The sequence below is a fragment of the Eschscholzia californica genome, unplaced genomic scaffold (assembly GCF_041429995.1).
Source record: "Eschscholzia californica isolate CP2 unplaced genomic scaffold, dmEscCali1.0.p SCAF_1, whole genome shotgun sequence".
Classification (NCBI taxonomy): domain Eukaryota; kingdom Viridiplantae; phylum Streptophyta; class Magnoliopsida; order Ranunculales; family Papaveraceae; genus Eschscholzia; species Eschscholzia californica.
In genome coordinates, this window is record NW_028238198.1 from 37,631,496 (window position 1) to 37,775,674 (window position 144,179).

Consider the following 144,179-nt stretch of genomic DNA (forward strand, 5'->3'; position numbering starts at 1 on the left):
GTTATGTAGTTATTGCAGAACTGAACTCGAATATGTATATATATATATATAACACATAGAGTTTTTTATAACTTGTATAGATGTGTAAGAGGCTTTTGTAGTTCTTTTTGTGGTCCGGGTTTCGACCCGAAACTGAGTTGGGTTTGTTTAGCTTTTGCTCTATAGTATATTTTTTTGGTGTATGCAAATGTATGGTTTGCATGACAGGTTTACAGGTGCGACCGGTTCGATTTACAGAGGAGGCTTTGTCGAATTTTTGTCTCGTCTGTGAGTTGCCGGGGCATGGTCGTGTCTATTTTGGGACACGAGGCGTCACAATATTCACCTCCACCGTTTGGCGTGATAGGTGACTTGGCAGAGAGAGAAAATGAGATGGAGGAGAGAGAGTAACGGACCGTTAAAGATAACGGAAAAAGGGGGCCATATAGAAATTATTGCTAAAGTAGGGGGCCAGGCAGGAAGCTGGACACAAAATTGGGGGCCATTTCGGAAATAGCCCAAAAAAAAACTAGGAGGATCAAAATTTGGGATGGTTTATGTTCCACGTCCAGCGTAGGGGAAAAATACCCAGACGAGACACAACCCCACTAGATTTACCGCCTCTTATTTGTTCATCCACTTTTTTTTCAGTAGATAGCTAGTTCCTAGAGGACGTTTCAAAAACCCTAATTTCAGTCTCTGGAAAACCTAGATTTCTCTGGTATTTCCTCAGAAATTCTAATCCTAAATGTCATCATCATCAGGGCAACCTCAGTTTCGGTACACTCAGACACCGTCGAAGGTTCTTCACCTTCGTAATCTCCCATGGGAATGCACTGAAGAAGAACTTATCGAGCTCTGTAAACCCTTCGGCAAGATTGTTAACACCAAATGCAATGTTGGTGCTAACCGTAATCAAGCATTTGTTGAATTTGTAAGTGTACTCTTTACCCTATTCTAATCAGTTTTTTATTCACAGGAAGAAAATTTAGGGTTAACAATCTAAGATATCCATACATACTACCGTAGTGCTAGTAATTTAGATGAAGATCTTTTCCATGTGGAAAAACATTCATATTCAAGTAATGGGGTGGATTATAAATTTAAAATTGTTTCCTTGTAGGTGGATTTGAATCAGGCTATCTCAATGGTTTCATATTGTGCTTCTTCTTCAGAGGCAGCTCAAGTTCGTGGTAAAACTGTATACATTCAATATTCTAATAGACATGAAATTGTAAACAACAAAAGCTCTGGCGACGTTGCTGGGAATGTCTTGTTGGTTACCATTGAAGGTGTTGAAGCTGGTGATGTTAGCATAGATGTTATTCACTTGGTGAGCTCTTTTTTTGAACTATTACGCTTCTTTACTTGGTGAGCATGTCACAACTCAGTCGTAACAGTGTCGAAATGGTTTATTTAGTTTTGCACTGAAGTATTTAATCAATTTGATGTTTGTTAGGTTTTCTCTGCTTTCGGGTTCGTGCACAAAATTGCTACTTTTGAGAAGGCAGCTGGCTTTCAGGTCAGACTTTGACACTCATCTTATACAGCATATTGATCATAAACTTTGCTGGCATTTGTACTTTATTTGGTTGTCATCCTCAAAGAGACACCATATTACTGCAGGCACTTATCCAATTCACTGATGCTGAGACCGCAGCTTCAGCACGTAATGCATTGGATGGAAGAAGTATACCTAGGTCCGCATTTTTTATTTGTTTATCTATTACATAATCTGGAACTGAATTGTGCTTAACTAGAAATAACAGTTCTGACTTATGGATCTTCTTCGGTTGTGATACTCTAAATTCAGGTACTTACTTCCGGAACACATTGGATCATGCAATTTGCGCATCTCTTACTCCGCCCACACTGATTTGAATATCAAGTTTCAGTCTCATCGTAGTAGGTATGGCCGTATGGGAAACTGGAGATGGTGCAGTGCCATTTTACCACTGTTTTAAAGTATTAGATTATTATTGTTTATGCTGTGGAGTTTTGTTTCATCTACAATTTTTTTGTAATGTCAATCAAATACTTGCTAATTGCTGTGTCCGCTTTCTGCCTAGGGGTTAGTGGAGCCAGCAGGCCAGAGCACAGATCTGTCTGTTAAGCTAACTTTGTAATTTCCTTCATCTCAAAATGATAATCTAGTATGTGTTTTTAATGTCACCATATGTCAAATTTCTCAGCTTTGATATGCTTTACTATGTTTCAAATGAAATAACTTGTTATTATAGCAAAAACCATAAATCTTTATGTTTTTCTTTTACTGAAAACCCGAATTCTACTATAGTTGTTTTGATGTTATCTTGATGTTGTTTTGACTTGTTTAGCCCGCATTTTATGCTCGCTTATGATGCTTTGGAATCCTCCATTCCCCGTCTTTGCCTTTTAATTTATACCTCCCTGTCAACCTATTTTTACTCGGATGTTTGATGTTCACTATTTCTATTAAGATCCTTAAGCTGGTATTGGTATGTCCTTCCATAGTTCCATAAACAACTTGGAAGATCTGATTCTAGGAATAGGGTCCCAAACCTTGCTTTGTCACTGTAATTACCGAAGATATAACATTAGACTTTCAGCATTAAATTTCATCAGTGTTTCTGTTTCCTGAGCATCAACTTCTTAGATATTTAGGTGTTAAGAGTTAAACATTTCACTGCAGCTAGAGAATTAAGTTCTAATTTATATAGTGGACAAACATGGAGGGAGGTTTAACTGATTCGACTTAGATTGCTATCGGTTTACGTTTATTCAAAGTTAAAACCATATTTGTAGATAAGCACTAGCAAATTAAACTCCAGTCTGTTAAGAATACATGCTACATCATCCAACTGCAACATTACTCCTATTAGTGCTTTAACATGGCAAGTAATTCTCCTCTCTGGTTACAATGTTATAATGCTTCTTGACATGCTTTTTTTGCATTCTTCCCCCCTGCCCCTTTAGTTTTTTCGAGTTTACAATTAGAATCATGTTCATTTCTTGGTTTTGTAGGGACTACACAAATCCTTACCTTCCCGTGAATTCTTCTGCCATAGAAGGAACGATGCAGGCAAGTTTTATAGATTTTGAAGAGTTCCACCCATCATGCATCTTATGTTTACTTATAAAATAATTTTCCAGTCTACGGTAGGTCCCGATAGAAAGAAAATAGAACCTGAGAGTAATGTGCTTCTTGCTTCAATTGAGAATATGCAATATGCTGTCACCGTGGATGTTCTTCACACGGTGAGGAATTTCTTTACCAGTATCTGATTTAAATGTGTTTATAGGGAATAAAAAATACATGTTTGATGAAAGTCATGGTACTATTTTTCAGGTATTCTCAGCATTTGGGACCGTTCAAAAAATTGCTATATTTGAGAAGAATGGTGGAATACAGGCTTTAATTCAATATCCTGGTATGGTTTGTCTTGCGTTCGTACCTTATTTGAATTTTATGGTTCACGCCTTCACGGCATGAGACAATTTGGCCCGCACAAAATATATTTTTTGGATTAGGTAAATAAACTAGATCTTTTACCAATAATAGGATATCTGATTCGTAAAGGTATGACTAGTACATATGTTGTATCTCAACCAAGGAACAAAATTTCGTTTTAGGTGGAACTTCTATCGGCTCGAGAATGGAAATATTTCGGTCTGCTTGAGAGGGTATCTGCAATCACATGGGGGGTGGGGAGGATAATTTGAATTGTCAACTTAGACAGTTACGACAAGGAGTAAATTACAAAACTAAAATATTAAATAGACATGAAAAGTGAAACAAAACATCAAGAATTATATAGTCAACTTTGTCCCATAAAGACCAAAGGAGAATTTAGGGTTTTATTGCAGTCTTGTTCTTTTTTTTTCTCTACCAGTCTCTCTTTCTCTCTCTAGGTTTTGAAATTAGTCTCAAATCTTTTTATCAAATTATGCTGCTCGTTTATTCAAGGAACATGTCTATCATTCAGATATAGCTACTGCATCAGTTGCGAAAGAAGCTCTAGAGGGACACTGCATCTATGATGGTGGCTATTGTAAGCTTCATATGTCCTACTCCCGCCATACTGATCTTACAGTTAAGGTACGTATACGCTAGAGAGTCCTAGACCTTGAATTAGAAAATTTATTAGAAAAACCGAAATAAGTTTGGCAGCTAGATAAGAACACTAACACCTCTTTGTATTGAACATTCTGGCCAACTTCTTCTACTATCTATTTATTATTAAATATCTCGTATAAAATTCTTGTAGGCACATAATGACAGAAGCAGAGACTACACAATTCCTCTATCTGCCTTGCCCTCATTGCCACAACCTTCTGCCATTCCACCAGCTCCAGGTACTTGGCAAAATCCGCAAGCTATATCACCATATGCGGGAAACGAATATCCGAGTGGGTCTGCCCCTGATGGACAAATGGCCCAATGGGATCCAAAAATGCAGGCCCCCAGTAGGCCAACTTATATGTCAGCTCCAGGCACATATCCTCCTGGTCAACCATATCCTCCGTACTCGTCATGAAACTCATCTGGTCAAACCTCGGCACCCAATCTGCTAGATAGCAGAACTCTATGTTCTCACAGCATTGGTTGTAAGTTCGACATCTCCCTATTTATTTTACATAGGGGTTCAAAAGAGAAGGTATGCAAATGGTTAACTTTTTATACTGGATGTGTCAACTTTTTGTAGTCCATCTTCTATGAGCAGTTGTAGTAAGTCACAAAAAGCTATCCTGTGTCAGCGAAATTAAGCAGTGGAAACATGAGTTGTTGAATAGCTCTTTCCTATTTTACTGTTTCCTGTGTGACCTTGTCAGAAGTTTATTGGCAAAGTCAAAATTAAACTAGACGGGGTTAATTAGAGAGTTGATGCGGAGAGTTAATCTAGCTTTACCCAATTATAAATATTTTTTTTTTTCCGAAAGAAGGATATTATTAAGACTAGATATAACAGGATTGTATCATTTATTTAGATAAACTAATCATTTAGGCACTCTATTTGCCATATAGGAATGAAAATCTTGATTAAGAATTGACACAAGACTAATCTAGTTTCTTTTGAGTTTTGCATTAGAGATCTCTTCGGCTCTGAAAGAGTAGTTGGTTTATGTATGCCTTCAATCATTGTGGCCTTCGATCAATATGAATTCAATGAACGTCCAATCACTGTGGCCTCAACCCAACATTAACATCAAATCTATTTATATATTTCCTCCGCCCAAGTCGTTCTTGTCACTTGTAGCATACAACTGAGGACTGGAAAGAATTCCGAGAATCTGAGATTTTTCATGAACCTGAGTCCGTTAGAGCCCATGGACATCTGAAATCCAGCGACGGGTTCAACCCGATAAACCCGTAATATAAGCGGATTGGGTTCGGGTTTTGAGTGCTATCTGACATCCTGCACGAACCCGATTCGTTGGCCGACATAAACCGCTTAATAATGTCCCCTATTTGCCCGACAAATGAATATTGTATGTGTATGTAGGTACGTATAACTTATATACATATATACATTATACTCATAATATACATTATTACATATAGATACCTGATGTTGCTGAAAAGTTCGACGGTTTGAAAAGATTTTGGACAGTAAGATTCTAAAAATAACCGCCCGCATACACTCATAATCGTGATGGATGTAGATGTTCACCAGTCCGACCAACCCAACCTGATAAAAGAATCTGGTCAGGTCGGGTCAGCTCACAGTCACCCAACCCGGCTAGATTCTCACCACTAGTGGGACTCCACCTCATTGGGCTCTCTTTCATCTCAATTCAAATTGACGTGACTAGTCTCATGTGAATGTTGGTGTTACTGTGGACAATGGCACATTCAGCTTGCAACATGACATTACTAACGATCCTTCCTATGACCCTTATGTAGTTGGGCCTTGTCTTTCTTTGCTCATTTGGGCCCACTACATATCAATTTTCTTAACTACAAAGCTTTGGGGTACAAACTCATTCAATTAGACACACTGTGCAAATGGCCACCTATTTATAACCAGCTTCTGGCTCGGGTCTACTATGGTCCTCTTTATAAAGATCCTACTTTATCATATAAGATTTGATAGAGACTTAATTGTGAAAATGATATTCTCAAAACTCGTTTTTTTTTTTTTTCTCTGAAAGTTCAAATAACTATAAGTTCTACAATTCTTATCAGTTACCAAACAAACAAATTCTTTATTTGATTGACGAAAGACTCGTAGGCTCGTGATTCCTTCATCCAATACACCACTAAGTTATTTTCAAAAGATTTGTTAGCGAGAGGGCCAAAAAAGTCATGTTGACGATCATGGGGACTAAAATGGTGAGTTGGTTACGGATGGCTTGATGGGTCACTTTGGAATTAAAAGTTTATTTATTTGTTACACATTTGATTTACTATAAGTTAAGTCACACCTAAAAAAGCAGTGGCTACTGTTTTAGTTATAAATTCAATGAGGACCAAATTTAATGTCCATAAAGCAGGTGGAGAAAACAAAAAGAGCTGGAGGATTTAAAGAAACCAATTGATGTCTGTTGAGTGTTGCAGAGATACTTATTGTGAAAAAACGACTGAAAGAGAAATAACAGATGAATAGGTACTAAGAAGGATCAAGGTAATTGGACCTTTCCATCCATCAATTGGAACATTTTTACCCCAAAAATTCTTAAATTAAATTTTGGACCCACTATAAACAAAATGGTAAATGTTCTTTCATCTAAAAAATAATATAATTTTGTAGTGCCTAATGATAATACAAGGTTTTATTATTCACAGAGGGAATTTCACCCAAGGAATTGTCGATAGGTCGAAGAATGGAAGAGTAAAGATCATTCGACTCATCGATCAAGGGATAACAGATAACCAAATAGATATTTTGTGACTTATAAATCTTTTTCATCTATGTTTCTCTTTTTCTTTAATTTGCACACCGTCTATCTATCTGTCAATTTCTTTATTCCACATATCCCTTTTTTTCATATTTATATTTACCAATTACACGCTGAGATTTTCAAAAAGAAAAAGAAAAGGTTATACGTCGAGGTAGATGAAATTGTCACTCTTAATCACTAACAGTAGGATTTTTCCAACATGCATGACAGAAGTCGTAATATATCTAATTTTTTTTTTTTACATGTCGAACTTAAAAAACTATAAACTTGAAAAGTCAGGTTAAAGATAGGAAAGATTTATCAAAATGTGTCAGGACACAAAACTCTTCTCTAAAAGCTTTATCCAAACTTTCACTCTTTTCTCTTTTATGAGAGAAGTGAACCCAATAACTATAGTTTGATGGCTTTTTAGGAGTTAGTTATGATGCCCTTCAAGGTTAGTTACCAAAAATTTCATGTAATTTTATGGAAATTTATATGCTTATTTTATATCCTTTTTATCATGTAATATGATGTAAAAGTATACTTGATTGGGATGAGCACAAATTGGTATCGAATTGAAAAATGAATTCTAGTCTAATAGACTAGTACAGTAGTACGGAACTGACAAATCATTTGTTATGATAATAAATAAATTTTCATTTACCTTAGTTCCATTCCAACTAGTTCTTAGCCTAAATTACTGATTAAAATAGTCCGTTAAGTTTGTCGATATCTAACTAAAAACCAGTTGGCTATTAATGGAGACGATCTATGCAAAATGTAGATGTCTCTGTCAGGTTAACAATATTGCATGAAGCATAAAAACCACTCTACCTTACTCTGTTTTCGACGTGTACTACAAATAAACCACGCGGTTTCGACCATTAAAACCAGATACCACCCTATATACTTCAAAATCATATGGTTTTTTTGGTCCCAACAATTAAAAGAGTCACTTACTTTCAACTTTTGTGACTACTCCTCCAGTGTCACAAAAACCTCTATTTAAACACCCCCTCCTTTCCCTCTATTCTTCACAAATCCCACATTTGCCTCTCTCACTGTTTTGTGATTTCCCCTGTTTCAAGGTTTCTCTCTCTTACTTCCTAGATCTCTCTACAATTTTTTATATTCATAGTTTCATCTTTCTAAGTGTTTTAAATTCTTCAAGAAGGTAAGAGAAAAAGTCACTTGTTTGTGCAAGATAAATGAATTTTCTTGGAGTTCTGTTGGCGGGTCTTCTTTCAATGCTACCATATGTTCACGGGTATGGTGGTGGAGGTTGGATTAATGCTCACGCAACCTTCTATGGTGGTGGTGATGCTTCCGGCACAATGGGTATGCTCCAAAAGTAACATTTTATTTTTCTACTCTATTTTCTTCCCTTTTGCAATTAAAGAAAGAAAAAAGAAACGGAAACTGTGAGAATAGTCTCGTATGAAAGAAGGACGACCTATTAACAAAAGATATAATGTTTAGGTTTTCTCCGCTCATTGTTAATTGGTTTTGAGTTGGATGAACGTAGCTCAGAACTACACCTACACATGATAAGTTTAAAAGTCTCACATGCTCCACGTCATACGAAAAGAATAAAACTACATGTTAAGCTCAAAGAACCTTGCACATAAGGGATGTGTGAAAATAGTCCCACATAAGAGAAGAAATATCTAGAAACCAAGAATATAATGTCTCTGTTTTGTATCAATAGAATTAGGAATACCAATTTCTAAACCCTTATATCAAAATTGTCTCTGTTTTGCAAGGTGGTGCTTGTGGATATGGAAATCTTTATAGTCAGGGTTATGGAACAAATACAGCAGCTTTGAGTACAGCATTATTCAATAATGGCTTAGCATGTGGTTCTTGCTATGAAATTAGATGTGTTAACGACCCAAAATGGTGTTTGCCTGGATCTATTGTGGTTACTGCTACTAATTTTTGCCCACCTGGGGGATGTTGTGATCCTCCCCTACACCATTTTGACCTAGCTCAACCTGTTTACCAACAAATTGCTCAATATAGATCTGGAATTATTCCTGTTGCTTATCGAAGGTATATATACTAGTCTAAATTTACAAAGTTGGGTTTGTTTAGATTTGAGGTCTTTTACAAGGTGTGTTATTAGGTTTAAGTTCTTCGGTTGGGATCTTAGTATACCTTTTCTTTCATAACATGCTACTAGTAAAGGAGGCGCTTTTAGCACTTACAAACGCCTTTAAAACTTCTTTTTCTTTCATACTTACTATTAAAACCATTAGGACACTAGAGTGTCAATCAGGCAGGGAAGGCATGTCATTGACTGGTCGGGCTTCACTTGCATAAAGAATGGATTACTTCACGCCCTCGACAATGACACTTGAAAACAAATTTACTCATGTTTTTCACCTAAAGAATTGTTCCTCTTTATTGTTCTTGCCGACTTTCCTCAGTTTAATCGTTTTGCAACTTGGACAATTTTATCCTTGATGTTAGCTAAAAACTGGCTATCTTTCAACTAATATGTCGTTTGCAACTTGGACAATTTCCTTATCGGTTGCTTTTACTATATGTAATTTACGAATACGAAGTCTAATTTAAAATTTGGGGGTTTTTTTTTGTAGGGTACCATGCAGGAAGAGAGGAGGAATAAGATTTACCATTAATGGACATTCTTACTTCAACTTAGTTTTGGTCACAAATGTTGGAGGAGCGGGTGATGTTCACGGAGTGTTCATAAAAGGTTCAAGAACTGGATGGCAAATAATGTCAAGAAATTGGGGTCAAAATTGGCAAAGCAACTCCTATCTTAATGGTCAAAGCCTATCCTTCAAGGTCATTACAGGTGATGGTCGGAGTTTAGTGTCCTATAATGTTGCTCCGGCTGATTGGTCCTTTGGACAGACCTACACCGGAGGTCAATTCTACTAATAAGAGAACCCTAAAAATTGAAAACTATATATAGGAAACAAACAATATAAAAATGTATGTGTGGGTTGAGAGAGGCCAGTATTTTATGTTTTGAGAGTGAGAGAAGTATAGTTACTGTTAATTCTGAAGTGGTTGTGTTTTTATTTAGCAGTGGTGGAATTTTACCACCCGCCCACCCAAGTTTATTTATGTTGTCTAGTACTACTATTAATTTGTTAGCCGAAGCTGAATAGGGTTTGCTTTGTTCTGTTAAACTGAAGTGTATATCTCCAATTTCAATTATTAATGAAAATCGAGTTATATTATAGTACGAGGGTGTAACCCGTGCCCGTAGGGCACAGACAATATTTTCAAACGTTACGCGAGGATGTGCGATTTTTTTTTCAGATTGATGGTATTGACGATAAAAATAAGCAAAAAAGATTCAGTATTCTATTAGGTACAAAAAAATAGAATGTTTTAATAGTTACAGTCAATGCAACAACTAAGCCAACACGTTATTAAATCTCGATTTCAGTTCACATAATTCAGTTTTGGAAATCCACATACTCCCAAAAACAGAGTAACACAAATAAACTCTTGCAATTCAAAATAAAAGCTACAATTTGGAAATAGTATTAAACTAATAAGTTCAAACATATAAACATTACAAATTAGAATACAGAACCTTTTTGAGTCTCGTTTCTCGCTTTCACAACCACGACCATACGATCTCCTTCATAAGCTTATTGAGCTTGGTACAGAAAGTTCAACTATTTCTTGATGTTCACATCATGCATTCCTGTTTCCAGTGCCTTGCGCTACTCTAGAGTCAAAGAGTTATTTGAGTTACTGTCCTAGCAGAATTACAATCTCCATTGCCTTGCACTACTCCAGAGTCAAAGAGTTATGAAACCTCATGGTCTAATATATGTATAGTTTTCCTTTCATGAATGCCCCTAGTACATCAGCATTCTTCACATTTGTCGTTTTTAACACATTTTAACTTCAGAAACCTTGAACAGAAAGTAATATATCAATATCAATAAAGTTCATTAAATAGTGTCCACCTAAATGCAGACATCAATGTTTATAATGTCATAAAGTATAAAGCATAAACCATTAAGTATATCAGAAGTTAAGTGAAAAAAGGCAAAGAAAAAAGAAGATGGATTTACCAAAAAACAATTTCTAAATGAAGCTACAGTGAAGTCAGAATTGAAAACGGAGCCAAATGTTAAACCTAAAGCCACTTGTGAGAGGGAGCGTATTGGCATAAAGTAGGAAAAGAAGCCGAAAATGATATAATGAACTTAAGAAATTGCTGAACTTACAAACTAAAACTTGATGCAAACTAAATTTGTCTACATAAGCGTATTGGTGAAACCTTACAATATTAACGGTGATTCACCTGCGAATCATGTTGAGTCGGCATTGTTGTTGTGGACACCTTTGATTTGAACTCTACAAACAGTGTAATGTAAGTCCCAATTAGTCACATTGATTATCCTAAGTTTGACTAAAACCGAAAATAAAAATAAAATGGTAGTAAGACAACAAAATGATAGCTTAATTCATACTAAACCATAAGAGGACAAAATTCAACAAACATGCGGGGAAAAAATCAGCAAATTATAGAGTGACAAACATGTTACTGAACATGATAAAGTTTCGATGCAACAAAAACATAGGTAAATCAAATCTAAATTAACTAAAAAAGTGTTCAACTTCTTCCCGCTCACATAAGTTTCAAATACAACCCTAAACTTCACATGACCTGAAAACCTACACATTATGAAAAATTAACAACTCTAAACTTAAAAAAAAAAAAATCAAACTTCAACAAAAGACCACCTATAGCACTTTAGCAATAAAATCGAACACCCATAGAGACGGACACCGTTACATTATATGGAATGCTGCATCTGTTGGATCATAAGAGACTTAGGGGCCTGCTTGCTAGCTTCATTAGTTCATTGAGGCATTTGATTTTGACCCTTCACCGAAACACAATAAAAAGCAATATCAAATACTGACTTTAAACACCAACCCAAACTTCAAATTCAAATCTTATGCACAGACATATGCTTCTTTGATAGGCGACTGTAAAGATCCTCTAGAGACACCTTCAAAGAACATATTTGTCCCTCATCTTTTACGACAGCGCCACCAGCCTAGATAAATCACCAAACAATTACATGAAGATAGCTAAATTACTCTTCAGTTTATAACTACAATTAGATGTGATACTCAATTAGATGTTAACTTACAAACTTGAAACAATTGGAAACTAATCACTTACAAACAAAATAAAAAATCGTAAAACTTACAAACCCAGAAGACAGAAATCGTTTGAGAAAGAGTACCTAAAACTCTCCGTTGCCGAAGCAAAATGAGACCGATGCCTATTGTCAAAGAAAAAACAAATTAAGCAAATCAATTGAGAAAGAGACCAATTGATCTAAAAAATCTAATTGCATATTAACAACAAAAATTGTAAAACATGGTGTCGATGTAAGTCGAGAATGTTTATCGGTCAGGATAAGACACATAATATAAACAAAAAAAAAAGCAAATCCATCAAAAATGAAAGATGTAACTTTAACATCATAAAGCATGTAACAGTAACCAACTAATTAATCCATTACAAATCTATATAATACATTATGCAGTTACATGTACAAAATGCAACAATTTGTCAATTTTCGACGAAGAGCTTACCTCTAGTACAAAATGCACCAGTGGATGGAGCTTATCTCATTAAACAATTTGAGGATAGCTGATACTGCATGACATTTAAAGAGATGAAATGCAATTTGAGGACACAGTGTATGAGACAATTCATCAAACATGTTGAGTGCAGATGTTGAGTGCAGAACTTAGTGGCTTCAATTGATTAAATTTGGTTGTGGTTTAGATTTAGAACAATGGTTTCAGTTTAACTTGAAGGTGGACTGGATGAATAATGGTTTCAATTGATAACCTCAAAACCATGTCAAATACTGAGAAAGATTAAGGAAAAGAGAGAAACAGAGAGAAATACAGGTAAGAGAGAGACGAAGGAAAGATGAAGGAAAAGACATTTCCCACATCTCCAAACCAAATCAAATACAATGGCATCTCCCATATCTTCCATGAGTCAGAGAAAGATGAAGAAAAAGAGAGACAAAGAGAGAGAGAGATGAATAGAGAGAAATACGGGTAAGAGAGAGAGACGAAGATGAGGGATGGAACTGGTTAGGGAGCATGATTTCTCCCACTACAGCCCTTAGGAATTTGAACAGACCAAAGAGATGGGACGGGAAAGAGAGGGAAAGAGTGCAAACATAAGTTTGAAAAGGGAATATTTTTTTCCCTCATTTTTATTTAAACCCTTGGATTGTTTGTACCTTAAATCACACCCGTCCAATTTTTACAAATTAAATCACAACCACTCTTTATAACCTCATGAGATTAAATCTCATCCGTTGGGAGGATGGGGAAAGATACCCTCCTCCCTTATTATATAGATTTACAGTTCTTTTACCTCTCTTTACTTCAACCTATTCAGTTGACTAATGTTTTTGTGTGTTGCTAAAGGCATTCAGCTAAAGGCATTCAACTTTTGTGTCATAAGGGGATGATTCTATTAGCATCCGGGTTATCTTCCAAAATTTCTATAAGCACTTGGATTTTCACAGACACATTAGCCCCTATATATACGACACATTCAAACATAAAAGAATGGGTTAAAGAATGTTTATGCACCTCGTTAAAAAATTTCATTGCCTTAAAGTTGATTGGAAAAAAACTCTTGTTAATTATTTTCTAAATTTTGAGAAGTAAAAAAGAAAATAGAAAAGAACACCTAAAATCTAAGTCTTTATAAAGTGTTATGGTCAATGTTCATTGACCCTATTTACACTAATATTGTCTGCTTCTAGCACAAAGGTCGGGTGCTTTAAGTAACACCCTTTCAAAAAAGAAAAAATGAGCGTTTGGTCCAAATTTGGGGGGTTCAATGCGCGTTCAGTCCAAACTCGGACATAAATGCTTTTCCAGTCCAAATTGTCAGGACAACTCACAGTTTTCTGGTTTTCATTTTATTTATCCCTCCTTTACCCCTCCACGGGAAATTTCCGTGTTTTCTGACAATCTGACGAACGACAGCGAAGCAATTAATTCCCCGTACATGATGTAATGCCATAGAAACATTCAGATTTTTCGAAAATTCAAAAATGGCGCCATTTTTTGACGAAATTTCAGTCAATTTTTTTGGATCGCGCCCACTTTATTTTGTTTCAACTCCTTCTTTCTTCTTATTTATACATCCAAAAATCTTCTTCATCATTCTTATTTTGTTTCACATTTTATCTTCTTCATCTCTTTCAATCTCTAAAAACATAAATTTTCTGTTCTTTCTCTCTCTAAAAGTTTTATGTTCTTATTTTTGGATGTTCATCATTTTTATTTTGTTTCACATTTTATCTTCTTCATCTCTTTCAATCTCTAAACATATCAAAGTTTTCTGTTCTTTCTCTCTCTAAAAGTTTTATGTTCTTATTTTCTGTTCTTTTTCTCTCTAAAAGTTTTATGTTCTTCATCATTCTTATTTGTTTTACATTTTATCTGCTTCATCTCTAAAAACATCAAAGTACATAACCAAATGGCCAGTGCACCGAACCATTCCCGGTACAGAAGAAAATTCCCAGTTTAAAAGTGTCCAGTACTGAACCAAATGGCCAGTACACAGAACAATTCCCGGTGCACAAGAAAATTCCCAGTACGAAAATGTCTAGTACATAACCAAATGGCGCGTACACAGAACAATTCCCGGTACACAAGAAAATTCTCACTAACAAAAATGTCTAGTACATAACCAAATGGTCAGCACACAGAAGACAATTCCCAGTACAAAAATGTGTAGTACATACCCAAAAAATGGCTAGTACACTAAATAATTCCCTGTACAAAAGAAAATTCCTTGTACAAATCAATGAAAAACTACCAAGAATGAAGAAATTTGTTGAGATTGATATAAGAAATAAATCTTGAAAAAAGAACGAAATTTGTTGAGATTGTAGAGAGAAATTTAAAAAGATTGGAGAGAGAAATATGTGTGGGAGAAAATAAAAAAGAAATAAGAAATAAATCTGGAAAAAAAAAAACGAAAATAGCAAGTTGGTAAATTTTGTAATGGCAATTCTGTAAATTCGTGGAAAGTACAAGGTTTGATGTCAGGTGCGTCAGACTATTTTTCAAAAAATTTAGCATTTCCCGGAAATTTTTTGGTGGTAATTTTGTAAATTTATGGAAAGTACGCAGTCTGATGGGAGGCGTGTTAGATTATTTTTCAGAAATTTTCGAGTTTTCCTGAAATTTTTTGATGACCGTTTCGTAAATTTCGAAAAGAAGAAGGGTGTTTCGGAAATTCCACCCCCTAGCCTGACTTGTTGGACGTGCCCCTCATTCTTTATCTACAGTGTGCCTGATACATATTGTTGGGTTGGTTTTGGGTCTTTTGCCCAATCCTTCTTTATAAACACTTGTATTTTAAGTGTTATCTTTTTCTTTCCAAAATTTAGAAATAATCACGAATAATTCTTTACAACTGATTTTTAGGCAAGAAAAAAAAATCTCTAACGACATAAACAAGTGATTGTGAGAAAAGTCGGATGCTTATAGATTTTTTTTGAGGGATTGGGCAAAAGGATATGGGCGGCCGGGTAGCGGGTAAGCTCATTACTTGAAAAAATTCACTTTTTCATCTCTTTTTATAAAGTCTCCACACACCATTCCTAATTCTAAAGAGACTTTTAGGGATTAAAATTAGACATTATTTTTTGTAGAAATTTAATCTCACATTAATGAAAATTTTCATGTGATATAGTATAAACTTATCCCTCTCGTTGCTCCTTCAAAGCCAAACACTACTTCAGTAACCTACCAGGAATTCTCTTGGGACATTGCAAAACAATGCATTGGTTTGTATGGTTGCCCTTAAATATATTATTTACCATCTTAACTAGTCCTAGCAACATGGAATGTTGGGTTTCATCAACCCAAAAAGTTGATGTAATTTGGTTGGTTATCATTGGGCGACGTTAAGTGGGTGCGGGCATGGGTTGGTGCGCGGATCGAGGTTTTAACCCATGCCCGTCCACCAAAACTTGGCGGGTTGTGCGGGTTATACCCGAGACGGGCACGGGCGTCCATGGTCCTCGTTGGACTCGGGTGCCCGTGGACGGGTGCGGGCTCATGAGCAAAATTCCCACCCCTACACCCATGTGCCTATGGGGCTGTGCATGAGCGGACTGTGTGGTGCAAACCATGTAAAGAACTCTATTACTCCTTAATAACCAAATACGAGAGAATAAGTAGTTAAAAGCCTTTACATTGTTTTTTTTTTCATCAAACCATACATTCATTATCAGTAAACATCACAAATTACATGGTAGAATTGATATTCCTCTCCTCTGAAAACTTCATGAGAGTTACATACCTTTAAATGTAAAGTGCCTCATGAAGGGAAAATAATCGACTAGACACAGACACATAGATCCTATAGATCGAGAATAAAAGACCCTAAAGGTCGACAAATAGATCCCATAGATCGAGAATAAAAGACCCTAAAAGTCGACAAAAAGAAAATTACAACAATAATTTGAACTAATGAGAAGTAGATATATGAAGATACTTCTATTAATGCCAATCCGATGAAGAGAGTACTTTGTCCATTTCCGTCGTTGTCGTTCTTGTTCGAATCAGATCTGAAGCCCATCGTCTCCTTCTTTGATTTCACTTCTTGTTCACCCTCATTGTCGAGTGTGTTGAAATCATCCCCATCAACCGTTTGAATAGGGGATTCCTCTAAAAGAACAAATCACTAAAGAAATTTATCCAGATCTTGGAACCGAATAAAAACTGAAAAAGAACCATTAAGTTGATTAGGGTTTCCTATGTTCATCTTCATGAATGGTATATGATACCCATCTCTCTCTATCAAAGGAAGAGGAAATACAAATTTAAACCTAAACCATAAAACTTAAAAAGAAACTACATCCCATTCAAATCCGAAAGGGATTCCGGCGAAGGGAGGAGTCCTTCGCCGGAAAGACAAAACCAAAAACTAAGATCTCTAAAAAAAAAAGCCTTTACATTGTTAATACTAAAAGGACTATAGTTAGGTAAAGTTGTAGCTATATCCCCCTCCAATCTTCATATGTTATTTAACACAATATTTAAAGGACGATATCTTATTTATATGGAAACAATTTTATGTAATTATGTTAACTCCATTTTTAAATTAAAATTTTCGACAATACCAACTCAATAGTATGTCACTCGAGTTGTTTCGACGAGCGTATCCCACTCAAATAAGTAGAAAATACTCCCAACTCAAGGGTCGATTCAAACAATAACCACATGAATGGATATTGACCTTCCGAATATCAAATTAAGCAGGAAGACCATGTTGGATTATGACATCTTCTACTGTTCTATCCGAAATCTCAGATATCTTATATCTAACTTAGACTATCACCCCTTTGGTGAAGCGATTGGACACCCCTCTTAAGGCCATGAGGTCGTGGAATCGAGTCTTGGTGGAAGCAGTTTGTCATCAAGATTTATCCCATGTTATTTAGGCAATATATATAGTACATAATATAATAATTTGTCAGGCTTTAGGCCTCTTTCATGTTGTCAGGCTTTAGACCTCTTTCATTATGGTTGAAATTAGGCGGTTACCGTGCTCATCACATCTTCATGATGTATCAATGCCTTGTGACGACTAACGTAGATCGTAGTCGATTTCTAAAAAAAAAAGCAATAGGCTACCAGGACCTACATGCAAGAACTTATGATGAACTAGTAAAGTTAGAATTACCTTAATTCACTTTTTCCTCGAACTAATTTGACAGTCTCTTTTCCGAAGATCTGGAGCTCCAAGTTTTAGTTCCTCTACTTAAGATACCCGAGCAATTGACTTGATCCTCCACTCTTTAAGTTAGGTAGAACTGAATCCAGACTCTTCTCGATCCTTGTTTGATTAATGGTGAAGATAAAAAACTCTTTCTATTGACTCATTAGCTAGTTGGGAATTTCCGCTTCTTTTCCACTTCTGCCAATGTCGTTAAGAGAGGTAGATTAGAAACCTATCCACCATATTTCTGATTCAACCAAGTCTTTTTATGGACTTCTCAAATTAGGATCATAATCAAATTAGGATTCCTAAAAGAATGAAATCAGAATTTAACTAGATAGTAGATAATATCTATCAGAACTCTTTCTTAAAAGGGAGTCCCTCTTGTTGAGGATTGAAATAATCCCACTATATTGGATTGGTATGGCCGATCAAGAGAGTCTCGACTGGTTGCCCCCTTCGTGGGTCGGGCTTTTAGCTAGGTCACTGGGCATCCTTTAGCAGGATCTAATCCGTGTCCATGTTCCGTCTACTCTAGTCATATCTTCTGAATGATTCGGCTCCATATATGTATCACTTATTGTAGGATTCAGTCGTCGCTAATTGTGGATCATTTGAATAAGACACGTATTAGCTAAATATTACGATCTTTAAAAGGTCTTTGGTAAAGGGAACGATCTCTAGTGTAGGGGCACAATTAGTAAAGAGATTAGTCCTTTTAACAAGTAGACATTTTTCTCAAAAAAAATAAATAAATCATCACTTATTCACTTTAAAATGACAATATTGAAAAACTTTAATATTTAAAATTAACCACAAAAAGATAAAATATTTTAATAGTCAAGATCTCTTTCTCTATCTAAAAACACGGAACAAACGATGAAATAAAATTTGGTAGAAAAATTTCGGACAAAGTAATCAAAATATAGTCAAACTTTCGACCACTATGGTCGAAATATGAATATTGATCGAATTTTTGAGCATATTTCAACTACTATGGTCGAAATATGTTTAATATTTTGACTACAGTGGCCGAAATTCGGGCGACAAAGAAAATAAAGTAACCATGGTAGCCAAAATATTTACTTTTGAGAGAAATCTTCACCAACATTTTAAACTAATATGATATGTAGATCAAAGGAAGAACATGCAAATAAAAGAAAATTTCGATACTTGTAATATATTAATCATAGTTTTTATCCAAATAAAAATTAATTTATTTGATTTAAATCTCTAAAAATAATGTCTATTTTGACCATGTCCCTCTACCACTTATCGAGGTCCCTATACTGAACACCATGACCGACCTAACTTTGATGAAAACAAGGGACATCCGTTTAGACGAAATCATGAAACTGTGAGATAAGCAACCGTTTTCTCTTGGGACTTTCTTGGTTAGTATATATTCAAGTCCCTCATATAAACCCAATTTTGCAGATGAATTAGGGTTTTCTCACAAACCCTTCCACCTTTCACCAACCCCTCATCAAGATAAGATTTCAAACACAGAATGAATTAATTTCAGTTCTATTACAAAACTTCGACGCTTCAATTTCATAGTAATCGAATCGTAAGTTGCAGTAAATTCCTATCTTTAATTCACATCTTTTAGAATTGGGATCAGTTCTTTTGATCAATATTTAGGGTTTAAATTACTAGGGTTCATCAGAAATCAATATTGATTATCAGGCTTTCTCTTATGGTCTATATTTGTAACTTGATTTCAACCATCAATTTGTTTGAATTTTGATCTATCATCATCATCACCAAGTAAACATGACAAATCCTTTTAGTTTAACTGATACATCTAGTAATTCAAAGCACAATTATCAACAGAATAGGAACAGAAAACTACCCATTTCGCCAAATTCCTTAAAGGTTCAACCTTGTTCTAGATCTCAGACTGCCGCGATCGATGTTTTGATCTTAATTGTTGTAATTGGTGCTTGTGGGTTTCTGATATATCCTTATGTTATGTTTATCTGTCAAGGGATTATTGAAATTGTTGGGATTACTAGTTCAATTGTGAAAGATGAAATTTTTCGAGCACCATTAGTTTATGCAACTCTAGCACTTAGTTTGTTTTTTGCAATATTGGCTGCTTGGGTAATAACGAAATGCACCAGTAGAAAATGTGGGAATCCGAATTGTCCCGGCCTTCGTCAAGAAGCAGAATTCGATATCCAAATCGAAACTGAAGATTGTATTAAGCATTCTAATCCTTCTTTAGGGAAAGATGGAGGAGGGAAGGGTAGTCTTTTTGAATTGTCTATTGGTCACCATAGAGAATTGGAGGCTGAGCTTAAGAAGATAGCGCCACCAAATGGGAGAGTCGTGGTTATGTTTTGAGGTAGATGCGGGTGTTCTATTGGTAGAATGGAAGTTCCTGGCCCGAAGAAGGTTCGGAAGATCAATAAATAAGCTGAATATGATCAGTAGGTGATAGGGAGTAAGTTTTTCATCTCTTAGTTTCAAACTTAGGAACAAAAATAATAATATGCTCCTTTTAAATATGTTGTACTTAAATAAATGAATGACAATATAAACTTGTAATATTACCATTACATGAAATAGAAACAATGTTAATTTCATAATTGTTTTTATATCTGTTTCTGGTTTGAGCTTTGAAATCTCGATTAAATTTTTCATAGTGGGCAGAATTAGTTCTTCTTTTAGTGTGCTCTTGGTTATATAATGTTTGTGTGTTAAAATCACTTCATTTACGGTTAGAAACTGTAAGATACGTACTAGATCTTTTACATTTTAGGTTATGCACTGCATTTTATGGTGGAATAAGGCAAGAGGAATAAGGCAAGAGGTGATCCTCTCTTCCCTCTCCTTTTTCTTATGGTGGCCGAAATCATTTGTCATTGTGTGCGTCAGGCAGAAGAAAAACATTGGATACTTGTTTTCAAGTCAAAAGAAAATGGCATCCTAGTAAACCATCTACAGTTTGGGAACATTCTTCTTCGTGGATGATGATTCAGATCTCGGACCAGCTTAGAAAGCTTAAAGACATTCTTATATGGTTCCAATTGGCCTTAGGAAAAGTTAACTATTCCAAATCGAAAGTGTATTATAGGCCATTTTGAGAGACAGGTCTCAATGTAGAAATCAGTATCCTTGGATGCAGGATGGAATACCTCCCAACAAATTACTTCGGTCTTCCTTTGGGATGGTGATATAGATGTAAGTTGCTAGGAGAGAATCCGAATACTATATCTCTACTGTTACGATAATACCTTCTTCTATTTGAATCTCTTTCTCGACGTTTCTTTCTTTGGAATGAAGAAAGTTAAGATAAGTTTGTTTAAAATCTAAACACTAGATTATTTCAATCCTTCAACACCAAAGACTAAAAAGAGGGAATCCACAACCACTCCACACCTTCCTGAAGGAAAAAGGAAACCAACTTCATTTGATTTTCTCTTGAATTCAGTTAGACAATGAAGAAATTATTAGGTAAAGCAAAAACCCCACCAAATTTTCTTGAAAAGTTTTTTATAGTTGAAGAAAACAGCATCCATTATTCATGGTGGGGCTACCAAGTGAAAGAGAGTAAAAAAAATTACTCATTCACTTGTCATATTTCCTCATTTGAGACTCACAATCAAACTCTATCATTTCCTCTGTTATTTGCTTTCATCAAAGATTCTCTGTTCCCTTTGAAGTCAAATAAGAAAGAAAAGTTAGATAAAGATGACATGGAGTTGAAAATGTGGAAGAGAATAATAAGAACTTCTTGTGAATTTAATTGATGTGAAAATCATTATTTTTTTGTTCTGATAGGAAAGAAAACCAAAATTTCTTATGAATTTAAGTTTTGTAAGTGTTTGATAGGGTGTAAGAAAATGTTGGGGTGCGTTTAAAAAGTCATGCTTTTTTTTTTTCTTTTATTCATCTTCTTCATGTTGGATGAATTGAATCCTATACAGAAACCCTAATGTCTCCATTTTAGAGAATAATTACTCAATTCATAAACTTCCCAATTTCAAGAATCAAATTCCTCAATTATCTTTAGAAATAAACTTCAATTATCTTTAGAAATAAATAGAGAATAATTTCTCAATTCATAAACTTCCCAATTTCAAGAATCAAATTCCTCAATTATCTTTAGAAATAAACTTCAATTATCTTTAGAAATAAACTTCCTAATTCATAAACGTCCAAGATTTAGAAATAAATTTCCCAATTTTAAACCCCAATTTCATCTATTTCACAATGTCAAAAATCCTATCTCTACCCTAATTTCTGAAATTTCCTAACTTAGAGACCATAATTTCTATATTTTAGAAACACTAATTTCAGAAATTTCATATCTCTCTCATTATAAGAAGCCCTAATTTTATAAGAAGAAGATATCATTTGCACCCACTATTGAAGAACAAGAACAAAAATCGGTTTGTAACTTGTCTCAAATTCTTTGTCTATTTTCATTTCTATTGTATTGCTAAGCAGAAATAAATTTCCAGAATCCCTAATATTTGCCTTCGATATCTGTGTGGTATGAGATTGTTAAAGAAGAAATAAATTACCACCATAATCTCTGTCTTCGATCTCTGTCAATTGGTAGATGGTTGTTGATATGGTGATGGTGACTAGGGTTTCTGAAATTGAAAAAGAGAATAGAGATAGTTTAAGAGAGATAGTTTAAGAGATTGAGAGAGATAGATCAAAGGGAGAAGAAAGTTTAAATTGATTGAGGAAGAGAGAGAGGATTCACTGATCTTTTAATTGAGAATGATGAAGATTTCAATAGTGTTTAGAGAGAGAAGGGGAAGGGAGACGGGACTTAGAAAGAGGAGAGAGAGCGCGATATCTTAGGGAGAGCGTGAGAATTGCGTTTTCACACTTATTGGGTGGGAAAATATATGGTGCTATTTTTATACATTTTTTTTATTACGAGAAAACGATTTTCACACTTTTTAAGGTCAATCAAACATTCCAACCCTATTTTCACACGTATCAAACGGACCCTTATTCAATTACACATTTTCTTTAACATTACCCACTACTGTTTTTTGATATTGTGTGAAAGAAAAAAAAAATGTTTGAAACTTTTAAGTCAGAAATTCAAATGAAGTTGAATTAGTCTTGGTTTTGAATTAGTTGACAGAATCATATCTTCATCTTTCATTCTATGAAACTCCATTTGATTAATCAATTACAGTTTTAGAACATCAAAATGGGTAATTTCTGAATTTCACTAGTTGGTCTAGTTTAGTTGAATGAAAGGTATTTTTCTTTATTTTTTTATGAAGGTCATAATTTCAAATTAAGAACTTTTAGCTTCTTGTTTCTCTTCCTTAATCTTGGTTTTAATTCTACAAATGTTGATGACAGAGAACTCCAAATTTCTTGTGTTTCCTCATGGATGGAACTCGAAACCAAGTTGATGAGTAAGAAATGTGATAAACTTTTTTTTATCTTGGTTTGAGTAATTTTCATGGGTTATTTATATTGATCATGAATTCTGTTAATCAGAAGCTCGAAGAATTCTCGCGCTTTTCAGATACAAACGGAGGAGCAGAAGAAATTTCATGATGAGGTAGAACTTTGTTCAACCCAGTTGTTGATAATTAAAATTTTATCTTCTTTATCGTCTCAATAAAATCGATAATTCTTCTTCAGGTACAGAGAAATTTGCAATTGAGAATTGAAGCTCAAGAAAAATATTTAAATTCAATGCTAAAAAGAGCAGAAAATTCACTTTCAGAGTACAAATCAGAATCAACTAATCGAAGTGGGTCGCTATCAGAATTAACAGAAACAAAAGATGGTAGAAAAGATGAGAGGTGAAGTGATGCAGGGAGATTTTCATGAGATATTCAGAGTATCTTGGATATCTTAAAATCTAGTTATTTTAGTAGTATGATATTTTTGTTCGTAGTGAATTATTATTTTTAGCAGTTTTATATTTTTAGGAAACTTTTTAGGTTTTAGATTCTAGTATTTTATTTATTTAGAAGCTTTTATTAATTAGAATTTGATTAGGATAAGGAAAGTAGTATTTTATTTATTAGAAACTGTTATTTGAGTTTATTTAGAATAAGGAAACCCTAAGTCTATATAAAGGGGGTCTAGGAGTTGTTTTATTCAGTCAAGTTTATCAATAAAGTTTGGTATTTTAGTAGTAAATCTTATTAATTTCGGTTCCATAAGTCTGTAGACGAAGATCTAAGACTTTTTCTGAGTTTCATAAGTTTTAGACGGAGTTCTAATTCTTTTTACGGATTTTTCCGCTGCGTCATGAAGAGTGAAGAAACTCATGAAGATAACACAAGTTTTCTTGTACGTACTTCCATTAATTAGGAGGCCAGTTGTTGAAGTGAACATAGATGGGCAATTGAGGGATTTGGGAGTTGTTAAGAATATTGATTTGAACTGTAAGGATAAGTATGAAACATATACAGATTCATAGGATATATGTAGTTTTAGGATCTGGGGATGTCAGTATTGGAAGAGAGATTAAGATATTGTCGTATATTTTATAGATATAAATTGAATATGAAACTGCATTTAAGATTTCTTAGTAAGAAATAATTTTCTCTTGGTTAAATAAATTGCAAAAACTAGAGCAACATATATGAGGCTCTCATTTTAGGATTGTTTTTGGCCAAGGAAATGTACTATAACAGATTACTGCCCCCCCATCCTACCCCCTCAACACATCCAACAAAACCATCACTAAAGTACTTCGAGCTCACAGAATATTCAACTCCTAAATCAAACCTAAACGTAGTGTGTAAATTGTCCCTTTTACAATATGTGGTTAGTTTGCTTTACTTACCGAAATTTTATTTAATCCTGATCTAATCCGAACAAATCTTGACATCTAACAGGGCGCGCATCAGATGTTGATCTTTGCCATACATGTTGTTGGAAGCGTAATAAAACTTTTTCAACTAATATTTTATCGTAATTTTTCTTGATTATTTTGAAATTTCCCCACCACCTCTCGAGACTTATGATGAAAACGTTATACCGTCCTTTTATTTGTTCTTATTCAGACCGTTAATCATTAATGGACAGTTCAAATATAGAGGTGGTACAACAATTCCGTCACAAATTAGGTGGAGTAGAGCATTTTACAAAAATCAAAGACATTTAATGAAGTATTGATAAATTAAGCTTTCAAAAAGCACACAATCACGAGTCACCTCAAATGTCAAAATTTGTCCCTCATTGTTACAAAGCAAAAGAAGAGTGTCCATGAACATAAAGATAAGGGCTGAAATAGAAAGCAAGAAACATAAAGGAAGAAAATAGGAATAGAGAAAAAAAGACAAAACAACACTATTGGAATGTTTTTGTTTGATTGGTTAGTCAATGCAAAGAAAACTGAGAAACGGGTCATCACGACCTTTCTTCTTCCTTAGGAAGCCACGCGGGAAACTGGTCGTACTTTAACGAGCCAATCTAGAAATAACGTTTCACATTTCATAAGTCTATCTCTGTTAAAACGGAAGGATATCCATATTATACACAATATTATATAATATTAGTAGTATCTCTTTCAAATTAGAGAAATTCTAAATTTATTCATTAACTTAGAGCATCTCCAATGCAAAACTCAAAAAAAATCTCCATTCATCCTATGTGTCAAGTTCCTTTTGAAATTCTCACTCCTAGGTGGCGTTAATAGAGATCTTCAAATTTTTTTTTGTCTCCAATGCAAACTCTAAACTTATCTTATTTACTTATGTGACATAGTTATTTTTGCAAATAAATAATAAGTTAGTTTAGAAAATATAGAGGACTCGATTTCTATTAGTTGAAAATCAAATATGGATGAGTTGGACAATTAGAGATATCTCAAGAGGACACTCTAGAAATAGAGTGTCCTCTTGAGATATCTCTATTCCACCCTCGACACGTCATCTTAGAGATCCAAATAGAGTGTTGCATTGGAGAGGATTTTTAAGAAAAAACTCTAAAAATCCTAGGTGGCACTCGGAGTTTCTGAGATTGAGTGTTGCATTGGAGATGCTCTAAACAAACTCTTATCAGTCATTTAAAATAAAGATAGTTTAAATTCTGTAAACTAGGCAAACAACAAGATTACGTTTGTAAATTTCTTTTGAGGTCACGAATTTGGTGTATCTTAGCAAGTCCCCCAACATCTATGATTTTGGGTAGACAAATATTGAATGCCGCATTCCCTACCATCACTTATTTTCACGTCTTCAGGAATCACCGACAGACTGTCGGTGTTGGCGACCCTTCAATAAAATTCTATTATTCTTTCTCCCTCTTCTCCCACCACACTACCAAAGTTTCTCTCTACTTCTCTTTCCTCTCTTTCTCTGTTCCAACGAAGTCTTCTTTCACGGAACTTAAAGAGAGGAAGAGGGGAAGATAGGAAAAAATAAAAAGAAAGAGACTAATTGTGGCGGTGGTTCTGATGGTGCGACGAAAGAAAAAAGAAATTTCTTTTTATTAAGGGCTCGTTGGCGTAAGATGAACGTAGCTCGGAGCTAGACCTACACGTAATAAGTTTAAAAGAGTCACATGCTCCACGTCAGACGAAAAGAATAAAAACACACGTTAAGCTCAAAGAACCTTGCCCATGAAGGACGTGTGAGAATAGTCCCACATAGGAGAAGAAATATCTAGAAACCAAGAATATAATGTCTATTTTCTCACCTCAATTTTATTCAATGTTTTTGTAGTTTCAAATATTGTTGAAAATAAGGGAGAGTGATGTAACTTTTTGTATCAATAGAATTATTCTAAACCTTAATATCAAAATTGTTTAGATTTTTTGAGGTCTTTTACGAGGTGTGTTATTAGGTTTAAGTTCTTCAGTTGGGATCTTAGTATACCTTTTCTTTCATAACATACTACTAGTAAAGGAGGCGCTTTTAGCACTTACAGACGCCTTTAAAACTTGTTTTTCTTTCATACAACTATTAAAATCAGGCATGTCATTGATCGGTCGGGCTTCACTTGCATAAAGAATGGGCCGGGATTACTTCACGCCCTCGACAATGACACTCGAAAACAAATTTACCCATGTTTTTCACCTAAAGAATTGTTTCTCGCCGACTTTCCTCAGTTTAATCATTTTGCAACTTGGACAATTTTATCCTTAATGTTAACTAAAAACTGGCTATCTTTCTACTAATGTGTCGTTTGCAACTTGGACAATTTCCTTATCGGTTGCTTTTACTATATGTAATTTACGAATATGAAGTCTAATTTAAAATTTGGGGTTTTTTTTTTGTAGGGTACCATGCAGGAAGAGAGGAGGAATAAGATTTACCATTAATGGGCATTCTTACTTCAACTTAGTTTTGGTCACAAATGTTGGAGGAGCGGGTGATGTTCACGGAGTGTTCATAAAAGGTTCAAGAACAGGATGGCAAATAATGTCAAGAAATTGGGGTCAAAATTGGCAAAACAACTCCTATCTTAATGGTCAAAGCCTATCATTCAAGGTCATTACAGGTGATGGTCGGAGTTTAGTGTCATATAATGTTGCTCCGGCCGGTTGGTCCTTTGGACAGACCTACACCGGAGGTCAATTCTACTAATAAGAAAACCCTAAAATATATATATATATATAGGAAACAAACAATATAAAAATGTATGTGTGGGTTGAGAGAGGCTAGTATTTTATGTTGAATTTGAGAGGAGAGAAGTATAGTTAATGTTAATTCTGAAGTGGTTGTGTTTTAATGTAGCAGTGGTGGAATTTTACCACCCGCCCACCCAAATTTAATTATATTATCTAGTACTATCATTAATTTGTTAGCCAAAACTGAATAGGGTTTGCTTTGTTCTGTTAAACTGAAGTGTATATCTCCAATTTCAATTATTAATGAAAATCGAGTTATATTATAGTACTAAATATAGTCTGTGCCTCCGGCACAGCGAAACTATCAGACGCATTATGTAATAGCAACTACAAAGGTCCAGTCCACTATGTTGGTATTCTTATGTTCCATTTTTTCATGATGGGTTGGTCATGTTTCTGATTAATTTACTATATCCTCTAACTTGGTTTGAAGATTGTATGCTATTTTCAAGTCCGAAATTCATAATTATTTCGTATAGTTCTTGATTTGTGCATCATTCCTTGTCTAGTTTCATCGATAAATAATACTTCATAGGCGATTTATAGAGACATACACAAATATTAATAGGTATGTCTTATTTTATATATGTCTCCACACTTCATTCAATTTCTCCTGCTAAAGTGCAACATCAAAACATGTCATAGCTATTTGTTTAGCAAATCAAAATCCTAAACTGAACTATGTTGAAGGTTATATAAGTTCAGTCACTTGCTTCAAATTTCATATGAAAAAAAGGGTTTCACATTAGTTGTAACAGACTTGTAGAATTTTTTTTAATATTGGTAGTATATGGGATCTTTATAAACAACTAATAGCCGGATTTTTAAGCTAAATAAAATTTTGAGTTGTTAGTTCGGAATAAATGAAGTTCAATGGATAAAATTACCGAATTAAAAATAGATAAAAAATAATACTAATTAGTATAATGAACAAATTAAAGCGAATACTAATAATAACAAATGTTAGAAAAAAGAAAGAAAGCAAAAGGACCTTAACTCTTCCCTTTGCGTTGAAAACTATGAAATTAAATATTTGTGTTGACATATCTAAATAAGATTTATGTATATAGGGAGAGGGAGAGATCTTGATAAGAAATATTACAAATCTAAACACTTCGAAGAGGAAACTCCACTACTCTCTGCAAATCTATCTTCTCTAAACTAAAATAACAAAAACTTATGAATAATTTATAAATTAATAGTTAGATGATACTAACCACAAATGAAAATTAGATAGATGATAAGAAGTAAGTTTAGAAATTGATCCACACTTTTTGACATAAACTATTTAGCCCTTTTCGACTATACGAAAATCCAACGTTCATTTCTCAAAAAAAAAAAAAATGAGAGAAAACTAAGGAAGTTGAAAAGTTATTAGCCGAAAAACTTGGAAAAGTATGTAATATACATTATCAAGATTGAACATCTTGAAAATCCTGCAATGTGGAGCTGCTAAAAGAATCTACAAAAAAAAAATAAACATTTCATTGTTTTCTTAAAACGAATAACCCAATTTATCAAACACCTCGGTTGCAGAGAGAAGCCCATAACACGATTAAAAAGAACATATATTTCACCCACTTAATAGTTTGAATTTCTTAATAAGTACATCTCAAGAAACAAAAATACAAAAATAACAAACATAGATTGTATGTGTTACTTGTAGAATTTGAAAACAAAAAGCAGTTTGGATATTGCAAACCGTATAATAGATATTATTTAGAGAAAAAGAAATTCATAATTTTCTACATAAACTATTTCTATAGACTATATGTCACATTGACATGTCAAGAAAACACTTCAAAGTACAACCTTTCCTATTATTGATTCCAAGCTACGTCAATTCCATCAACTTCACCAAATGCCTTAAATCTATACAAAAATCACCATAACTATTAAAATCCATAACAAACACAAAATCTCCACACATAAAAACTAAAAAAAAAACATAATATTAACTACATATACATCGCTTTGAAAGTGCATCGTCCACGTATCCCTTTATACAATAAATAACAATCAGAAAAGGACAAATCAATCGGTATTTGCTGGGTTATAATATGAGAGAAATAAATGTGTACCTGCAAGAGAGAATAGTGTCAGAAAAATAGGTAAATTTATATTTTTATATGACAATATCTGAGAGACAAATAAATACCTTGAAGAGACAGATATCACTTGAAGAAATTGAGATGATTTGTTAGCTCATTGTAATTTATAATGGTGAAGAGGAAGCAGAAGAGGGGAGTTACAATTTAGTAATGATGGAGAATAAAAGCATAAATTAAAAGTTAGAGTGAAAATAAGGAGTATATATGAGAGGTTTTACTTCATTTTTAATGGGCTATATTTATTATAATAAATTATATTAATGATGAAAAGGAAGAAGAGGGACAGTTACAATTTAGTAATGAGAAAAATAAAAACAGAATTAAAAATTAGAGAGAAAAAGAGGAGTAGATGTGAGAGGTTTTATTTCTATCATGTTTTATAATATGAAAATCATGGAACCTTTTGGTATTTCTGAGTGTATAGGGTATACTAAATTACCATTAACTCTAAACATCTAAAGGCTGGGCATCACCATTATCCATATGTTTGACCCAATTTCTCATAATCCAAAAATCATGGAACGTTTTGGTATTTCTGAGTATAAAGGGTATATTAAATCATCATTAACTCTAAAAATCATAGAACTTTTTTGAACTTTTTTGTTTTTTAGAGAGAGTAGAAGTTATATAAAAATTTTAATGACATTTATTATATATAATGACCATTTAGTAGATGACATTTAAAGGTAGTTGTATGAGTGGTTTGTGAGGGTAAGATAGGTTAGGGTTGAGATTTGAAGATAGTGAATCAGATGGTCATGATTTAGAGATATATAAAACGGATAACCGTGATAATGGGTGGGTGAACAAATTATGTTTTTGTTAGGGAGGTAAGAGATCTAACCGTCAAGATTTATTGTCAAACTGAACAAACGACCAGATTTGTCTTTAGGCTTGTCCCAGTCAGCAAAAAACTTTGCGTTTTATATAATAGACTAGGTATAGCCCGTGCCTCCGGCACGGAGAAAATCAATTTAAATACATATAAGAAGATTTAACCATACATTGTACATTGTTTCTTTCATTAATTCTCTAACAGAATTTGGAAACTTAATCATGTGATGCAATTTTACATGGAAGTAGACATTGGAATTCTTGGCAATGTTACTAAGCAATCCTAAGAAAAAAAGATGGGTATCTTCAACTTCACCACTATTATCACCATCACCTGTCACCACCACCATCTTTTCTTCCATCTCTTTTTCTATTACGCATCTGTCTTTATCTTCGCCAGGACTATCCTCTTTGTCTCTTTCTCCTCACCACAACTCTCCTCTTTGCTACAGACACAAGTAGACAGACGCGTGGCCTCTTCTAAGTCGAAGTAGGTACATTCGGTCTCGTATAGTTGATTTCGTGCTTTCTGCAAATTTCGACAAAAAGGGCGTTCTCAGAGAGGAATCTATATCCAGGATGAATCATAGTTGCATATAACAACAACCTAAGTCACTAAAACTCATTTAGTGGTAGTGGATAATAAATCTGATTCTAATATTCAACCCAAGATCATACATAACTAATCAAACAGAAAGTTAGAAAAGAACTTATTAATCCAAGCAAATTTGGGAGGATCTTACAATCTTGATCTCAAAATACAAACATTCAATTTAAAATCCAAGAAAAATGATGAAGAACTTGGTAGCTCTATGGCCCCCAAAATTTGTTTCAAATAGAGATGAGAGATAGAGAGAGAAATCAAGAGAAAGTTTGTGATGTTATCTTAGTGATGAGACAGAAGAGTGTTGGTGAAATGAAGGAGCCAAAATCAGTACATCCAAAGCAATCAGGAAGGAAATGTAATGAAGAGAAATTACTAACCTCATGATGCGAGAAACGACCTCGAATAAACTACATGTAGAACAAAAAAGGAAGCATAAATTTTGAGTCGTGCAGATTTTATCAAACAGGAAAGAAGAAGAAGAAATTATATAAACATATACCTTGTAAATTTCCCAAGGCTTATGATCTGAAGCATATCGAGCTCTAAGTCCACCCATCACTGGGACCAGAGCAACATACTCGTTTCCCTATCCCATAGGCTATTATACCAGTTGTTAAATGGGTATCAGGATGTAATGCATTTTCAACCTGTACATTCCATGAAATTGACATGGAAGGTTAGAAATTATATGAAGAACAAAATTGAATATGAAATTGAAAACAAAATTATAGAAAACCAAAACTCAAAGTACTGTGTTAATCGAACCTTGCATTCCATGAAATTGACATGGGTGAGGGAAATCGATCTCCTTCACTATTAACAACTGACCAAAAATGTTTGGTATGGAAATTAGATCGGACATACCTTGAGAAATGAAGAATAGAGAGGGCAATGAAGAGAGTAACGGTAGGAAGGAAGAGAGAGAGAGAGCAATGAAGTGGGTAACCGTGGGAAGGAAGACAGAGGGAGAGCAATGAAGAGGGTAACGGTGATAGAGAGTGAGAGAGAGGAACATACGCTTAGGACATAATGACCGAATTAAAAAGATAATTAATGGGGGAGGTGAGATTGGGTATTACTCACTTTCTTCATGGGTCAATAAATTTGTAAATTTCAGGGTGGGTAATATATCAAAAGGCGAGTATTTTCTGAAAATCACAACGGAAAAGGCGAGTATTTTATGAAAATCACAACGGACGACCGGATTTATGTTTCGGTTTGTCCCAGTCAACAAAAAAGTTTGTGTTTTATATAATAGATATTTATAGTTCATTTATCTCTCTTTACTTCAACCTATTCACTCGACTAACGTCTTTGGGTGTTGCTAAAGGAATTCAACTTTTGTGAATTATAAGCGGACGACTCTATTAGCATCCGGGTTATCTTTCAAAATTTCTATAAGCACTTGGATTTTCACAGACACATTGGCCCCTATATATACGACACATTCAAACATCAAAGAATGGGTTAAAGAATGTTTATGCACCTCGTTAAAAAATTTCATTGCCTTAAAGTTGATTGAAAAAAACTCTTGTTGATTATTTTCTAAATTTTGAGAAGTAAAAAAAAATAGAAAAGAACACTTAAAATCTAAGTTTTTATAAAGTGTTATGCTCAATGTTCATTGACCCTATTTAAACTAATATTGTCTGCTGCTTCTAGCACAAAGGTCGGGTGCTTTAAGTAACACCCTTTCAAAAGAGAAAATGAGTGTTTGGTTCAAATTTGGGGGGTTCAATGCGCGTTCAGTCCAAACTCGGACAGAAATGCGTTTCCAGTTCAAATTGTCAGGACAACTCACAGTTTTCTGGTTTTCATTTTATTTATCCCTCTTTTACCCCTCCACGGGAAATTTCCGTGTTTTCTAACAATCTGACGGACGACAGCGAAACAATTAATTCCCCGTACATGACGTAATGCCACAGAAACATTCAAATTTTTTGAAATTAAAAAATGGCGTCATTTTTTGACGAAATTTCAGTCAATTTTTTTGGATCCCGCCCATTTTATTTTGTTTCAACTCCTTCTTTCTTCTTATTTATACATCCAAAAATCTTCTTCATCATTCTTATTTTGTTTTACATTTTATCTTCTTTATCTCTTTAAATCTCTAAAAATATAAATTTTCTGTTCTTTCTCTCTTTAAAAGTTTTATGTTCTTATTTTTGGATGTTCATCATTCTTATTTTGTTTCACATTTTATCTTCTTCGTCTCTTTCAATCTCTAAAAACATCAAAGTATTCTGTTCTTTCTCTCTCTAAAAGTTTTATGTTCTTATTTTCTGTTCTTTTTCTCTCTAAAAGTTTTCTGTTCTTCATCATTCTTATTTGTTTTACATTTTATCTTCTTCATCTCTAAAAACATCAAAGTACATAACCAAATGGCCAATGCACCGAACCATTCCCGGTACAGAAGAAAATTCTCAGTTCAAAAGTGTCAAGTACTGAACCAAATGGCCAGTACACAGAACAATTCCCGATGCACAAGAAAATTCCCAGTACGAAAATGTCTAGTACATAACCAAATGGCGAGTACACAGAACAATTCACGGTACACAAGAAAATTCTCACTAAAAAAATGTTTAGTACATAACCAAATGACTTGTACACAGAACAATTCCCTGTACACAAGAAAATTCCTAGAACAAAAATGTCTAGTACATAACCAAATGGTCAGCACACAGAACAATTCCCGGTACACAAGACAATTCCCAGTACAAAAATGTGCAGTACATACCAAAAAATGGCCAGTACACATAATAATTCCCTGTACACAAGAAAATTCCTTGTACAAATCAATGAAAAACTACCAAAAATGAAGAAATTTGTTGAGATTGAGATAAGAAATAAATCTGGAAAAAAGAACGAAATTTGTTGAGATTGGAGACAGAAATTTAAAAAGATTGGAGAGAGAAATATGTGTGGGAGAAAATAAAAAAGAAATAAGAAATAAATCTGGAAAAAAGAACGAAAATGTCAAGTTGGTAAATTTTGTAATGGCAATTCTGTAAATTCATGGAAAGTACAAGGTTTGATGTCAGGTGCGTCAGACTATTTTTCAAAAAATTTAGCATTTCCCGGGATTTTTTTGGTGACAATTTTGTAAATTTATGGAAAGTACACAATCTGATGGGAGGCGTGTCAGATTATTTTTCAGAAATTTTCGAGTTTCCGGGAAATTTTTCGATGACTGTTTCGTAAATTTCGAAAAGAAGAAGGGTGTTTCGGAAATTCCACCCCCTAGCCTGACTTGTTGGACCCAGGGGCGGGCCCACATAGGGGCCAGTGGGGGCGAATGCCCCCACAACCTTAATGTGAGCCATTTATACTAATTGCATTAGTCTGTCTATTACATAATTATTTTCTTTGATTTCCAAACAAAGTCCTTGGCTAGCTTAGATGGTGAAAAGCTTGATAAAATTAGTTACCCTGAAGTCATGGGATCGAAACCCATTCCCAACCATTGTTTTAGATTTTTACTATGTGTTTGGAATTCAAAGGTTTATTTTCTATGTGTTTGTCGGATTTGTCATAGTAAACATGTTATTAGAAAGAAAACTCTGTTTTCTTTTTGTCTTCCATTACGATCACTTCATCTTCATCGTCTCCTCCATCGTTTTATCTTAATCTTCACCACTATCTCTTCATTTCCCTATCTCTTTCTTTGTTTTCTGTTTTAATATTTGTTGGGAATCTAGTTGGGGAAAGATCCCCCAACCATATTGGTGGGAAAATTAAAGATATAGCTTTGTTATACGCCAAATTACCATGAAATATCTTAACTAAAACTAAAATTTTGTAGAGAATTTGTTTTTTGATTCTTACTTGATCGTATATTATAAGTTATTTCATTAACTTTAACTAAAAAGTGCCCCCACACATAAAAATTTCTGGCTTCGCCACTGGTTGGACCTGCCCCTCATTCTTTTTCTACAGTGGGCCTGATACATATTGTTGGGCTGGTTTTGGGCCTTTTGCCCAATCCCTCTTTATAAACACCTGTGTTTTAAGTGTTATCTTTTTCTTTCCAAAATTTAGATAATCACTAATAGTTCTTTACAACTGATTTTTAGGCAAGAAAAAAAATCTCTAATGACATAAACATTCCTTAATTCATTATTGATGCGTCATGTATAGAGAGGTCAACAAGTGATTGTGAGGAAAGTCGGATGCTTATAGATTTTTTTTTGAGGGATTGGGCAAAAGGATATGGGTGGTCGGGTAGCGGGTAAGCTCATTACTTGAAAAAATCCACTTTTTCATCTCCTTTTATAAAGTCTCCAAACACCATTCTTAATTCTAAAGAGACTTTTAGGGATTAAAATTAGACATTATTTTTTGTAGAAATTTAATCTCACATTAATAACTATTGAAAAATTTTCATGAGATATAATATAAACTTATCCCTCTCCTTGCTCTTTCAAAGCCAAACACTACTTCAGTAACCTACCAGGAATTCTCTTGGGTCATTGCCAAACAATGCATTAGTTTGTATGGTTGCCCTTAAATATATTATTTACCATCTTAACTAGGCCTAGCAACATGGAATGTTGGGTTTCATCAACCTAAAAAGTTGATGTGATTTGGTTGCTTATCATTGGGCGACGTTAAGTGGGTGCGGGCATGGGTTGGTGCGCGGATAGAGGTTTTAACCCATCCAGTCAACCAACTTGGCGGGTTATACCTGAGATGGGCACGGGCGTCCATGGTCCTCGTTGGGCTCGGGTGCCCGTGAACGGGTGCAGGCTCATGGGAAAAATTCCCACCCCTACACCCATGTGCCTATGGGGCTGTGCATGAGCGGACTGTGTGGTGCAAACCATGTAAAGAACTCTATCACTCCTGAATAACCAAATACGAGAGAAGAAGTAGTTAAAAGCCTTTACATTGTTTTTTTTCATCAAAACCATACATTCCTCTATCAGTAAACATCACAAATTACATGGTAGAATTGTTATTCCTCTCTTCTGAAAACTTCATGAGAGTTACATACCTTTAAATGTAAAGTGCCTCATGTAGGGAAAATAATCGACTAGACACAAACACATAGATCCTATAGATCGAGAATAAAAACCCTCAAGGTCGACAAATAGATCCTATAGATCGAGAATAAAAGACCCTAAAAGTCGACAAAAAGAAAATTACAACAATAATTTGAACTAATGAGAAGTAGATATACGGAGATACTTCTATTAATGCCAATCCGATGAAGAGAGTACTTTGTCCATTTCCGTCGTTGTCGTTCTTGTTCGAATCAGATCTGAAGCCCATCGTCTCCTTCTTTGATTTCACTTCTTGTTCACCTCATTGTCGAGTGTGTTGAAATCATCCCCATCAACCGTTTGAATAGGGGATTCCTCTAAAAGAACAAATCACTAAAGAAATTTATCCAGATCTAGGAACCGAATAAAAACTGAAAAAGAACCATTTAGTTGATTAGGGTTTCCTATGTTCATCTTCATGAATGGTATATGATACCCATCTCTCTCAATCAAAGGAAGAGGAAATACAAATTTAAACCTAAACCATAAAACTTAAAAAGAAACTACATCCCATTCAAATCCGAAAGGAATTCTGACGAAGGGAGGAGTCCTTCGCCGGAAAGACAAAACCAAAAACTGAGATCTCTAACAAAAAAAGCCTTTACATTGTTAATACTAAAAGGACTAATCTGTGTACATGTTCCATCTACTCTAGTCATATCTTCTGAATGATTCGGCTCCATATATGTATCACTTATTGTAGGATTCAGTCGTCGCTAATTGTGGATCATTTGAATACGACACGTATTAGCTAAATATTACTATCTTTAGAAGTTCTTTGGTAAAGGGAACGATCTCTAGTGTATTGCAATACAATTAGTAAAGGAACATTTGTCCTTTTAACAAATAAACATTTTTCTCAAAAAATTAAATAAATCATCATTTATTCACTTTATACTGACAATATTGAAAATACTTTGATATTTAAAATAATCCACAAAAAGATAAAATGTTTTAATAGTCAAGATCTCTTTCTCTATCTAAAACACAGAACAAACGATGAAATAAAAGTTGATAGAAAAAATTCGGACAAAGTAATCAAAATATACCTAAATATAGTCAAAATTTCGACCACTATGGTTGAAATATGAATGTTGGTCGAATTTTTAAGCATATTTCAACTACTATGGTCGAAATATGTTTAATATTTTGACCACAATGGTCGAAATTCTGGCGACAAAAAAATCCCATGATTATTGTCAGATGAACCATTTACCACTGCTTTCTAGAAAAATGAAGTAATTATAAACGCTATCATGTTCTAGTAATTGAGCCAATTTTTCTTGTTCATGTCAATTCGTCATTTCTGTTGCTTCCTATGTTTGTATTTCTTGCGCCATCTTTGGGCATTTTGTTTAGCAAAGATTGCTGAATGGAGGTCGTGTGAATATGGGTTTATATCATCGGCGTCATTCTCAGTTCTGCTTAATGGAATCCCCACCAGACCCTTTCAAAATTCAAGAGGAATAAGGCAAGGGGATCCTCTCTCCCCACTCTTTTTTCTTGTGGAGGCCGAAACCATTAGTCATTGTATGCGTCAGGCAAAAGAAAAACATAGGATACTTGTTTTCAAGTCAAAAGAAAATGGCATCCTAGTAAACCATCTACAATTTGGGAAGGATTCTTCTTCGTGGATGATGATTCAGATCTTGGACCAGCTTAGAAAGCTTAAAGACATTCTTATATGGTTCTAACTGGCCTTAGGAAAAGTTAACTATTCCAAATCAAAAGTGTATTATAGGCCATTTTGAGAGACAGGTCTCAAGGTAGAAATCAGTATCCTTGGATGCAGGATGGAATACCTCCCAACAAATTACTTCGGTCTTCCTTTGGGATGGTGATATAGATGTAAGTTGCTAGGAGAGAATCCGAATACTATATCTCTATCAGAACTCTTTCTTAAAAGGGAGTCCCTCTTGTTGAGGATTGAAATAATCCCACTATATTGGATTGGTATGGCCGATCAAGAGAGTCTCGACTGGTTGCCCCCTTCGTGGGTCGGGCTTTTAGCTAGGTCACTGGGCATCCTTTAGAAGGATCTAATCGGTGTCCATGTTTCATCTACTCTAGTCATATCTTCTGAATGATTCGGCTCCATATATGTATCACTTATTGTAGGATTCAGTCGTCGCTAATTGTGGATCATTTGAATAAGACACGTATTAGCTAAATATTACGATCTTTAAAAGGTCTTTGGTAAAGGGAACGATCTCTAGTGTAGGGACACAATTAGTAAAGGGATTAGTCCTTTTAACAAGTAGACATTTTTCTCAAAAAAAATAAATAAATCATCACTTATTCACTTTAAAATGACAATATTGAAAAAACTTTAATATTTAAAATTAACCACAAAAAGATAAAATATTTTAATAGTCAAGATCTCTTTCTCTATCTAAAAACACGGAACAAACGATGAAATAAAATTTGGTAGAAAAATTTCGGATAAAGTAATCAAAATATAGTCAAACTTTCGACCACTATGGTCGAAATATGAATATTGATCGAATTTTTGAGCATATTTCAACTACTATGGTCGAAATATGTTTAATATTTTGACTACAGTGGCCGAAATTCTGGCGACAAAGAAAATAAAGTAACCATGGTAGCCAAAATATTTACTTTTGAGAGAAATCTTCACCAACATTTTAAACTAATACGATATGTAGATCAAAGGAAGAACATGCAAATAAAAAAAAAATTCGATACTTGTAATATATTAATCATAGTTTTTATCCAAATAAAAATTTATTTATTTGATTTAAATCTCTAAAAATAATGTCTATTTTGACCATGTCCCTATACCACTTATCGAGGTCCCTATACTGAACACCATGACCGACCTAACTTTGATGAAAACAAGGGACATCCGTTTAGACGAAATCATGAAACTGTGAGATAAGCAACCGTTTTCTCTTGGGACTTTCTTGGTTTGTATATCTTCAAGTCCCTCATATAAACCCAATTTTGCAGATGAATTAGGGTTTTCTCACAAACCCTTCCACCTTTCAATAACCCCTCATCAAGATAAGATTTCAAACACAAAATGAATTAATTTCAGTTCTATTACAAAACTTCGACGCTTCAATTTCATAGTAATCGAATCGTAAGTTGCAGTAAATTCCTATCTTTAATTCACATCTTTTAGAATTGGGATCAGTTCTTTTGATCAATATTTAGGGTTTAAATTACTAGGGTTCATCAGAAATCAATATTGATTATCAGGCTTTCTCTTATGGTCTATATTTGTAACTTGATTTCAACCATCAATTTGTTTGAACTTTGATCTATCATCATCATCACCAAGTAAACATGACAAATCCTTTTAGTTTGACTGATACATCTAGTAATTCAAAGCACAATTATCAACAAAATAGGAACACAAAACTACCCATTTCGCCAAATTCCTTAAAGGTTCAACCTTGTTCTAGATCTCAGACTGTCGCGATCGATGTTTTGATCTTAATTGCTGTAATTGGTGCTTGTGGGTTTCTGATATATCCTTATGTTATGTTTATCTGTCAAGAGATTATTGAAATTGTTGGGATTACTAGTTCAATTGTGAAAGATGAAATTTTTCGAGCACCATTAGTTTATGCATCTCTAGCACTTAGTTTGTTCTTTGCAATATTGGCTGCTTGGGTAATAACTAGATGCACCAGTAGGAAATGTGGGAATCCGAATTGTCCCGGCCTTCGTCAAGAAGCAGAATTCGATATCCAAATCAAAACCAAAGATTGTATTAAGCATTCTAATCCTTCTTTAGGGAAAGATGGAGGAGGGAAGGGTAGTCTTTTTGAATTGTTTATTGGTCACCAAAGAGAATTGGAGGCTGAGCTTAAGAAGATAGCGCCACCAAATGGGAGAGCCGTGGTTATGTTTCGAGGGAGATGCGGGTGTTCTATTGGTAGAATGGAAGTTCCTGGCCCGAGGAAGGTTCGGAAGATCAAGAAATAAGCTGAATATGATCAGTAGGTGATAGGGAGTAAGTTTTTCATCTCTTAGTTTCAAACTTAGGAACAAAAATAATAATATGCTCCTTTTAAATATGTTGTACTTAAATAAATGAATGACAATATAAACTTGTAATATTACCATTACATGAAATAGAAACAATGTTAATTTCGTAATTGTTTTTATATCTGTTGCTGGTTTCAGCTTTGAAATCTCGATTAAATTTTCCATAGTAGACAGAATTAGTTATTCTTTTCGTGTTCTCTTGGTTAATATAATGCTTATTGTGTTAAAATCACTTCATTTACGGTTAGAAACTGTAAGACACGTACTAGATCTTCTACTTTTTAGGTTCTTCACTGCATTTTATGATTAGTTTATGTAAGATAAGTTTTAGTATATCTTAATCGGGATGTTTCTAACGTCTCTGGAGGAATGACAGGGTATTACAAGCAGAAAGAACAACGTTATCTTGTAGGGTATAAACAGTATTGTTTCTGTACTTGCAGATATTTTGGTACAGATAAATTATTTTCGATTTTAGATTACTGCAGATGACACGCCTGAAACTTGAGTTGCAATCAACTCTTGAATCAGAATTCAATATGTAGATAATCATGAGCTCTAAAGTTAAATCCCATGATTATTGTCAGATGAACCATTTACCACTGCTTGCTAGAAAAATGAAGTAATTATAAACGCTATCATGTTCTAGTAATTGAGCCAATTTTTCTTGTTCATGTCAATTCGTCATTTCTGTTGCTTCCTATGTTTGTATTTCTTGCGCCATCTTTGGGCATTTTGTTTAGCAAAGATTGCTGAATGGAGGTCGTGTGAATATGGGTTTATATCATCGGCGTCATTCTCAGTTCTGCTTAATGGAATCCCCACCAGACCCTTTCAAAATTCAAGAGGAATAAGGCAAGGGGATCCTCTCTCCCCACTCTTTTTTCTTGTGGAGGCCGAAACCATTAGTCATTGTATGCGTCAGGCAAAAGAAAAACATAGGATACTTGTTTTCAAGTCAAAGGAAAATGGCATCCTAGTAAACCATCTACAGTTTGGGAAGGATTCTTCTTCGTGGATGATGATTCAGATCTTGGACCAGCTTAGAAAGCTTAAAGACATTCTTATATGGTTCTAACTTGCAATAGGAAAAGTTAACTATTCCAAATCGAAAGTGTATTATAGGCCATTTTGAGAGACAGGTCTCAAGGTAGAAATCAGTATCCTTGGATGCAGGATGGAATACCTCCCAACAAATTACTTCGGTCTTCCTTTGGGATGGTGATATAGATGTAAGTTGCTAGGAGAGAATCCGAATACTATATCTCTATCAGAACTCTTTCTTAAAAGGGAGTCCCTCTTGTTGAGGATTGAAATAATCCCTCTATATTGGATTGGTATGGCCGATCAAGAGAGTCTCGACTGGTTGCCCCCTTCGTGGGTCGGGTTTTTAGCTAGGACATTGGGCATCCTTTAGAAGGATCTAATCCGTGTCCATGTTCCATCTACTCTAGTCATATCTTCTGAATGATTCGGCTCCATATATGTATCACTTATTGTAGGATTCAGTCGTCGCTAATTGTGGATCATTTGAATAAGACACGTATTAGCTAAATATTACGATCTTTAAAAGGTCTTTGGTAAAGGGAGCGATCTCTAGTGTAGGGGCACAATTAGTAAAGGGATTAGTCCTTTTAACAAGTAGACATTTTTCTCAAAAAAAATAAATAAATCATCACTTATTCACTTTAAAATGACAATATTGAAAAAACTTTAATATTTAAAATTAACCACAAAAAGATAAAATATTTTAATAGTCAAGATCTCTTTCTCTATCTAAAAACACGGAACAAACGATGAAATAAAATTTGGTAGAAAAATTTCGGACAAAGTAATCAAAATATAGTCAAACTTTCGACCATGTTGAAATATGAATATTGATCGAATTTTTGAGCATATTTCAACTACTATGGTCGAAATATGTTTAATATTTTGACTACAGTGGCCGAAATTCTGGCGACAAAGAAAATAAAGTAACCATGGTAGCCAAAATATTTACTTTTGAGAGAAATCTTCACCAACATTTTAAACTAATACGATACGTAGATCAAAGGAAGAACATGCAAATAAAAGAAAATTTCGATACTTGTAATATATTAATCATAGTTTTTATCCAAATAAAAATTAATTTATTTGATTTAAATCTCTAAAAATAATGTCTATTTTGACCATGTCCCTCTACCACTTATCGAGGTCCCTATACTGAACACCATGACCGACCTAACTTTGATGAAAACAAGGGACATCCGTTTAGACGAAATCATGAAACTGTGAGATAAGCAACCGTTTTCTCTTGGGACTTTCTTGGTTAGTATATCTTCAAGTCCCTCATATAAACCCAATTTTGCAGATGAATTAGGGTTTTCTCACAAACCCTTCCACCTTTCACCAACCCCTCATCAAGATAAGATTTCAAACACAGAATGAATTAATTTCAGTTCTATTACAAAACTTCGACGCTCCAATTTCATAGTAATCGAATCGTAAGTTGCAGTAAATTCCTATCTTTAATTCACATCTTTTAGAATTGGGATCAGTTCTTTTGATCAATATTTAGGGTTTAAATTACTAAGGTTCATCAGAAATCAATATTGATTATCAGGCTTTCTCTTATGGTCTATATTTGTAACTTGATTTCAACCATCAATTTGTTTGAATTTTGATCTATCATCATCATCACCAAGTAAACATGACAAATCCTTTTAGTTTAACTGATACATCTAGTAATTCAAAGCACAATTATCAACAAAATATGAACAGAAAACTACCCATTTCGCCAAATTCCTTAAAGGTTCAACCTTGTTCTAGATCTCAGACTGTCGCGATCGATGTTTTGATCTTAATTGCTGTAATTGGTGCTTGTGGGTTTCTGATATATCCTTATGTTATGTTTATCTGTCAAGGGATTATTGAAATTGTTGGGATTACTAGTTCAATTGTGAAAGATGAAATTTTTCGAGCACCATTAGTTTATGCATCTCTAGCACTTAGTTTGTTCTTTGCAATATTGGCTGCTTGGGTAATAACTAAATGCACCAGTAGGAAATGTGGGAATCCGAATTTTCCCGGCCTTCGTCAAGAAGCAGAATTCGATATCCAAATCAAAACCAAAGATTGTATTAAGCATTCTAATCCTTCTTTAGGGAAAGATGGAGGAGGGAAGGGTAGTCTTTTTGAATTGTCTATTGGTCACCAAAGAGAATTGGAGGCTGAGCTTAAGAAGATAGCGCCACCAAATGGGAGAGCCGTGGTTATGTTTCGAGGGAGATGCGGGTGTTCTATTGGTAGAATGGAAGTTCCTGGCCCGAAGAAGGTTCGGAAGATCAATAAATAAGCTGAATATGATCAGTAGGTGATAGGGAGTAAGTTTTTCATCTCTTAGTTTCAAACTTAGGAACAAAAATAATAATATGCTCCTTTTAAATATGTTGTACTTAAATAAATGAATGACAATATAAACTTGTAATATTACCATTACATGAAATAGAAACAATGTTAATTTCGTAATTGTTTTTATATCTGTTTCTGGTTTGAGCTTTGAAATCTCGATTTAATTTTTCATAGTGGGCAGAATTAGTTCTTCTTTTAGTGTTCTCTTGGTTATATAATGTTTGTGTGTAAAATCACTTCATTTACGGTTAGAAACTGTAAGATACGTACTAGATCTTTTACATTTTAGGTTATGCACTGCATTTTATGGTGGAATAAGGCAAGAGGAATAAGGCAAGAGGTGATCCTCTCTTCCCACTCCTTTTTCTTATGGTGGCCGAAATCATTTGTCATTGTGTGCGTCAGGCAGAAGAAAAACATTGGATACTTGTTTTCAAGTCAAAAGAAAATGGCATCCTAGTAAACCATCTACAGTTTGGGAACGATTCTTCTTCGTGGATGATGATTCAGATCTCGGACCAGCTTAGAAAGCTTAAAGACATTCTTATATGGTTCTAACTGGCCTTAGGAAAAGTTAACTATTCCAAATCGAAAGTGTATTATAGGCCATTTTGAGAGACAGGTCTCAAGGTAGAAATCAGTATCCTTGGATGCAGGATGGAATACCTCCCAACAAATTACTTCGGTCTTCTTTTGGGATGGTGATATAGATGTAAGTTGCTAGGAGAGAATCCGAATACTATATCTCTACTGTTACGATAATACCTTCTTCTATTTGAATCTCTTTCTCGACGTTTCTTTCTTTGGAATGAAGAAAGTTAAGATAAGTTTGTTTAAAATCTAAACACTAGATTATTTCAATCCTTCACCACCAAAGCCTAAAAAGAGGGAATCCACAACCACTCCACACCTTCCTGAAGGAAAAAGGAAACCAACTTCATTTGATTTTCTCTTGAATTCAGTTAGAGAATGAAGAAATTATTAAGTAAAGCAAAAACCCCACCAAATTTTCTTGAAAAGTTTTTTATAGTTGAAGTAAAATTGCATCCATTATTCATGGTGGGGCTACCTAGTGAGAGAGAGTAAAAAAATTACTCATTCACTTGTAATATTTCCTCATTTGAGACTCACAATCAAACTCTATCATTTCCTCTGTTATTTGCTTTCATCAAAGGTTCTCTGTTCCCTTTGAAGTCAAATAAGAAAGAAAAGTTAGATAAAGATGACATGGAGTTGAAAATGTGGAAGAGAATAATAAGAACTTCTTATGAATTTAATTGATGTGAAAATCATTATTTTTTTTTCTGATAGGAGAGAAAACCAAATTTTCTTATGAATTTAAGTTTTGTAAGTGTTTGATAGGGTGTAAGAAAATGTTGGGGTGCTTTTAAAAAGTCATGCTTTTTTTTTTTCTTTTATTCATCTTCTTCATGTTGGATGAATTGAATCCTATACAGAAACCCTAATGTCTCCATTTTAGAGAATAATTACTCAATTCATAAACTTCCCAATTTCAAGAATCAAATTCCTCAATTATCTTTAGAAATAAACTTCAATTATCTTTAGAAATAAATAGAGAATAATTTCTCAATTCATAAACTTCCCAATTTCAAGAATCAAATTCCTCAATTATCTTTAGAAATAAACTTCAATTATCTTTAGAAATAAACTTCCTAATTCATAAACGTCCAAGATTTAGAAATAAATTTCCCAATTTTAAACCCCAATTTCATCTATTTCACAATGTCAAAAATCCTATCTCTACACTAATTTCTGAAATTTCCTAACTTAGAGACCATAATTTCTATATTTTAGAAACACTAATTTCAGAAATTTCATATCTCTCTCATTATAAGAAGCCCTAATTTTATAAGAAGAAGATATCATTTGCACCCACTATTGAAGAACAAGAACAAAAATCGGTTTGTAACTTGTCTCAAATTCTTTGTCTATTTTCATTTCTATTGTATTGCTAAGCAGAAATAAATTTCCAGAAACCCTAATATTTGCCTTCGATATCTGTGTGGTATGAGATTGTTAAAGAAGAAATAAATTACCACCATAATCTCTGTCTTCGATCTCTGTCAATTGGTAGATGGTTGTTGATATGGTGATGGTGACTAGGGTTTCTGAAATTGAAAAAGAGAATAGAGATAGTTTAAGAGATTGAGAGAGATAGTTTAAGAGATTGAGAGAGATAGATCAAAGGGAGAAGAAAGTTTAAATTGATTGAGGAAGAGAGAGAGGATTCACTGATCTTTTAATTGAGAATGATGAAGATTTCAATAGTGTTTAGAGAGAGAAGGGGAAGGGAGACGGGACTTGGAAAGAGGAGAGAGAGCGCGATATCTTAGGGAGAGCGTGAGAATTGCGTTTTCACACTTATTGGGTGGGAAAATATATGGTGCTATTTTTATACCTTTTTTTCTTACGAGAAAACGATTTTCACACTTTTTAAGGTCAATCAAACATTCCAACCCTATTTTCACACGTATCAAACGGACCCTTATTCAATTACACATTTTCTTCAACATTACCCACTACTGTTTTTTGATATTGTGTGAAAGAAAAAAAAATGTTTGAAACTTTTAAGTCAGAAATTCAAATGAAGTTGAATTAGTCTTGGTTTTGAATTAGTTGACAGAATCATATCTGCATCTTTCATTCTATGAAACTCCATTTGATTAATCAATTACAGTTTTAGAACATCAAAATGGGTAATTTCTGAATTTCACTAGTTGGTCTAGTTTAGTTGAATGAAAGGTATTTTTCTTTATTTTTTGTGAAGGTCATAATTTCAAATTAAGAATTTTTAGCTTCTTGTTTCTCTTCCTTAATCTTGGTTTTAATTCTACAAATGTTGATGACAGAGAACTCCAAATTTCTTGTGTTTCCTCATGGATGGAACTCGAAACCAAGTTGATGAGTAAGAAATGTGATCAACTTTTTTTTATCTTGGTTTGAGTAATTTTCATGGGTTATTTATATTGATCATGAATTCTGTTAATCAGAAGCTTGAAGAATTCTCGCGCTCCTCAGATACAAACGGAGGATCAGAAGAAATTTCATGATGAGGTAGAACTTTGTTCAACCCAGTTGTTGATAATTAAAATTTTATTTTCTTTATCGTCTCAATAAAATCGATAATTCTTCTTCAGGTACAGAGAAATTTGCAATTGAGAATTGAAGCTCAAGAAAAATATTTAAATTCAATGCTAAAAAAAGCAGAAAATTCACTTTCAGAGTACAAATCAGATTCAACTAATCGAAGTGGGTCATTAACAGAAACAAAAGATGGTAGAAAAGATGAGAGGTGAAGTGATGCAGGGAGATTTTCATGAGATATTCAGAGTATCTTGGATATCTTAAAATCTAGTTATTTTAGTAGTATAATATTTTTGTTCGTAGTGAATTATTATTTTTAGCAGTTTTATATTTTTAGGAAACTTTTTAGGTTTTAGATTCTAGTATTTTATTTATTTAGAAGCTTTTATTAATTAGAATTTGATTAGGATAAGGGAAGTAGTATTTTATTTATTAGAAACTTTTATTTGAGTTTATTTAGAATAAGGAAACCCTAATCTATATAAAGGGGGTCTAGGAGTTGTTTTATTCAGTCAAATTTATCAATAAAGTTTGGTATTTTAGTAGTAAATCTTATTAATTTCGGTTCCATAAGTCTGTAGACGAAGATCTAAGATTTTTTCTGAGTTTCATAAGTTTTAGACGGAGTTCTAATTATTTTTACGGATTTTTCCGCTGCGTCATGAAGAGTGAAGAAACTCATGAAGATAATACAAGTTTTCTTGTACTTCCATTAATTAGGAGGCCAGTTGTTGAAGTGAACATAGATGGGCAATTGAGGGATTTGGGAGTTGTTAAGAATATTGATTTGAACTGTAAGGATAAGTATGAAACAGATACAGATTCATAGGATATATGTAGCTTTAGGATCTGGGGATGTCAGTATTGGAAGAGAGATTAAGATATTGTCGTATATTTTATAGATATAAATTGAATATGAACTGCATTTAAGATTTCTTAGTAAGAAATAATTTTCTCTTGGTTAAATAAATTGCAAAAACTAGAGCAACATATATATGAAGCTCTCATTTTAGGATTGTTTTTGGCCAAGGAAATGTACTATAACAGATTACTGCCCCCTATCCTACCCCCTCACACATCCAACAAAACCATCACTAAAGTACTTCGAGCTCACAGAATATTCAACTCCTAAATCAAACCTAAACGTAGTGTGTAAATTGTCCCTTTTACAATATGTGGTTAGTTTGTTTTACTTACCGAAATTTTATTTAATCCTGATCTAATCCGAACAAATCTTGACATCTAACAGGGCGCACATCAGATGTTGATCTTTGCCATACATGTTGTTGGAAGCGTAATAAAACTTTTGCAACTAATATTTTATCGTAATTTTTCTTGATTATTTTGAAATTTCCCCACCACCCCTCGAGACTTATGATGAAAATGTTATACCGTCCTTTTATTTGTTCTTATTCAGACCGTTAATCATTAATGGACAGTTCAAATATAGAGGTGGTACAACAATTCCATCACAAATTAGGTGGAGTAGAGCATTTTACAAAAATCAAAGACATTTAATGAAGTATTGATAAATTAAGCTTTCAAAAAGCACACAATCACGAGTCACCTCAAATGTCAAAATTTGTCCCTCATTGTTACAAAGCAAAAGAAGAGCATTTTTTTTGGTTAGCAAAGGAGCTTTGAAGGTGTTTAATTGGGGAAATGAAGATTGTCCATGAACATAAAGATCAGGGCTGAAATAGAAAGCAAGAAACATAAAGGAAGAAAATAGGAATAGAGAAAAAAAGACAAAACAACACTATTGGAATGTTTTTGTTTGATTGTTTAGTCAATGCAAAGAAAACTGAGAAACGGGTCATCACGACCTTTCTTCTTCCTTAGGAAGCCACGCGGGAAACTGGTCGTACTTTGACGAGCCAATCTAGAAATAACGTTTCACATTTCATAAGTCTATCTCTGTTAAAACGGAAGGATATCCATATTATACACAATATTATATAATATTAGTAGTATCTCTTTCAAATTAGAGAAATTCTAAATTTATTCATTAACTTAGAGCATCTCCAATGCAAAACTAAAAAAAATCTCTATTCATCCTATGTGTCAAGTTCCTTTTGAAATTCTCACTCCTAGGTGGCGTTAATAGAGATCTTCAAATTTTTTTTTGTCTCCAATGCAAACTCTAAACTTATCTTATTTACTTATGTGACATAGTTATTTTTGCAAATAAATAATAAGTTAGTTTAGAAAATACAGAGGACTCGATTTCTATTAGTTGAAAATCAAATATGGATGAGTTGGACAATTAGAGATATCTCAAGAGGACACTCTATTTCTAGAGTGTCCTCTTGAGATATCTCTATTCCACCCTCGACACGTCATGTTAGAGATCCAAATAGAGTGTTGCATTGGAGAGGATTTTTAAGAAAAAACTCTAAAAATCCTAGGTGGCACTCGGAGTTTCTGAGATTGAGTGTTGCATTGGAGATGCTCTAAACAAACTCTTCTCAGTCATTTAAAATAAAGATAGTTCAAATTCTGTAAACTACGCAAACAACAAGATTACGTTTGTAAATTTCTTTTGAGGTCACGACTTTGGTGCATCTAAGCAAGTCCCCCAACATCTATGATTTTGGGTAGACAAATATTGAATGCCGCGTTCCCTACCATCACTTATTTTCACGTCTTCAGGAATCACCGACAGACTGTATGTGTTACTTGTAGAATTTGAAATAAAAATACAAAAATAACAAACATAGATTGTATGTGTTACGTGTAGAATTTGAAAACAAAAATCAGTTTGGATATTGCAAACCGTATAATAGATACTATTTAGAGAAACAGAAATTCATAATTTTCTACATAAACTATTTCTATAGACTATATTTCACATTGACATGTCAAGAAAACACTTCAAAGTACAACCTTTCCTATTATTGATTCCAAGCTACGTCAATTCCATCAACTTCACCAAATGCCTTAAATCTATACAAAAATCACCATAACTATTAAAATCCATAACAAACACAAAATCTCCACACATAAAAACTACAAAAAAACATAATATTAACTACATATACATCGCTTTGAAAGTGCATCGTCCACGTATCTCTTTATACAACAAATAACAATCAGAAAAGGACAAACCAATCGGTATTTGCTGGGTTATAATATGAGAGAAATAAATGTGTACCTGCAAGAGAGAATAGTGTCAGAAAAATAGGTAAATTTGTATTTTTATATCGAAATATCTGAGAGACAAATAAATACCTTGAAGAGACAGATATCACTGGAAGAAATTGAGATGATTTGTTAGCTCATTGTAATTTATAATGGTGAAGAGGAAGCAGAAGAGGGGAGTTACAATTTAGTAATGATGGAGAATAAAAGCATAAACTAAAAGTTAGAGTGAAAATAAGGAGTATATATGAGAGGTTTTACTTCATTTTTAATGGGCTATATTTATTATAATAAATTATATTAATGATGAAGAGGAAGAAGAGGGACAGTTACAATTTAGTAATGAGAAAAATAAAAACAGAATTAAAAATTAGAGAGAAAAAGAGGAGTAGATGCGAGAGGTTTTATTTCTATCATGTTTTATAATATGAAAATCATGGAACCTTTTGGTATTTCTGAGTGTATAGGGTATAAATCACCATTAACTCTAAATATCTAAAGGCTGGGCATCACCATTATCCATATGTTTGACCCAATTTCTCATAATCCAAAAATCATGGAACGTTTTGGTATTTCTGAGTATAAAGGGTATATTAAATCATCATTAACTCTAAATATCATAGAACTTTTTTGAACTTTTTTGTTTTTTAGAGAGAGTAGAAGTTATATAAAATTTTTAATGACATTTACTATATATAATGACCATTTAGTAGATGACATTTAAAGGTAGTTGTATGAGTGGTTTGTGAGGGTAAGATAGGTTAGGGTTGAGATTTGAAGATAGTGAACCAGATGGTCATGATTTAGAGATATATAAAACGGATAACCGTGATAATGGGTGGGTGAACAAATTATGTTTTTGATAGGGAGGTAAGAGATCTAACCGTCAAGATTTATTGTCAAACTGAACAAATGACCAGATTTGTCTTTTGGCTTGTCTCAGTCAGCAAAAAACTTTGCGTTTTATATAATAGACTAGGTATAGCCCGTGCCTCCGGCACGGAGAAAATCAATTTAAATACATATAAGAAGATTTAACGATACATTGTACATTGTTTCTTTCATTAATTCTCTAACAGAATTTGGAAACTTAATCATGTGATGCAATTTTACATGGAAGTAGACATTGGAATTCTTGGCAATGTTACTAAGCAATCCTAAGAAAAAAAGATGGGTATCTTCAACTTCACCACTATTATCACCATCACCTGTCACCACCACCATCTTTTCTTCCATCTCTTTTTCTATTACGCATCTGTCCTTATCTTCGCCAGGACTCTCCTCTTTGTCTCTTTCTCCTCACCACAACTCTCCTCTTTGCTACAGACACAAGTAGACAGACGCGTGGCCTCTTCTAAGTCGAAGTAGGTACATTCGGTCTCGTATAGTTGATTTCGTGCTTTCTGCAAATTTCGACAAAAAGGGCATTCTCAGAGAGGAATCTATATCCAGGATGAATCATAGTTGCATATAACAACAACCTAAGTCACTAAAACTCATTTAGTGGTAGTGGATAATAAATCTGATTCTAATATTCAACCCAAGATCATACATAACTAATCAAACAGAAAGTCAAAAAAGAACTTATTAATCCTCAAAAGTGGGAGGATCTTACAATCTTGATCTCAAAATACAAACATTCAATTCAAAATCCAAGAAAAATGAGGAAGAACTTGGTAGCTCTATGACCCCCAAAATTTGTTTCAAATAGAGATGAGAGATAGAGAGAGAAATCGAGAGAAAGTTTGTAATGTTATCTTAGTGATGAGACAGAAGAGTGTTGGTGAACTGAAGGAGCCAAAATCAGTACATCCAAAGCAATTAGGAAGGAAATGTAATGAAGAGAAATTATATAAACATATACCTTGTAAATTTCCCAAGGCTTATGATCTGAAGCATATCGAGCTCTAAGTCCACCCATCACTGGGACCAGAGCAACATACTCGTTTCCCTATCCCATAGGCTATTATACCAGTTGTTAAATGTGTATCAGGATGTAATGCATTTTCAACCTGTACATTCCATGAAATTGACATGGAAGGTTAGAAATTATATGAAGAACAAAATTGAATATGAAATTGAAAACAAAATTATAGAAAACCAAAACTCAAAGTACTGTGTTAATCGAACCTTGCATTCCATGAAATTGACATGGGTGAAGGAAATCGATCTCCTTCATTATTAACAACTGACCAAAAATGTTTGGTATGGAAATTAGATCGGACATACCTTGAAAATTGAAGAATAGAGAGGGCAATGAAGAGAGTAACGGTAGGAAGGAAGAGAGAGAGAGAGCAATGAAGTGGGTAACCGTGGGAAGGAAGACAGAGGGAGAGCAATGAAGAGGGTAACGGTGATAGAGAGTGAGAGAGAGGAACATACGCTTAGGACATAATGACCGAGTTAAAAAGATAATTAATGGGGGAGGTGAGATTGGGTATTACTCACTTTCTTCATGGGTCAATAAATTTGTAAATTTCAGGGTGGGTAATAGATCAAAAGGCGAGTATTTTCTGAAAATCACAACGGAAAAGGCGAGTATTTTATGAAAATCACAACGGACGATCGGATTTATGTTTCGGTTTGTCCCAGTCAGCAAAAAAGTTTGTGTTTTATATAATAGACTAAGTATAACACGTGCCTCTGGCACGGACGTTTCTTCTAAACAGTATATATGTTATAAGGTTGTTGACCACCTAATATCAAAATGCATGACCTTCTTTCTACAAAAATATATCTTTTCTTATCACAACTATTTAATCCCCTTTTAACAGATATGAATCGAACCAAATGTTTGAGAAAGTAAATCTCTAAAAGAAAATTGCAAAGTAAAAACATATTAAGATTTACTGAAATAACTTTGGAGAAACAAATTAATTTCTAAGCTCAGTAGTTCTGTCGTTATCATACATGTTAGATCTTTCCTTTAACACAAACTAAATATTTTTGAATGCAAATCTAGGAAAAATATTTGTAAACTACAATTATTATAACTGCAATGAACCTAGACCATACCAAACCAAATTCATTACAAATTCACAGAGAAACAAATATGACAATGATGAAATGAATCACTTTATCAAAAGATCACTGAAACTAACCATATTATTAATCTCAAAATTATTAAAATAAACTTACAATTTCAGACCCATTACATTGAATCGAGGTGGAGGCTTGTCCCCTGAAGTTCACAAAACCATCCAACCATCCAGATTGAACAATTGTTTACTTTCGGCCCAGTTGTTAAAACTTGGAGTTCGTACTTGACTATTTATATGAGCAATTGTTTCTCCTTGCACAACAACATTTAGAGGCTATTGGGCAAATAAAAGAACAATTTTATAATCGATTAGGTTGATTTCTAGAGATATAAATTATAATTTTTTGATATTTCTAATCGAACATCATCCACAATAATTTCAATCCACACTTGATGAATAAAAGACCATGAAAATGAAAAGCATAATCGAAACCAGAACATTGCATTCCTGTTTTCATACACTTCCGAGAAGATCAAAACATTTATTTTTCTTTAATAAAACTTAAACACTCTCAAAACAAAAATTAAAATCACATAACAGAATATGAACAATTTCATTGCCACATACCTACAAAAAAGAGAAATTCAAAATGAAACGAAAACAGACATTTCATGACAATAAATTACAATTCATTGAAACCAAGCGTATAGAATAAGAACAATTTCATTACTAATGGATGAAAATTTTTGAAGGCGAAATGTTGGAGAACGGAGAAGAGATGTAACGGTTGATTTCGTCGCAACTTAAGTTCCACATACCGAAAACCTTTTTTCAAAACTCTTTCTGGTTAATTAGCATTAGAATTACCACCTTGACAATAAAATACCCCTTCATTTTTTGCAAAACGGACACTCTCTTTGAGCATTTTATGCGTTCCACCACACCACACCCTCTTGAGAATTTTCGCCTTCAATTTTGAACCGCAAAACCATTATAGATCAAGAACTTCCCTATTTGGTTAACATAAAGCGACAATGGAACCTCATGTGAAGTAGAAGTAGAGATGGAGAGATCCCCCCAGTATTTGCATCTTTGTGAACCGTGCATCGAGCACAGTGAACTAAATCATACACAATATCTGAAAAGATAAGCTTTTGTGTTTTAATAATTGAAAACGTAGCAAGAATTACCATATGAATGAAAAATTATATAGGAGCTTCATGTTCATCCTTTGAAGAAATTGATTATCTAATAAATGTCTACCAAATCTCTATATCCAAAACAGAAAAACGATTCGTTCATTTTGTCAGGTAATCTAATATAACAACTAAGAGGAGTCTTCTGACCTGAAGAGCATCTACTACAAATCCTGAAAGACCTATTCCCTACTTACGACGGGGATTCCAAATTGAAAAGTTGATGAAAACCAAATTTAAATGGAAAAAAGTCATACCTGAAAAGATGGGTGGAGTCAATGGCTCATCTTTTTCCTGTTGTGAAGAAACCTGTGTTACAAAAAAAATAAAATTTTTTTCAAATGGATTAAATCGTACGCTAGCACAAAAATTCAAATGGATAGAGACGTGTTTGCTGAAGATAAAAAGAGAGACTAACGAGAGGATTAATGAGGGTAACTAAAAAACTGAAGATAGAGAAAGGGAAAGGTGGATTTTGGGAGATGGAGAGAGATGAAGGAGTTATAAACTTATAATCTAACAACATGATTTTGGGGAGTTATAACCCACCATTTATTGGTAATGAATCACCATTGTGATTAGCACTAAAAATAGAGAAAGGTGAAATGTACGTATGGATTTAGGGGGAGATGGAGAGAGATGCGATGCGAATCTAGTCCAACATAATTAGTAATTCATTACCAATAAACCACCACTTATTCACATCAATAACATTTTCATGCGCAATAATCACCATTTAAAGGTTGATTATTGCTTAGTAACTCCAAGTTTGATCAAGAGGCTAGTAGATGGATCTAAAGGTTGATATTAGTGTTGATCTAGGACGGATGGTTAGATTTATCTCCAATGTTAGTCAGCACTTTTCAACCTATTTTATTATATAGACTAGGTATTAACCCGTGCCTTCGGCACAGGCGCTTTCGTTAAGCATTATATACGATATAAAATTATTGACCGCATATTATCAAAAGAGCTCCAGTCTGCAAAAATTGACGTTTTGTTATCACAATTATCAGAATCGAACCAAAGTTCATGAATATTGAAATTGACTAAATCTTATATTTGACTGCAATTATTTTACAGTTTGCAAAAATAATGTGTAAATTTCAACAAAGAGAGCAATCCTATTGAAAAACAAAGTATTAGTAAAGAACATCATATTGCAACAAAAAGCTTTCGGAAACTTGCTACACAAAAATAGCTTTGAACGAAACACTGCTTCAACGCTTGCTGAAACATGACCACCATATCTAGAGTTGGTCCACGATAGTGATTATCTAGCGTCCAAAGATAAGCAATATCCAGCTGGGGCACCATATTGGCCTTCTTATCTGTTTCCCTTGACCTAATATACTGTAGAAGATATTAAAAATTTAATATTAAATACATTACAAACCAAGAACATGTTATGGAATTTTAAGCACCAACTAACATGGCACTGTGTTCAATCTCCTAAAATTACTAAACAGCCAAAATATTCAATGCATCTAGAAAACTAACTCAAAAAGGAAGAATCAAAAGTGTAAGCGTAGTTACAGAATGTCCCAATATTGATTGACTAATCAAAACGCCCTTAACAGAACCGGGTGCATCAAAACTTGGTAAAGTCTGGATTAGATATCCAGCCTACGCATGTGCAGGAAACAATAAGTAGAATTAAAGAGAAGAACTTACGGATAAGTTGAAATCCCACGCAAATTATGGAAACTGAAAAGATGAATACCTCCTCTGAAAGTTCAAATGGTACTGTGTTAGTGCCTCTATCTCCTGTATAATTCAAAACTGGAATATCAAATTGCTTCAGGCCTCTAACCAAAATGAAATCACTAACAGGATTACATAAAGATTTAAAATACTATGTCTTGGGAGTTTCCAACTTTAGTTGGTCTTCCTGTGACATCACCATTAAAAGTGGACTCCATGGCTCTGAAAGTATGTGGTTTTGAGATGTTATGGCTTGAATTTATGAGATATTGAAGTATCTATCATCATTGAACAGCCTATTAAAAGAAACAAAAGAAGACTGTAAGAGTTAATCATCATTGATTATATCTTAGGGAAGTTGAACAACTTTTGTGAGTGAATGCAGGTAGGTATAATGCAGTTGACTTCTAGCTCATAAAGCTGCCACAAAATTTTGATATCTCTCAACTTTGCGAAAGAAAATTTATTACTTTCTCCAGGCTATCCACTGGTAATGTGTGTCAGTATTATGCATTTTGGATATTTAGATTATGAGTTCCAGAAGATCCATGGTCGTGAGGAACAATTTTATGTATCCTAGAATGCCTAACTGTTACATGAACCTGTACATACATGATTCACAAAGACAAAGTAAATTAGCCATCATTACAGAAATTATGCAGCGAAAAATGCTATACTAATGAACACGACAGAGCCTGGACCAATGTTTCTCCCATCAAGAGTTATTCTAATAGTTTGGGCCTGTAAATATACAAAGTCACAGACAGAGAAACAACCTAAAACAGATTTATGCGAACCTGCCTAAGGCGTCATATGGTGATGACTCAGATTAACTTGGCCATGCAATTACGAACATGAGGGTGAGTTGTAATGCTTGTCCAACAACATGCATAAGCATAGCATTTTAAATGAATTCATTTGACATGGAAATTATTTTAAAAAAGATTGATGTGAAGATGACTTACAAACACAAATCAAACATGAGAAGACAAAACACAACAAAATACTGACCTTGCCTGCTTACTCCCCATTTTAGAGATAATCTGAGGTGGGAATTCCGTGATCAATGGCAACAACTATGAGATTATCCCCAGTAACTTGACTGAAAATCTGTTTATGAAATAAATTAAGCAATGAGGGTGTACGGAAGGCTATAGGTGTTCGGGCGCCGAGCAAACATATATTGCTTTATAAAAAGGTTAGAATCTACGCAGAGTTGGAGTTCAACTTGAGGTCCTTAAAGGCCTTGCAGGATCATGTTGCCTTTGTTCTTTTCGATCGAATAATTTTGATCCGTAAAATAAACCAAATGCATCATCGGTTTACATCCACTCTACACTGTGAAAAGGAGAAGGCAAATAAGTGAGTTTTTCATCCTAAAGAACTGTACCTGAAAAGTCTTATCGCCAAACCGGACGAAATTTTTTTATTGCCGAACTACATGAAAAGTTGCTATCGACTAACTAAATGAAAAATTCTCATTTTGGCTGACGAGGGTGGGAAACTAAGTTGCATGGACTCACAAAATGGGTAATAAGCCATCAGCAATGGAGCATGTGAACTCTAGAATTCAAAACACCAACAATACTAAAACTTAAACTTTGAAGTGTGAGAGACATTTTATCAAATACTTTGAGAGCATATGAACTCTATACAGCCAATTTCTATCAACTCACATAGATGGTTCCAAGTTCCAACAACATGGATGTGAACTATATACAACCAAATACTAATTTCTATCAACTCACATAGATAGTTCCAAGTTCCAACAACATAGAAACAAAATTTTATCATCTATATAATAATATAGAACCAGTATTTGGTTACAAAGTTTGAGACATTTAATCCTATATGAAATATATGCAACTAAATACTAATTTGTATCATGAAACAGAAGTACGATAAATTAGATTTTAAATTGTTTGAGACATTTTATCAAACACTTTGTGAGCGTATGAAGTCTATGCAACTAAATACCAATATATATCAACTCACATAGATGATTCCAAAAATGATCGAAACAGATTTTTATCATCTAAAACAAAAGTAACATATGATTTCCATGCAACTAAATACTAATTCTCACATAGATGAACACATATGTTTGATTTCAATTAAATAGATTAATAGATGAATAGATAGGCTTTAGTAACAAATATCCATACTCAAGTGGAAGTGAACAGATAGGCTTTATTAACAAATATATAGTGAACCAACGGTATCATTTTATTAAGTGGGTAAGAATTATATCACATGATGCGAAGACGACTTATATTTGTCTATGAGACATTTAATCAAACACTTAGTCAGCATATAAACACAGTCAATACTAACCAAGAGCAGTAAAAATAGATGAACCAATATGATCTCATTTTGATTTCAGTAAACACAATCAATACTAACCGATATGATCTCATTTTGATTTCAGAAAACACAATCAATACTAACCAATAGCAGTAAAAAAATAGATGACTTAAACCTTAAACACAAGAACAGTAAAATCAAAGAAATGAATGACAAAGGAAAAAAAATAGATGTGAAGACGACAAACGAAAAAAAACTACTAACCTTGGCGGCAACGAAGCAAAAAATTTCTCTGACAAAGGGAAGCAAAAAATTTCTCAACATGAGAAGCCATGGTTTTAATAGAGCAAAGAAATGAACGAAAGAGATGCATCTGTCCAGTGAGAAAGAGATGTGTCTGTCCAGTAAGAAAGAGATGTGTCCGTCCAGCGAACAACTCACACGTGGGTAAATCCAATGGTTGCTGATGGTGGTGATGTGAGACGGACGGCCAGATTTATCCAGGTGTTTGTCCCAGTCAGCACACATCCACCTATTTTATTATATAGACTAGGTATAACCCGTGCCTCCGGCACGGACCTCTTAATGTTATTAAAATTAATGCCCATTGCTTAGCCAAAATATAATTTCTTATCAAAGAGTAAATCTTCAAAAACAAATAATAGAATACAAACGACTTAGAAATAATAATCTTTAATGTTTAATAGTAATATTAACATAACAATAATCCAATAGATGGATGATGATCCAAAGCTGTAGTCAATTAATTATGAATCACATTTCTTTTTCTCATTCTTCAAAAGCAAAGACCAACAGACATTGATCAATTGACAATGCAGAAACTACTTCCCCTACTATCAACGTCTAGGTTAGGATCAGCCTCTAGGTCCTCCATATCATCCTCAAAGTCCAATTCCGTCAAATACTCGTTGAGCCCACATGTTACAGCCGCATGTACAATCACCTCCGCTATGATGTGCATGATTTCATCGATACTCTGCATAGGTTGTTGGTCTGGTTCTTCAAATTGATTGTTCTCATCCATTAGATATGCTGGAAGGTTCTTTAGAAACCATTCATGGTTTCGGATCTCGGACATGTGTATCCTCCGTAACTGAAATAGTAAAAAGGTCCGAGATTAATATCAGAACCATGGATAGTGAACTGTAAAATAAACGATAAAACTCAGTTTACATATATTTTCGCCTGCAAACCACGTACCAGAAAAAGAAAAGAAAAAAATGGGCAAATGACGGACTACAAACACAAAACAATTATTTTGAAAAGGTGTTCTTTATCTCCTAAGAGGGCTGCCAATAAAAATCGTGAGCAAATCTGGCCTATAGTTCTTCCGACCTCAAAATACCAGCAACTACACTAAAAATTAGACACTCCTAGATAAAGCAAATCACTAATCGCTGAAGGTGCCAACAAAAATCACCGAGATGAGATGGCGACACTCGGGAGTAATACCATCAGGAATTGAATACTGAACACTCAAAATTCGCTGCATGAAACAAAAGATTCGAGAGCTAAATTGACCTATATCTGTGGCAAGAACATAATTCAACTAATTCCACTGACCAGATCAACGCAGTTTTAGACGATTCATGTAATGTCTCCGAGTCAATTTTGTATCCTCTTCGATCTATTGGAGCACCATTGCCGAAAGTCAATGCACTATTGAGCCGAACAATTACCAAGTGGTAACCTTGTAAGACCAAGAAGTTGATTTATCTTGCCATCATATTCCTTCTTAAGCAATACTTCTGGAGCATATATATGCAAGGGTTCCCAAAGTTGACTTTGGATGTGAGTGCAATACTAATGACTGATACAAGCAGCCAAGTCAAGATGTAAGGCATGTCATGTGGTTCACCAATGTTTTCACAAAGACGGAGCTAACATAAGTAGTCTTGCTTACATTAAAAATTTTGTGAAACCACAGTTGCTTGTGAACCTAATACACCATCATGATAACTACTAAAAAGACAACACGTACCTTGGAGTACCCAAAGTCACATATCTTCAGCCTTGGAGCTGGGATGCCATCCAATAGGGTGTTTTCTAACTTAAGATAATGATGACATACTTGCTTCATGAAGTAACAATGTAACGTAACAGAAACATGACAAATCGATTTCAGCTATGCTAAGTTGTGTAATTTATGAATTACCAGTATATGATATGTTTCCATTGTTACTGTCGCAGCTTTAGGACGACGACGTCTTGAACCTGGTATAGAGAGAAAAACCCATTTTATAGAGAGAAAAACCCACCATTTGTAGTTGGAAGCTTAGCTTTAGAATAATGTGTCAACCCTCATTCTTATAAAACTCAAGCTGAACAAATCAATGGAGAGGTTGTCCTATTTTGCAGCGACTTTATTAACCTTTGGTTCCATAAACACATTAAATCGCCTGTAATACACAGAGATGGCAAAATCAATGTTCGTTCCCCACGAAAAATCTCATAACAAATGGAATCAATGAAGGGGCGTGGAATGAAAGCTGAACTAATTGAGGCCATATCATCACAGACCATTACTTACATAATTTAACTAAAAGTCACTCACATATATCAATTAAATGTAAAACAACGATATGACTATAACTTTGTTAGATAGATATTGGAGACCGAATAATATGCATGGCACTTTACCCAAAACCTCATATAACGAAACAATCTAATCATATTGTTGAAGTTCTAGGCGAGAAGGGTAGCCCCGTTTTCATTGTATTTCAGTTAAGAGATGTCATCCGACCATGTGATTAGTTTTTTGAAGGAAACATCATCTATGAAGCAATAAGTGATTAAGTTCACATTCTTCAAGTTTCTTTTTATTAAGTCGATGAGTCGTTCAAATTATTTCTTGACAAATCATAATCAAATTTAAATCAGGAACTAATAGGCAAGAAAATCAAAGTAAATACAAGAAAAGCTAGGAAAGTGGAATTGTAACCTTCAATTAGGGTTTTCTTACCTAACTAAGTCGATGAGTCCCTGAAATCATTTCCTGAAACAACCAAAGCAATCAAAATTTATACAAAAAATGCTAATAAAATGAAACTGTAACCCTTCATTGGAGTTTTCTTACCTGATTAAGTCGATGGATCCTTCAAATTATTTCCTGAAAACCATAAATCAAATTTGAATCAGGGATCAATAAGAAAGAGAATCAAAAGTAAATATAAGAAAAGCTAGGGAAATAAAACTATAACATTTGATTAGGGTTTTTTACCTGTTCAGATCAATTTTCACATTACAAATCTGGACGCAGGGGAGTTGTTTCTCTCCCTCTCGAAATTCGTTTTATAAAACTTAAACGCTATGCAAGGGGGTTACATAGTGAGAAGTCGGAGGATTGAAAATACTCCAAAATCTATCCGAACGGAAAAAAAAACTGACCAGATGAGGGAGAAGTACGTTGCAAATCATAAATTGCTTACCTATTGATTAGTAATTTCAGTTACAAATTTGCTCCATTGTTTAGAGAGAGATATAGACAGGAAGGGAAGAAGTAGGTTGGAGTGAAACTAAAACCGCAAAACCTTACTATCAAGGTATTAATGGTGGGACCGGACACCCATACATTTCAGCAGATGATGAAGCGGGTGAAAGGTTTTTCTTCTCTGAGGGCCCAGATTACAGATTAAGGTGCTGTTTGTTTTTTAATTTTTTCAGATCTGAAATCTGAATTGGAATCCAATTCAGATTTCAGATGTTTGTTTCTGAATTTAAAAAAATCTGAAAATTTAGCTGAATTGGGGCTAGGTCTGAATTGGCTGAAAAAAAGGCCCAATATTTCAGACTTCAAATCAAGTCTGAAAAGTAGGTCAAATGGCTGAAATGCGATAAATGACGTTTCTGCCCTTGCATATTAGACACTTTTGTCCGGCCCTAACTATGAACAACACCGGCAACACCACCACCGGCAACACCACCACCGGCAACACCACCACCGGCAACACCACCACAGGCATCACCCATCAACACCACCACAGGCATCACCCATCAACACCACCACCGGCATCACCCATCAACACCACCACCGGCAAAACCCCTTTCAAAACCACCCCTGTAACAACCACAAACCACCGGTAAAACCACCTATATAACCACCACAAACCATCGGTAAAACAACCACAAACTACCTGTAAAACCACCACAAACCACCAGCAAGACCACCACAAACCAGACCACACCTTAAATACAACACCGAAACCACCACAAACCCACCATCGCAGCCACAACCGTAGAGCACACAACCAATTCGCTAACCTTCTTTTAGAGGGAGATAGTCGGCCAGAGAAAGAGAGAGGAAGATGCAAGACCTACTAGCGAATTGGTTAAGAGTATGTTTGAGAGAGATAGTTCCGGCAAGAGTAAAGAGAGTTCCGGCTAGATCTCGACATCTTCATGAGAGAGATAGTTCCGGCAAGAGTAAAAGAGTTCTGGCTAGAGCTCCATCTGAGAGAGAGAGGGAGTGGGAGGCTGATATGTTTGAGAGTGTAAATGAGGGTATAAGGGTTTAGGGTTTCTAGGATTTTATTAGGGCAAATAAAGTTAGGGTATGTTTGGTGAAAAATATATAAATGAGGGTATAATTGTCAAAATCATATTTCAGACTCAATAATTCAGATTTGGAAAACAAACATCTAATTAACAAAATAATTCATCCAATTCAGATTCAGCCATTTCAGTTCAGCCAATTCAGATTCAGCTAATTCAGATTCAGACATAAACAAAAAAACAAACAGCCCCTAAGAGTCTCGTTTACTTTCTTGCATTTGATGGGTGACCATTATTTATTTTTCTTGGGTAGGTAACAAATTTGAAGGCCAAGATTTGAGATCAAATTGAACGAAGAATAATGAGTTTTATAATTGTAGCCTTATTCTTGCAACAACAAAAAAAAATTGTTTTAATTTTCAAATCCTTCACACTCATTTAGTTCGAATACAATGTTGAGTGTAATAAGATAAAAAAATATTTAGTTGTGATATCATAAAAGAGAAAGAAAAGTTGCAAAGTTCAACCGGTAAGATTACATGTAGTTCAAGGACAAAAGTCGTTTTAGTTTTAGAAAACAAAATTAATAACCAGTATAAAAAGCACTTAACAAACTAATTTAGCCGTTAAATACCTTATGAAAGTTGGGTATTTAAATAGAGCTTCACAATCCCCATATCCACCATGACACAATTGTTAATATTTTTCGAAAGCTTTGATACAAAAGAAAAATGTTGTTACAAAAATCAGGCTCATTCATTCACACAAATATTTTATTACATTATTACGATCCAACTTCATATAAGATTTAGATAAATTTCTCTTCACTTAAGATAAAACTATAAGATATAATAATGGGCAAGAGACATCATCAAGAAAAAAAACCACCGGGACAAAAAGAATAAGAAACTGTGGGAGATTGGATGCCAGCCTCCCGATGCACATAACGAGCAAGTAACAACAAAACCAACCTCCGGGGAACCACACTGATGAAGGACAAACAGAAACTAAAGATTATGATCCCACACACTGTATTGGTATGAAGCATTTACTATACAATGTAAGAACATAGAAACATAAATACAACCTATCATTGTTCCCACACAGTGTGTTGTATTTTTACTATCAATAATGTAGTAAAAGATGTATACAAATTTATTTTTAGATCATCAGTCCTCCTTAAAATAAATAGAAGACATGAGAAAAAAATCAATGTCTTGAGCCATGTTAAGACATGAGAAATAATTTTTTTTTAGGTTACTATCGATAACCTATAAGATATGAGAAACAAATCAATGTCTTGAGCCATGTTAAGCCAACCCAAAAGGGGCTAAAAGTGAGTTGTGATAATTAATCGTTCATTGATGAGGGCACATGAGTTGAAGTTCCCACATTTAAAGCAATTTTGAGAATAAAGTTTATGAAGTTCAATATCATATACATAAATTGAACCAAGAAAAGCTCAAAAACCAAAATATAAAACATAAATTAAAGAAGAGTGTACTCATCTTTGAAAGAAATGTGTCTGGACTTTTGCAACCGTTCATAACAAAACCTTGATGGAATATCAATCTGACAAAGAAGATATTACCAAACCTCTTAGTTGGAGATAAAAGAATGACTTCAGCCAATTTGAATATAGTTTACCACTGAAGCAATAATGTTGAAGAAAACTATATGAACGTATAGAAATTTCAAGTCTTCACAATTGAAACAGAAAACATCCAATTGTGATTGACTATAATTGATGAAAACTTCTACCATCTTAACAATTGACTATATACTCCTAAATCTTTTGCACTTGTGTACAAAATTCCAATTTTAGTCCTATCTCCTATTTGAGCACAAAATTGGTTTCCACCAAAATCAAGAAACATGTAAATGTGCTTAATAAAGAGAATTATAGTTTATAACTAAGTAGATATTACAAACGACATTTAGAACTCATAATACATATGCTTGGAAGTTGGTTAAAAAAAAAACAAACTAACTTGATCGTAACCTTTGGCAGTTATTTTTCCTATTCCTATACCGAACTTGAAAACAGAAACAAAGAAGAACCATGTAACTAATCAACACATTAAGCATCCAAAGTGAATTTAATGTCAGAATTAGAGTATCGACAACTAATTTTGTGTTGAAGATGAAATTAATTATTAAATAATAACACAATACCAACTAATTAGAACATTAAACATTCAGAAAAATAAAGATAGAATACTTACCTGATGTTTGGTAAGGTGTCTGCTGATCTTTGTTGATCAATCGACAATCTCACCACCTTACTACGTCAACAGGTAAGCAAAAACCATGATTACTTCAGTCGAAACCTGAAAAATACATCAAACATTGTGGTCTTCTCTAGAAATTTTTGAAAATCTATATAACAAAAAAACAGAAATACATCTGCAAGGAACAAAAAGAAGATCTATATAACAAAAGAAGCAAATAGGGCAAGTGGGACAACAGAAATTTGCAGAACCCCAGAGAAAGAGATACGACTATGTTTAAGACTTCAGAGAAAGGTTCCACTGAGTAAAAATACAAACCAGATACACGATTACGAAAGTAATATTCTTTTCGAGTATTTCTATGAAGCTTCATTTATCTCAAACAATTGATCGAACACATGTATTGCAGCTTCTACGTAACGAAATTGAGATGCGAAACTACATAACACAAATTAAACATACGTAGAATGAGATGCATAACTAAATATCCAAAATCGGACTGAACTGATGGAGAAAAGTTTCTTAACCTCATGAAAAGAAGATTTTTAGAATGAAATGATAAAAAATATTCACACCTGCAAAGAAGGAGATGGAGATAAAATAAGATACAAATCTAAAAAAATTAATACTTGCTGAGAAGGAGATTAAGATGAAATAGCGGAAGTGAAAGATTTTATAGAGGGGAGGTCTCATCTTGTTGAGATACACCTTTGATATCTAAGCAAGTAAAGATCACTAAAGGTAGCCTTCACATCTCATACCCATTTATTACCTAATAATCAAATTACTCAATACCAAATCATAGCTTCTTGAACCCAATTACAAACTAAAGAAGGTTATCAAGATATATTTAACAAACAATCAAGTTGTAATTAGGGACAAGACAAAAGCTACCAAATAATATGGATAGAGAGAGAATACTTTTTTTTTTGTTGAACGATAGAAAGAGAATACTTAGGTAGATCAATTGAGTAGCATAAAATAACAAATATACGGAATAAACATGCTTTTCTTAAGTTCCTTTTTATCAATAAGAATTGTAATAGAGGATAGTAAAAAATGTAAGAGAACCCCATAAAAACTAAAAGGAAAAAAAAATTAAAAAGAATATTGATCAAGAAAAAGAACCTAGTGATCAAATGAAACTATCTTCTGCTAAGAAGGCGAAACAGTAAGTACAAATCAAAGAGAGAGAGGTGTACCAGGTGCTGAAGAAAAGACCGAAAATGATTAGGTTGAATACTTAAATCACTGTCAACCATCTTCCTTCTTTAATACCTAATGTTATCATTCCGTTTTTGGCATGAATGGACAGAGAAAAGAGGAGATGAAACAAATGAATTTCTTTTGGAATGAAGTTTTTCGGCCATGATTCACCATTTCGATTTGGGGAAGAAAAAAGATTTGGGGATGCAGAGATAAGAAACTGAAATTCAACCATGATTTAATCAATTTTGTAACATCCCAAGAGGTTGAATTTCATAATCAATTTCTTCATCAATTTCATAATAAATTTCTGCATTTCTTCATCAATTTCAGTTTCAATTTCTGCCATCAATATTGGAACGTCTCAAGCGGCTATAACGGGCCGGAGAAATAACGCGCAAAGATAACGTACCAGATTAGGAGGTTTACTCACTTTCTTCTTTTGAGTGGGTCAATAAATTAGGGTGGGTAATTGATCAAAAGGTGAGTATCTTATGAAATTCGCAACGAACGACCGGATTTGTCTTTCGACTTGTCCCAGTCAGCAAAAAACTTTGTGTTTTGTTATATAGATATTTATAGTTCAATTATCTCTCTTTACTTCAACCTATTCACTCGACTAACGTTTTTGGGTGTTGCTAAAGGAATTCAACTTTTGTGTTATAAGCGGACGACTCTATTAGCATCCGGGTTATCTTTCAAAATTTCTATAAGCACTTGGATTTTCACAGAAACATTGGCCCCTATATATACGACACATTCAAACATCAAAGAATGGGTTAAAGAATGTTTATGCACCTCATTAGAAAATTTCATTGCCTTAAAGTTGAGTGAAAAAAAAACTCTTGTTGATTATTTTCTAAATTTTGCGAAGTAAAAAAAAAATAGAAAAGAACACTTAAAATCTAAGTTTTTATAAAGTGTTATGCTCAATGTTCATTGACCCTATTTAAACTAATATTGTCTGCTGCTTCTAGCACAAAGGTCGGGTGCTTTAAGTAACACCCTTTCAAAAGAGAAAAAATGAGTGTTTGGTTCAAATTTGGGGGGTTCTCAATGCGCGTTCAGTCCAAACTCGGACAGAAATGCGTTTCCAGTTCAAATTGTCAGGACAACTCCCAGTTTTCTGGTTTTCATTTTATTTATCCCTCTTTTACCCCTCCACAGGAAATTTCCGTGTTTTCTAACAATCTGACGGACGACAGCGAAACAATTAATTCCCCGTACATGACGTAATGCCACAGAAACATTCAAATTTTTTGAAAATTCAAAAATGGCGTCATTTTTTGACGAAATTTCAGTCAATTTTTTTGGATCCCGCCCATTTTATTTTGTTTCAACTCCTTCTTTCTTCTTATTTATACATTCAAAAATCTTCTTCATCATTCTTATTTTGTTTCACATTTTATCTTCTTTATCTCTTTAAATCTCTAAAAACATAAATTTTTTGTTCTTTCTCTCTCTAAAAGTTTGATGTTCTTATTTTTGGATGTTCATCATTCTTATTTTGTTTCACATTTTATCTTCTTCGTCTCTTTCAATCTCTAAAAACATCAAAGTATTCTGTTCTTTCTCTCTCTAAAAGTTTTATTTTCTTATTTTCTGTTCTTTTTCTCTCTAAAAGTTTTATGTTCTTCATCATTCTTATTTGTTTTACATTTTATCTTCTTCATCTCTAAAAACATCAAAGTACATAACCAAATGGCCAATGCACCGAACCATTCCCGGTACAGAAGAAAATTCTCAGTTCAAAAGTGTCAAGTACTGAACCAAATGGCCAGTACACAGAACAATTCCCGATGCACAAGAAAATTCCCAGTACGAAAATGTCTAGTACATAACCAAATGGCGAGTACACAGAACAATTCCCGGTACACAAGAAAATTCCTTGTACAAATCAATGAAAAACTACCAAACATGAAGAAATTTGTTGAGATTGAGATAAGAAATAAATCTGGAAAAAAGAACGAAATTTGTTGAGATTGGAGAGAGAAATATGTGTGGGAGAAAATAAAAAAGAAATAAATCTGGAAAAAAGAACGAAAATGTAAAGTTGGTAAATTTTGTAATGGCAATTCTGTAAATTCACGGAAAGTACAAGGTTTGATGTCAGGTGCGTCAGACTATTTCTCAAAAAATTTAGCATTTCCCGGGTTTTTTTTGTGACAATTTTGTAAATTTATGGAAAGTACACAATCTGAAAGGAGGCGTGTCAGATTATTTTTCAGAAATTTTTGAGTTTCCGGGGAATTTTTCGATGACCGTTTCGTAAATTTCGAAAAGAAGAAGGGTGTTTCGGAAATTCCACCCCCTAGCCTGACTTGTTGGACCTGCCCCTCATTCTTTATCTACAGTGGGCCTGTTACATATTGTTGGGCTGGTTTTGGGCCTTTTGCCCAATCCCTCTTTATAAACACCAGTGTTTTAAGTGTTACCTTTTTCTTTCCAAAATTTAGAAATAATCACTAATAGTTCTTTACAACTGATTTTTAGGCAAGAAAAAAAATCTCTAATGACATAAACATTCCTTAATTCATTATTGATGCGTCATGTATAGAGAGGTCAACAAGTGATTGTGAGGAAAGTCGGATGCTTATAGATTTTTTTTGAGGGATTGGGCAAAAGGATATGGGTGGTGGGGTAACGGGCCAGGTAGCGGGTAAGCTCATTACTTGAAAAAATTCACTTTTTCATCTCCTTTTATAAAGTCTCCAAACACCATTCTTAATTCTAAAGAGACTTTTAGGGATTAAAATTAGACATTATTTTTTGTAGAAATTTAATCTCACATTAATAACTATTGAAAAATTTTCATGGGATATAATATAAACTTATACCTCTCCTTGCTCCTTCAAAGCCAAACACTACTTCAGTAACCTACCAGGAATTCTCTTGGGTCATTGCAAAACAATGCATTGGTTTGTATGGTTGCCCTTAAATATATTATTTACAATCTTAACTAGGCCTAGCAACTTGGAATATTGGGTTTCATCAACCTAAAAAGTTGATGTGATTTGGTTGCTTATCATTGGGCGACGTTAAGTGGGTGCGGGCATTGGTTGGTGCGCGGATAGAGGTTTTAACCCATGTCAGTCCACCAAAACTTGGCGGGTTGGGCGGGTTATACCCGAGACGGGCACGGGCGTCCATGGTCCTCGTTGGGCTCGGGTGCCCGTGGACGGGTGCGGGCTCATGGGCAAAATTCCCACCCCTACACCCATGTGCCTATGGGGCTTGCATGAGCGGACTGTGTGGTGCAAACAATGTAAAGAACTCTATCACTCCTTAATAACCAAATACGAGAGAATAAGTAGTTAAAAGCCTTTACATTGTTTTTTTTTCATCAAAACCATACATTCATTATCAGTAAACATCACAAATTACATGGTAGAATTGTTATTCCTCTCCTCTGAAAACTTCATGAGAGTTACATACCTTTAAATGTAAAGTGCCTCATGAAGGGAAAATAATCGACTTGACACAGACACATAGATCCTATAGATCGAGAATAAAAACCCTAAAGGTCGACAAATAGATCCTATAGATCGAGAATAAAAGACCCTAAAAGTCGACAAAAAGTAAATTACAACAATAATTTGAACTAATGAGAAGTAGATATATGAAGATACTTCTATTAATGCCAATCCGATGAAGAGAGTACTTTGTCCATTTCCGTCGTTGTCGTTCTTGTTCGAATCAGATCTGAAGCCCATCGTCTCCTTCTTTGATTTCACTTCTTGTTCACCCCATTGTCGAGTGTGTTGAAATCATCCCCATCAACCGTTTGAATAGGGGATTCCTCTAAAAGAACAAATCACTAAAGAAATTTATCCAGATCTAGGAACCGAATAAAAACTGAAAAAAGAACCATTAAGTTGATTAGGGTTTCCTATGTTCATCTTCGTGAATGGTATATGATACCCATCTCTCTCAATCAAAGGAAGAGGAAATACAAATTTAAACCTAAACCATAAAACTTAAAAAGAAACTACATCCCATTCAAATCCGAAAGGGATTCTGACGAAGGGAGGAGTCCTTCGCCGGAAAGACAGAACCAAAAACTGAGATCTCTAAAAAAAAAGCCTTTACATTGTTAATACTAAAAGGACTATAGTTAGGTAAAGTTTTAGCTAGCTCCCCCTCCAATCTTCATATGTTATTTAACACAATATTTAGAGCACGATATCTTATTTCTATGGAAACAATTTTATGTAATTATGTTAACTCCATTTTGAAATTAAAATTTTCAACAATACCAACTCAATAGTATGCCACTCGAGTTGTTTAGACGAGCGTATCCCACTTAAATAAGTAGAAAATACTCCCAACTCAAGGGGGTCGATTCAAACAATAAATTGACCTTCCGGATATCAAATTAAGCAGGAAGACCATGTTGGATTACGACATCTTCTACTGTTCTATCCGAAATCTCAGATATCTTATATCTAACATAGACTATCACCCCCTTTGGTGCAGCGATTGGACACCCCTCTTAAGGCCATGAGGTCGTGGAATCGAGTCTTGGTGGAAGCAGTTTGTCATCAAGATTTATCTCATGTAATTTAGGCAATATATATAGTAAATAATATAATAATTTGTCGGGTTTTAGCCCTCTTTCATGTTGTCAGGCTTTAGACCTCTTTCATTATGGTTGAAATTAGGCGGTTATCGTGCTCATCACATCTTCATGATGTATCAATGCCTTGTGACGACTGACGTAGATAGTAGTCGATTTCTCAAAAAAAAAAAAAAAACAATAGGCTACTAGGACCTACATGCAAGAACTTATGATGAACTAATAAAGTTAGAATTACCTTAATTCACTTTTTCCTCGAACTAATTTGACAGTCTCTTTTCCGAAGATCTAGAGCTCCAATTTTTAGTTCCTCTACATAAGATACCCGAGCAATCGGTTTGATCTTACACTCTTTAAGTTAGCTAGAACTGAATCCAGACTCTTCTCGATCCTTTTTTGATTAATGGTGAAGATAAAAAAAACTCTTTCTATTGACTAATTAGCTTGTTGGGAATTTCTGCTTCTTTTCCACTTCTGTCAATGTCGTTAAGAGAGGTAGATTAGAAACCTATCCACCCTATTTCTGATTCAACCAAGTCTTTTTATGGACTTCTCAAATTAGGATCATAATCAAATTAGGATTCCTAAAAGAATGAAATTAGAATTTAACTAGATAGTAGATAATATCTATCAGAACTCTTTCTTAAAAGGGAATCCCTCTTATCGAGCATTGAAACAATCCCACTATATTGGATTGGTATGGCTCATCAAGAGAGTCTCGACTGGTTGCCCCCTTCGTGGGTCGGGCATTTAGCTGGGTCACTGGGCATCCTTTAGCAGGATTTAATCTGTGTACATGTTCCATCTACTCTAGTCATATCTTCTGAATGATTCGGCTCCATATATGTATCACTTATTGTAGGATTCAGTCGTCGCTAATTGTGGATCATTTGAATACGACACGTATTAGCTAAATATTACGATCTTTAAAAGTTCTTTGGTAAAGGGAACGATCTCTAGTGTATTGCAATACAATTAGTAAAGAAACATTTGTCCTTTTAACAAATAAACATTTTTCTCAAAAAATTAAATAAACCATCATTTATTCACTTTATACTGACAATATTGAAAATACTTTGATATTTAAAATAATCCACAAAAAGATAAAATGTTTTAATAGTCAAGATCACTTTCTCTATCTAAAACACAGAACAAACGATGAAATAAAATTTGATAGAAAAAATTCGGACAAAGTAATCAAAATATGCCTAAATATAGTCAAAATTTCGACCACTATGGTTGAAATATGAATATTAATTGGTCGAATTTTTAAGCATATTTCAACTACTATGGTCGAAATATGTTTAATATTTTGACCACAATGGTCGAAATTCTGGCGACAAAAAAATAAAGTAACCATGATAGCCAAAATATTTACTTTTGAGAGAAATCTTCACCAACATTTTAAACTAATACGATATGTAGATCAAAGGAAGAACGTGCAAATAAAAGAAAATTTCGATACTTGTATTATATTAATCATAGTTTTAATCCAAATAAAAATTAATTAATTTGATTTAAATCTCTAAAAATAATGTCTATTTTGACCATGTCCCTCTACCACTTATCGGGGTCCCTATATTGAACACCATGACCGACCTAACTTTGATGAAAACAAGGGACATCCGTTTAGATGAAATCATGAAACTGTGAGATAAGCAGCCGTTTTCTCTTCGGACTTTCTTGGTTAGTATTTCTTCAAGTCCCTCGTATAAACCCAATTTTGCAGATGAATTAGGGTTTTCTCACAAACCCTTCCACCTTTCACCAACCCCTCATCAAGATAAGATTTCAAACACAGAAGGAATCAATTTCAGTTCTATTACAAAACTTCGACGCTTCAATTTCATAGTAATCGAATCGTAAGTTGCAGTAAATTCCTATCTTTAATTCACATCTTTTAGGATTGGGATCAGTTCTTTTGATCAATATTTAGGGTTTAAACTACTAGGGTTCATCAGAAATCAATATTGATTATCAGGCTTTCTCTTATGGTCTATATTTGTAACTTGATTTCAACCATCAATTTGTTTGAATTTTGATCTATCATCATCATCACCAAGTAAACATGACAAATCCTTTTAGTTTAACTGATACATCTAGTAATTCAAAGCACAATTATCAACAAAATAGGAACAGAAAACTACCCATTTCGCCAAATTCCTTAAAGGTTCAACCTTGTTCTAGATCTCAGACTGCCGCGATCGATGTTTTGATCTTAATTGCTGTAATTGGTGCTTGTGGGTTTCTGATATATCCTTATGTTATGTTTATCTGTCAAGGGATTATTGAAATTGTTGGGATTACTAGTTCAATTGTGAAAGATGAAATTTTTCGAGCACCATTAGTTTATGCATCTCTAGCACTTAGTTTGTTCTTTACAATATTGGCTGCTCGGGTAATAACTAAATGCACCAGTAGGAAATGTGGGAATCCGAATTGTCCCGGCCTTCGTCAAGAAGCAGAATTCGATATCCAAATCAAAACCGAAGATTGTATTAAGCATTCTAATCCTTCTTTAGGGAAAGATGGAGGAGGGAAGGGTAGTCTTTTTGAATTGTCTATTGGTCACTAAAGAGAATTGGAGGCTGAGCTTAAGAAGATAGCGCCACCAAATGGGAGAGCCGTGGTTATGTTTCGAGGGAGATGCGGGTGTTCTATTGGTAGAATGGAAGTTCCTGGCCCGAAGAAGGTTCGGAAGATCAAGAAATAAGCTGAATATGATCAGTAGGTAATAGGGAGTAAGTTTTTCATCTCTTAGTTTAAAACTTAGGAACAAAAATAATAATATGCTCCTTTTAAATATGTTGTACTTAAATAAATGAATGACAATATAAACTTGTAATATTACCATTACATGAAATAGAAACAATGTTAATTTCGTAATTGTTTTTATATCTGTTGCTGGTTTCAGCTTTGAAATCTCGATTAAATTTTCCATAGTGGACAGAATTAGTTCTTCTTTTCGTGTTCTCTTGGTTAATATAATGCTTATTGTGTTAAAATCACTTCATTTACGGTTAGAAACTGTAAGATACGTACTAGATCTTCTACTTTTTAGGTTCTTCATTGCATTTTATGATTAGTTTATGTAAGATAAGTTTTAGTATATCTTAATCGGGATGTTTCTAACGTCTCTGGAGGAATGAAAGGTTATTACAAGCAGAAAGAACAGCGTTATCTTGTAGGGTATAAACAGTATTGTTTCTGTACTTGCAGATATTTTGGTAGAGATAAATTATTTTCGATTTTAGATTACTGCAGATGACACGCCTGAAACTTGAATTGCAATCAACTCTTGAATCAGAATTCAATATGTAGATAATCATGAGCTCTAAAGTTAAATCCCATGATTATTGTCAGATGAACCATTTACCACTGCTTGCTAGAAAAATGAAGTAATTATAAGCGCTATCATGTTCTAGTAATTGAGCCAATTTTTCTTGTTCATGTCAATTCGTCATTTCTGTTGCTTCCTATGTTTGTATTTCTTGCGCCATCTTTGGGCATTTTGTTTAGCAAAGATTTCTGAATGGAGGTCGTGTGAATATGGGTTTATATCATCGGCGTCATTCTCAGTTCTGCTTAATGGAATCCCCACCAGACCCTTTCAAAATTCAAGAGGAATAAGGCAAGGGGATCCTCTCTCCCCACTCTTTTTTCTTGTGGAGGCCGAAACCATTAGTCATTGTATGCGTCAGGCAAAAGAAAAACATAGGATACTTGTTTTCAAGTCAAAAGAAAATGGCATCCTAGTAAACCATCTACAGTTTGGGAAGGATTCTTCTTCGTGGATGATGATTCAGATCTCGGACCAGCTTAGAAAGCTTAAAGACATTCTTATATGGTTCTAACTGGCCTTAGGAAAAGTTAACTATTCCAAATCGAAAGTGTATTATAGGCCATTTTGAGAGACAGGTCTCAAGGTAGAAATCAGTATCCTTGGATGCAGGATGGAATACCTCCCAACAAATTACTTCGGTCTTCCTTTGGGATGGTGATATAGATGTAAGTTGCTAGGAGAGAATCCGAATACTATATCTCTACTGTTACGATAATACCTTCTTCTATTTGAATCTCTTTCTCGACGTTTCTTTCTTTGGAATGAAGAAAGTTAAGATAAGTTTGTTTAAAATCTAAACACTAGATTATTTCAATCCTTCAACACCAAAGACTAAAAAGAGGGAATCCACAACTACTCCACACCTTCCTGAAGGAAAAAGGAAACCAACTTCATTTGATTTTCTCTTGAATTCAGTTAGAGAATGAAGAAATTATTAGGTAAAGCAAAAACCCCACCAAATTTTCTTGAAAAGTTTTTATAGTTGAAGAAAAATTGCATCCATTATTCATGGTGGGGCTACCTAGTGAGAGAGAGTAAAAAAATTACTCATTCACTTGTAATATTTCCTCATTTGAGACTCACAATCAAACTCTATCATTTCCTCTGTTATTTGCTTTCATCAAAGATTCTCTGTTCCCTTTGAAGTCAAATAAGAAAGAAAAGTTAGATAAAGATGACATGGAGTTGAAAATGTGGAAGACAATAATAAGAACTTCTTATGAATTTAATTGATGTGAAAATCATTTTTTTTTTCTGATAGGAAAGAAAACCAAATTTTCTTATGAATTTAAGTTTTGTAAGTGTTTGATAGGGTGTAAGAAAATGTTGGGGTGCTTTTAAAAAGTCATGCTTTTTTTTTTTTCTTTTATTCATCTTCTTCATGTTGGATGAATTGAATCCTATACAGAAACCCTAATGTCTCCATTTTAGAGAATAATTACTCAATTCATAAACTTCCCAATTTCAAGAATCAAATTCCTCAATTATCTTTAGAAATAAACTTCAATTATCTTTAGAAATAAATAGAGAATAATTTCTCAATTTATAAACTTCCCAATTTCAAGAATCAAATTCCTCAATTATCTTTAGAAATAAACTTCCTAATTCATAAACGTCCAAGATTTAGAAATAAATTTCCCAATTTTAAACCCCAATTTCATCCATTTCACAATGTCAAAAATCCTATCTCTACACTAATTTCTGAAATTTCCTAACTTAGAGACCATAATTTCTATATTTTAGAAACACTAATTTCAGAAATTTCATATCTCTCTCATTATAAGAAGCCCTAATTTTATAAGAAGAAGATATCATTTGCACCCACTATTGAAGAACAAGAACAAAAATCGGTTTGTAACTTGTCTCAAATTCTTTGTCTATTTTCATTTCTATTGTATTGCTAAGCAGAAATAAATTTCCAGAAACCCTAATATTTGCCTTCGATATCTGTGTGGTATGAGATTGTTAAAGAAGAAATAAATTACCACCATAATCTCTGTCTTCGATCTCTGTCAATTGGTAGATGGTTGTTGATATGGTGATGGTGACTAGGGTTTCTGAAATTGAAAAAGAGAATAGAGATGCTAGAGAGAGATAGTTTAAGAGATTGAGAGAGATAGTCAGATAGTTTAAGAGATTGAGAGAGATAGATCAAAGGGAGAAGAAAGTTTAAATTGATTGAGGAAGAGAGAGAGGATTCACTGATCTTTTAATTGAGAATGATGAAGATTTCAATAGTGTTTAGAGAGAGAAGGGGAAGGGAGACGGGACTTAGAAAGAGGAGAGAGAGCGCGATATCTTAGGGAGAGCGTGAGAATTGCGTTTTCACACTTATTGGGTGGGAAAATATATGGTGCTATTTTTATACATTTTTTTTATTACGAGAAAACGATTTTCACACTTTTTAAGGTCAATCAAACATTCCAACCCTATTTTCACACGTATCAAACGGACCCTTATTCAATTACACATTTTCTTTAACATTACCCACTACTGTTTTTTGATATTGTGTGAAAGAAAAAAAAAATGTTTGAAACTTTTAAGTCAGAAATTCAAATGAAGTTGAATTAGTCTTGGTTTTGAATTAGTTGACAGAATCATATCTTCATCTTTCATTCTATGAAACTCCATTTGATTAATCAATTACAGTTTTAGAACATCAAAATGGGTAATTTCTGAATTTCACTAGTTGGTCTAGTTTAGTTGAATGAAAGGTATTTTTCTTTATTTTTTTATGAAGGTCATAATTTCAAATTAAGAACTTTTAGCTTCTTGTTTCTCTTCCTTAATCTTGGTTTTAATTCTACAAATGTTGATGACAGAGAACTCCAAATTTCTTGTGTTTCCTCATGGATGGAACTCGAAACCAAGTTGATGAGTAAGAAATGTGATCAACTTTTTTTTATCTTGGTTTGAGTAATTTTCATGGGTTATTTATATTGATCATGAATTCTGTTAATCAGAAGCTTGAAGAATTCTCGCGCTCCTCAGATACAAACGGAGGATCAGAAGAAATTTCATGATGAGGTAGAACTTTGTTCAACCCAGTTGTTGATAATTAAAATTTTATCTTCTTTATCGTCTCAATGAAATCGATAATTCTTCTTCAGGTACAGAGAAATTTGCAATTGAGAATTGAAGCTCAAGAAAAATATTTAAATTCAATGCTAAAAAAAGCAGAAAATTCACTTTCAGAGTACAAATCAGAATCAACTAATCGAAGTGGGTCATTAACAGAAACAAAAGATGGTAGAAAAGATGAGAGGTGAAGTGATGCAGGGAGATTTTCATGAGATATTCAGAGTATCTTGGATATCTTAAAATCTAGTTATTTTAGTAGTATAATATTTTTGTTCGTAGTGAATTATTATTTTTAGCAGTTTTATATTTTTAGGAAACTTTTTAGGTTTTAGATTCTAGTATTTTATTTATTTAGAAGCTTTTATTAATTAGAATTTGATTAGGATAAGGGAAGTAGTATTTTATTTATCAGAAACTTTTATTTGAGTTTATTTAGAATAAGGAAATCCTAATCTATATAAAGGGGGTCTAGGAGTCGTTTTATTCAGTCAAGTTTATTAATAAAGTTTGGTATTTTAGTAGTAAATCTTATTAATTTCGGTTCCATAAGTCTGTAGACGAAGATCTAAGACTTTTTCTGAGTTTCATAAGTTTTTGACGGAGTTCTAATTCTTTTTACGGATTTTTCCGCTGCGTCATGAAGAGTGAAGAAACTCGTGAAGGTAACACAAGTTTTCTTGTACTTCCATTAATTAGGAGGCCAGTTGTTGAAGTGAACATAAATGGGCAATTGAGGGATTTGGGAGTTGTTAAGAATATTGATTTGAACTGTAAGGATAAGTATGAAACAGATACAGATTCATAGGATATATGTAGTTTTAGGATCTGGGGATGTCAGTATTGGAAGAGAGATTAAGATATTGTCGTATATTTTATAGATATAAATTGAATATGAACTGCATTTAAGATTTCTTAGTAAGAAATAATTTTCTCTTGGTTAAATAAATTGCAAAAACTAGAGCAACATATATGAGGCTCTCATTTTAGGATTGTTTTTGGCCAAGGAAATGTACTATAACAGATTACTGCCCCCATCCTACCCCCTCACACATCCAACAAAACCATCACTAAAGTACTTCGAGCTCACAGAATATTTAATTCCTAAATCAAACCTAAACGTAGTGTGTAAATTGTCCCTTTTACAATATGTGGTTAGTTTGTTTTACTTACCGAAATTTTATATAATCCTGATCTAATCCGAACAAATCTTGACATCTAACAGGGCGCACATCAGATGTTGATCTTTGCCATACATGTTGTTGGAAGCGTAATAAAACTTTTGCAACTAATATTTTATCGTAATTTTTCTTGATTATTTTGAAATTTCCCCACCACCCCTCGAGACTTATGATGAAAACGTTATACCGTCCTTTTATTTGTTCTTATTCAGACCGTTAATCATTAATGGACAGTTCAAATATAGAGGTGGTACAACAATTCCGTCACAAATTAGGGGGAGTAGAGCATTTTACAAAAATCAAAGACATTTAATGAAGTATTGATAAATTAAGCTTTCAAAAAGCACACAATCACGAGTCACCTCAAATGTCAAAATTTGTCCCTCATTGTTACAAAGCAAAAGAAGAGCATTTTTTTTTTGTTAGCAAAGGAGCTTTGAAGGTGTTTAATTGGGGAAATAAAGATTGTCCATGAACATAAAGATTAGGGCTGAAATAGAAAGCAAGAAACATAAAGGAAGAAAATAGGAATAGAGAAAAAAAGACAAAACAACACTATTGGAATGTTTCTAATTGATTGTTTAGTCAATGCAAAGAAAACTGAGAAACGGGTCATCACGACCTTTCTTCTTCCTTAGGAAGCCACGCGGGAAACTAGTCGTACTTTAACGAGCCAATCTAGAAATAACGTTTCACATTTCATAAGTCTATCTCTGTTAAAACGGAAGGATATCCATATTATACACAATATTATATAATATTAGTAGTATCTCTTTCAAATTAGAGAAATTCTAAATTTATTCATTAACTTAGAGCATCGCCAATGCAAAACTCAAAAAAATCTCTATTCATCCTATGTGTCAAGTTCCTTTTGAAATTCTTACTCCTAGGTGGCGTTAATAGAGATCTTCAAATTTTTTTTTGTCTCCAATGCAAACACTAAACTTATCTTATTTACTTATGTGAGATAGTTATTTTTGCAAATAAATAATAAGTTAGTTTAGAAAATATAAAGGACTCGATTTCTATTAGTTGAAAATCAAATATGGATGAGTTGGACAAATAGAGATATCTCAAGAGGACACTCTATTTCTAGAGTGTCCTCTTGAGATATCTCTATTCCACCCTCGACACGTCATCTTAGAGATCCAAATAGAGTGTTGCATTGGAGAGGATTTTTAAGAAAAAACTCTAAAAATCCTAGGTGGCACTCGGAGTTTCTGAGATTGAGTGTTGCATTGGAGATGCTCTAAACAAACTCTTCTCAGTCATTTAAAATAAAGATAGTTTAAATTCTGTAAACTAGGCAAACAACAAGATTACGTTTGTAAATTTCTTTTGAGGTCACGACTTTGGTGCATCTTAGCAAGTCCCCCAACATCTATGATTTTGGGTGGACAAATATTGAATGCCGCGTTCCCTACCAACACTTATTTTCACGTCTTCAGGAATCACCGGCAGACTGTCGGTGTTAGCGACCCTTCAATAAAATTCTATTATTCTTTCTCCCTCTTCTCCCACCACACTACCAAAGTTTCTCTCTACTTCTCTTTCCTCTCTTTCTCTGTTCCAACGAAGTCTTCTTTGACGGAACTTAAAGAGAGAAAGAGGGGAAGATGGGAAAAAATAAAAAGAAAGAGACTAATTGTGGCGGTGGTTCTGATGGTGCGAGGAAAGAAAAAAGAAATTTCTTTTTATTAAGGACTCGTTGGCGTAAGATGAACATAGCTCGGAGCTAGACCTACACGTAATAAGTTTAAAAGTGTCACATGCTCCACGTCACACGAAAAGAATAAAAACACACGTTAAGCTCAAAGAACCTTGCCCATGAAGGACGTGTGAGAATAGACCCACATAGGAGAAGAAATATCTAGAAACCAAGAATATAATGTCTATTTTCTCACCTCAATTTTATTCAATGTTTTTGTAGTTTCAAATATTGTTGAAAATAAGGGAGAGTGATGTAACTTTTTGTATCAATAGAATTATTCTAAACCTTAATATCAAAATTGTGTCTGTTTTTCAAGGTGGTGCTTGTGGATAAGGAAATCTTTATAGTCAAGGTCATGGAACAAATACAGCAGCTTTGAGTACAGCATTATTCAATAATGGCTTAGCATGTGGTTCTTGCTATGAATTTAGATGTGTTGACGACCCCAATGGTGTTTGCCTGGTTCTATTGTGGTTACTGCTACTAATTTCTGCCCACCTGGAGGATGTTGTGATCCTCCCCTACACCATTTTGACCTAGCTCAACCTGTTTACCAACAAATTGCTCAATATAGATCTGGAATTATTCCTGTTGCTTATCGAAGGTATATATACTAGTCTAATTTTACAAGTTTGGTTTGTTTAGATTTTTTGAGGTCTTTTACGAGGTGTGTTATTAGGTTTAAGTTCTTCAGTTGGGATCTTAGTATACTTTTTCTTTCATAACATACTACTAGTAAAGGAGGCGCTTTTAGCACTTACAGACGCCTTTAAAACTTCTTTTTCTTTCATACTACTATTAAAATCATTAGGACACTAGAGTGTCAATCAGGCAGGGCAGGCATGTCATTGATCGGTCGGGCTTCACTTGCATAAAAAATGGGTCGGGATTACTTCACGCCCTCGACAATGACACTCGGAAACAAATTTACCCATGTTTTTCACCTAAAGAATTGTTTCTCGCCGACTTTCCTCAGTTTAATCATTTTGCAACTTGGACAATTTTATCCTTAATGTTAACTAAAAACTGGTTGTCTTTCTACTAATGTGTCGTTTGCAACTTGGACAATTTCCTTATCGGTTGCTTTTACTATATGTAATGTACGAATACGAAGTCTAATTTAAAATTTGGGGGTTTTTTTTTGTAGGGTACCATGCAGGAAGAGAGGAGGAATAAGATTTACCATTAATGGGCATTCTTACTTCAACTTAGTTTTGGTCACAAATGTTGGAGGAGCGGGTGATGTTCACGGAATGTTCATAAAAGGTTCAAGAACTGGATGGCAAATAATGTCAAGAAATTGGGGTCAAAATTGGCAAAGCAACTCCTATCTTAATGGTCAAAGCCTATCATTCAAGGTCATTACAGGTGATGGTCGGAGTTTAGTGTCATATAATGTTGCTCCGGCTGGTTGGTCCTTTGGACAGACCTACACCGGAGGTCAATTCTACTAATAAGAAAACCCTAACAATATATATATATATATATATATATATATATAGGAAACAAACAATATAAAAATGTATGTGTGGGTTGAGAGAGGCCAGTATTTTATGTTGAATTTGAGAGGAGAGAAGGATAGTTACTGTTAATTCTGAAGTGGTTGTGTTTTTATTTAGCAGTGGTGGAATTTTACCACCCGCCCACCCAAATTTAATTATATTGTCTAGTACTACTATTAATTTGTTAGCCAAAGCTGAATAGGGTTTGCTTTGTTCTGTTAAACTGAAGTGTATATCTCCAATTTCAATTATTAATGAAAATCGAGTTATATTATAGTACTAGATATAGCCTGTGCCTCCGGCACGGCAAAACTATCAGACGCATTATGTAATAGCAACTACAAAGGTCCAGTCCACTATGTTGGTTTTCTTATGTTCCATTTGTTCATGATGGGTTGGTCATGTTTCTGATTAATTTACTATATCCTCTAACTTGGTTTGAAGATTGTATGCTATTTTCAAGTCCTAAATTCATAATTATTTCGTATAGTTCTTGATTTGTGCATCATTCCTTGTCTAGTTTCATCGATAAAAAATACTTCATAGGCGATTTATAGAGACATACACAAATATTAATAGGTATGTCTTATTTTATATATGTCTCCACACTTCATTCAATTTCTCCTGCTAAAGTGCAACATCAAAACATGTGATAGCTATTTGTTTAGCAAATCAAAATCCAAAACTGAACTATGTTGAAGGTTATATAAGTTCATTCACTTGCTTCAAGTTTCATATGAAAAAAAGGGTTTCACATTAGTTGTAACAGACTTGTAGAATTTTTTTAATATTGGTAGTATATGGGATCTTTATAAACAACTAATAGCCAGATTTTTAAGCTAAATAAAATTTTGAGTTGTTAGTTCGGAATAAATGAAGTTCAATGGATAAAATTACCGAATTAAAAATAGATAAAAAATAATACTAATTAGTATAATGAACAAATTAAAGCGGATACTAATAATAACAAATGTTAGAAAAAAGAAAGAAAGCAAAAGGACCTTAACTCTTCCCTTTGCGTTAAAAACTATGAAATTAAATATTTGTGTCGACATATCTAAATAAGATTTATGTATATAGGGAGAGGGAGAGATCTTGATAAGAAATATTACAAATCTAAACACTTCGAAGAGGAAACTCCACTACTCTCTGCAAATCTATCTCCTCTAAACTAAAATAACAAAAACTTATGAATAATTTATAAATTAATAGTTAGATGATACTAACCACAAATGAAAATTAGATAGATGATAAGAAGTAAATCTAATGTTCATTTCTCAAAAAAAAATGAGAGAAAACTAAGGAAGTTGAAAAGTTATTAGCCAAAAAACTTGGAAAAGTATGTAATATACATTATCAAGATTGAAAATCTTGAAAATCCTGCAATGTGGAGCTGCTAAAAAAATCTACAAAAAAAAATAAACATTTCATTGTTTTCTTAAAACGAATAACCCAATTTATCAAACACCTCGGTTGCAGAGAGAAGCCCATAACACGATTAAAAAGAACATATATTTCACCCACTTAATAGTTTGAATTTCTTAATAAGTACATCTCAAGAAACAAAAATACAAAAATAACAAACATAGATTGTATGTGTTACTTGTAGAATTTGAAAACAAAAATCAGTTTGGATATTGCAAACCGTATAATAGATATTATTTAGAGAAAAAGAAATTCATAATTTTCTACATAAACTATTTCTATAGACTATATTTCACATTGACATGTCAAGAAAACACTTCAAAGTACAACCTTTCCTATTATTGATTCCAAGTTACGTCAATTCCATCAACTTCACCAAATGCCTTAAATCTATACAAAAATCACCATAACTATTAAAATCCATAACAAACACAAAATCTCCGCACATAAAAACTAAAAAAAAACATAATATTAACTACATATACATCGCTTTGAAAGTGCATCGTCCACGTATCTCTTTATACAACAAATAACAATCAGAAAAGGACAAACCAATCGGTATTTGCTGGGTTATAATATGAGAGAAATAAATGTGTACCTGCAAGAGAGAATAGTGTCAGAAAAATAGGTAAATTTATATTTTTATATCGCAATATCTGAGAGACAAATAAATACCTTGAAGAGACAGATATCAGTGGAAGAAATTGAGATGATTTGTTAGCTCATTGTAATTTATAATGGTGAAGAGGAAGCAGAAGAGGGTAGTTTCAATTTAGTAATGATGGAGAATAAAAGCATAAATTAAAAGTTAGAGTGAAAAATAAGGAGTATATATGAGATGTTTCACTTCATTTTTAATGGGCTATATTTATTATAATAAATTATATTAATGATGAAGAGGAAGAAGAGGGACAGTTACAATTTAGTAAGGAGAAAAATAAAAACAGAATTAAAAATTAGAGAGAAAAAGAGGAGTAGATGTGAGAGGTTTTATTTCTATCATGTTTTATAATATGAAAATCATGGAACCTTTTGGTATTTCTGAGTGTATAGGGTATAAATCACCATTAACTCTAAACATCTAAAGGTTGGGCATCACCATCATCCATATGTTTGACCCAATTTCTCATAATCCAAAAATCATGGAACGTTTTGGTATTTCTGAGTATAAAGGGTATATTAAATCATCATTAACTCTAAAAATCATAGAACTTTTTTAAACTTTTTTGTTTTTTAGAGAGAGTAGAAGTTATATAAAAATTTTAATGACATTTATTATATATAATGACCATTTAGTAGATGACATTTAAAGGTAGTTGTATGAGTGGTTTGTGAGGGTAAGATAGGTTAGGGTTGAGATTTGAAGATAGTGAATCAGATGGTCATGATTTAGAGATATATAAAACGGATAACCGTGATAATGGGTGGGTGAACAAATTATGTTTTTGTTAGGGAGGTAAGAGATCTAACCGTCAAGATTTATTGTCAAACTGAACAAACGACCAGATTTGTCTTTTGGCTTGTCTCAGTCAGCAAAAAACTTTGCGTTTATATAATAGACTAGGTATAGCCCGTGCCTCCGGCACGGAGAAAATCAATTTAAATACATATAAGAAGATTTCCCTTCAGAGGAGAGGAATAACAATTCTACCATGTAATTTGTGATGTTTACTGATAATGAATGTATGGTTTTGATGAAAAAAAAAACAATGTAAAGGCTTTTAACTACTTATTCTCTCGTATTTGGTTATTAAGGAGTGATAGAGTTTTTTACATTGTTTGCACCACACAGTCCGCTCATGCACAGCCCCATAGGCACATGGGTGTAGGGGTGGGAATTTTGCCCATGAGCCTACACCCGTCCACGGGCACCCGAGCCCAACGAGGACCATGGACGCCCGTGCCCGTCTCAGGTATAACCCGCCCAACCCGCCAAGTTTTGGTGGACTGACATGGGTTAAAACCTCTATCCGCGCACCAACCCATGCCCGCACCCACTTAACGTCGCCCAATGATAAGCAACCAAATCACATCAACTTTTTAGGTTGATGAAACCCAATATTGCATGTTGCTAGGTCTAGTTAAGATTGTAAATAATATATTTAAGGGCAACCATACAAACCAATGCATTGTTTTGCAATAACCCAAGAGAATTCCTGGTAGGTTACTGAAGTAGTGTTTGGCTTTGAAAGAGCAAGGAGAGGGATAAGTTTATATTATATCCCATGAAAATTTTTCAATAGTTATTAATGTGAGATTAAATTTCTACAAAAAATAATGTCTAATTTTAATCCCTAAAAGTCTCTTTAGAATTAAGAATGGTGTTTGGAGACTTTATAAAAGGAGATGAAAAAGTGAATTTTTTCAAGTAATGAGCTTACCCGCTACCTGGTCCGCTACCCCACCACCCATATCCTTTTGCCCAATCCCTCAAAAAAAATCTATAAGCATCCGACTTTCCTCACAATCACTTGTTGACCTCTCTATACATGACGCATCAATAATGAATTAAGGAATGTTTATGTCATTAGAGATTTTTTTTTCTTGCCTAAAAATCAGTTGTAAAGAACTATTAGTGATTATTTCTAAATTTTGGAAAGAAAAAGATAACACTTAAAACACAGGTGTTTATAAAGAGGGATTGGGCAAAAGGCCCAAAACCAGCCCAACAATATGTAACAGGCCCACTGTAGATAAAAAATGAGGGGCAGGTCCAACAAGTCAGGCTAGGGGGTGGAATTTCCAAAACACCCTTCTTCTTTTCGAAATTTACGAAACGGTCATCGAAAAATTCCCCGGAAACTCGAAAATTTCTGGAAAATAATCTGACACGCCTCCCATCAAATTGTGTACTTTCCATAAATTTACAAAATTGTCACCAAAAAAATCCCGGGAAATGCTAAATTTTTTGAAAAATAGTCGGACGCACCTGACATCAAACCTTGTACTTTCCACGAATTTACAGAATTGCCATTACAAAATTTGCCAACTTGACATTTTCGTTCTTTTTTCCAGATTTATTTCTTATTTGTTTTTTATTTTCTCCCACACATATTTCTCTCTCCAATCTTTTTAAATTTCTCTCTCCAATCTCAACAAATTTCGTTCTTTTTTCCAGATTTATTTCTTATCTCAATCTCAACAAATTTCTTCATTTTTGGTAGTTTTTCATTGATTTGTACAAGGAATTTTCTTGTGTACCGGGAATTATTATGTGTACTGGCCATTTTTTTGGTATGTACTGCACATTTTTGTACTGGGAATTGTCTTGTGTACCGGGAATTGTTCTGTGTGCTGACCATTTGGTTATGTACTAGACATTTTTGTTCTGGGAATTTTCTTGTGTACAGGGAATTGTTCTGTGTACAAGTCATTTGGTTATGTACTAAACATTTTTTTAGTGAGAATTTTCTTGTGTACCGGGAATTGTTCTGTGTACTCGCCATTTGGTTATGTACTAGACATTTTCGTACTGGGAATTTTCTTGTGCATCGGGAATTGTTCTGTGTACTGGCCATTTGGTTCAGTACTTGACACTTTTGAACTGAGAATTTTCTCTGTACCGGGAATGGTTCGGTGCATTGGCCATTTGGTTATGTACTTTGATGTTTTTAGAGATGAAGAAGATAAAATGTAAAATAAATAAGAATGATGAAGAACAGAAAACTTTTAGAGAGAAAAAGAATAGAAAATAAGAACATAAAACTTTTAGAGGGAGAAAGAATAGAATACTTTGATGTTTTTAGAGATTGATAGAGACGAAGAAGATAAAATGTGAAACAAAATAAGAATGATGAACATCCAAAAATAAGAACATAAAACTTTTAGAGAGAGAAAGAACAGAAAATTTATGTTTTTAGAGATTTAAAGAGATAAAGAAGATAAAATGTGAAACAAAATAAGAATGATGAAGAAGATTTTTGGATGTATAAATAAGAAGAAAGAAGGAGTTGAAACAAAATAAAATGGGCGGGATCCAAAAAAATTGACTGAAATTTCGTCAAAAAATGACGTCATTTTTGAATTTTCAAAAAATTTGAATGTTTCTGTGGCATTACGTCATGTACGGGGAATTAATTGTTTCGCTGTCGTCCGTCAGATTGTTAGAAAACACGGAAATTTCCCGTGGAGGGGTAAAAGAGGGATAAATAAAATGAAAACCAGAAAACTGTGAGTTGTCCTGACAATTTGAACTGGAAACGCATTTCCGTCCGAGTTTGGACTGAACGCGCATTGAACCCCCCAAATTTAAACCAAACACTCATTTTTTCTCTTTTGAAAGGGTGTTACTTAAAGCACCCGACCTTTGTGCTAGAAGCAGCAGACAATATTAGTTTAAATAGGGTCAATGAACATTGAGCATAACACTTTATAAAAACTTAGATTTTAAGTGTTCTTTTCTATTTTTTTTTACTTCTCAAAATTTAGAAAATAATCAACAAGAGTTTTTTTTCATTCAACTTTAAGGCAATGAAATTTTTTAACGAGGTGCATAAACATTCTTTAACCCATTCTTTGATGTTTGAATGTGTCGTATATATAGGGGCCAATGTGTCTGTGAAAATCCAAGTGCTTATAGAAATTTTGAAAGATAACCCGGATGCTAATAGAGTCGTCCGCTTATAACACAAAAGTTGAATTCCTTTAGCAACACCCAAAAACGTTAGTCGAGTGAATAGGTTGAAGTAAAGAGAGATAAATGAACTATAAATATCTATTATATAAAACACAAACTTTTTTGCTGACTGGGACAAACCGAAACATAAATCCGGTCGTCCGTTGTGATTTTCATAAAATACTCGCCTTTTCCGTTGTGATTTTCAGAAAATACTCGCCTTTTGATCTATTACCCACCCTGAAATTTACAAATTTATTGACCCATGAAGAAAGTGAGTAATACCCAATCTCACCTCCCCCATTAATTATCTTTTTAATTCGGTCATTATGTCCTAAGCGTATGTTCCTCTCTCTCACTCTCTATCACCGTTACCCTCTTCATTGCTCTCCCTCTGTCTTCCTTCCCACGGTTACCCACTTCATTGCTCTCTTTCTCTTCCTTCCTACCGTTACTCTCTTCATTGCCCTCTCTATTCCTCAGTTCTCAAGGTATGTCCGATCTAATTTCCATACCAAACATTTTTGGTCAGTTGTTAATAGTGAAGGAGATCGATTTCCCTCACCCATGTCAATTTCATGGAATGCAAGGTTCGATTAACACAGTACTTTGAGTTTTGGTTTTCTATAATTTTGTTTTCAATTTCATATTCAATTTTGTTCTTCATATAATTTCTAACCTTCCATGTCAATTTCATGGAATGTACAGGTTGAAAATGCATTACATCCTGATACCCATTTAACAACTGGTATAATAGCCTATGGGATAGGGAAACGAGTATGTTGCTCTGGTCCCAGTGATGGGTGGACTTAGAGCTCGATATGCTTCAGATCATAAGCCTTGGGAAATTTACAAGGTATATGTTTATATAATTTCTTCTTCTTCTTTCCTGGTTGATAAAACCTGCACGACTCAAAATTTATGCTTCCTTTTTTGTTCTACATGTAGTTTATTCGAGGTCGTTTCTCGCATCATGAGGTTAGTAATTTCTCTTCATTACATTTCCTTCCTAATTGCTTTGGATGTACTGATTTTGGCTCCTTCATTTCACCAACACTCTTCTGTCTCATCACTAAGATAACATTACAAACTTTCTCTCGATTTCTCTCTCTATCTCTCATCTCTATTTGAAACAAATTTTGGGGGCCATAGAGCTACCAAGTTCTTCCTCATTTTTCTTGGATTTTGAATTGAACGTTTGTATTTTGAGATCATGATTGTAAGATCCTCCCACTTTTGCTTGGATTAATAAGTTCTTTTTTGACTTTATGTTTGATTAGTTATGTATGATCTTGGGTTGAATGTTAGAATCAGATTTATTATCCACTACCACTAAATGAGTTTTAGTGACTTAGGTTGTTGTTATATGCAACTATGATTCATCCTGGATATAGATTCCTCTCTGAGAACGCCCTTTTTGTCGAAATTTGCAGAAAGCACGAAATCAACTATACGAGACCGAATGTACCTACTTCGACTTAGAAGAGGCCACGCGTCTGTCTACTTGTGTCTGTAGCAAAGAGGAGAGGTTTGGTGAGGAGAAAGAGACAAAGAGGAGAGTCCTGGCGAAGATAAGGACAGATGCGTAATAGAAAAAGAGATGGAAGAAAAGATGGTGGTGGTGATAGGTGATGGTGATAATAGTGGTGAAGTTGAAGATACCCATCTTTTTTTCTTAGGATTGCATAGTAACATTGCCAAGAATTCCAACGTCTACTTCCATGTAAAATTGCATCACATGATTAAGTTTCCAAATTCTGTTAGAGAATTAATGAAAGAAACAATGTACAATGTATGGTTAAATCTTCTTATATGTATTTAAATTGATTTTCTCCGTGCCGGAGGCACGGGCTATACCTAGTCTATTATATAAAACGCAAAGTTTTTTGCTGACTGGGACAAGCCAAAAGACAAATCTGGTCGTTTGTTCAGTTTGACAATAAATCTTGACGGTTAGATCTCTTACCTCCCTAACAAAAACATAATTTGTTCACCCACCCATTATCACGGTTATCCGTTTTATATATCTCTAAATCATGACCATCTGATTCACTATCTTCAAATCTCAACCCTAACCTATCTTACCCTCACAAACCACTCATACAACTACCTTTAAATGTCATCTACTAAATGGTCATTATATATAATAAATGTCATTAAAATGTTTATATAACTTCTACTCTCTCTAAAAAACAAAAAAGTTCAAAAAAGTTCTATGATTTTTAGAGTTAATGATGATTTAATATACCCTTTATACTCAGAAATACCAAAACGTTCCATGATTTTTGGATTATGAGAAATTGGGTCAAACATATGGATAATGGTGATGCCCAGCCTTTAGATGTTTAGAGTTAATGGTGATTTAGTATACCCTATACACTCAGAAATACCAAAAGGTTCCATGATTTTCATATTATAAAACATGATAGAAATAAAACCTCTCACATCTACTCCTCTTTTTCTCTCTAATTTTTAATTCTGTTTTTATTTTTCTCATTACTAAATTGTAACTGTCCCTCTTCTTCCTCTTCATCATTAATATAATTTATTATAATAAATATAGCCCATTAAAAATGAAGTAAAACCTCTCATATATACTCCTTATTTTCACTCTAACTTTTAATTTATGCTTTTATTCTCCAACATTACTAAATTGTAACTCCCCTCTTCTGCTTCTTCTTCACCATTATAAATTACAATGAGCTAACAAATCATCTCAATTTCTTCTAGTGATATCTGTCTCTTCAAGGTATTTATTTGTCTCTCAGATATTGCGATATAAAAATATAAATTTACCTATTTTTCTGACACTATTCTCTCTTGCAGGTACACATTTATTTCTCTCATATTATAACCCAGCAAATACCGATTGGTTTGTCCTTTTCTGATTGTTATTTGTTGTATAAAGGGATACGTGGACGATGCACTTTCTAAGCGATGTATATGTAGTTAATATTATGTTTTTTTTTTAGTTTTTATGTGTGGAGATTTTGTGTTTGTTATGGATTGTAATAGTATGGTGATTTTTGTATAGATTTAAGGCATTTGGTGAAGTTGATGGAATTGACGTAGCTTGGAATCAATAATAGGAAAGGTTGTACTTTGAAGTGTTTTCTTGACATGTCAATGTGACATATAGTCTATAGAAATAGTTTATGTAGAAAATTATTAATTTCTTTTTCTCTAAATAATAACTATTATACGGTTTGCAATATCCAAACTGATTTTTGTTTTCAAATTGTACAAGTAACACATACAATCTATGTTTGTTATTTTTGTATTTTTGTTTCTTGAGATGTACTTATTAAGAAATTCAAACTATTAAGTGGGTGAAATATATGTTCTTTTTAATCGTGTTATGGGCTTCTCTCTGCAACCGAGGTGTTTGATAAATTGGGTTATTCGTTTTAAGAAAACAATGAAATGTTTATTTTTTTTTTTTGTAGATTCTTTTAGCAGCTCCACATTGCAGGATTTTCAAGATTTTCAATCTTGATAATGTATATTACATACTTTTCCAAGTTTTTCGGCTAATAACTTTTCAACTTCCTTAGTTTTCTCTCATTTTTTTTTTGAGAAATGAACGTTGGATTTTCGTATAGTCGAAAAGGGCTAAATAGTTTATGTCAAAAAGTGTGGATCAATTTCTAAACTTACTTCTTATCATCTATCTAATTTTCATTTGTGGTTAGTATCATCTAACTATTAATTTATAAATTATTCATAAGTTTTTGTTATTTTAGTTTAGAGAAGATAGATTTGCAGAGAGTAGTGGAGTTTCCTCTTCGAAGTGTTTAGATTTGTAATATTTCTTATCAAGATCTCTCCCTCTCCCTATATACATAAATCTTATTTAGATATGTCAACACAAATATTTAATTTCATAGTTTTTAACGCAAAGGGAAGAGTTAAGGTCCTTTTGCTTTCTTTCTTTTTTCTAACATTTGTTATTATTGTTATAAATATTAGATTTATAATGGATGACCACCACCAATTGTAACTCCCACCACCATAGGTTTTCCACCATTACTTTGTATTCAAGCTCCATTATTGTGTGCCTATTGGATGTGTAACTCATCTAGCTAAATGCCTATATAAAGAGGTTACTTGCTAATGAAGAAGATGGATCAAACCAATATATCATAGTAATCAATATACCAATGTACCAAAGTAGAGAAATTATCTACAAACATAAGAATACAATCTAGTTCTTCTTGTCTATAATCTCTTGGTTAATACATTCCCATTGTCTTTCTTCTTCCCTCCTTTATTTTTCACAACACGTTATCAACACGAATTGCTCTATGATTAAAGAGAAGAAGAAATTATCAACTCCTTGATCAAGATATAAGCACATGAAGGATTGGTAAGTTTGGTCAATTGTTATTGGTAAGTTAAAAGGTATTTGGACCTTTCTTTGTTGAATTTACAAACTTATTATTCTTATTTATTGCTAACAATTTATTTTATTGTTGTTGAGACATATTAAATCATATCAGGACGATATGAGAATTGCATAGATGAAAGGATTAACATTCCAATCTAATATGAATGTTAATGCAATTAATTCCATGGTAAGGTTAATGTAAGTTATATCTTCAAAAATAAATTAGTATTACTCTCATAATTAATATTTGGTGTTCTATGAATATACTAGGTATAACCCGTGCCTCCGGCACGGTGGTTATCATCTAGCATTTAACAAATATTATGTCCGAAATTGACGTTCTGATGAAATAAATCATCTCATACGAAGAAAAAACCTAGAATAAACCACAAGATTAGATGTTACATACCTACCTAACTTGTAAAGGGAGATGCTAAACAAACTTTAAAAAGAACAAATTACAAACTAATACTAGCCGATAATAAAACTAATTCTTCAACTTTCTTTAGTCACAAACACAAAAAGATAATTTCTTTAGACCAACCCAAAAATTAATATATTTATCTTGTCATACAATTTATAAGACAATCCAAATTTGACATTTGAGACTCAAATGGAACTCAAATAAAATGTATAATTAAACAAATAACCTTATGTATTTTATCCTACATGCTTAAATTCAAAAGTAATGTAATATAAGGAACTCCTAATCCATAGTTTTTTTTTTGTTGAACTCCTAATGCATAGTTACCAAACGTTCATAAGAATTTACCAAACCTGTTGATAATCTATTTACTCGGAACCAACTACTAAGTGAGAGCTTCTAATCTGTTGAAAAATGGAAAACGCCAGAATGTTGAACTACTCTCAACTTTGATTCTGTTTCAATTTTGTTCCTGCCCACGTTATTGCAATAGACTCAAAGAAAGAAACCTCGATCTTTGATCATTTTCTCTACCTTAATTGATAACAAAACGAAACATTTCAAAGAATCAATGTATCAATTAACACACAAGAATTTTCAATTAAATAGATAAGAGATCAAAAAATAATTGAAAATCTACTTTGAGAATGCATTTGATGGCGTCTACGACGGCATAATAATCCATTATCATATTAAAAAACCACTCATTTAAAAAAAACATCACTTAACTCAATCAGTGAAACAATTAAAACCCTTGAAATTTCAATTAAAGAGATCCATAGATAACAACTCCCCCCATTCTGCAAAATAGATTATGGAAGAGGGAGTTTAGATATAGTTCAAAACCCCATTGAGATTTGAACCAAATAAGTGAAATGAAATAGAAAATAATAAAATACGATTACCTCAACCTCTTTGAGCAGAAGATCCTTCTCTTTAGGTGAAAACTCTTCCCAAAATGAAAACATGATACTATTTTTCGTGAAAAAGTTAAACGATTTGTGTTTTACAAGTTTAAGTACTGTTAGTGGCGGTTTCATGACTTGGATTGAGGCGGTTTCATGGCTTGGAAGAGAGGCGGTTTGATGAAATCATTTGGAGGCAGTTTTGGAAACCAAATTGAAGTCGGTTGGTGGAGCCAAATTGGTTTCCAAAAATTTCTTCACTTTTGAATGCAATTTTGTTGAGAAATTGATTTGAGGGACAAATTAATGTTTAGTGTTACCCATAAAAGAAATTGTATTCTTATGTTTGTAGAGAAATTATCTACAAACATAAGAATACAATCTAGTTCTTCTTGTCTATAATCTCTTGGTTAATACATTCCCATTGTCTTTCTTCTTCCCTCCTTTATTTTTCACAACAATTATTAGTATTCGCTTTAATTTGTTCATTATACTAATTAGCATTATTTTTTATCTATTTTTATTCGGTAATTTTATCCATTGAACTTCATTTATTCCGAACTAACAACTCAAAATTTTATTTAGCTTAAAAATCCGACTATTAGTTGTTTATAAAGATCCCATATACTACCAATATTAAAAAAATTCTACAAGTCTGTTACAACTAATGTGAAACCCTTTTTTTCATATGAAATTTGAAGCAAGTGACTGAACTTATATAACCTTCAACATAGTTCAGTTTAGGATTTTGATGTGCTAAACAAATAGCTATGATATGTTTTGATGTTGCACTTTAGCAGGAGAAATTGAATGAAGTGTGGAGACATATATAAAATAAGACATACCTATTAATATTTGTGTATGTCTCTATAAATCGCCTATGAAGTATTTTTTATCGATGAAACTAGACAAGGAATGATGCACAAATCAAGAACTATACGAAATAATTATGAATTTAGGACTTGAAAATAGCATACAATCTTCAAACCAAGTTAGAGGATATAGTAAATTAATCAGAAACATGACCAACCCATCATGAAAAAATGGAACATAAGAATACCAACATAGTGGACTGGACCTTTGTAGTTGCTATTACATAATGCGTCTGATAGTTTCGCCGTGCCGGAGGCACAAACTATATTTAGTACTATAATATAACTCGATTTTCATTAATAATTGAAATTGGAGATATACACTTCAGTTTAACAGAACAAAGCAAACCCTATTCAGCTTTGGCTAACAAATTAATAGTAGTACTAGACAATATAATTAAATTTGGGTGGGCGGGTGGTAAAATTCCACCACTCCTAAATAAAAACACAACCACTTCAGAATTAACATTAACTATACTTCTCTCCTCTCAAATTCAATATAAAATACTGGCCTCTCTCAACCCACACATACATTTTTATATTGTTTGTTTCCTATATATATATATATTTTTAGGGTTTTCTTATTAGTAGAATTGACCTCCGGTGTAGGTCTGTCCAAAGGACCAGCCAGTCGGAGCAACATTATATGACACTAAACTCCGACCATCACCTGTAATGACCTTGAATGATAGGCTTTGACCATTAAGATAGGAGTTGCTTTGCCAATTTTGACCCCAATTTCTTGACATTATTTGCCATCCAGTTCTTGAACCTTTTATGAACACTCCGTGAAAATCACCCGCTCCTCCAACATTTGTGACCAAAACTAAGTTGAAGTAAGAATGCCCATTAATGGTAAATCTTATTCCTCCTCTCTTCCTGCATGGTACCCTACAAAAAAAAAACTCAAATTTTAAATTAGACTTCGTATTCGTAAATTACATATAGTAAAAGCAACCGATAAGGAAATTGTCCAAGTTGCAAACGACACATTAGTAGAAAGATAGCCAGTTTTTAGTTAACAATAAGGATAAAATTGTCCAAGTTGCAAAATGATTAAACTGAGGAAAGTCGGCGAGAAACAATTCTTTAGGTGAAAAACATGGGTAAATTTGTTTTCGAGTGTCATTGTCCAGGGCGTGAAGTAATCCCGGCCCATTCTTTATGCAAGTGAAGCCCGACCGATCAATGACATGCCTGCCCTGCCTGATTGACACTCTAGTGTCCTAATGATTTTAATAGTAATATAAAAGAAAAAGAAGTTTTAAAGGCGTCTGTAAGTGCTAAAAGCGCCTCCTTTACTAGTAGTATGTTATGAAAGAAAAGGTATACTAAGATCCCAACTGAAGAACTTAAACCTAATAACACACCTCGTAAAAGACCTCAAAAAATCTAAACAAACCACACTTTTAAAATTAGACTAGTATATATACCTTCGATAAGGAACAGGAATAATTCCAGATCTATATTGAGCAATTTGTTGGTAAACAGGTTGAGCTAGGTCAAAATGGTGTAGGGGAGGATCACAACATCCCCCAGGTGGGCAGAAATTAGTAGCAGTAACCACAATAGAACCAAGCAAACACCATTTCGGGTCGTCAACACATCTAATTTCATAGCAAGAACCACATGCTAAGCCATTATTGAATAATGCTGTACTCAAAGCTGCTGTATTTGTTCCATAACCTTGACTATAAAGATTTCCATATCCACAAGCACCACCTTGAAAAACAGAGACAATTTTGATATTAAGGTTTAGAATAATTCTATTGATACAAAAAGTTACATCACTCTCCCTTATTTTCAACAATATTTGAAACTACAAAAATATTGAATAAAATTGAGGTGAGAAAATAGACATTATATTCTTGGTTTCTAGATATTTCTTCTCCTATGTGGGACTATTCTCACACGTCCTTCATGGGCAAGGTTCTTTGAGCTTAACGTGTGTTTTTATTCTTTTCGTGTGACGTGGAGCATGTGACACTTTTAAACTTATTACGTGTAGGTCTAGCTCCGAGCTACGTTCATCTTACGCCAACAAGCCCTTAATAAAAAGAAATTTCTTTTTTCTTTCGTCGCACCATCAGAACCACCGCCACAATTAGTCTCTTTCTTTTTATTTTTTCCTATCTTCCCCTCTTTCTCTCTTTAAGTTCCGTCAAAGAAGACTTCGTTGGAACAGAGAAAGAGAGGAAAGAGAAGTAGAGAGAAACTTTGGTAGTGTGGTGGGAGAAGAGGAAGAAAGAATAATAGAATTTTATTGAAGGGTCGCCAACACTGACAGTCTGTCGGTGATTCCTGAAGACGTGAAAATAAGTGATGGTAGGGAACGTGGCATTCAATATTTGTCTACCCAAAATCATAGATGTCGGGGGACTTGCTAAGATGTACCAAAGTCGTGACCTCAAAAGAAATTTACAAACGTAATCTTGTTGTTTGCCTAGTTTACAGAATTTAAACTATCTTTATTTTAAATGACTGAGAAGAGTTTGTTTAGAGCATCTCCAATGCAACACTCAATCTCAGAAACTCCGAGTGCCACCTAGGATTTTTAGAGTTTTTTCTTAAAAATCCTCTCCAATGCAACACTCTATTTGGATCTCTAAGATGACGTGTCGAGGGTGGAATAGAGATATCTCAAGAGGACACTCTATTTCTAGAGTGTCCTCTTGAGGTATCTCTAATTGTCCAACTCATCCATATTTGATTTTCAACTAACAGAAATCGAGTCCTCTATATTTTCTAAACTAACTTATTATTTATTTGCAAAAATAACTATGTCACATAAGTAAATAAGATAAGTTTAGAGTTTGCATTGGAGACAAAAAAAATTTTGAAGATCTCTATTAACGCCACCTAGGAGTGAGAATTTCAAAAGGAACTTGACACATAGGATGAATAGAGATTTTTTTGAGTTTTGCATTGGAGATGCTCTAAGTTAATGAATAAATTTAGAATTTCTCTAATTTGAAAGAGATACTACTAATATTATATAATATTGTGTATAATATGGATATCCTTCCGTTTTAACAGAGATAGACTTATGAAATGTGAAACGTTATACGACCAGTTTCCCGCGTGGCTTCCTAAGGAAGAAGAAAGGTCGTGATGACCCGTTTCTCAGTTTTCTTTGCATTGACTAAACAATCAAACAAAAACATTCCAATAGTGTTGTTTTGTCTTTTTTTTCTCTATTCCTATTTTCTTCCTTTATGTTTCTTGCTTTCTATTTCAGCCCTGATCTTTATGTTCATGGACAATCTTCATTTCCCCAATTAAACACCTTCAAAGCTCCTTTGCTAACCAAAAAAAATGCTCTTCTTTTGCTTTGTAACAATGAGGGACAAATTTTGACATTTGAGGTGACTCGTGATTGTGTGCTTTTTGAAAGCTTAATTTATCAATACTTCATTAAATGTCTTTGATTTTTGTAAAATGCTCTACTCCACCTAATTTGTGATGGAATTGTTGTACCACCTCTATATTTGAACTGTCCATTAATGATTAACGGTCTGAATAAGAACAAATAAAAGGACGGTATAACGTTTTAATCATAAGTCTCGAGGGGTGGTGGGGAAATTTCAAAATAATCAAGAAAAATTACGATAAAATATTAGTTGCAAAAGTTTTATTACGCTTCCAACAACATGTATGGCAAAGATCAACATCTGATGTGCGCCTTGTTAGATGTCAAGATTTGTTCGGATTAGATCAGGATTAAATAAAATTTCGGTAAGTAAAACAAACTAACCACATATTGTAAAAGGGACAATTTACACACTACGTTTAGGTTTGATTTAGAAGTTGAATATTCTGTGAGCTCGAAGTACTTTAGTGATGGTTTTGTTGGATGTGTGAGGGGGTAGGATGGGGGGCAGTAATCTGTTATAGTACATTTCCTTGGCCAAAAACAATCCTAAAATGAGAGCCTCATATATGTTGCTCTAGTTTTTGCAATTTATTTAACCAAGAGAAAATTATTTCTTACTAAGAAATCTTAAATGCAGTTCATATTCAATTTATATCTATAAAATATACGACAATATCTTAATCTCTCTTCCAATACTGACATCCCCAGATCCTAAAACTACATATATCCTATGAACTGTTTCATACTTATCCTTACAGTTCAAATCAATATTCTTAACAACTCCCAAATCCCTCAATTGCCCATCTATGTTCATTTCAACAACTGCCTCCTAATTAATGGAAGTACAAGAAAACTTTTGTTATCTTAATAGTTTCTTCACTCTTTATGATGCTGCGGAAAAATCCGTAAAAAGAATTAGAACTCCGTCTAAAACTTATGAAACTCAGAAAAAGTCTTAGATTTTCGTCTACAGACTTATGGAACCGAAATTAATAAGATTTACTACTAAAATACCAAACTTTATTGATAAACTTGACTGAATAAAACAACTCCTAGACCCCCTTTATATAGACTTAGGGTTTCCATATTCTAAATAAACTCAAATAAAAGTTTCTAATAAATAAAATACTACTTCCCTTTTCCTAATAAAATTCTAATTAATAAAAGCTTCTAAATAAATAAAATACTAGAATCTAAAACCTAAAAAGTTTCCTAAAAATATAAAACTGCTAAAAATAATAATTCACTACGAACAAAAATATTATACTACTAAAATAACTAGATTTTAAGATATCCAAGATACTTTGAATATCTCATGAAAATCTCCCTGCATCACTTCACCTCTCATCTTTTCTACCATCTTTTGTTTATGTTAATTCTGATAGCGACCCACTTCGATTAGTTGATTCTGATTTGTACTCTGAAAGTGAATTTTCTGCTTTTTTTAGCATTGAATGTAAATATTTTTCTTGAGCTTCAATTCTCAATTGCAAATGTCTCTGTACCTGAAGAAGAATTATCGATTTTATTGAGACGATAAAGAAGATAAAATTTTAATTATCAACAACTGGGTTGAACAAAGTTCTACCTCATCTTGAAATTTCTTCTGATCCTCCGTTTGCATCTGAGGAGCGCGAGAATTCTTCAAGCTTATGATTAACAGAATTCATGATCAATATAAATAACCCATGAAAATTACTCAAACCAAGATAAAAAAAAGTTGATCACATTTCTTACTCATCAACTTGGTTTCGAGTTCCATCCATGAGGAAACACAAGAAATTTGGAGTTCTCTGTCATCAACATTTGTAGAATTAAAACCAAGATTAAGGAAGAGAAACAAGAACCTAAAAGTTCTTAATTTGAAATTATGACCTTCATAAAAAATAAAGAAAAATAATACCTTTCATTCAACTAAACTAGACCAACTACTGAAATTAAGAAATTACCCATTTTGATGTTCTAAAACTGTAATTGATTAATCAAATGGAGTTTCATAGAATGAAAGATGAAGATATGATTCTGTCAACTAATTCAAAACCAAGACTAATTCAACTTCATTTGAATTTCTGACTTAAAAGTTTCAAACATTTTTTTTTCTTTCACACAATATCAAAAAATAGTACTGGGTAATGTTGAAGAAAATGTGTAATTGAATAAGGGTCCGTTTGATACGTGTGAAAATAGGGTTGGAATGTTTGATTGACCTTAAAAAGTGTGAAAATCGTTTTCTCGTAAGAAAAAAAGGTATAAAAATAGCACCATATATTTTCCCACCCATGAAAACGCAATTCTCGCGCTCTCCCTAAGATATCGCGCTCTCTCTCCTCTTTCTAAGTCCCGTCTCCCTTCCCCTTCTCTCTCTAAACACTATTGAAATCTTCATCATTCTCAATAAAAAGATCAGTGAATCCTCTCTCTCTTCCTCAATCAATTTAAACTTTCTTCTCCCTTTGATCTATCTCTCTCAATCTCTCAATCTCTTAAACTATCTCTCTCAATCTCTTAAACTATCTCTCTCTAGCATCTCTATTCTCTTTTTCAATTTCAGAAACCCTAGTCACCATCACCATATCAACAACCATCTACCAATTGACAGAGATCGAAGACAGAGATTATGGTGGTAATTTATTTCTTCTTTAACAATCTCATACCACACAGATATCGAAGGCAAATATTAGGGTTTCTGGAAATTTATTTCTGCTTAGCAATACAATAGAAATGAAAATAGACAAAGAACTTGAGACAAGTTACAAACCGATTTTTGTTCTTGTTCTTCAATAGTGGGTGCAAATGATATCTTCTTCTTATGAAATTAGGGCTTCTTATAATGAGAGAGATATGAAATTTCTGAAATTAGTGTTTCTAAAATATAGAAATTATGGTCTCTAAGTTAGGAAATTTCAGAAATTAGTGTAGAGATAGGATTTTTGACATTGTGAAATAGATGAAATTGGGGTTTAAAATTGGGAAATTTATTTCTAAATCTTGGACGTTTATGAATTAGGAAGTTTATTTCTAAAGATAATTGAAGTTTATTTCTAAAGATAATTGAGGAATTTGATTCTTGAAATTGGGAAGTTTATGAATTGAGAAATTATTCTCTATTTATTTCTAAAGATAATTGAAGTTTATTTCTAAAGATAATTGAGGAATTTGATTCTTGAAATTGGGAAGTTTATGAATTGAGTAATTATTCTCTAAAATGGAGACATTAGGGTTTCTGTATAGGATTCAATTCATCCAACATGAAGAAGATGAATAAAAGAAAAAAAAAGCATAACTTTTTAAAAGCACCCCAACATTTTCTTACACCCTATCAAACACTTACAAAATTAAATTCATAAGAAGTTCTTATTATTCTCTTCCACATTTTCAACTCCATGTCATCTTTATCTAACTTTTCTTTCTTATTTGACTTCAAAGGGAACAGAGAATCTTTGATGAAAGCAAATAACAGAGGAAATGATAGAGTTTGATTGTGAGTCTCAAATGAGGAAATATTACAAGTGAATGAGTAATTTTTTTACTCTCTCTCACTAGGTAGCCCCACCATGAATAATGGATGCAATTTTTCTTCAACTATAAAAAAATTTTCAAGAAAATTTGGTGGGGTTTTTGCTTTACCTAATAATTTCTTCATTCTCTAACTGAATTCAAGAGAAAATCAAATGAAGTTGGTTTCCTTTTTCCTTCAGGAAGGTGTGGAGTGGTTGTGGATTCCCTCTTTTTAGTCTTTGGTGTTGAAGGATTGAAATAATCTAGTGTTTAGATTTTAAACAAACTTATCTTAACTTTCTTCATTCCAAAGAAAGAAACGTCGAGAAAGATATTCAAATAGAAGAAGGTATTATCGTAACAGTAGAGATATAGTATTCGGATTCTCTCCTAGCAACTTACATCTATATCACCATCCCAAAGGAAGACCGAAGTAATTTGTTGGGAGGTATTCCATCCTGCATCCAAGGATACTGATTTCTATTGACTAATTAGCTTGTTGGGAATTTCTGCTTCTTTTCCACTTCTGCCAATGTCGTTAAGAGAGGTAGATTAGAAACCTATCCACCCTATTTCTGATTCAACCAAGTCTTTTTATGGACTTCTCAAATTAGGATCATAATCAAATTAGGATTCCTAAAAGAATGAAATCAGAATTTAACTAGATAGTAGATAATATCTATCAGAACTCTTTCTTGAAAGGGAGCCCCTCTTATCGAGGATTGAAACAATCCCACTATATTGGATTGGTATGGCTCATCAAGAGAGTCTCGACTGGTTGCCCCCTTCGTGGGTCGAGCATTTAGCTGGGTCACTGGGCATCCTTTAGCAGGATCTAATCTGTGTACATGTTCCATCTACTCTAGTCATATCTTCTGAATGATTCGGCTCTATATATGTATCACTTATTGTAGGATTCAGTCGTCGCTAATTGTGGATCATTTGAATACGACACGTATTAGCTAAATATTACGATCTTTAAAAGTTCTTTGGTAAAGGGAACGATCTTAGTGTATTGCAATACAATTAGTAAAGGAACATTTGTCCTTTTAACAAATAAACATTTTTCTCAAAAAATTAAATAAATCATCATTTATTCACTTTATACTGACAATATTGAAAATACTTTGATATTTAAAATAATCCACAAAAAGATAAAATGTTTTAATAGTCAAGATCTCTCTCTATCTAAAACACAGAACAAACGATGAAATAAAATTTGATAGAAAAAATTCGGACAAAGTAATCGAAATATGCCTAAATATAGTCAAAATTTCGACCACTATGGTTGAAATATGAATATTGGTCGAATTTTTAAGCATATTTCAACTACTATGGTCGAAATATGTTTAATATTTTGACCACAATGGTCGAAATTCTGGCGACAAAGAAAATAAAGTAACCATGATAGCCAAAATATTTACTTTTGAGAGAAATCTTCACCAACATTTTAAACTAATACGATATGTAGATCAAAGGAAGAACGTGCAAATAAAAGAAAATTTCGATACTTGTATTATATTAATCATAGTTTTTATCCAAATAAAAATTAATTTATTTGATTTAAATCTCTAAAAATAATGTCTATTTTGACCATGTCCCTCTACCACTTATCGGGGTCCCTATACTGAACACCATGACCGACCTAACTTTGACAAGGGACATCCGTTTAGATGAAATCATGAAACTGTGAGATAAGCAGCCGTTTTCTCTTCGGACTTTCTTGGTTAGTATTTCTTCAAGTCCCTCGTATAAACCCAATTTTGCAGATGAATTATGGTTTTCTCACAAACCCTTCCACCTTTCACCAACCCCTCATCAAGATAAGATTTCAAACACAGAAGGAATCAATTTCAGTTCTATTACAAAACTTCGACGCTTCAATTTCATAGTAATCGAATCGTAAGTTGCAGTAAATTCCTATCTTTAATTCACATCTTTTAGGATTGGGATCAGTTCTTTTGATCAATATTTAGGGTTTAAATTACTAGGGTTCATCAGAAATCAATATTGATTATCAGGCTTTCTCTTATGGTCTATATTTGTAACTTGATTTCAACCATCAATTTGTTTGAATTTTGATCTATCATCATCATCACCAAGTAAACATGACAAATCCTTTTAGTTTAACTGATACATCTAGTAATTCAAAGCACAATTATCAACAAAATAGGAACAGAAAACTACCCATTTCGCCAAATTCCTTAAAGGTTCAACCTTGTTCTAGATCTCAGACTGCCGCGATCGATGTTTTGATCTTAATTGCTGTAATTGGTGCTTGTGGGTTTCTGATATATCCCTATGTTATGTTTATCTGTCAAGGGATTATTGAAATTGTTGGGATTACTAGTTCAATTGTGAAAGATCAAATTTTTCGAGCACCATTAGTTTATGCATCTCTAGCACTTAGTTTGTTCTTTGCAATATTGGCTGCTCGGGTAATAACTAAATGCACCAGTAGGAAATGTGGGAATCCGAATTGTCCCGGCCTTCGTCAAGAAGCAGAATTCGATATCCAAATCAAAACCAAAGATTGTATTAAGCATTCTAATCCTTCTTTAGGGAAAGATGGAGGAGGGAAGGGTAGTCTTTTTGAATTGTCTATTGGTCACCAAAGAGAATTGGAGGCTGAGCTTAAGAAGATAGCGCCACCAAATGGGAGAGCCGTGGTTATGTTTCGAGGGAGATGCGGGTGTTCTATTGGTAGAATGGAAGTTCCTGGCCCGAAGAAGGTTCGCAAGATCAAGAAATAAGCTGAATATGATCAGTAGGTGATAGGGAGTAAGTTTTTCATCTCTTAGTTTCAAACTTAGGAACAAAAATAATAATATGCTCCTTTTAAATATGTTGTACTTAAATAAATGAATGACAATATAAACTTGTAATATTACCATTACATGAAATAGAAACAATGTTAATTTCGTAATTGTTTTTATATCTGTTGCTGGTTTCAGCTTTGAAATCTCGATTAAATTTTCCATAGTGGACAGAATTAGTTCTTCTTTTCGTGTTCTCTTGGTTAATATAATGCTTATTGTGTTAAAATCACTTCATTTACGGTTAGAAACTGTAAGATACGTACTAGATCTTCTACTTTTTAGGTTCTTCACTGCATTTTATGATTAGTTTATGTAAGATAAGTTTTAGTATATCTTAATCGGGATGTTTCTAACGTCTCTGGAGGAATGAAAGGGTATTACAAGCAGAAAGAACAGCGTTATCTTGTAGGGTATAAACAGTATTGTTTCTGTACTTGCAGATATTTTGGTAGAGATAAATTATTTTCGATTTTAGATTACTGCAGATGACACGCCTGAAGCTTGAATTGCAATCAACTCTTGAATCAGAATTCAATATGTAGATAATCATGAGCTCTAAAGTTAAATCCCATGATTATTGTCAGATGAACCATTTACCACTGCTTGCTAGAAAAATGAAGTAATTATAAGCGCTATCATGTTCTAGTAATTGAGCCAATTTTTCTTGTTCATGTCAATTCGTCATTTCTGTTGCTTCCTATGTTTGTATTTCTTGCGCCATCTTTGGGCATTTTGTTTAGCAAAGATTTCTGAATGGAGGTCGTGTGAATATGGGTTTATATCATCGGCGTCATTCTCAGTTCTGCTTAATGGAATCCCCACCAGACCCTTTCAAAATTCAAGAGGAATAAGGCAAGGGGATCCTCTCTCCCCACTCTTTTTTCTTGTGGAGGCCGAAACCATTAGTCATTGTATGCGTCAGGCAAAAGAAAAACATAGGATACTTGTTTTCAAGTCAAAAGAAAATGGCATCCTAGTAAACCATCTAGAGTTTGGGAACGATTCTTCTTCGTGGATGATGATTCAAATCTCGGACCATCTTAGAAAGCTTAAAAACATTCTTATATGGTTCTAACTGGCCTTAGGAAAAGTTAACTATTCCAAATCAAAAGTGTATTATAGGCCATTTTGAGAGACAGGTCTCATGGATGAGTAAGAAATGTGATCAACTTTTTTTTATCTTGGTTTGAGTAATTTTCATGGGTTATTTATATTTATCATGAATTCTGTTAATCAGAAGCTTGAAGAATTCTCGCGCTCCTCAGATACAAACGGAGGATCTGAAGAAATTTCATGATGAGGTAGAACTTTGTTCAACCCAGTTGTTGATAATTAAAATTTTATCTTCTTTATCGTCTCAATAAAATCGATAATTCTTCTTCAGGAACAGAGACATTTGCAATTGAGAATTGAAGCTCAAGAAAAATATTTACATTCAATGCTAAAAAAAGCAGAAAATTCACTTTCAGGGTACAAATCAGAATCAACTAATCGAAGTGGGTCGCTATCAGAATTAACAGAAACAAAAGATGGTAAAAAAGATGAGAGGTGAAGTGATGCAGGGAGATTTTCATGAGATATTCAGAGTATCTTGGATATCTTAAAATCTAGTTATTTTAGTGGTATAATATTTTTGTTCGTAGTGAATTATTATTTTTAGCAGTTTTATATTTTTAGGAAACTTTTTAGGTTTTAGATTCTAGTATTTTATTTATTTAGAAGCTTTTATTAATTAGAATTTGATTAGGATAAGGGAAGTAGTATTTTATTTATTAGAAACTTTTATTTGAGTTTATTTAGAATAAGGAAACCCTAAGTCTATATAAAAGGGGTCTAGGAGTTGTTTTATTCAGTCAAGTTTATCAATAAAGTTTGGTATTTTAGTAGTAAATCTTATTAATTTCGGTTCCATAAGTCTGTAGACGAAGATCTAAGACTTTTTCTGAGTTTCATAAGTTTTAGACGGAGTTCTAATTTTTTTTACGGATTTTTCCGCTGCGTCATGAAGAGTGAAGAAACTATTAAGATAACACAAGTTTTCTTGTACTTCCATTAATTAGGAGGCCAGTTGTTGAAATGAACATAGATGGGCAATTGAGGGATTTGGGAGTTGTTAAGAATATTGATTTGAACTGTAAGGATAAGTATGAAACAGTTCATAGGATATATGTAGTTTTAGGATCTGGGGATGTCAGTATTGGAAGAGAGATTAAGATATTGTCGTATATTTTATAGATATAAATTGAATATGAACTGCATTTAAGATTTCTTAGTAAGAAATAATTTTCTCTTGGTTAAATAAATTGCAAAAACTAGAGCAACATATATGAGGCTCTCATTTTAGGATTGTTTTTGGCCAAGGAAATGTACTATAACAGATTACTGCCCCCCATCCTACCCCCTCACACATCTAACAAAACCATCACTAAAGTACTTCGAGCTCACAGAATATTCAACTCCTAAATCAAACCTAAACGTAGTGTGTAAATTGTCCCTTTTACAATATGTGGTTAGTTTGTTTTACTTACCGAAATTTTATTTAATCCTGATCTAATCCGAACAAATCTTGACATCTAACAGGGCGCACATCAGATGTTGATCTTTGCCATACATGTTGTTGGAAGCGTAATAAAACTTTCGCAACTAATATTTTATCGTAATTTTTCTTGATTATTTTGAAATTTCCCCACCACCCCTCGAGACTTATGATGAAAACGTTATACCGTCCTTTTATTTGTTCTTATTCAGACCGTTAATCATTAATGGACAGTTCAAATATAGAGGTGGTACAACAATTCCATCACAAATTAGGTGGAGTAGAGCATTTTACAAAAATCAAAGACATTTAATGAAGTATTGATAAATTAAGCTTTCAAAAAGCACACAATCACGAGTCACCTCAAATGTCAAAATTTGTCCCTCATTGTTACAAAGCAAAAGAAGAGCATTTTTTTTGGTTAGCAAAGGAGCTTTGAAGGTGTTTAATTGGGGAAATGAAGATTGTCCATGAACATAAAGATAAGGGCTGAAATAGAAAGCAAGAAACATAAAGGAAGAAATTAGGAATAGAGAAAAAAAGACAAAACAACACTATTGGAATGTTTTTGTTTGATTGTTTAGTCAATGCAAAGAAAACTAAGAAACGGGTCATCACGACCTTTCTTCTTTCTTAGGAAGCCACGCGAGAAACTGGTCGTACTTTAACGAGCCAATCTAGAAATAACGTTTCACATTTCATAAGTCTATCTCTGTTAAAACGGAAGGATATCCATATTATACACAATATTATATAATATTAGTAGTATCTCTTTCAAATCAGAGAAAGTCTAAATTTATTCATTAACTTAGAGCATCTCCAATGCAAAACTCAAAAAAATCTCTTTTCATCATATGTGTCAAGTTCCTTTTGAAATTCTCACTCCTAGGTGGCGTTAATAGAGATCTTCAAATTTTTTTTTTGTCTCCAATGCAAACTCTAAACTTATCTTATTTACTTATGTGACATAGTTATTTTTGCAAATAAATAATAAGTTAGTTTAGAAAATATAGAGGACTCGATTTTATTAGTTGAAAATCAAATATGGATGAGTTGGACAATTAGAGATATCTCAAGAGGACACTCTAGAAATAGAGTGTCCTCTTGAGTTATCTCTATTCCACCCTCGACACGTCATCTTAGAGATCCAAATAGAGTGTTGCATTGGAGAGGATTTTTAAGAAAAAACTCTAAAAATCCTAGGTGGCACTCGGAGTTTGTGAGATTGAGTGTTGCATTGGAGATGCTCTAAACAAACTCTTCTCAGACATTTAAAATAAAGATAGTTTAAATTCTGTAAACTAGGCAAACAACAAGATTACGTTTGTAAATTTCTTTTGAGGTCACGACTTTGGTGCATCTTAGCAAGTCCCCCAACATCTATGATTTTGGGTAGACAAATATTGAATGCCGCGTTCCCTACCATCACTTATTTTCACGTCTTCAGGAATCACCGACAGACTGTCGGTGTTGGCGACCCTTCAATAAAATTCTATTATTCTTTCTCCCTCTTCTCCCACCACACTACCAAAGTTTCTCTCTACTTCTCTTTCCTCTATTTCTCTGTTCCAACGAAGTCTTCTTTGACGGAACTTAAAGAGAGAAAGAGGGGAAGATAGGAAAAAATAAAAAGAAAGAGACTAATTGTGGCGGTGGTTCTGATGGTGCGACGAAAGAAAAAAGAAATTTCTTTTTATTAAGGGCTCGTTGGCGTAAGATGAACGTAGCTCGGAGCTAGACCTAAAAGTGTCACATGCTCCACGTCACACGAAAAGAATAAAAACACACGTTAAGCTCAAAGAACCTTGCCCATGAAGGACGTGTGAGAATAGTCCCACATAGGAGAAGAAATATCTAGAAACCAAGAATATAATGTCTATTTTCTCACCTCAATTTTATTCAATGTTTTTGTAGTTTCAAATATTGTTGAAAATAAGGGAGAGTGATGTAACTTTTTGTATCAATAGAATTATTCTAAACCTTAATATCAAAATTGTCTCTGTTTTTCAAGGTGGTGCTTGTGGATATGGAAATCTTTATAGTCAAGGTTATGGAACAAATACAGCAGCTTTGAGTACAGCATTATTCAATAATGGCTTAGCATGTGGTTCTTGCTATGAAATTAGATGTGTTGACGACCCGAAATGGTGTTTGCCTGGTTCTATTGTGGTTACTGCTACTAATTTCTGCCCACCTAGGGGATGTTGTGATCCTCCCCTACACCATTTTGACATAGCTCAACCTGTTTACCAACAAATTGCTCAATATAGATCTGGAATTATTCCTGTTCCTTATCGAAGGTATATATACTAGTCTAATTTTACAAGTTTGGTTTGTTTAGATTTTTTGAGGTCTTTTACGAGGTGTGTTATTAGGTTTAAGTTCTTCAGTTGGGATCTTAGTATACCTTTTCTTTCATAACATACTACTAGTAAAGGAGGCGCTTTTAGCACTTACAGACGCCTTTAAAACTTCTTTTTCTTTCATACTACTATTAAAATCATTAGGACACTAGAGTGTCAATCAGGCAGGGCAGGCATGTCATTGATCGGTCGGGCTTCACTTGCATAAAGAATGGGCCGGGATTACTTCACGCCCTCGACAATGACACCCGAAAACAAATTTACCCATGTTTTTCACATAAAGAATTGTTTCTCGCCGACTTTCCTCAGTTTAATTATTTTGCAACTTGGACAATTTTATCCTTAATGTTAACTAAAAACTGGCTATCTTTCTACTAATGTGTCGTTTGCAACTTGGACAATTTCCTTATCGGTTGCTTTTACTATATGTAATTTACGAATACGAAGTCTAATTTAAAATTTGGGGGTTTTTTTTTGTAGGGTACCATGCAGGAAGAGAGGAGGAATAAGATTTACCATTAATGGGCATTCTTACTTCAACTTAGTTTTGGTCACAAATGTTGGAGGAGCGGGTGATGTTCACGGAGTGTTCATAAAAGGTTCAAGAACTGGATGACAAATAATGTCAAGAAATTGGGGTCAAAATTGGCAAAGCAACTCCTATCTTAATGGTCAAAGCCTATCATTCAAGGTCATTACAGGTGATGGTCGGAGTTTAGTGTCATATAATGTTGCTCCGGCTTGTTGGTCCTTTGAACTCAGAATGGTATTGGTTTGATGATGAGTTGTTAAATAATGGAAGTGATGTAAAAGAGATGATGGTGCCATTATTTTGTAACAGAGAAAGAAAGTGAAAGTGGGTTAGGGTTTCAACTTCTATTCCCTTAGTAGATGGGTGCCCGTAAAATTTCGGGTACAAAGGTTTAAAGATGGTGGGCTTCTCTTATGTGCTCCTAAGAATGATACTCTCTAGAACTACTTGGTGCTTTCAAAAAAAAAAAGAATTCATGGGAATTTTGGTGCCTATAACTTGGTGTGATGATGTGTTCGAGTGTGCCTCTAAAATCTTTTTCATACTTTACCTTTCTCACTCTAAATTTCTTACAATTCTTTTCTCTCTCAAGCCCAAATGGGCCAAGCTTTTAAGCTTCTCTCTTTCAACTATTTCTCTTTCAAGCCCAAGTGGGCCAATCTATTATGTTTTTCTCTTTTCTCTTTCAAGCCCAAGTGGGCCAATCTATTATGTTTTTCTCTTTTCTCTTTTAAGCCCAAGTAGGCTAAGCTTTTCTCTCTTTTCATCTTTCTTTCTCATTCTCAAGTGGGCCTAGCTATCATGCTTCTTCTTTCTTGTTTAAAGCCCAAGCAGGCCAAAACTACAACTAATCTACATCTTATTTACCTCAAGCACACACATTAAAGCAACACCAACATTAGTAGTAAGAATTTGAAGCATCATCAAGGGAAATCTATTCAAACTCATGGTCTTCCACACTTGCAAGTCCCATTAGTTTGAGGGGGAGTATTATGGAGGAAGTCTACGGAGGAACCCAAATCACCATTGATTCAAGAGAAGAACAAAAGTTGTTTTGCTTTTAAGTTATTTTGTTTTTAGATGTTATTTTAATAAGTAAAGTTTTATTGTATCAAACCATTGTACTTATCAATATCTTGATAAATACATTGGTTTAAGGGGGAGTGTTAGAGAATAGAGTGTTAGAGAATAGAGTGTCATATGAGTCATGTTAGATAGTCCCACATTGGATGGGCTATTATTAGTATTGGTTCCTTGAGCCTATATAAAGGCTTCATATGTAATAGCTAAGAGCTCATGTCATTATCAATACAACTCTTCTCTCCCTCTCATATCTTTTATCTTACACACCCAAGCCTCCCAGTTGTGAAAGAAGTCGTTGTCCTTGTTCAAAATCTGTTTCGCCAGATCAAGGTTTCTAGACCAATGGGATAGAATACCTTTTACATCTTCTTCTACTATGTTAGTAGTTAGTGTTAAATAATGAGTCTGACATGAAAGAATGATAATCAAAAAGTATTTTATTTATGTGGTGAACAATTATATATAGAGAATTACAATGGAGAAGTTTACATAAGAGAGGGAATTAAAATAAGGAACTATAATTACATGTATGGAAAGAACCTAAATCTAATTACAAATAGTAAGGAAGTAAAATCTTTTGTCTTCATTCTTCTTTCTATGTTGAGATAGTTGATTGGATTTGAGAGGCAATATTGCCAATCGCCTAATTACGTCATTACCCCCCCCCCCCCCCCGCAAGTTGGAGCGGAGGAAGAAAGCTGAGTCAAGCCTAACTTGGGAAGTAACTTGTGAAACTAGTCAGAACCCAAAGGCTTTGTAAAAATATCCGCCACCTGATCGGTGGTGCAAACATGAGAGATCTGAATAAGACCACTTTCAAGCTTCTCACGAACAAAGTGGCAATCGAGTTCGATATGCTTCGTACGTTCGTGAAAAACTGGATTGGCAGCTATATGCATAGCCGCCTTATTGTCACAGAAGACCTGAAAAGGTTCTGGAATTGAAATCCGAAGGTCCTGGAAAAGGTATTTCAACCATTGGAGCTCGGCGGTAAGGAAAGCAAGGGCACGATATTCTGCCTCAGCGGATGATCGGGAAACGGTCGGTTGTTTCTTAGATTTCCAAGACAACGGACTCGCACCAAGCATTGTGAAGTAGCCGGTGGTGGAACGGCGTGTAATGGGGCAGCTGGCCCAATCAGAGTCAGTAAAACCCGAAAGTGTCAAAGAGCTAGAGGATGAAAGGAGGATCCCATGATCGAGGGTCCCCTTTAAATATCTTAGCACTCGAGTCGCTGCATCCATATGTGTTGAACGGGGATGCTGCATAAATTGACTTAGATAATTCACTGAAAAGACGATATCAGGCCTCGTTACAGTGACATACAGAAGTCGACCAATTAGACGCCGGAAAGAAGTGGGATCGTCTAACGGTGTGCCATCTGTAGGTAACAATTTCAAATGCTGTTCCATAGGAAATAAACTCGGTTTTGCACCGAGAAGTCCAGAATCACGGATAATATCTAAAGTGTATTTCCGTTGACAGAGGAAAATACCCTTAGGGAACCTAGATACTTCTAGGCCTAAAAAATATTGAAGTCGTCCGAGATTTTTAAGAGAAAATCGTTGCTCGAGACGGTGTCGAAGGGAGTCAATTTCCTTGTTGTCATTGCCTGTAATGATGATATCATCTACATAGACAAGAATATAGATAGTAGTCGGACCATTAAAATAACTAAAAAGAGAATGGTCTGACGAAGATTGAGAAAAACCTTCGGCTTTTAAACCAGAGGAAAATACCATTGCCTAGAAGCTTGTTTCAAACCATATAATGATTTGTTCAAGCGACAAACTCTAGTGTCACCTTTGTTGCTAAAACCTGGAGGAATGGTCATATAGACTTCTTCTTCCAAGTCTCCTTGGAGGAAAGCATTATTGACATCTAACTGATGCAACGACCATCCTTGGATAGACGCAAGGGATAAGAGGACACGAACAGTTACCAATTTGGCAACTGGAGCAAAAGTATCATGATAGTCGACACCTTCAACCTGGGTATACCCTTTGGCGACGAGGCGTGCCTTATAGCGTTCGATGGATCCATCCGAACGATATTTAATTTTGTAAACCCACTTACAACCAATGGGTTTCTTGCCAGGTGGCAAGGAAGTCAGAGACCAAGTATTATTAGTCTCGAGGGCTGAAATCTCTTTAGTCATCGCCTCAAGCCATTCTGGAGAAGCAGAGGCGATTTTGTAAGATTTGGGTTCATCCGTGGTGATGACGGAAGTCAGAAAAGCCTTATGAGAAGGACTAAAACGGTCGAAACTTATATAGTCGACCAGTGGATAAGGAGTTTGCGAAGATGTCGTTTCTGAACTAGAAAGAATATAGTCAGCCAAATAAGCAGGCGGATTCCTAACACGAATGGGTCGTGTAGGATTATCAGATTCCTCGGCGGGAGAGTCGAGTGATGAAGTGCCACCGGTGGTAAAAGGCCGAGGAGAAGCGGAAGCAGAAAAGTCTGGAGAAGATGCACTATCAGAAGAAGCTATAGGCACCTCTACAGGAGATGATGAAGGTATATCCTTGCTGGGATCAGAGGGAGTCAGGGGCCTACCTGAAATAGGAGGCGTCGACTCAATAAAAGGCAAACGAGGGGAATCAACCGAAGGCGAGGGAGAAGACTCGACTAAAGGTGGAGGTGGAAAAATATTGTGTCGCAACGGAGTCTGAAAAGTGTCGGGAGAAGGCACATGGTCATCCAAAATATTCAAAGGAGTAAAAATGTGTGAGTCAGATGAAACGTCAGTAACCGATTCAAAAGGAAATTTGTTTTCAAAAAAAGTTACATTTCGAGAGTCATAGAGAGTTTTAGTCTCTAGGTCATAAATGGTGTAACCCTTTTTTCCATAAGGGTACCCGATAAAAATTCCTGGTTTAGCTCGCATATCAAATTTAGTAGTAGCTTTAAAATTATGAGCAAAGCACAGACACCCGAAGACACGGAGGGTCGAGTAGTCTGGTGGAGTATCATATAAAACCTCATAAGGTGACTTAAGTGATAAAATTGGAGTTGGCATCTGATTAATTAAGTAAGTTGTCGTTTTTAAACATTCACCCCAAAAATTGAGGGGGAGATTAGCTTGAAATCGCAAGGCACGAGCGACATCCAGCAAATGTCTATGTTTGCGTTCGACGACCCCATTTTGTTGTGGAGTATGAACGCAACTGCGTTGGTGGATAATACCATTCGACTGAAACCAAGACTGTAAGTCCTTAGTGAGAAATTCAGTTCCATTGTCGGAACGAAAAGTCTGAATAGGGCAGGTAGAGTTGGTTGCCGAATCAGAAGAAACAGACTTAATAGTCATTTAATACTGTTTAATTGTGAAATTGAAGAAATATTCTAAATATTTCTTAGTCTCAGACTTGGACTGCATAAGAAATGTCCAAGTATATCTGGAATAGTCATCAACTAAGGTGAGAAAATATCGCTTATTTGTGAGCGAAGGAACAGGAAACGGTCCCCAAATGTCAGCATGAACTAACTGGAAAGGAAAAGTACTAACTGTTGTACTTTTCTGAAAAGGCAATTTAGATTGCTTAGCCATAGGGCAAATTGTACAGTCATGCGTGGAGTCGAAGTGAATAAAATCAAATCGTTGAGATAAGTGTTTGAGGCGATTCAAACTTGGATGTCCTAGTCGGTGGTGCCAAATGTCAAGCGACTTATGTAGAGTAAGTCTTTAGAGGTACGACGTAAAATATAGAGGTCGCCAATCTCATCAGCCTGTCCAATTAGACGGGTTGTCAAAACTTCCGTAAAGACGCAGTGGGAAGGTGAGAAAGTCGCAAGACAATTTAAAGATTTACATAACTGTCGTACAGAAATCAAATTAAACTTGAAACTTGGAATATGATAAACATTTTCTATATGTAAAGAGTCAGAAAAAACTACTTTACCAATATGTTTGACGGGAAGGGTGCTTCCATCAGGAATTTGAACGTAAAGTGATGGAGGAGCAAGTTCGTACGAACTAAAACACTGTAATGAAAAACAGACGTGGTTTGAAGCTCCACTGTCGATAATCCACGAAGTAGGGTGGATGGAAAGAATAGTTCCTGAGAAAAGTGTCGTAGCCGTAGGGCTAGGGTCACCAGTATCTATACCGGGAAAAATCGTTCTCGATGAAGGAGAAAGAATATAAATTATGGGTCGAGAAAAATTAGTTGAAAAACTCGAGAGAATAAGTTTTAAAAAATTTATGATGAAATTGTAATATACCGTAGTGGATGTCACGGTATTTGTGAAAAAGAAGTTGTGGTTGTCAAAACCAGAAAAATAAAAATGAGAGAAAAATAGTGACACCAAAAGTGATGTTGTAGTTTTGTTCGTTAGAAAATGCATTGTTGAAAAAATATTGAAGGAGAAAGTACCAAAAATAGGTTGTAGAAGTGACAACTCAAGTAATGTTTTCGTTATGTTCGACAAGAATATCTTTGTCGAAAAAATGTCAAATATTGACATAATGTGCAACAACAAAAATAATGTCGTTACGTTTGAAGTTGACAAGAAAATCATTGTCACATATGATAAAGTCAGAAGTATAGTTCTGAAGTAAAGAGAAGTCATATAGACTAATAATGTCTGATCGAAAAGAAGAAAACAAAGTGATAGAGTTGTTCGCAACAGTAATACTACTGTTGGGAAAATAGTGACAGAAGTAAGTGTCACAAACGAAGTAACAAAGGCAACAGAAACTTGTGGGTAAAAGAGACTGTCACTAAATTTTAAAATCTGACTTCAAACCAGAAATGTCAACCGAATTAGGGTTGTCTCAGAACCAAAAATGATGACTCAATCAGACCTGCAACGGTATATTGGGTATTGGAATGACCCTAATCTATGAAGTGCAGGGAAAAAATCTGGTGGATTTTGGTCCAAAAATTGATTGCTCAGAGCAAAAGAAACCGGTGATGGTTTTTTGTACTTCTAGAGAGAGAAGGATTCTTTAGATCGATCTAATGTGAATTAAAAAAGGAAGGGTGTTGGGTCTCCTAAAGGTTCGATTGTGACTCGTACCGACAAGGAGTAAATGATTCCGGCGAGAAAGAAACCCTAATGGTTCGGTCGTCGGAGAAGAAGGATGAGAGTAGTCGGGAACCAAGGATAGAAATATGGTTCCGGTCAGGGCGATTTAAGCTATCCCGGTATTGTAGTAAATCAGGTTGGTTCGGGAACCAAAAATTAGAATCCAGTTCCAGGTTTATCAAGTTTTGGTTATCCGGTATGGGAAATGACTGGGTTTGGGGTCAGGAACCAAATTTGGAATTTGGTTCCGGTTGTGCACGGTTTTGGTTAATTCAGTACTAGAATTGGACCAGAACAGGACAAATTGATTTCTAACCTAAATTAGGTTAAAAAATATTCGAAAAAAAAATCACAAATAATTTCGAAAATTTTGGCAAAAATCAGAAAATGTAAATGAGTAAGAAAGTGTTACTGACCTTTGAAGATGGATGATTTATGTATAACACGAAGATGAGAATCCTAGCTTTTGAAAGTTAGATGATCGATATATAAAAGAAAATTAATCCTTAAGCAAATTGATAATCACACGATAATACTGACAGAGAAGAAATCCTTATGCTCGTGATACCATGTTAAATAATGAGTCTGACATGAAAGAATGATAATCAAAAAGTATTTTTATTTATGTGGTGAACAATTATATATAGAGAATTACAATGGAGAAGTTTACATAAGAGAGGGAATTAAAATAAGGAACTATAATTACATGTATGGAAAGAACCTAAATCTAATTACAAATAGTAAGGAAGTAAAATCTTTTGTCTTCATTCTTCTTTCTATGTTGAGATAGTTGATTGGATTTGAGAGGCAATATTGCCAATCGCCTAATTACGTCATTAGTTAGTACAACTGTTTTCCTCCTTGAAGATTTTGTTATTCCTCTCTTTCCAGGTGCCGCATATGATAGCTTTGGGGATCATGTTCCAAATACCCTTTCGTCCCTTCGATTTCTTGGCCCTTGCCACTATTCCAAAAGGTGGTTGATGGCCTTGGGTTGCACCATCTTATATTTAGTATGTTGGTGAAAATAATTCCATATGCCCGCAGCTCATCGCCAATGGATGGATGACTAGGTGGTTTATATTCTCTTCCTTTTTTCATGATGCATTTGTTAAAGAGAAGAAAACCCTTTGTTTAAGTTGATCCACTGCGGGGGTGCTTCAGAGAGCGTGCTGCCCTAACTGTGAAACTGAGCTTGGAAGGGTTGGCTTCTTCTAGATACCCTCACAAGTCAGCTCGAGGTCACCTGGCCTGTCTTGCTTTTTGTCCTTCTATAGTAATTCCTAACATTCAAGCATGGATCATCTGTTCGATACATATGTTCTTTATTCCTTTTCCTTCTACTGTTGTTGCTCCTATGCATACTCGGTGGTGCGATGATTTTCAACACTACTAATGGGATTCTAACTTCTCAAAAGGGCATATCCTCCTTCTGTAAGGTCATTCTTGAAGCTAAATTTGATATATTTATGTGGAATTAAAAGGACAATAAAACATCAATTTATTACTCATGATATAATGAAATATGAGATTTAAATTAAAATTCATGATGGAAAGAAAACAATACATTATCTTTGGACATATTAACTATTATGAGTTGTACGTTTCTTTCGACATGTTAGATCATGATATAAATGTTTAGTTTATTACTCAAAATAGGGTAAATTAGTTTTAGTTTTCATGCTGTATATTTTTGGTGAAAGATAAGAAGCAATTTTGTTCTGAAACTGATGAGAATTCATGGAAAAACCTTTGCTGTTAAATCTCCAGGTAGCTAAACTACCAAATTGTTGAACTTTTTTTCCATGGAAATTGCTTACCTTTGGCTTAGTTGGTGTAATCTCGAGGGGCAACAATCGATATCAACTACTGGTTAAATGGTGCCGAATTGGAGCTGGTTGCTGAAACACCCAAGTCAGGTTTATCGATGCATACATCTAAAAATATTAATTACTTCATCCTTCTCTTCTGTCATTTAGTTTTACATGTTGATTTCACTTATATCTAATATTGAACCTAATCTTTTGGGGTTTCTAATTATGTTAAAAAATACTATTTGCTAATTCTAATAAACTCTAGTTTCCAAATTCTAACGAACTTGCCTCTTGCAATCAAGTAAACTAGGGTATATTCCGTGCCCTAGGGCACGGACAACTGTATCAATCAAATGTTACGAAATTTATTGTTATATTTAATTGAGAGAGAGAGATTTTTATTAGTTATTATTTTTTTTGTATTACTTTGTTGTTTCTTTTCTCTTAAATTAGTTATTATTCTATTGAGAGAGAGAAAGGGAGAGATTTTAATTTCTTTTTTTAACTCTTGAAATTTATTTTATGTTTTTTTTAATTATAATTTTTATTTCTAAGAATGAAAGGAATAATGTTTTTTAAATAGGTAACATTATTTCTACGAAGGACTATATTTTAAATTTTGAGAAGTGCACGGAGATCAATCAAATGTTACGAAATTTATTGAGAGAGATTTTTATTAGTTATTATTTTTTACATTATTTTTTTTGTTTCTTTTCTCTTAAATTAGTTATTATTTTATTGAAAGAGAGAGAGAGAGATTTTAATTTCATTTTTTAACCCTTGAAGTTTATTTTGTTTCTTTTTTTTTTCTTAAATTAGCTAATTTATTTCTAAGAAGGAAACGATTATTGTTTTTTAAATAGGTAACTTTATTTCTACGAATGACTATATTTTAAATTTTGAGAAGGACTTCTAGACAATATCCTTTGTTATTATTTTGAGAAGCAATTGTAAGAAGACTGACCTGAATTAGGGTTCATTTGTTGTGTTGGTGGAGTTGTCATGAGGAAAGAGATCGAAACCCTGATTCTTTGATGACAGGAGCTTCAACTCTTTTTCTGAATTCTTCAATTTGAGGAAGAGACTGAAATCCTGATTCTTGATGACAGAAACCACAGCTCTTTTCCAATTACTTCGAAAATTAAATCCCTGATTCTCTGATCACAGAAGATATAATTTCGATTTGCTTTATCCTTTCGTCCCTAAGGAATTTCGTGGATTCGATGATCACAAAAAAAAACCTAGGGCTCCGATACCATGAAAGATTTAGAGAAAGAATTCTATTGATTTCAAGATATCTTCTATTACAAGAGCTCTACTCCTTATATAGGTTTTTTTTACAACAATGAATAAGAGAGATTACAGAAAGAGGATATATCTTATGTAACTATGTATTATCTTATGTAACTCTTATGAAGTTGAGGAGAGAAATAAGAATTATGTACAATGTAACTTCGTGATAGTTATCACTTATTAATGAAAGTTTGGCTTGTACTCAAAAAACAATGACGATTCAAAATTGGACAAGCAGACTCATACGAATTAAATTCAGACTCAGATGATGAGAAAGAAAAATAACAACGCTACCGTAATATTTCTGTCATTGTTGCTTATTTTTGGAAAGAGAACACTCTCAGCCACATTGTAACTGTGGGACCCTTGCTAGTATTGACCTCCTGGACTAGTACCGTTGGTGGCTCCTCATCCGAGGAGTAATGCTCCTGTAAAGTCTTTCCGATTGATGTACCAAAATTGCTTTGTTTAATATGTATATCACACATCTGGTTCTGGTTCATGGAGTCTCGTTCTAACTGAGCTAGCTAGTGGCTTGGTCTTCAGTTTACATGTATGCATTTTTGCTCTATTGCTTCTATCTTTTCTTTTGTAAAGTCAGTTTTTGGAAATGCTTCTGGTTCTTCCTGTCTAGGAAGTCTTGCAGCCACTACTCTTTTGGTGCCCCTCGTTGGGCTCCATTGTCATTTTGGTGCCCCTTGTTGGGCTCCATTGGTTCACATTTTAGAAACGGCAAAATTTGTATGATATGTCATACATAATGTGCCTGAAAGATTTAGAGAAAGAATTCTATTGATTTCAAGATATCTTCTATTACAAGAGCTCTACTCCTTATATAGGTTTTTTTTACAACAATGAATAAGAGAGATTACAGAAAGAGGATATATCTAGAGAGAGAAGAAAGGGAAAGTTAGTTAAGAACAGTTTACCTAACATTAACCGACTAATCTGTTCTTAACTAACCTAACTAACTACTAATTGTTCTTCACATGTGCAGACCACACATATCAAAAGGAGTGCCCATGGAAACGATAATAACCAACTCTTTTATATTAGCTCCTTCCTTTATCTCAAGAGTTACTGAATAGTCCTTCTCTCTAACAGTGCCAAGGTGAAGCTAATTACAATTGTAACTATGAAGTTGCACTAGAAGGTTCAAGGTTGGTAAACCTTCATAAAAGACATATCTATGATATATATATATATATATATATATATATATATATATATATATATATATATACCGATTGTAGTTGAGCATGACCATCCAAACTGGAGTAGACAGACTTCACGAAGAAGCCTTTTAAAGAAATGCCGTAGTAGTTTTTATTTCTTATTCACGTATAATATTTTTCCATGAAATGGTTGACAAAACGGAAGTTTACTCGGAACAAATTTTTTTTTTTTTCCAAAAGAGATGATAGCGTAGAAACCAGTGTAAATAATTGAAGTCCGTACTCGAGAACAACCATTTGGGGCTGCTGCTGCTGCTCAGAGAAGCAAGGAAGAGCTAGATGTGAAAGTTATTCTTTAGTTAATTCCTTAAAAATATATAACATAGAACAACAAAGTTTGTTAAACAAATTAAGAAAAGGTCCGGCAAGGTAGGTCCTTGATGTAATGTTAGTTTTTTTTAAGTTGATGTAATGTTAGTTAGGTGCTTGGTCCTCTAAAGAAAAACATAGTCGTGTCCTTATCTTAGTCCATTAACCTTTAAATATATATGGGAAATGCTAAATGTACAAAGAATCTTTAACAAGATTCTTAACAAAATGCTAAATGAACGGTCCCGATCAAAGTCAAACTTTGAAAAACTTTGATTAACTTTTGTCTTTCAGTGAATATAACAAAGAGTACTCTCATAACTCACTTCAACTCATTACCGACTAGTTTAACTTGAATGTATATAACATTTATCATGGTATCAGAGTTAAACCCATAGTTGATAGGCAAAACAATAACACATAGGTACGCAACTGCAAAATGTGTTTCACATCACATGAAAAAATAGTCTCACATAGACAAAATGAACCCTCATACTAAATAATATAATGTTTAAGTCGATTCAAAATCAGTTGGCAATGAGTGCCGCTTAATCATTGTCAAGTGGTTTTGAATTAGATGTCTATAAAACATAAAAATTTGCCACTTGTGTAATATCCTAAATTTGTACACAACTATATCATATATTACTAAAAACATGTGTGTAGTTCACGTCAATTGATTTGTATAGGCCAGAAAACATGCCTACGGTGTATAACTAGCTATGGTTTCGTATGCTTGTGTTTTTGCCCTATAGGATCCAAGATCCCTGTCAATTGATATTGCATACACACACACACGAGCTTATCACGTAATAATACGGTACCGTACAGGAGCAATTCTAGTTCTTGGTCTGATACGTGAAGAAGTGTTGTTGACTCTTCAGATGCAATCAATAACATATTTAATTAGTAATTTAGTAGTAGTTTAGTCAATAATTTTAACCACTAGTGATTAGTGGACCCCAGTTAATTAAAATACTTTGAATTACTCAGTAAACTTGTTAGTGGGTTCATAAGTTTTAGGATTTAATTGTTACAATTGTGGAAGCTAGGGTTTCGGCTGAAGAAGAGAAGAGACAGATTAGGGCAAACAGGTTAAGAATAGGGTTTTATATGGTCAACCAAAACTCTATTTCTAGTCTTCCCAGTCAAGTCAACATAATGGACCAAGACCAAGCTCCAGCCCAAGTCAACAGGATTAGACCGACTCCCATTGTGTCTAAAGGCACCTGTATGAAAACAAGAAAGTTAGTTAGACTTTGTTGTTTTCTGTTTTTCTGTTTTTCTGTTTTAGTTTTCTGTTTCTAGTTAAAACTGAATTACAACTCTCTTATCATTCCTCCTATATAAGGAAACTTGTAAACCAAAAGAGATTATTGAAAATAAAAAAGAGTTAGAGAGTTTCTTACATGGTATCAGTTAGGTTGTGATCCTTAGCTAGGGTTTCCTTTCTCTCCAACTCAAGAATAATCATTCCAAATCTCGCAAAATCAAAACAAGATATGATCAAAATTCAGATAAAATGGATCATTACTAAAGATAACAAGGATCAAAATTAGATAACAAAGATCAAAATCAAGCTTCAAAATCAAAAGTGATAAGTGATTAGAATCACTTACTATTTTTTCAGACTTATCTTCAGCTCCTCCTGGTTCTTTACTCATCTATTCAATTCACTAATCATGACAGCCTCAAATCAAGGTAATCTTCCACCAATCTCTTCTGTTACTAGCTTTATAACAAAGAAACTAGATGATAGCAATTATCTAATGTGGAAAGACCAAGTGGAAACTATGCTTGGAAGCTATGATCTATTAGGGTTTGTTAATGGTACTATAGAAGAACCTCCTCAACTTAGATATATCAATGGTATAGAACAAGTAAACCCCGATTTCCAAGTTTGGAGATCAAAAGAGAGTTTTGTTAGGTCATATCTTAAAAGTACTCTCTCAAAGTCTGTTTATTATGATACATATGGGTTAAAAACAGCAAAGGAAATATGGGAATACCTTGATCTTACCAACAATGAAGGTCTAGAATAAAAAAAAGACCAACTTAGAAGAAAATTACAAACAATCAAGAAGGGAAATGCATCTATTGCTGAATATCTCAGAGAATTAAAGCTAATTGCTGATTCTTTAACATCAGTACATGATAAGATTAGTGAATCTGAGCTTGTCAGACTAGCCATTCATGGCTTAAACTCTGACTATGACCAGTTTGTCATTGCTATAAGAGCAAATAATGAACAATTGACTTTAGCTCATCTAAAGTCAAGACTAATTCAACATGAGCAGTGGTTATTGCAAAAAGAAACTGATCAGGAGGCATATTATGTTAGGAGACAGTATTCAAAGCTACATCAAAGACAACCTAGTAATCCCTCACCATCTTACTATAAAAATCAGGCTTATGCAAAGAGAGATGGGTCTCCTACAAAGGGTCAATCTTCAGTAAATAATCAACTAAAAGGTCAAAAGGCTGAGGACTTTGATTTCTCCTCAGTCCCATGTGGTCTGTGTAAGAGATGGGGACATACCCCTGGTGTTTGTTATTTTAGATACAAACCAAATAGAAATTACCCTACTTATCATACTGAATCTCAATGTCCTCAAGATGGTGTTGAAGAAGTTCATCATGAAGAAGATACCACAAACATGAAATCATATTCTTATATAGAAGAAGGTATGCTAGAATGCAATAATGCTATGCTATTACCATATGAAAACAGTGATGAATATGATGCATTTCATGAGTGTCATACTGCTGTAGTGATTAATTACTGATTTAGAAGATGAAGTCTATTATGATTGCAACCCAGAACAGGAACAGTGTTTTGTCACTACAGACTCTACTCTTATATCAAATAAGGATAGTTCTTGGCTGGCTTATACAGGAGCTAGTAGCCATATGACTCACAGTGAAGAGAATCTCACCTTAATTCAACCTTATAATGGTTCTGATGCTGTTATGGTGGGCAGTGGTAAGTTTTTACCCATTTCTAGCACAGGTAAATCAACACTCTCCACTTCAACACATAATTTTGAGTTAAGTAAAGTTTTATGTGTACCTAATCTTAAGAGGAATTTGCTATCAATTTCAAAATTCACAAAAGATAATGCATGCTCAGTAGAATTTCTACCATGGGGTTATAATATAAAGGATATTCATTCAAAACAAATCCTAGCAGAAGGGCCTGTCAAAAACAATTTGTATCCTATAGAGGTGCATAATGCTATGTTAAAACATAGACATAAGGTTGCTTACTTATCTCAGACATCTTCAAATTATGATATTTGGCATGCAAGATTGGGGCATTCTAATAGTGCAGTTATCAAACAACTTCATGAGGAACATAAAATTACTCTAAGTACCAAGATTGACAAAACTTTTTGTAAGTCTTGTGAATTAGGTAAAAGCAAGTGTCTACCTTTTGAATCTTCTTCCTCTACTACCAATACTCCTCTATATTTGATTCATTGTGACATTTGGGGACCAGCCCCTGTCACCACTCCTAATGGTGCAAGATACTATATATTGTTTCTAGATGATTTCAGCAGGTACAGCTGGATCTATGCAATGAAACTAAGGTCTGACAGTATGAAGTGTTTCAGTCATTTCAAAGCAACTAATGAGAATCTTCTCAAAGAAAAGATTGTCTATTTTCAGTCAGATGGTGCACCAGAACTCAAAAAGGGAGAATTTAGGGATTTCTTAGATAAAAGTGGTATTCTTTTCAGATGTTCCTGCCCATATACTCCTCAACAGAATGGGAAAGCTGAAAGGAAGCATAGGCACATTACAGAACTTGGTAATACACTATCTTTTCACTGTTCTTTACCAAAACATCTATGGTTTGATGCTTTTAGTACTGCAGTCTATATTATCAATAGAATACCCACCAAAACTTTACAAGGCAACACTCCATATGATACACTTTTTCATCATTCTCCTGATTATTCTATTCTCAAATTATTTGGATGTGCTTGTTACCCACATCTTGGAGAACTCAGAAAAGACAAACTCAGTCCCCAAGAGTGTACAATGTGTTTTTTTGGGCTATAGTAATGAACACAAGGGATATAGGTGCTATGATCCCTTAACAAAGAGACTTTATATGTCTAGACATGTCACATTTGAGGAAGACAACTTTCCTTATGTCAACCTCATTGCTAGACAGTCAAGTGGTGATCAGAAAACACATCCACATATCTCATTACCCCTACCTCCTATTGATCATGTTCTAGACAGTCCAACTGAATTAGGGACACCTAGTATAAATACTAGTACACCAGCTAATTCAGTATCGAGGCTTTTGTCTACTGATGAGGGCATTGCTAATGTTTCCACTAGTACACCAGCAACATCACTAGGAACATCTCATCCTCCACCATCTAGACAAATCACAACAAGAGGTAGAAATGGGATTATCAAAAGGAAAGATCTACCCAATGATTTTGTAACTTATTATTCATCACCTCACACATTAAATGTTGCTTATTTGTCTATATTACAACTACCAACTGAGCCAACATCTTATAAGGAGGCAGCTAAGCATACTGCCTGGGTTCAGGCCATGAATGAGGAGTACCAAGCTTTACTTGACAATCAAACATGGTCTTTGGTACCTTATCATAGCAACATGAATGTACTTGGGTGCAAGTGGGTTTTTAAGTTGAAACAAAAGGGTGATGGTACAATTGAAAGGTATAAAGCAAGACTTGTAGCAAAAGGGTTTCATCAACAAGAGGGTGTTGATTATGATGAGACTTTCAGTCCAGTTGTGAAGGCAAACACTATAAGATTGGTACTCACTATAGCAATCTCAAAATCATGGCATATCAAACAACTTGATGTATCAAATGCTTTTCTGCATGGGGTTTTAGATGAAGATGTGTATATGATTCAGCCACCAGGGTTTATCAAACCAGGAACAGACAATCTTGTTTGTCATTTACACAAAGCTCTATATGGTCTTAAACAGGCACCTAGGGCCTGGTTCAACAAGTTTACAACATTTCTATTGTCATATGGATTTCAAAAGAGCAAATCAGACCACTCTATGTTTGTTTTTCATCATCCATCATCAACTATGATACTTCTTTTATATGTGGATGATATAATCCTGACAGGAAATTCAGTATCTCAAATTTCATCTCTCATCAAGGACTTAAGCAGTAGCTTTAAAATGAAAGACTTGGGTCCTTTATCATATTTCTTGGGTATTGAAGTCACCACTGATCTTCATCATAGGCAACTATTTCTCACACAGAACAAATACACATTGCAGATACTACAGAAAGCAAAGCTATTAGATTCTAAACCATCTAAGTTACCAGTCTCTAGTGGAAAAAGGGTTTCAATCACAGATGGAGAAGAACTTTCGAATCCCACTGAGTATAGGAGTCTAGTTGGGGCATTACAGTACCTAACACTCACTCGACCAGATATATCATTTGCAGTTAATTATGCAGCCCAATTCATGCATAAACCAACAACAGTACACTTAGTTGTTGTTAAAAAGATTCTAAGGTATCTAAAGGGCTCAATGGGGTCAGGAATAATTCTCTCTGCAGGTGAGTTAACTAGGTTAACTGCCTACACCGATTCAGATTGGGCTGGATGCCCTGACTCAAGGAAATCAACAGGGGGATACTGTATCTTTCTAGGCTCAAATCTAATCTCCTGGAGTTCGAAGAAACAAGCCACAGTGGCTAAGTCCTCCACAGAAGCAGAATACAAATCACTTTCAAATACTGCTACAGAGTTAGTTTGGTTGTCTTACCTCATGGAAGAGCTTCGGTTACCTCTAACTCGTCTCTTTCATCTCTTCTGTGACAATATAAGTGCTAAATACCTTGCTTCGAACCATATCTTTCATGCGAGAACCAAGCATATTGAAGTAGACTTCCATTATGTACGAGATCTGGTTTCGAATGGTTCGGTTATGGTGAATCATGTCTCAACTACAGAGCAAATCGCTGATATATTCACCAAAGGGCTACCAGAAGATTTGTTTAAGAAATTTCGAGACAAACTGATGGTGTTTCATTCCTCATCACCATCGGTTTGAGGGGGGCTGTGGAAGCTAGGGTTTCGGCTGAAGAAGAGAAGAGACAGATTAGGGCAAACAGGTTAAGAATAGGGTTTTATATGGTCAACCAAAACTCTATTTCTAGTCTTCCCAGTCAAGTCAACATAATGGACCAAGACCAAGCTCCAGACCAAGTCAACAGGATTAGACCGACTCCCATTGTGTCTAAAGGCACCTGTATGAAAACAAGAAAGTTAGTTAGACTTTGTTGTTTTCTGTTTTTCTGTTTTTCTGTTTTAGTTTTCTGTTTCTAGTTAAAACTGAAATATAGGAAACAAACAATATAAAAATGTATGTGTGGGTTGAGAGAGGCCAGTATTTTATGTTGAATTTGGGAGGAGAGAAGTATAGTTACTGTTAATCCTGAAGTGGTTGTGTTTTTATTTAGCAGTGGTGGAATTTTACCACCCGCCCACCCAAATTTAATTATATTGTCTAGTACTACTATTAATTTGTTAGCCAAAGCTGAATAGGGTTTGCTTTGTTCTGTTAAACTGAAGTGTATATGTCCAATTTCAATTATTAATGAAAATCGAGTTATATTATAGTACTAGATATAGCCTGTGCCTCCGGCACGGCGAAACTATCAGACGCATTATGTAATAGCAACTACAAAGGTCCAATCCACTATGTTGGTATTCTTATGTTCCATTTGTTCATGATGGGTTGGTCATGTTTCTGATTAATTTACTATATCCTCTAACTTGGTTTGAAGATTGTATGCTATTTTCAAGTCCTAAATTCATAATTATTTCGTATAGTTCTTGATTTGTGCATCATTCCTTGTCTAGTTTCATCGATAAAAAATACTTCATAGGCGATTTATAGAGACATACACAAATATTAATAGGTATGTCTTATTTTATATATGTCTCCACACTTCATTCAATTTCTCCTGCTAAAGTGCAACATCAAAACATGTCATAGCTATTTGTTTAGCAAATCAAAATCCTAAACTGAACTATGTTGAAGGTTATATAAGTTCAGTCACTTGCTTCAAATTTCATATGAAAAAAAGGGTTTCACATTAGTTGTAACAGACTTGTAGAATTTTTTTAATATTGGTAGTATATGGGATCTTTATAAACAACTAATAGCCGGATTTTTAAGCTAAATAAAATTTTGAGTTGTTAGTTCGGAATAAATGAAGTTCAATGGATAAAATTACCGAATTAAAAATAGATAAAAAATAATACTAATTAGTATAATGAACAAATTAAAGCGAATACTAATAATTGTTGTGAAAAATAAAGGAGGGAAGAAGAAAGACAATGGGAATGTATTAACCAAGAGATTATAGACAAGAAGAACTAGATTGTATTCTTATGTTTGTAGATAATTTCTCTACTTTGGTACATTGGTATATTGATTACTATGATATATTGGTTTGATCCATCTTCTTCATTAGCAAGTAACCTCTTTATATAGGCATTTAGCTAGATGAGTTACACATCCAATAGGCACACAATAATGGAGCTTGAATACAAGGTAATGGTGGAAAACCTATGGTGGTGGGAGTTACAATTGGTGGTGGTCATCCACCATAAATCGAATATTTATAACACTCCCCCTGGATGTCCACCGCATCAGAAATTGTCTCATTAAAACCTTACTAGGAAAACCCAATGGGACAAAACCATAGTGAAGGAAAAAGAGTACAAATTCTTTGTTCATGTACATCTTTTATGTACACATAATCTGCCTCATTAAAACCTTGTTAAGAAAAACCTCGTGGGAAAAAAATCTTAACGAAGGAAAAAGAGTACAGTGTGAAAATATAGTATTCAGTGTTTTCAACCTTCTATTGTCAGCTTTTTAGTGACATATATACACAAAAATATAATAAGTACCATTTGACATTCCATGTTGCATCCATATAATGTTTCAAAGTTTATGCACACTTAAGATTGAAGTTTGTTAAATCCTCCAGGGATTTCAGTTGAACTCACTTTCTAAGTGATTCATATTTGTCATATACATCGATAAGATAATTATAATATTTTGTGAAATCAATGTACTAATCACATTTCAATGTGCATTATAAATTTCATGCACAATCCACCTCACACACATAATAGGTGTTAAACTCATCATTCGATGACTAGTTGTCTCGTCAAAATCTTGTCAGGAAAATCCAACGGGACAAAACCTGAACGAAGGAAAAAAGACTACAACTTTTAAACAAGTTATAACAATTTTCAATACGCATAGTTGCTTCATTAAAACCTTGAAATGGAAAACCCAATGGGACAAAACCTTGACGAAGGAAAAAGAGTACAACGCAATTGACATTTTATATATGAATGATGGTTGTTTTCTAAAACCACATTACAACACACATAATGTATTGTCTGTACTATATTAGGTACTTCAGGACCTGAATTTCCATGACATATGAGAAGTTAAGACAATATGAGTTGCTTTGAAGCTTATAGCCTTTTAGTATTTTAAAATATGTTCATTTTCAAGATTTTCTTTACTCGAATAATCTTTTTCGATACTCTACTGTCAAACTTTGATAAACTCTTCAGGAGTCACAATAGGATTTATACATACTTCATACTGTAATTCGGAGATTTATAATTCATATTGAAATTTTATAAGTGGACGTCAAATCCTTTATAGACTAAAGGACATTTCTTACACATGTATACTTTATTACCTTCGGGGTAATTCTTAATTGGTGCTTCGACTTCATGTCTGAAGACTTAATTATTTTGTAAGAAAATCCACAAGTAATGAAGTATCTCGTTAAAAGTTGACCAATATTACTTAGAGTAATTCCGGATCAATATGCTCCCAGTAGCTACTATATTCAGAAATACATCGTCTGAAATGATTTATTTGATTTTTTAAATTTTCACAGCATACATAGTTCAGTGATCTCATATATGTGCCTTTGTAAAAGGTCGGTGTCTCTTTATATACATATCCTCTTCAGGAGATTTTATTAGGAATATGAATCACATTCATTTCTAAATTGATAGCCTCTTCAGGAGGAAAAATTATTCCTTCAGTGTCAAGGAGTATATGTCACTTTGATAAACTATGGTCATTTTTCATGACCTTTATCCGTATACGAGCATATTACGCTCCAAAAGATATTGATATTTGGAGGTAATAAATTCTCCGTTTATCGATTCTAAATGAGGGAAACTGGACAATTTTCAAGTATTTTATGACATTAAATATAAGACTTCCTCCCCCTAATGTCGATAGATTTTCATCTTATTTGATAATAAAAATCATACGTCATGTGCGCACATACTTCAATGTTGTGACAAAGATGGAAAGAGAGTCAATTGCTTCAGGCAAATTGTTCTAATAACAACTTCAGGTGTGAGCAATTTGTTCTAATAACAACTTCAGGTGTGATTGATTACATTTGAGATGTCATCTTCATGCGATTTTTTCTATTAAAATACATCATCACTTTCTTTATGTATTACAACTTCAGGTGTAATATGAAATCAAATATTCAACAATTTTTATTTTCCAAGAATTTAGAACTCATCGTCGTCCAAAGACGCGGAAGAAAATATTATCACCACTTGATGAAAATTTTATTGAAATACAAGTACAACCAAAATTGTGATATTATATTCTCGTTAAAAGAATTTCACAAAAAGTAGTTGTCTTTCACCATGAAGAACTTTTTCAAATTTAATCACAGCATATGTTGGTATAGTAAAATGATATTCTCAATTTTGTCACTCTATTTCCAATATGAACTCGGTGTAGGATTTTTCTTACCACCGTTTAATTATAATCCTTTAATAATCAATAGAAAATAATTTCAATACTGAAATATCAATATTTTTCATTCTTCGTGAATGAGTAAACAAATTTTGTTTTGCAAAGATTCACCGTTTTGGTGATAATTAACTTACTCATATTGCTTACCAAACTTCAGGTTTGGTGTTTCAACAAAAAAAAAAAAAAAACTTCAGGTTTGGTAATATCATATAGAAATAGATGATTCAATTTCATTGTAACCAAAATCAGATGGTTAAATTTTCTCCTGAAAGAATCTTTATTAATAAATCTAATAAGATGGGAGAATTGAAGTACTTATATGAAATAAATTTATCATCCTTAAGATATATCTAAAAAATTATTGATTGTCATATATCTGTAAATTTTTTTATTTTTTTATTTATCAAATATGCACTTAGAATCTATATAATAAAACAGGTTGAAACATGTTGACTAGGACAAACCAAAAGATAAGTCTTGCCGTCCATTTCGTTTTATCTGAAATCTTGATCGTTAGATCTTTCACCTACTTAACAAAAAAGGTCAATTCGTTCACCCTCTCATTAATACTGTTAAATTAAATAAAACATTCTCTTATTTTAATCATTCTTCTCGGAAAAGTCTTTATCTTCTTCCAAACTTTTGAGCACTATCTCCTTTCTCTTTCCCCCAAAACCATAACGGCATAACGCCTCTATCTTCATCTCCATCTTCGATTCTTTAGTTACTCTCATTGATCCCCTCATTATGCCCTATTATGGGTTATTACACTTTGGTCTAATCCTTCATGTGGTAGTTATTCTATTCTGTCTCTCCCTCTCAAGCGTATTGCTTCAACTTAATGTCAAGAGCGAGATTTTCAATTCAATAATCAATTTTTTTTTGGTTACAAGCTGACTTTCCACCAAGAATCATCTCGGAAATGCTTTCTGTATGGGTAAGTCGATGAATGCTCCACCAAAAAAAACTTAATTTCTTTTATGGGTAACCCTAAACATTAATTTGTCCCTCAAATCAATTTCTCAACAAAATTGCATTCAAAAGTGAAGAAATTTTTGGCTCTTTGCAGCAGGTATTCGGTTCATAGATTGATTGTTATATGATTTGATTTTCTTTACTTGGTTGTCAGGATTAGATTCTTTTTATGTGTTTCTCTTATTAGGGTTGTGATTAGTAAATGGAGTTTTTTTTCCACTAATAATCTTTCTCCATGTTTCTGATTTTAGGGTTTAAAAGAATAAAGGTGAGCACAGGTATGGTTCTGATTTCTTTAGCAAACCAAATATATAAACCCTAAGCATTCATAATTTAACTTGGAGTTTAGTGATTTCAACTTTGTTTGTCTCTATGCTTCTGATTTCAGGTTCAATGTAACCTAAATTCTCTTTGTTTGTAAGTAAAACAGAAATAGATTACAATCCAAATATGGGCTTTCAATCGATTTCACCCCATTTTTCTTCAGTTATGTTAGGTATGCTTCGATAGATAACCAAACTATGTTCTTTTATGATTACAAATGTGTGCGACGTTAGATCGGTTGGTCTTAGTGTTCTTCGTCAGAAAGAATTTTGATTTACCACCAATCAGTTTAGTTTCCAATGCATCCTTTCTCAGTTTTGGATATAACGATTTGGTTATTTCTCTTATATAATATAATTGTTTTGATTAAACAGTTACGCCTTGGTTTTCACATGGAAAACATTTTTCTTCACATTAGGTTAATAATGGGAAGCAACAATCTGCTTCTGAGCTTACATTTGTTTGTATTTTCTTCAATTCATACTTATGTTGGGTAAACTAGATAGCGCTTCATTTTGTTGCAAGAAGATTAAATCTGGGTATTGTTCCTCAAAACTCATCTAGGAACTGCATTGAAATCTGCTTTGAAGATACCTAAATCAATGAACCTCTCATTTGGTTTTTGTGTGGGCGACAAGAGGAGAATATTGAGCATTGGGAACTATAAGCCATTACGAAAGTTTATGGTGAAGTAGATAACGAAAATGTGTTTGAGTATTTGAACCCTATAGTCCCGATTTATACCAAATAATTGTGAAGAACAGTGGTATATTCCAAATATTTATTTCATCAACACAAATATTGAGTTTCATACTAATCTATTGCACCTTAGTAGGAAGTTGTGTGAAACATTGGGATTTTTTTTAATGGCAACCAAGAAGCAAGTATGTTTTCATCACTTTGTCCTTCGTATAATCTCGCCACTTTGCTTTGAAGTTTATACGATTTATTACCAACACTTTAATACGTAGTTCATTATTCCTAAAAATTTCGATATATATGATTTGTGTGTGTATATATATATACATAAATTGGTTGTATCAATATCTTTTCTCACGGTACAATAGCGAACTACAAATGTATCCTTCATGATTATGACGTCCTGTCATTTTGGGCGGAACATAAACTAGACCTCTGCAGTACTGTTAGAAAATGTTGTTGAAACTTTGATCATTTTATGGGTACAGTATGTCGTTTAACTTTTGTTTCTGTAGATGTCTCTCATGAAAGATGCGTTTAAAGGATTCATATTTTCACCACTTCACTTTTTGATTTCTCTTGATGTAGCCGTCTTCTCTTTCTTAATTACAAATGAATGATTATTATTGTCCACTAAGTGGGGAAGTGTTTTTTTACTTTACTGCTATGGGTCATTGAGTGAGGGTTGTCTGGGATTCTAAGTGGGGAAATGTTGTTTTGGCTTTTGGATTTGCAAAAGTGCAGGAGCTCGTGACTGGTAATCTGTTTTATTTTGTGCTCTAATTGGCTTAACTTATTTGGATTTGATCACCCATTGCTTGAATACCATTTCGGTTTGGTATTGCCATTTATGATTTTTTTGGCTGCAAATTACGTTGAATGTATTTATCATTTGTAGTTGTGAACAGAGCCATTAAATCAGAAACCGTAAGTGGACAAGGATGAATAAATTGAGGTATCTCTCTTTCAACTATTTTTTATATGTTTATAATTTTCTCACTCGTGATTTTATACTAAAAAGTTTCCCTATGCAAGAGATCAGTTGAGATCGAACTACTCGCGTTAGATAAGACGAGATTTACATTTAAGTATAAGTATTCTGCTACCTAATTTTTTGGCCAAGTACATTTAGGTTTTATACTCTATTATCTATTAGTAGCAACAAGATTCACACTCCACCTAATTTTTTTTTATTTTCTATTACCTCTGTATCTATGCCTCTTCAATACTTCACCTCATTACATTGTTTTTTTTTTGAAAAACCTCATTACATTGTCTTGCTTCACCTAATTACATCGTTTTTCTGACAGAAATTAAAATATCTCAGTTTTCAATAGTTATGTCTTTTGATCTCTTATTTTTGTTGTCTTTCAGAGAGGATATTGAAGATAGAGAACGGCGGAAGAGGTTAAGAAAATAAAGGAATAGTTGCCGCATTTGGTACTATGAAATTCTGGCTGTTGTTGCTACAACAAATGCAAGTGGGCTCTCCGAGTCAAGTTCTTGGGTGTTGCGACGAGAACCAACCACCGATCCTTGGTATTTAAAAATTACGCAATTTATATTTGTAAGAACTTCCTCATATTTATATTTGATGTTCACAATGCCAAAGACATGGGTTACGCCTACAACACTTGGGCCACATAAATGCGGTTAGCTCTTTTGTGTTCGTACTTGTTATAACTAAAAGTCGCGGAAGCTATCGAACCTATCCTAGAAATTGATCCGATTATGAAGATTAATCGAAAAGCTAAGTCAAAATCAAATATACGAACAGAATTTAACGAGGTTCGGCTTTAAAGCCTACGTCCTCGGGCGAACAAGAAATCTTTATTGAAGGATAGATGAAGACGACTAACACAACCCGCAAGTTCGTCCCAAGATGGTACCGTATAGACAATAACCTTCTATACTAAATCTTCGACGACCGAGAAATTAAACACCGCTCAAAACTATGAACAAAAATTTCTCTCTCACTTGCTCTCTCTCTCTTTAGCTCTCTCTAAAGAAGAGTTGTTGTTGCTTGTGTTGATGTGTTTGTTGGTGTGGTTACAAAAGCACTCAACCCACCTATTTATATTTAATATAAGCCGGTGGGATTGGGTTGTGCCGACTCCAAATTGAGTATAAAATTGGAAACCAATTTGGCTCCACCAACCGACTTCAATTTGGTTTCCAAAACTGCCTCCAATTGATTTCATCAAACCGCCTCTCTTCCAAGCCATGAAACCGCCTCAATCCAAGTCATGAAACCGCCACTTACAATTCTCCACCTCGTACACAATGTGATACTCTTCAAATTTTGGACGAACACCAGGATACTCCTTGTAAGATATATCTGCTCCTTATAACTTCCTCCGACTGCGCCATATGACCATGGCTGCCTACGTACCCTTTTACAGGATCAAGCCTACCGTAGTTCTACCAATCCTTCACATAAAGTTTACCTTGTCGCCATTACGCCCTTTCGGGCAACTTAACACGAGCCGATTTGTAGCAATTCCAGGCAATGCTGAAACTTGCTACATGTCACCACTTTAGTCAACATGTCCGCGGGATTCTCATCTGTGTGTACCTTCATGAGAGAAACATCACCTTCCTCTATGACATCTCGTACAAAGTGATACCTAACATCGATATGCTTAGTGCGAGCATGATGAACCTGATTCTTCGCCAAGTGGATCGCACTTTGACTATCACACCATACATCCACGCACTCCTGCTTAATCCCTAGATCATCCAGAAGACCCCACAACCACAATGCTTCCTTCACACCCTCGGTCATAGTCATATACTCGGCCTCCGTAGTAGATAACGCAACTGTAGATTGTAACATCGATCGCCAACTAACTGGAGCACCATGTACCCTAAATACATAACCAGTAGTAGATCGTCTTCTATCTAGATCGCCAGCATAATCTGAGTCAACATAACCGCTTACCTGACATGTGTCTCCACCAAAGCACAAACCCGTATCAGTACGTAGTACCCTTCAAGTACCTCAAGACCCACTTCACAGCTTCCCAATGTGTCTTCCCTGGATTTGCCATAAACTTGCTAACCACACTGACCGCCTGTGAAATATCTGGACGAGTACACACCATAGCATACATCAAACTGCCAACTGCACTAGCATACGGTACACGATCCATATGATCCTTCTCCACCGTAGTAGTGGGAGATTGTTTTCCCGAGAGCCTGAAGTGTGGTGCCAAAGGTGTTGACACCGCCTTCGCATTCTGCATCCCGAATCGAGAAACTACTCGTTCGATGTAACCTTTCTGATTCAAGTACAGTTTCTTACTTGACCGCTCTCTCTTAATCTCCATTCCCAGTATCTTCTTTGCAGCGCCCATGTCTTTCATCTCAAACTCTTGATTGAGTTGAGATTTCAACTTATCTATCTCCACCATGCTTCTAGAAGCAATAAGCATGTCATCCACATACAAAAGGAGATAAATAAAGTCACCTTCGCGAAGCTTTTTGATGTATATACAACAATCATAGTCACTTCTGCGAAAACCATGCTTTAGCATGAAAAAATCAAATCGTTTGTACCATTGGCGAGGGGATTGTTTCAATCCGTAAAGAGACTTCCTCAAACGACATACTTGATTTTCTTTACCCTCAACCTTGTATCCCTCAGGTTGAGCCATATAAATTTCTTCTTCCAAATCTCCGTGCAAGAAGGCGGTTTTAACATCGAGTTGTTCCAGCTCAAGATCCCTGTGAGCAACAATACTCAATAGCACCCGAATAGAAGTATGTTTCACGACCGGTGAGAAAATCTCATTGTAGTCGACCCCTTCTTTCTGTGCATAACCCTTGGCCACTAGTCTTGCCTTATACCTTGTACCTTTGATCTCGGAAGAATCCTCTTTCTTCTTGTACACCCATTTACAACCAATAACAGACTTACCTTCGAGCAATGGGGCAACCTCCCATGTCTTGTTCTTGTGAAGAGACTCCATCTCTTCTTGCATAGCAACCAACCAACTCTCTCTTTCCGCCGCGGTGATAGCTTGTTTGAAGGTGACCGGCTCGTCGTCTTCCACCGAGAGTGCATATTCAACCACATTTGCCTGCCCGTAATGCCTAAGAGGTTTGTCTGACCCTAACCTCTGTACCGGCTTATATAACCGTTTCGGCCTAGTGTGTACCGAAACATCCTGCTGTTGTTGTTGTAAAACTTGTGTACCTTCCCCTTGAACCTCCTCATGATTGGGTTCATCAATTTCCTCATCCTGAGTATTATCCTGATGCTCCACCTGATCATGATTCCTAGAAACCCGTTGGTCTTCGATTTCTACTTCCACTACTTAAGCTTTAGTAGACCCAACATCACCACAATTAGGCACCGTAGCTTTAGCCATAGCTACAATAGATGACTCATCAAACACCATATCTCTGCTGATTACAAACTTCTTGTCTTCCGTACACCATAGCCGATAACCCTTGACTCCTGTAGCATATCCTAAGAAAATTGCCTTCTTTGCTCTATTGTCAAGTTTGTTACCTTTAACATGGTAATAGGCCGTACAACCGAAAACCTTAAGTCTCCCGTAATCTGCATGTTCACCTGACCACACCTCGTAAGGTATGCCGCCATCTAAAGAAGAATGTGGAGACCTGTTCACAATATAACAAGCTGTAGCAACAGATTCTGCCCACCATTCTACGCCTAGTCCCGAATTGGAGCGCATACATCTAGCCTTCTCAAGTAGTGTACGGTTCAATCTCTCTGCGACTCCATTCTACTGAGGTCTGTTTACTACTGTCCAGTGCCTCACAATGCCTTCTTGATTACAAAACTCCTTGAATGCCCCATCCGTGTACTCGGTCCCATTATCCGACCTTAACGTCTTCAGCTTTCGACCAGTTTTGTTCTCAACCATTGCTTTCCACACCAGGAACGTGTTGAATACCTCATTCTTATGCTTCAGAAAATAAAGCCAGACAAATCTCGAATGATCGTCAACGAACGTAACAAAATACCTGGAACCACCCTTGGAAGGTAACTTTGTCGGTCCCCAGACATCGGTATGTACGTAGTCTAATACCTCTTTGCTCCTGTGCTTGCTTGTAGAGAACGTCACTCTGTGTGCCTTCCCGAACACACAATGCTCACAAAACTCCATGCAAGGCTTCTTCATGTCCTTCAACAAGCCTTTCCCGCACATCAGAGATAGACCCTTTTCTGACATATGCCCAAGGCGCATATGCCAAAGCCTCGTACAAGCCGTTGGATCCCTTCCACTGATTCCTATTGCTACATCTCCAGTAATTGTTGTCCCCAAAAGTTTGTATAAATTACCGTAACGAGTACCTCTCATTACCACCAAAGAACCCTTAACGACTTTTATGGAGCCATTCTCTATAATTATCTTACAGCCGTTCCGCTCCAACACACCAAGGGAAATTAGATTTTTCCGCAAATCGGGTATGTGTCTTACGTCCGTCAATGTTCTCACCACTCCATCGGGCACCTTGATCTGTATTGTTCTGAGTCCCACAGTTTTACATATACTATCATCACCCAGTATAACTGTACCACCATCTATACTCCTATAGGTAGTAAACCACTCCCTATTTGGACACATATGGTGTGACGCCCCTGAATCAAGCATCCACTTATCGAAGATCTTCTCAGACACCTCTGTCACCGAGAAACATTCGTCCGCCTCTTCTGACACATATCCCGCCTCTTGCATCTCTTGTTTCTCCTTGTAGCCTTCGTTCTTTTGCTTCAACTTTCTCTTTGGACAAGCCGCTTTAAAGTGGCCAAGCTCACCACAACTAAAGCAAGTTTTCTTGAAAGAGCCTCTAGATTTGGATCTAGATTTCCCGCCCTTTCCCTTTCCCCTTTCATTACTCCTCCCCCTCGTTACAAACAACCCTTGTGCTTGATCCTTGTCTACTCCACCCGACGCCATACTGCTAGTAGCAACCTTACGAAGGTCATCCGCTAATAGCGAATTTCTCGTCTCTTCCATGCTTAGACTATCAAGCATCAAAGTTTGAACAAGGTTTTCATAGGATTTTGGCAATGAAAGTAACAATATGAGGGCTTGGTCCTCATCCTCAACCGTAACATCAATATCCTTCAAATCTGAGATAATCCTGTCAAACCTATTCACATATTCCTGAATAGAAGAACCCTCTTCCATTCTACATGTGAATAATTTGGATTTTAAGTAGACCCGATTCGTTAAAGTTTTCGTCATGAAACTGCTTTCTAGTTTTAACCACACACCCGCCGCCGTTGTTTCTTCGTCTACTAGGAACGCCACGTCCCTCTCAAGACACAACATAATGGTAGCCCGTGCTTCGAGATCTAATTCTTCCCAATCCTCATCTGACATATCTCCTGGTTTCTTTCCCGTCAACGTCTTGTGTAATTTCTGCGAGATTAACAGATTCTTCATCTACATCCGCCAATAAGAAAAATCGTTTTTCCCATTGAACTTCTCTATCTCATATTTCCCTGCTTTGACCGTACCACTTCTCGATCCCATCTTCTCTTAGTTCAATCTCAACAAGGCTCTGGTACCAATTGTTATAACTAAAAGTCGCGGAAGCTATCGAACCTATCCTAAAAATTGATCTGATTATGAAGATTAATCGAAAAGCTAAGTCAAAATCAAATATACGAAAATAATTTAACGAGGTTCGACTTTAAAGCCTACGTCCTCGGGCGAACAAGAAATCTTTATTGAAGGATAGATGAAGACGACTAACACAACCCGCAAGTTCGTCCCAAGATGGTACCGTATAGACAATAACCTTCTATACTAAATCTTCGACGACCGAGAAATTAAACACCGCTCAAAACTATGAACAAAAAATTTCTCTCTCACTTGCTCTCTCTCTTTAGCTCTCTCTAAAGAAGAGTTGTTGTTGCTTGTGTTGATGTGTTTGTTGGTGTGGTTACAAAAGCACTCAACCCACCTATTTATATTTAATATAAGCCGGTGGGATTGGGTTGTGCCGACTCCAAATTGAGTATAAAATTGGAAACCAATTTGGCTCCACCAACCGACTTCAATTTGGTTTCCAAAACTGCCTCCAAATGATTTCATCAAACCGCCTCTCTTCCAAGCCATGAAACCGCCTCAATCCAAGTCATGAAACCGCCATTAACAGTACTTAAACTTGTAAAACACAAATCGTTTAACTTTCTCACGAAAAATAGTATCATGTTTTCATTTTGGGAAGAGTTTTCACCTAAAGAGAAGGATCTTCTGGTCAAAGAGGTTGAGGTAATCGTATTTTATTCTTTTCTATTTCATTTCACTTATTTGGTTCAAATCTCAATGGGGTTTTGAACTATATCTAAACTCCCTCTTCCATAATCTATTTTGCAGAATGGGGGGAGTTGTTATCTATGGATCTCTTTAATTGAAATTTCAAGGGTTTTAATTGTTTCACTGATTGAGTTAAGTGATGTTTTTTTTAAATGAGTGGTTTTTTAATATGATAATGGATTATTATGCCGTCGTAGACGCCATCAAATGCATTCTCAAAGTAGATTTTCAATTATTTTTTGATCTCTTATCTATTTAATTGAAAATTCTTGTGTGTTAATTGATACATTGATTCTTTGAAATGTTTCGTTTTGTTATCAATTAAGGTAGAGAAAATGATCAAAGATCGAGGTTTCTTTCTTTGAGTCTATTGCAATAACGTGGGCAGGAACAAAATTGAAACAGAATCAAAGTTGAGAGTAGTTCAACATTCTGGCGTTTTCCATTTTTCAACAGATTAGAAGCTCTCACTTAGTAGTTGGTTCCGAGTAAATAGATTATCAACAGGTTTGGTAAATTCTTATGAACGTTTGGTAACTATGCATTAGTAGTTCAACAAAAAAAAACTATGGATTAGGAGTTCCTTATATTACATTACTTTTGAATTTAAGCATGTAGGATAAAATACATAAGGTTATTTGTTTAATTATACATTTTATTTGAGTTCCATTTGAGTCTCAAATGTCAAATTTGGATTGTCTTATAAATTGTATGACAAGATAAATATATTAATTTTTGGGTTGGACTAAAGAAATTATCTTTTTGTGTTTGTGACTAAAGAAAGTTGAAGAATTAGTTTTATTATCGGTTAGTATTAGTTTGTAATTTGTTCTTTTTAAAGTTTGCTAAGCATCTCCCTTTACAAGTTAGGTAGGTATGTAACATCTAATCTTGTGGTTTATTCTTGGTTTTTTCTTTGTATGAGATGATTTATTTCATCAGAACGTCAATTTCGGACATAATATTTGTTAAATGCTAGATGATAACCACCGTGCCGGAGGCACGGGTTATACCTAGTATATTCATAGAACACCAAATATTAGTTATGAGAGTAATACTAATTTATTTTTTAAGATATAACTTACATTAACCTTACCATGGAATGAATTGCATTAACATTAATATTAGATTGGAATGTTAATCCTTTCATCTATGCAATTCTCATATCGTCCTGATATGATTTAATATGTCTCAACAACAATAAAAAGGTCCAAATACCTTTTAACTTACCAATAACAATTGACCAAACTTACCAATCCTTCATGTGCTTATATCTTGATCAAGGAGTTGATAATTTCTTCTTCTCTTTAATCATAGAGCAATTCGTGTTGATAACGTGTTGTGAAAAATAAAGGAGGGAAGAAGAAAGACAATGGGAATGTATTAACCAAGAGATTATAGACAAGAAGAACTAGATTGTATTCTTATGTTTGTAGATAATTTCTCTACTTTGGTACATTGGTATATTGATTACTATGATATATTGGTTTGATCCATCTTCTTCATTAGCAAGTAACCTCTTTATATAGGCATTTAGCTAGATGAGTTACACATCCAATAGGCACACAATAATGGAGCTTGAATACAAAGTAATGGTGGAAAACCTATGGTGGTGAGAGTTACCATTGGTGGTGGTCATCCACCATAAATCTAATATTTATAACAATAATAACAAATGTTAGAAAAAAGAAAGAAAGCAAAAGGACCTTAACTCTTCCCTTTGCGTTAAAAACTATGAAATTAAATATTTGTGTTGACATATCTAAATAAGATTTATGTATATAGGGAGAGGGAGAGATCTTGATAAGAAATATTACAAATCTAAACACTTCGAAGAGGAAACTCCACTACTCTCTGCAAATCTATCTTCTCTAAACTAAAATAACAAAAACTTCTGAATAATTAATAAATTAATAGTTAGATGATACTAACCACAAATGAAAAATTAGATAGATGATAAGAAGTAAGTTTAGAAATTGATCCACACTTTTTGACATAAACTATTTAGCCCTTTTCGACTATACAAAAATCCAACGTTCATTTCTCAAAAAAAAAATGAGAGAAAACTAAGGAAGTTGAAAAGTTATTAGCCGAAAAACTTGAAAAAGTATGTAATATACATTATCAAGATTGAAAATCTTGAAAATCCAACAATGTGGAGCTGCTAAAAGAATCTACAAAAAAAAAATAAACATTTCATTGTTTTCTTAAAACGAATAACCCAATTTATCAAACACCTCGGTTGCAGAGAGAAGCCCATAACACGATTAAAAAGAACATATATTTCACCCACTTAATAGTTTGAATTTCTTAATAAGTACATCTCAAGAAACAAAAATACAAAAATAACAAACATAGATTGTATGTGTTACTTGTAGAATTTGAAAACAAAAATCAGTTTGGATATTGCAAACCGTATAATAGATATTATTTAGAGAAAAAGAAATTAATAATTTTCTACATAAACTATTTCTATAGACTATATGTCACATTGACATGTCAAGAAAACACTTCAAAGTACAACCTTTCCTATTATTAATTCCAAGCTACGTCAATTCCATCAACTTCACCAAATGCCTTAAATCTATACAAAAATCACCATACTATTAAAATTCATAACAAACACAAAATCTCCACACATAAAAACTAAAAAAAAACATAATATTAACTACATATACATCGCTTTGAAAGTGCATCGTCCACGTATCCCTTTATACAACAAATAACAATCAGAAAAGGACAAACCAATCGGTATTTGCTGGGTTATAATATGAGAGAAATAAATGTGTACCTGCAAGAGAGAATAGTGTCAGAAAAATAGGTAAATTTATATTTTTTATATCGCAATATCTGAGAGACAAATAAATACCTTGAAGAGACAGATATCACTAGAAGAAATTGAGATGATTTGTTAGCTCATTCTAATTTATAATGGTGAAGAGGAAGCAGAAGAGGGGAGTTACAATTTAGTAATGATGGAGAATAAAAGCATAAATTAAAAGTTAGAGTGAAAATAAGGAGTATATATGAGAGGTTTTACTTCATTTTTAATGGGCTATATTTATTATAATAAATTATATTAATGATGAAGAGGAAGAAGAGGGACAGTTACAATTTAGTAATGAGAAAAATAAAAACAGAATTAAAAATTAGAGAGAAAAAGAGGAGTAGATGTGAGAGGTTTTATTTCTATCATGTTTTATAATATGAAAATCATGGAACCTTTTGGTATTTCTGAGTGTATAGGGTATACTAAATCACCATTAACTCTAAACATCTAAAGGCTGGGCATCACCATTATCCATATGTTTGACCCAATTTCTCATAATCCAAAAATCATGGAACGTTTTGGTATTTCTGAGTATAAAGGGTATATTAAATCATCATTAACTCTAAAAATCATAGAACTTTTTTCAACTTTTTTGTTTTTTAGAGAGAGTAGAAGTTATATAAAAATTTTAATGACATTTATTATATATAATGACCATTTAGTAGATGACATTTAAAGGTAGTTGTATGAGTGGTTTGTGAGGGTAAGATAGGTTAGGGTTGAGATTTGAAGATAGTGAATCAGATGGTCATGATTTAGAGATATATAAAACGGATAACCGTGATAATGGGTGGGTGAACAAATTATGTTTTTGTTAGGGAGGTAAGAGATCTAACCGTCAAGATTTATTGTCAAACTAAACAAACGACCAGATTTGTCTTTTGACTTGTCTCAGTCAGCAAAAAACTTTGCGTTTTATATAATAGACTAGGTATAGCCCGTGCCTCCGGCACGGAGAAAATCAATTTAAATACATATAAGAAGATTTAACGATACATTGTACATTGTTTCTTTCATTAATTCTCTAACAGAATTTGGAAACTTAATCATGTGATGCAATTTTACATGGAAGTAGACATTGGAATTCTTGGCAATGTTACTAAGCAATCCTAAGAAAAAAAGATGGGTATCTTCAACTTCACCACTATTATCACCATCACCTGTCACCACCACCATCTTTTCTTCCATCTCTTTTTCTATTACGCATCTGTCCTTATCTTCGCCAGGACTCTCCTCTTTGTCTCTTTCTCCTCACCACAACTCTCCTCTTTGCTACAGACACAAGTAGACAGACGCGTGGCCTCTTCTAAGTCGAAGTAGGTACATTCGGTCTCGTATAGTTGATTTCGTGCTTTCTGCAAATTTCGACAAAAAGGGCGTTCTCAGAGAGGAATCTATATCCAGGATGAATCATAGTTGCATATAACAACAACCTAAGTCACTAAAACTCATTTAGTGGTAGTGGATAATAAATCTGATTCTAATATTCAACCCAAGATCATACATAACTAATCAAACAGAAAGTCAAAAAAGAACTTATTAATCCAAGCAAAAGTGAGAGGATATTACAATCTTGATCTCAAAATACAAACGTTCAATTCAAAATCCAAGAAAAATGAGGAAGAACTTGGTAGCTCTATGGCCCCCAAAATTTGTTTCAAATAGAGATGAGAGATAGAGAGAGAAATCGAGAGAAAGTTTGTAATGTTATCTTAGTGATGAGACAGAAGAGTGTTGGTGAAATGAAGGAGCCAAAATCAGTACATCCAAAGCAATTAGGAAGGAAATGTAATGAAGAGAAATTACTAACCTCATGATGCGAGAAACGACCTCGAATAAACTACATGTAGAACAAAAAAGGAAGCATAAATTTTGAGTCGTGCAGATTTTATCAAACAGGAAAGAAGAAGAAGAAATTATATAAACATATACCTTGTAAATTTCCCAAGGCTTATGATCTGAAGCATATCGAGCTCTAAGTCCACCCATCACTGGGACCAGAGCAACATACTCGTTTCCCTATCTCATAGGCTATTATACCAGTTGTTAAATGGGTATCAGGATGTAATGCATTTTCAACCTGTACATTCCATGAAATTGACATGGAAGGTTAGAAATTATATGAAGAACAAAATTGAATATGAAATTGAAAACAAAATTATAGAAAACCAAAACTCAAAGTACTGTGTTAATCGAACCTTGCATTCCATGAAATTGACATGGGTGAGGGAAATCGATCTCCTTCACTATTAACAACTGACCAAAAATGTTTGGTATGAAAATTAGATCGGACATACCTTGAGAACTGAAGAATAGAGAGGGCAATGAAGAGAGTAACGGTGGGAAGGAAGAGAGAGAGAGAGCAATGAAGTGGGTAACCGTGGGAAGGAAGACAGGGGGAGAGCAATGAAGAGGGTAACGGTGATAAAGAGTGAGAGAGAGGAACATACGCTTAGGACATAATGACCGAGTTAAAAAGATAATTAATGGGGGAGGTGAGATTGGGTATTACTCACTTTCTTCATGGGTCAATAAATTTGTAAATTTCAGGGTGGGTAATAGATCAAAAGGCGAGTATTTTCTGAAAATCACTACGGAAAAGGCGAGTATTTTATGAAAATCACAACGGACGACCGGATTTATGTTTCGGTTTGTCCCAGTCAGCAAAAAAGTTTGTGTTTTATATAATAGATATT

At 34.2% G+C, this 144,179-nt stretch overlaps 5 protein-coding genes, 9 long non-coding RNA genes and 4 pseudogenes across 20 annotated transcripts; 10 read left to right on the forward strand and 8 right to left on the reverse strand.

Moving 5' to 3' along the window:
* Window positions 1–531: 531 nt before the first annotated feature.
* On the forward strand, window positions 532–4,898 carry LOC147566571 (polypyrimidine tract-binding protein homolog 1-like). The gene is made up of 10 exons (XM_086653074.1): window positions 532–913; window positions 1,103–1,312; window positions 1,439–1,501; window positions 1,606–1,679; window positions 1,793–1,888; window positions 2,983–3,040; window positions 3,112–3,216; window positions 3,308–3,389; window positions 3,945–4,057; window positions 4,227–4,898. The coding sequence occupies exons 1-10, from the start codon at window positions 728–730 to the stop codon at window positions 4,494–4,496; spliced, it is 1,257 nt and encodes a 418-aa protein (XP_086509200.1). The 5' UTR covers window positions 532–727; the 3' UTR covers window positions 4,497–4,898.
* A 1,341-nt stretch (window positions 4,899–6,239) lies between these two features.
* Window positions 6,240–10,060, forward strand: LOC147566572 (expansin-A10-like). Of its 2 annotated transcripts, XM_086653075.1 has the most exons (5): window positions 6,240–6,292; window positions 6,454–6,584; window positions 6,746–8,181; window positions 8,607–8,895; window positions 9,444–10,060. In XM_086653075.1, the coding sequence occupies exons 3-5, from the start codon at window positions 8,052–8,054 to the stop codon at window positions 9,748–9,750; spliced, it is 726 nt and encodes a 241-aa protein (XP_086509201.1). In that variant the 5' UTR covers window positions 6,240–6,292; window positions 6,454–6,584; window positions 6,746–8,051; the 3' UTR covers window positions 9,751–10,060. The 2 variants fall into 2 exon arrangements, with proteins under 2 accessions (XP_086509201.1, XP_086509202.1); XM_086653076.1 differs by lacking the exons at window positions 6,240–6,292; window positions 6,454–6,584 and having other exon boundaries at window positions 7,781–7,931; window positions 8,048–8,181.
* A 159-nt stretch (window positions 10,061–10,219) lies between these two features.
* Window positions 10,220–11,198, reverse strand: LOC147566573 (uncharacterized). Its single transcript, XR_015237449.1, has 2 exons — window positions 11,122–11,198; window positions 10,220–10,745 (listed from the first exon to the last, which is right to left on the reverse strand). It is a non-coding gene; the product is annotated as an uncharacterized LOC147566573 (long non-coding RNA).
* Window positions 11,199–11,366: 168 nt separating this feature from the next.
* Window positions 11,367–12,956, reverse strand: LOC147566574 (uncharacterized). The gene is made up of 3 exons (XR_015237450.1): window positions 12,451–12,956; window positions 11,808–12,134; window positions 11,367–11,726 (listed from the first exon to the last, which is right to left on the reverse strand). It is a non-coding gene; the product is annotated as an uncharacterized LOC147566574 (long non-coding RNA).
* A 6,452-nt stretch (window positions 12,957–19,408) lies between these two features.
* Window positions 19,409–20,053, forward strand: LOC147566575 (uncharacterized protein At5g19025-like; annotated as a pseudogene).
* A 19,062-nt stretch (window positions 20,054–39,115) lies between these two features.
* On the forward strand, window positions 39,116–39,760 carry LOC147566576 (uncharacterized protein At5g19025-like). The gene has a single exon (XM_086668493.1). The coding sequence runs from the start codon at window positions 39,116–39,118 to the stop codon at window positions 39,758–39,760; it is 645 nt and encodes a 214-aa protein (XP_086524619.1).
* A 2,752-nt stretch (window positions 39,761–42,512) lies between these two features.
* LOC147566577 (uncharacterized protein At5g19025-like) lies at window positions 42,513–43,157 on the forward strand. Its single transcript, XM_086668497.1, has one exon. The coding sequence runs from the start codon at window positions 42,513–42,515 to the stop codon at window positions 43,155–43,157; it is 645 nt and encodes a 214-aa protein (XP_086524623.1).
* A 2,734-nt stretch (window positions 43,158–45,891) lies between these two features.
* LOC147566578 (uncharacterized) lies at window positions 45,892–46,291 on the forward strand. The gene is made up of 3 exons (XR_015237452.1): window positions 45,892–45,976; window positions 46,084–46,139; window positions 46,225–46,291. It is a non-coding gene; the product is annotated as an uncharacterized LOC147566578 (long non-coding RNA).
* An 8,384-nt stretch (window positions 46,292–54,675) lies between these two features.
* LOC147566579 (uncharacterized) lies at window positions 54,676–58,035 on the reverse strand. Its single transcript, XR_015230505.1, has 3 exons — window positions 56,352–58,035; window positions 55,311–55,636; window positions 54,676–54,989 (listed from the first exon to the last, which is right to left on the reverse strand). It is a non-coding gene; the product is annotated as an uncharacterized LOC147566579 (long non-coding RNA).
* Window positions 58,036–58,321: 286 nt separating this feature from the next.
* On the reverse strand, window positions 58,322–61,102 carry LOC147566580 (uncharacterized). 3 transcript variants are annotated; one of them, XR_015230506.1, is made up of 6 exons: window positions 60,886–61,102; window positions 60,742–60,774; window positions 60,628–60,647; window positions 59,965–60,064; window positions 59,821–59,879; window positions 58,322–58,758 (listed from the first exon to the last, which is right to left on the reverse strand). It is a non-coding gene; the product is annotated as an uncharacterized LOC147566580 (long non-coding RNA). The 3 variants fall into 3 exon arrangements; XR_015230508.1 differs by lacking the exon at window positions 60,628–60,647; XR_015230507.1 differs by lacking the exon at window positions 59,821–59,879 and having other exon boundaries at window positions 59,924–60,064.
* Window positions 61,103–62,855: 1,753 nt separating this feature from the next.
* LOC147566581 (uncharacterized) lies at window positions 62,856–65,943 on the reverse strand. Its single transcript, XR_015237453.1, has 5 exons — window positions 65,590–65,943; window positions 64,915–64,962; window positions 64,706–64,825; window positions 64,382–64,486; window positions 62,856–63,728 (listed from the first exon to the last, which is right to left on the reverse strand). It is a non-coding gene; the product is annotated as an uncharacterized LOC147566581 (long non-coding RNA).
* Window positions 65,944–68,953: 3,010 nt separating this feature from the next.
* On the reverse strand, window positions 68,954–75,835 carry LOC147566582 (uncharacterized). Its single transcript, XR_015237455.1, has 3 exons — window positions 75,498–75,835; window positions 70,408–70,643; window positions 68,954–69,448 (listed from the first exon to the last, which is right to left on the reverse strand). It is a non-coding gene; the product is annotated as an uncharacterized LOC147566582 (long non-coding RNA).
* Window positions 72,238–72,882, forward strand: LOC147566583 (uncharacterized protein At5g19025-like; annotated as a pseudogene).
* Window positions 75,836–75,974: 139 nt separating the features above from the next.
* On the forward strand, window positions 75,975–77,119 carry LOC147566584 (uncharacterized). Of its 2 annotated transcripts, none has more exons than XR_015230509.1 (4): window positions 75,975–76,180; window positions 76,335–76,390; window positions 76,476–76,539; window positions 76,623–77,119. It is a non-coding gene; the product is annotated as an uncharacterized LOC147566584 (long non-coding RNA). The 2 variants fall into 2 exon arrangements; XR_015230510.1 differs by having other exon boundaries at window positions 76,008–76,226.
* A 2,268-nt stretch (window positions 77,120–79,387) lies between these two features.
* On the forward strand, window positions 79,388–117,049 carry LOC147566585 (expansin-A10-like; annotated as a pseudogene). The gene is made up of 5 exons (XR_015231061.1): window positions 79,388–79,436; window positions 79,817–79,891; window positions 107,850–108,138; window positions 108,682–108,954; window positions 116,998–117,049. The product of XR_015231061.1 is annotated as an expansin-A10-like (transcript).
* Window positions 94,197–97,799, reverse strand: LOC147566586 (expansin-A10 pseudogene; annotated as a pseudogene). The gene is made up of 3 exons (XR_015230275.1): window positions 97,682–97,799; window positions 95,046–95,334; window positions 94,197–94,503 (listed from the first exon to the last, which is right to left on the reverse strand). The product of XR_015230275.1 is annotated as an expansin-A10 pseudogene (transcript).
* On the reverse strand, window positions 98,063–99,065 carry LOC147566587 (uncharacterized). The gene is made up of 4 exons (XR_015237456.1): window positions 98,935–99,065; window positions 98,723–98,778; window positions 98,574–98,634; window positions 98,063–98,490 (listed from the first exon to the last, which is right to left on the reverse strand). It is a non-coding gene; the product is annotated as an uncharacterized LOC147566587 (long non-coding RNA).
* LOC147566588 (uncharacterized protein At5g19025-like) lies at window positions 102,592–103,269 on the forward strand. The gene has a single exon (XM_086668513.1). It carries the CDS (start codon window positions 102,592–102,594, stop codon window positions 103,234–103,236), a length of 645 nt encoding a protein of 214 aa, XP_086524639.1. The 3' UTR covers window positions 103,237–103,269.
* Window positions 117,050–144,179: the final 27,130 nt, after the last annotated feature.

Excerpts from the sequence above, each read along its gene's own strand:
- LOC147566571 (XM_086653074.1), top strand. The coding sequence starts at position 728 with ATGTCATCATCATCAGGGCAACCTCAGTTTCGGTACACTCAGACACCG. Across the intron at positions 1,313-1,438 it reads GCATAGATGTTATTCACTTG|GTTTTCTCTGCTTTCGGGTT; the intron begins GTGAGCTCTTTT and ends GATGTTTGTTAG. Across the intron at positions 3,390-3,944 it reads GGCTTTAATTCAATATCCTG|ATATAGCTACTGCATCAGTT; the intron begins GTATGGTTTGTC and ends TCTATCATTCAG.
- LOC147566572 (XM_086653075.1), top strand. The coding sequence starts at position 8,052 with ATGAATTTTCTTGGAGTTCTGTTGGCGGGTCTTCTTTCAATGCTACCA. Across the intron at positions 8,182-8,606 it reads TGATGCTTCCGGCACAATGG|GTGGTGCTTGTGGATATGGA; the intron begins GTATGCTCCAAA and ends CTGTTTTGCAAG. Across the intron at positions 8,896-9,443 it reads ATTCCTGTTGCTTATCGAAG|GGTACCATGCAGGAAGAGAG; the intron begins GTATATATACTA and ends TTTTTTTTGTAG.
- LOC147566576 (XM_086668493.1), top strand. The coding sequence starts at position 39,116 with ATGACAAATCCTTTTAGTTTGACTGATACATCTAGTAATTCAAAGCAC.
- LOC147566577 (XM_086668497.1), top strand. The coding sequence starts at position 42,513 with ATGACAAATCCTTTTAGTTTAACTGATACATCTAGTAATTCAAAGCAC.
- LOC147566588 (XM_086668513.1), top strand. The coding sequence starts at position 102,592 with ATGACAAATCCTTTTAGTTTAACTGATACATCTAGTAATTCAAAGCAC.